The sequence below is a fragment of the Camellia sinensis genome, chromosome 7, assembly GCF_055761805.1.
Source record: "Camellia sinensis isolate YWXY chromosome 7, ASM5576180v1, whole genome shotgun sequence".
NCBI lineage: Eukaryota > Viridiplantae > Streptophyta > Magnoliopsida > Ericales > Theaceae > Camellia > Camellia sinensis.
Window position 1 is genome coordinate 106,725,517 of NC_138967.1, and position 141,876 is coordinate 106,867,392.

General features: G+C 37.5%; 3 protein-coding genes and 1 pseudogene across 3 annotated transcripts; 3 read left to right on the forward strand and 1 right to left on the reverse strand.

Annotated features, from left to right (window-relative positions):
- Positions 1-50,779: 50,779 nt before the first annotated feature.
- On the forward strand, positions 50,780-52,591 carry LOC114298191 (mediator of RNA polymerase II transcription subunit 14 pseudogene; annotated as a pseudogene).
- Positions 52,592-77,395: 24,804 nt separating this feature from the next.
- Positions 77,396-80,453, forward strand: LOC114297817 (Acyl-CoA N-acyltransferases (NAT) superfamily protein). Its single transcript, XM_028242296.2, has 2 exons — positions 77,396-77,780; positions 80,054-80,453. The coding sequence occupies exons 1-2, from the start codon at positions 77,516-77,518 to the stop codon at positions 80,281-80,283; spliced, it is 495 nt and encodes a 164-aa protein (XP_028098097.1). The 5' UTR covers positions 77,396-77,515; the 3' UTR covers positions 80,284-80,453.
- A 9,171-nt stretch (positions 80,454-89,624) lies between these two features.
- On the forward strand, positions 89,625-100,476 carry LOC114297810 (Tetraspanin family protein). Its single transcript, XM_028242289.2, has 6 exons — positions 89,625-90,062; positions 90,883-90,982; positions 93,703-93,783; positions 93,865-93,969; positions 98,296-98,487; positions 100,193-100,476. Exons 1-6 carry the CDS (start codon positions 89,893-89,895, stop codon positions 100,202-100,204), a joined length of 660 nt encoding a protein of 219 aa, XP_028098090.1. The 5' UTR covers positions 89,625-89,892; the 3' UTR covers positions 100,205-100,476.
- Positions 100,477-123,577: 23,101 nt separating this feature from the next.
- On the reverse strand, positions 123,578-124,585 carry LOC114297823 (uncharacterized). The gene has a single exon (XM_028242300.1). It carries the CDS (start codon positions 124,583-124,585, stop codon positions 123,578-123,580), a length of 1,008 nt encoding a protein of 335 aa, XP_028098101.1.
- Positions 124,586-141,876: the final 17,291 nt, after the last annotated feature.

Consider the following 141,876-nt stretch of genomic DNA (forward strand, 5'->3'; position numbering starts at 1 on the left):
TAATTATTCGAATCGTTGATTTTGTTGGATCTTTCGTATATATTACAAGAAAATTTGATCGATCAGATATTCATAACTTATTCAATTTATCACGGTTGTTACCAAAAATTAAATGGTATATTTTTAAAAACACACTTGTTATCTATTTTTTTAATGACAAATGCGATAAATTAAATAAATTATGCTCATCAGAATGACCTTTTTTTCAGATTACAAACGTGAAGAGTTTGATAAAATGAACGATTCAAATCATCAAATGAGACTCGTGATGGGCCCTATGCGCTCAAACAATCTCCCCCGTCTATGATTAAACTGGGGAGAAAGCCAAGTAAAATTGTACAATACCAAAGATATATTTTTATGGATGATGCTACTTAAGCTAAAAAAATTAGACTCACTTTTCAAACTTAATGACGTGACAATCTATTAGAATCTCTCTCTCTCTCATCTTCCCTCTCTCTCTCTCTCACTCTCATGTCTTCTCTAATTATAAACCAATAATCTCATTTATATACTATTGAATCTAGAAAATATAAGTCTAAAAAATGAATTTCTTTATAACTTTCCTATTTTTATTTAAATTATTTACAAAATCGGGAATATTGTTCGTACCACATAAGTTTCCTCCTAGATGTATTTATTTGAGCAGTGGTATAGACTTACAAAATCAACAAAAATAAATAAATAAAGATAAAGAAGAGAAAAAATATAAATAAATTAATATAAAAACAAGAAAAAATAGAAGACTTAGGCCATAAGTCTAATTTTAAAATTTTTAGGGCAGTAGTCTTAAACTCCTTTCTTTTTGGAGCCAAAAGAACAAAATAATTTGAAAGACTTATTCCTACCTATTTGTCAATCTGTTTGCTTAGGTATCGTTTAGTAACACTTACGTTTTCAATTTTCTATTTATATTTACAAAAATTTTAAAAACTCAAATAAAAACTTGTTTAGTAAATTTTTTATTTATAAATCAGTGGTCTCAGTTTATAAATTTGACCAAAAAATGTAAACTCAAAAAATGTGTTTCCATTTTGAGTTTTGAATTTTTTTTTTTTTTACCACCCAACACTAGCAACCACCCGCCACCATTTTCCACCACCACCACCACCCGCCACCCGCCCCCCACCACCACCACCACCTGTCACCACCACTCACCACCCGCTACCACCAGCCACCTGCCACCCACTCGCCACCACCACCCACCCCTCGCCACCACCACCACCACCCACCACCAACCTGTCATCCTCCCGCTACCACCCACCACCCGCCACTACCATCCACCGCCCGCCACCACCACTCACCACCACCAACCACCCGCTACAAACCCGCCACCACCACCCACCACCCATCACCACCACCACCACCCACCACCCATTACTGTTACCCACCCATCCACCACCACCACCACTTGCCACCACCCGCCACCACCTACCATCCGCCACCCACCTACCACCCGCCACCACCACCCATTCGCTACCAACCACCACCCGCAACCGTCACCCACCCACCTACCCACCACCACCACCCGCCACCACCACCCACCCACCATCACCCACCATCCGCCATCCGCCACCGACCTGCCACCACCACCCGCCACCGCCACCGCCACCGCCACCGCCACCACCACCACCACCCACCACCGTCACCCACCCACCTACCACCACTACCCGCCACCACCCACTACCACCCGCCATCCGCCACCCACCTGCCACCACCACCCACCACCCGCCACCGCCACCACCACCACCACCACCCACTCGCTACCACCCGCCACCGTCACCCACCACCACCACCCACCCGCCATCACCCACCACCACGCGCTACCCACCACCCATCGTCACCACTTTCCACCACCGTCTTCAGCAGCCACTTGCCACCACTTGCCATTTCTCACTCTTTTTTATATTTTTAAAATTTTTTAAACATTTTGTCAATTATCAAATGCATTTATATTTTATGTTTTTCTAAAAATAAACAAAAATCAATTTATAAAATTTTTGTAAATATAAATTAAAAACGTAAACGTTACCAAACAAACCCTTATCTATTCAAGTGTTATCTATTTGTCAACTTATCTATTTATTTGTTATCCTCCTATTTGTACGTAAATGACCTGTTTGTCCACATAATCTGCCTATTCATATCACCACCACCACAAGTCACCCCGTTAACTTTCACGCGACTTTTCAGCGACAGCGGTAATTTAGTGGTGATTTAGCAATAGTAAGTTAAAAATAGAAAGAAAAATCGTTCAATATAATAATTTGTTCTTTTTATTAAATAATTTCATTATTCATGTCCTTATCTCCATGAAAGATTAATCATTGGATCTAATGTCATATCTCCCAATAAAATGGATTTATTACCAATAAACCCGAAAAAAATAAGGAAAATTTGGTGAAAATCCCTTCTTTTTTTTGTGTATGACATTAGATTGAAGAATTTTTTTTTTTTATCAATGAAATATTATTTTGAAGGATTTTTTTTTTTCCATTTGTTAACTCACTACCGCCAGATCGCAGCCGGTTAGTCACTAGAAAATTTGTCATTGCTAAAAAAGTCACTAAATGTGGCGAGTGGCGATGGGTGGTGGCGGTGGTGGTGGTGACATAGACACATAAACAAATAGATAGGATAATATAGTATTTCAATTTGTTATTGTCCTTTTTGGCCTCAAGAGAATAGAACTTGAGGTTATTGCATAAAAAATTTTGAAATTAGACTTATGACCTGAATGCCCAAAAAATAATTTGATTCATAAGAGCATCTCCAATCCTCTACCCATTTTTTTCATTTAATTTGATTTCAAATTGACTAAAAAGTTTGATTTGATATGAACTACTCCAATTTTTCCAGCAAATTTTCATCAATTTTTTTTTAAAAAAAATTTCCTCTTATTCCAAAATTTCTTCATCAAATTTGATGAAAAAAAATCTATAATGTTTCATTTTTTAAAATTTTCATCAAATTCAAATTTGACTAAGGATTTGATGAGTTGTCAATTTTGATGATAAAAAAATGACTCTTCCTTAATTTGATAAACATTTGATGAAATGATTGAATATAATTTTTAAGCATTTTTTCATTAAATTTAAATTTGATGAAAGGAATTCAATGTAATTATATCAAAATTGTGGAGCTTACATTTTTTTTTTCAAACTTCAATGGAGATTAGTGTAATTTATCCTATCTAAATTATCTAATTTTACTTCTTCAATACATGTAATACTTATATAATTTTATTAATAAGGCTAAGAAATCAAACTTTAATACCAATTAAAAAACAACAAAATACTTTTTAAAGACATGATAGAAATTTAAGATTTTTCTATAATAAAATCTTAATTAGGTAAGGTCTTTTATTAATTTATAATACTATGGACTTATATTTTATTTTTATAATACTTTTAGGAATTGATTTGTTTGAATTAACTATTTTAAGAACTTTATCGATTCAATTCATAATTTAAAAACTAAGTAGACTTTCAGCAAATTCAATCACAAGTTAAAAACTAAATAGATAATTTGACAATCATTTAGTCGTAAAAAAGAGAAATTAACCCATTAAAAAAAGAAGAAAGCACCAATAAAATCTCATTTTCATATCTTAGTAACCAATAAATCCTCCAAATAATCTAATGAACGCAATAGTCCTATTTATTTGAAAATGACAATACAACCCTATAATTTACACTTGTGGATGCTAATTAATATCCATAAATGACCAAAATCCCCACAATTTAAAATTACACATTTGCCCAAAATTTATTAAGAGGTTTTTGTACTCTTTTTGAAATGTTTGAAAATTTTCACATTTCAAGCCATTCCAAATCAAAACCTCACACTTTCAAATTATACATTTGTCCAAAACTTACTGAGAAATTTTTGTACTTCTTTTGAAATGTTTGAAAAATCTCACATTTCGAGACATTCCAAATCAAAACTCTACAGTTTGAAATTATACATTTGTTCAAAACTTATTAAGGGATTTTTGTACTTCTTTTAAAATGTTTGAAAAATCCCACATTTCAAACAATTCCAAATCAAAACCTTACAATTTGAAATTATACATTTACCCAAAACTTATTGAAATGTTTTGTACTCATTTTGAAATTTTGAAAAATCTCACATTTCAAGTCATTCCAAATCAAAAAGATTCTCATATCAAACTTCACCACAAATTTGAATACCCACACCCCACCCCAAAAAGATTCTCATATGAGAAGATCTCATGCTCAATGAAAATCAATGTGGATTTGTGACACTAGATTCACTCAACTAAATTTCACAAAATAATAGGTTGTGTATCTTAATTTCCCACACACAAGAAGAAAAAAAATAGAAATAAGGGTGTAACCGTAAACTCAATTTTCAAAAATATATTAAATTCACCTTTCCAAATTCAATGGAACTAATTGGTCTATAAGAAAATCTTTGGGACTAAACCGACTCAAGATGAGATTTATAAGTAAATTTTTCTTAAAAAAACTAATAACATTTAACATTTTTTGTAAAAATAACTTTAGTAGCTTGAACCAGAATAAGGATAAAGAAAATTCTTTGCTTCTTCATGCAAAATGTATCAAACACCCCTTGAATTCTCCTCAATTTGAAGAGTTTCTGATTGAACTGTGGAAGCTAAGTATTTGAAGTACATATGCTTTTTCAATTTCCACCCCCACCAAGCCAAAGTATAAGATTCAGTTATGGCTCCTGCTGAAGATTTTAGGGCTTTTGACATGAATCTGTTTTGTGAAGCTTGAAGTGACCATTTCTTTCTGTCTAAGTTTGGTTTTTATTCTATCCAAATTGAAAGAAAGAGCAAGCAGTGAAAGAAAATCCAAGTGAGATTCAAAGCGTGTTCAGATCTTGGATTTGAATAGGAATTTATACGAAGAAATGAAAAAAAAGGATTTGTGAATCTGTACACATACTGCTTGTTTTGAATTCCTTGCTTAGCAAAACTTAGGAAAATTCTGTTATATATACATTAGTTATGATTTTTGTCATTTTTTATTGTGGTCTATTATGGTGTTAGGCATGATTCTTTGTGGTATTGTTTATGGCTTAGTTATGACATATTGTTGTTATTATTTTAGTTATGACTTTTAATTAGGAGCTATTGTGGTTCTAATTTTTGTTATGACTGAAGAGGTTTTCTGTTATCTCTCAAAGGTGTTTGGTTATAATCCAAAGTTATGACATAAAGTGATTTGGTTATGACACTATGTGCTATCAATGACACAAAATGTCATAACTTGCATATGGTACACCTATTTTTTTGAGACAAAGGATTGTTGTTGTGCGACTCAATCGAGGCTTATCCAAACTTATTTTGATAATCTAAATCATTCATATTGTAAGATTCGTTGAGTAAATTATCTGTGGGAAAAAACCAAATTAATTGGATATTTATAGCCCCATAATAAAACTATATTTATTTTTTTTAAAATAAATAGTTACCATAATTTTAATAATTTTTTTAAAAACAATTAACACTCGATCATGTGACTACAAATGTCCGATTAATTTTAATTTTTGCACAAATGATATACTCAATAAACCTTATAATACAAACAGTTTGGATAAACAAAATAGGCTCTGGACAAATTCACATAAGCCCTCATAGCAGTATTGTAGCATTACTCTAAAACTTAATTATCCAAAAAATAAGATTTATGTATTAATCAATTTCAAAATTTAAACACAACCTAAATCAATTAGAGATATTTAAACATCTTGTTAGCCAAAAAATGAAGAAAAAAAAAGTAAGTGATTAATCTTGTGAATTATGAAGACTTCTTCAATAAGATAGCATAAAGGTTGCCTTTGGAAGCACTTGGTTGGTTTGAAAATTGATTATTTTAATGGATTTTTTGACTTTTTATAAACAGGTGTACAAAAAAATAAAAAGAATAATGTGACAATTTATAATGACTTTTTGACTATTTTTCTTCAGTTCCCAAACAAGGAACATCATTTTTCTTCAACATTGTAGAAAACATGAAGCTAGTGTTGCAGTGCATGGTAGAGTAAATAAAACACTTTAGTACTAATAAATTACAAGTTTGCCATACCTATACCACTATATAATGTTAGCATATTTTGTTTATTATATATAGAGGTGGTAAATGGGCCGGTCAAAATGGCTTAAACAGTAAAAATACTCAACACAAACATACATATTTAACAAACGACTTTAAGTATGTTGGGTTGAAGTGAATATGTAACGCCCTGAAAATATTAGCAACATATACTCTTATGAGTTTCAACAGATATACGGAAGCTTGTAGTCTCAATCATTCAATAGCAAGATCACTTCCATAAGTATTACAAAAGGTGTCACATGCATTAATACATTCACTAATGCTAGGATTTGAATCTACAGCATGTGATCCACATATGCAAACAACAGTAGATAAGTATAAGTTCATGCCTTAAAGGTTACACTTTTCCAAAACGATAATTGGTTATAACAAAAATGGGTCAAGCCCAATGCAAAGTGTTACCCAAAAAGCAACCTAAGAGAGAGGTGGATTATGTTTCTACAAATAAAAATAATAATACCCTAATAAAAATTACCAACTAATACAAGAGATATTGATCAAGCAAAATAACAATGCAATAGCTAACACAGAGAAAATATCAAATGATTAACACATGAATATCAAATAGCTATAACAGTGCAAGCACATAACATATTATGTTCTAGATAAATTTAGCAAAGAATTATGGCTAACACAGTGAATAAAAGCGAGTATATCAATTAGCTAGAGCAAAAAGCAAAGAGATCAGGAAAAAGAATGCAAACAAGATTTATAGTGGTTCGGCTATAACCAAGCATACATCCACTCCTTAAGCTTCACTTGAGATTTTCCACTATGCCTCTAGCTTCACAAGGGTGCTAGCAACCTCATGTACAAGGAGCAATCCTCCATAGATTTTCAAGCTTAACATAGGTGCTAGAAACCTCATACAAATGGAACAATCCTCCACAAATTTCCTAGCTTCACAGGGGTGCTACTAACCTCATACACATGGAGCAATCCTCCACAGATTTCTCTAACTTTACAGGCTTGCTAGTGACCTTTTACAAGATTGGAAATGAAATAAGTGTTTTTGCTTTCAAAGAAAGCTACAAAAATATCTCTCACAGATAGGTATACAATGTTGAAGCACAGAAGATACAGTTACTGATTCTGAAGGAGAAAGAAGAACTCAAATGAAGTGATGCTTCAAATACTCAATGTAGAGAGAATATGTGGTTGATGAAAGATGGAAAAATGTTAAGCCCGTTGGTTTGTTGTTGTGTGTCTTTCTCTCTCTGTTTTCTACATATCAGAGCTCTATTATAAACCAGAGCTGAGTGCTCTGTTCAAACTAATAGAGTCCATCTTCTTCTTCTTGTTGAGGAGATAGAATCGTGATGGCTGTAGATGATATAAAATTCACTGTTCAGATATTCCCTAACATCCATGTGTGTTTTGCTCGTTGAATGATGGAGAAATCAATTCTTTTCAGTTCACTGCTCCGTTACTGATATAAGCAGCTTTCACAGTGGGACGTCTGCCCAGATGTCCTCAGTGAAGCTTTGTATCTGTGGGTTGTTTGCCCAGATATCTGCCCAAATATCCCATGAAGTCTCGGTCGTCAAGGTTGTCGTCTACGGTCATCAAGCATACTGCCTGTCCAATGTCTAGAGTGAAGCAAAACTGAACTGGAGCGAAAATTCCTTCACGGGTCGTTCACCCGGATGTCCCTGAGTGTCCTGTAGCTAAAAGAAGAAATTGCTGAAAATTGGCCTGACTGGTCGACCGCTTGGTCGTCTGGCTGATCGACCGCCCCTCAGTGGGCTCAGCCTCCTGGCTTACTGCTCTGTGCTACTGCTTTTTGGGCCTAATTCAGTATCTGTTTAAGCTTCATTTGGTCGTCAAGAACATAGTTAAACACAAAGAGAATCACAGATTATAATGATTAAATCAAACAATAAACCCTAGGCTTATACAAAGAATATTTACAAATATATATATATATAACCATCATGTTTTCTAAACCCATTTTTTTGAAAATTTTGCAGTTTTTGTTTGGTTATTTTGAAAATGGGATAAAGTTTTTAGAATCTTGGTACAACTTTTAGAGCAAAATTTGATAAATTTTTGGAATGTGACAAATTTGACAGTTTTTCAGAATCTTTTTCAGAATGTGACAATTTTTTTTTTTTTAATTGGTCAATGCATCTAGCTCTCTCTCAATTTTTGGAGGGAAATTTGAAATTGCATAGTGCATTTTTTTAAAAACCAAACATATATTCATTTTCAAAACAAAGTTTTCAAATCACTTTTCCAAAAAGTAACTTAAAAAAACGAAACTAAACATAGTGAACAAGCCTTCAGCTCCATAGTCCTCCCAAGCTAACTTCTTGGCAGAGGCATATCATCAATACCTGAAGTTGTTTTCTATATAGGGTGAGCTAATCCCCAGTAGAGATAAATTTAATAAATAGCATGATGCTTAACTAAGTCATATGGTGAATGCCCATGAATGCCATTTACCAAAACCAATGCGCTTTCCCTTTCAATCAATGCAATGCCATGTTATAATTCAATTAACAAACCTTTATTTTGAAAACAGAAAACAGGGCAGTGGATATACACACTAGGAATCTCTTGGAATGTGTCTACCAATAGGCTATACAAGTACTACTAAAGTGATTTTACCGGTACTAACTAGAAGGATCGGCACCTAACTGCACAAGTTTCTAGACTTTCACCAAAGATACACAGGTCAACATAATAATAACTACAACCACACTCCCTAACCAGATTCACTAAGGTATTCACTCATTTTTCTCAATATGATACATTTTTAATGTATAAATATTAAACAAGTGTGCAAATACAATACATGAGTGAATGGTTTCAATTAACCTAATTCCCATGCAATTTTTACAGCAATCAATGTTATCCTCCACCGATAACCAAAATAGATATCTCTATTCAAAAGATAAATTTTAACAGACGGATAAAATTTATAATTTCAATACAAGAGTAACAATACATGTTCAACTCTACTTTCCAACCCAACAGATATTACCAAAATATCATTTCAAAGATCTCAACAACTTTTTCTTTTTCCTTAGTTCAAATCATAAATCACTAAGGATTTTCGAATATCACAAATATTCCTTTCACATTTCATCTTTTAAAAGCAACATCCTCAAATCTCAATACTATAAACAACTATAATATCATTTCAATGAAAACCCCTTTTTTATAACCCAAATCCAAACCCAAATCAAGCCAAATAAAATCCAACTCTCTCAAAATACTACTCTATTCAAAGAGCATATAACAAAGTTAAATACCATGCAATAACATTATAAAAAATCCCTACCTCAAAGTAGAAAGAGAGAGAAAGAACAATCCCAAAAATGACAAAGAAGAAACTTGAACTTTTTCAGATTAAAACGATCACCGTCTCGCGCTCTACCTTTTATCCCAAAGCACCAAGGTCGCAAGATTCAGGGATTTGAGTGTATAGAGAGGTTTATGCAAGAACTATAGAGAGAGAGAAAGAGAGAGAGAGATAGAGAGAGAGAAGAGAAACTGGGTCTATGAGCTATTTAGAGAGAGAGAGAGAGAGAGAGAGAGAGAGAGAGAGAGAAGTTAGAAAAGTGACCAAAAAAAAAATATTTTCCCTCAACTTTATATAGACAGACCACTCGAGTGACCAAAACACCACTCAAGCGTCAGACACAAAACATCGCTCGAGCGATCAAAACTTAGCTCGAGCAAAGAAACCAAACTCCCAAAGGATTAACCTTATAGAACAGACTACTCGAGCGACCAAAACACCACTCAAGCAAAGAATAAAAACTCTAAATATTTCAAGCTACAAATAGACCGCTCAAGTGACCAACATACTGCCCAAGTGAAGAATGACCCCTTTCCAAAAGTTCAAACTACAAACACTGAATCTAAGAGAAACCAAAGACCACTTGAGCAAAGAAAGCGCTTAAGCGAACCCATGAACAAATAGATAAAATTTCTCTAGAACTACTAAGTCCTAACCTATTTCAAACATAGCCAACAATCAAAATTTCAACTCCCAATCAACAGCACAGACTAGAACAGATATAAACAACATTAATCTATACAAAACTCAAAACCATGGAGTATAAATGGGTCGGGTCATAACCCGGGCCATTATAGAATACAAGTTGGATAAATCAACCTGACCAACTGATTTACTTTGTTAAAATCTTTTTCGAATGGCAGTCAAAGTACTGGAGATAGTGGTAGCGGTGGAGTTGTGGAGGAGATAGTGGTGATGGTAGTGTTGGTAGGCTCACACTTCTCTTCAGTTTGAAATTGAACTGGGGCATGCTGTTGGGTCTCTGTGGGCTCACCAAGGAGCCCACATTGATGATCTGAACTGTTCAATGTATAGGGCTTATCGAGTACTTCATATATGCAAAAAATCACGTTAATCGGATATCGATAGACACTTGATCAACTCAAATTTGTGTCAATGGTAAGTATGATTTTCAAAACAAATTGTTGACACTAATGTGATATGATCAAGTGACTATTGATAATCACGTTAATTGGATATCGATAGGCACTTGATCAGCTCAAATTTGTGTCAATGGTAAGTATGATTTTCAAAATAAATTGTTGACACAAATGTAATATGATCAAGTGACTATTGATGTCCGATCAACGGGATTTTTTACAGGAATGAAATAATCAACAAGCTCTAAACATTAAACAGTTTGAATTATCAAGACGGATTCAAAATGGACCAGACTGGAACCAACTAGAGAGAGTCCACATGCAGCTAGAGGTATTCAAATTACCTAGTGCATTGGAAACCCAAACCAAACTGACCTCTTTGGGTTCAAAAAGGGGATGTTGTCTCTTGTTCTTCAAGATCTATATGATTTGTTTTTGTTTTTATGTTTAAGTACTGAAAAATGAAATTAAAAAGCAAAAAAAATAAGAAAATTAAGTCCAAACAAAAAATAATAATGAGAAAAAAATAAAAGAAATTAAGCCTAATAGCAAAATAAAAAAATAAATTAAATTAAAATAAAATAATACCAGCAGAAATTAAACTTAATGGGACGTTGGTGTTGCTGGAATGGTAATGCAAAAAAAAATACCATGAGGGTTTAAAAAAAATCAATGTATGCAAAGTTAATTTTACCTCAAGATGCAGAATCCAAAGTAAAATTACACAGTTGAGAATAGCAAACTGTTAAGGAGAATAAATGTATGAAGGACTTGAGAGCATGCAACTGATATAAATGTTTTCATATTAATGTAGCAATACACATATATCAATTTAACAAAAATTCAAATTTCACAATCATAACAAAACTTTTTAACTAGAAATCGACATTCCAAGCTCGCCACGAATAAAATTAAAGTGATCCTTGCTTAGAGGTTTTGTAAAAATATCCGCCAATTGCTTGTCAGTGTTTACAAATTCAAGTACAATATCCCATTTTTTAACACGATCTCTTAAAAAATGATGTCGAATTTCAATATGTTTTGTTCATGAGTGTTGAACCGTATTTTTACTTAAATTGATGGCACTAGTATTATCACATTTAATAGGGATATGATCATAATGCAAATCAAAGTCCTCCAATTGTTGTTTTATCTAAAGTATTTGGGCACAACAACTTTCGGAAGCTATATGTTCAGCTTCGGCCGTTGATAAAGCAACAGAATTTTGCTTTTTGCTAAACCAAGATACTAATGAGTTACCAAGAAAATAACAAGTGTCATTGGTGCTTTTTCTATAAAGTTTGCATCCGGCAAAGTCGGCATACGAGTAACTAATTAAATCAAATACAATACCTCTAGGATAAAACAGTCCCAAATTTTGAGTGCCAACAAGATATCTAAAAATTCTTTTAACAGCACTAAGATATGATTCCTTAGGATTTGATTGATATCTAGCACACATATAAACACTAAACATAATATCGGGTCTACTTGCGGTTAAATAAAAAAGTGAGCCGATCATACCTCGATATTTTGTTTGATCAATAAACCTACCTTTTTCATCCTTGTCTAGCTTAATGGATGTACTCATAGGAGTTCCAGCTATTTTTGAGTTAAGCATACCAGATTTTTTGAGTAGTTCTTTTGTGTACCTAGCTTGGTTGATAAAAATTCCTTCCTTACATTGTTTGATTTGAAGCCCAAGGAAATAATTTAGCTCCCCCATCATACTCATCTCAAACTCACCTGGCATACACTTAGCATATTCCTTACACAAGGTTTTGTTAGTAGCACCAACTATAATGTCATCCACATATAGTTGCACAATAAGTAAATCATTGTAACAAGCCCGCGGGGGGACCTCGCTACAGCTCGGACTTGACTCTTCGCAGTCACGGTTCTAAGTCTGAACCAAAGAGTCCAAATCCGGCAAATCGTTTTTAGGAAAACTGATTTTTGAAAGAAGTGCCAAACATGGACTGCTTTGCCAGATACAGAGTCGCACCTAAATATTTTATTTTGGGAAATTTAGGAAACCCTGACTCGGTGCCAAAAGGCCACGTGTCCGTCATCACCAAAGTTGCCTCGGCTCGGGAACTTGGGTACGATTGGGGAAGGTCACTTCGTGAGCACCCCCGCTCGCCCGGTCATAGACCGGCCTCTACTAACCATGATATCAATTTTTTGAAAACATTGTGAGTTCTTAATCCGGTTTATTAGCCTAGGTTACTATGTGATGCGCACAGCATGCAAATATAGACCGGGTCGCCCGAATTGGAACAAAACATTTCATGCTTGTTTTTGAAAATGGTTTGCTACCCGCAGGTAGGCTTGAAACATTTGATGATTTACTCCAATTCAGATAACACAGCCTCCACCCACAGGCATTCAGACAGTTAAATCATGTAAGCACATAGCCTCATGGTAAGCATGCTATTCATGGCAACACTCACACGCATGCAAGGATGCTAAAGCATAAAACTTACCGGGTACTCCAAGCCAAAACAAAAACTGTATTAGAAATCATGCATGATCCTAAGTATACAGAAATGCCTAATGCAACACATGCAAAATGCAACTATAGCAGGCTCGGCTATTCTAAGATGGTACATGAAATGCTACAACTACCATGTATTCAATTTGGAATTGAAAGTACGATGCAGTTAGTATGGTGCGCCGAGCCCGGTGCATGCAAAACAGATGAATGATGCAAACATGCTGTCATACCGTATGCTAATTTAAATATGCCCTAATCTAACCATCATAAGCGGATAAATAAAAGAGAGAAAGACGTGGGGTTGGAAGACATACATCACACTCACGCACGCTTATTACAGTTGTGCCCTCGCTCAGAGGGTCCGAATAAATATACAGTCCAAATATCACAGTCCCGAATAAAAGAATATTACAGTCCGAAATATTACGAAGTTCTAATTAATTAACAAATTAACTATGAAAGCAAATAAAACTGGCGTGCAAGCCAAGGACCGCCTTGCTTCTGATGGATGATGCATGTCCAGGTTGTCTTGCGCGGAAATCCACCGGCATGCCCCAATTAGCCTCTGTTTACACCTGTTCTTGAAATGCGTGCCAAGTCCCAAAAGTTGCTGATCCTTCGTTTTGCTGCAACAGAGAGCAGGAAAGGGGCATAGCAATGTATTTGCACAAATATATGCATGTCTCGATCCTCGTGCCACCAATCACGCATACCGAGGCATGATGGCCGAGGAGTCGAAATGCACAACTCAATATAGGATGAATGCACATGAAACTACAGTTAAAACCTAACTCCATCATGGATAATCCGGAGTGTCGGTGACTGGGGAATTGAGACACATTCCGTCACTCGGAGTACGAAATATACCTCGTTTCCCGTGCCCGGACTAACTCCTATTCCGGACACGATGCAATATGCATGATATGCATGAAATGCAACTAAGATGTAATCCTAACATACACAATGTCATGAAAATGAGGTGCCTCGAAATGCGTGCACGCGGGCACGCAAACCGAGGCAATGATATGTGTCTCGAAATACGTGCACGCGGGCACGCAAACTGAGGCGATGATATGCGTCTCGAAATACGTGCACGCGGGCACGCAAACTGAGGCGATGATATGCGCCTCGAAATACGTGCACGCGGGCACGCAAACCGAGGCGATGATATGCACCTCGAAATACGTACACGCGGGCACGCAAACCGAGGCGATGATATGTGTCTCGAAATACGTGCACGCGGACACGCAAACTGAGACAATGATAAAATGCAATGAAATAACATGGAAATGACAATTGGGCTTATACCGACATGAGTGAGCCTCAGCCACACTCACATCGGATGCTGGCGGATAAAAATGGAGTGCCTCGAAATATGTGCACACGGGCACGCAAACCGAGGCAATGATAAAATGCAATGAAATGACATGGAAATGACAATTAGGCTTATACCAACATGAGTGAGCCTCAGCCACACTCACATCGGATGCCGGCGAATAAAAATGGAGTGCCTCGAAATGCGTGCACACGGGCACGCAAACCGAGGCAATGATAAAATGCAATGAAATGACATGGAAATGACAATTGGGCTTATACCAACATGAGTGAGCCTCAGCCACACTCACATCGGATGCCGGCGGATAAAAATGGAGTGCCTCGAAATGCGTGCACACGGGCACGCAAACCGAGGCAATGATAAAATGCAATGAAATGACATGGAATGGATGGCAATCATTCTAACAGAATTTCAGCAACAAAATATGGGGGAAAACAGTCCCGAAATGAAGCGAAATGATACCAAATGCAAGGAATTGTCCCGAAATGCAACATTAGGCATCCGAAATGGCCTATAGCCATGCCAAACATGCACAATATGGACATGCAATGCAAAGACAGAAGCTAGGCAGTCCCGGGAGATGCACTTTCACAGTTATAAACATGGCCAAACAGCAAGCATAGGTAAGGGAAAAATAGCATACAAGAATAGGGGCCAAAAGAGGGGTAATGAAGCAAGTGGTATAAGCTAAACCCAAATTGAAAAATTTCCTTCTACAAAACTGAAGATGGACCAAAAATATGAACATTTACAGTATATGGCAGCCTCAAAATCAGTATACAAATATGCTACAAAAGTGATGCAAAATGAGGCTCAAAAGGTGCTAAAACATGAAGTATACCAAATAATCACCAAACAGAAAAAAAATGTTAATGAAACATGAAGTATAGGCCAAAATAAGGCCACTTTCAGTTCGGACCAAGGTCCAAAAACAGAAGAAAAGAGGGCTACCAATTTATGCAAAAAATGGGGCCAAATAGGGGATATAACTACAAGTGACATATGGAAGCACCAAACAATGTTGAGCCCTTCTCCAATGTTGAAGAGGGGCTCAAAATAAGCCTAATATAAGTTTACAACATGCTCGAAAATAAATTGCTCATGGGTCAAAAATAGCATGCAAAACTATGACATACAAGAGGATCAATGAAGCAAGTGTGTTATGGAGGGCTCAAACAGGGTTGAGCCCTTAATAAAAAGTGAAGATGAGCTCAAAATATGGCCCTTTTCAGTTAGGGCCGGAGCTTGAAACAAAAAGGAAGTGGGGCTTAGAAATAGATCAAGAAAAAGGGTCAAAAGGGTAAAAGTGTTACTTACCCTTGAAGATTCAAACTTTTGCTGCTTCTTGGATGGATTTGCAGCTTCTTTAGCCTTCAAGAATCCTTCCTTGTTGCTGGAAATGAGATGGTGGTGGTAGAGCTTGGTGGTGTAGAAGGAATAATGGTTAGGGACTTAGGGTTTTTTGAAGAATTGAGAAGGAAGAAGATGGAGTTGGCTATGGAAGCTTGAAGGAGAGTTCTTCTAACTCTAACAAAGAAGGCCACCAGCTGGTTATAAGGGTCCAAAAGGGGGTGTAAAGGTGGGGGAAAAGGAGAGTAAAACTCCCCCACAAAATATCCCCCGGACACAGATAATATCTGGGGGATATTGCCCCACAGCTGTAAAGTGCACAGTGCAATGAAGCAGGCCGACTCATTACTTTTGCTGGAGGTGGCCGGCCGGCCACACCCCCTAGCCGGCCGGCTAGGGGTCAAAAGGGTCAATGTGATTTTCTGGCCGGCCAGCTACTGGAGAGGTACCCCTATGTGTGTACAACACAACCATGTGGTTAAAAGTCCAAGAAAGTGGGTCCAAGGGGTTCAACATTAGCCCGGAAGAAGGGGGTCAAAAGGGTCAAGTTGAATTACTGGCCGGCCATGAACTTTTAGGGGCCTCTCAGGTGTGTACATCACAGATATGTGGTTGAAAGTTCAAGAAAAAAGGTCCAAGGGGTTCAACATTAGCCCGGAAGAAAGGGGTCAAAAGGGTCAGGTGACCTTAATGGCCGGCCACCAACTTTTAGGGGCCTCCCAGATGTGTAGATCACAGATATGTGGTTGAAAGTTGGCAACACTAGCTCCAAGGTATTCAACATTAGCCCGGAAGTGCGAAAAACGGGCGCCGGGAGGCTCCGGAGGAGAGATAACTGGCTGTTGCAACAATTGCTGGCCTCCCACCCTTCAGTGACCTTCCTCGTGATAAAACAGAGGTACCTGCCAAAAATGAGCAAAAATCGTTGCAAAACGAATGTTCCGGGGCCAAAACACGCAGTTCGGGGTCCCGAAAATGGGCTGTTAAGCACCGAAAATGGTATTCGACCTCGAAGTGGGTTTCTCAGCCCCCAGTGTCCCTCAAAAGGGAGAAAATAGGAAGTATGCCAAGAATCAGAGCAATAGGAGATGGTTAAGCGGTCCCGAACCGAGGCACACGGCCTGACGGCTCCGAAAACCGGGAACCGGACTCCGAAATGGGCAAAATGGCCTACGGCCACCAAATGTAGCCTACGGACATTGAGAGATGGTTTACGGGACCTCTCCCTCCCCTCAGGAAAAGAAACAGAGAAAACCGAATCTGGTTCGCAAACCGAGACAAGGCACAGAAAAGGGTTCGGAAGTCCGGAGGTAGGGCTCACGGCCGCGGCTCTGAAACTTCTGAATGAGCACATTATGCAACATCACCGAGCGCTCCATCGGTGACGTCTGAGTCTTAAGGTCGGTCAAAAATGGGGTGTCTACAGTTGCCCCTCTTTGACAGAACTCGGAAGTCACAAGTGACGGGAGTGAATGTCAAAGCCCAGAGACGACCCATTTTTGACAAGGCCGAAGACTTAGACAAACATACAAGATAGACAAAGATGTGCCCGTAGGCATGCCCGCAGGCAGGGGGCAAAATGCAAATGATATGCAAGAAGCCGAAGGTAACCCAATGATCATGCAAATGCAGCAAGCTGTAATGAAGCAAGTATCCGCAAATAGATGCAACAGTTTTAAGCAAGAATGCAAAGCAACAACTACATTTCATGCAGTTAAGAATGCGGAGGATTATTCAATCCCTGCCACGTCTCACACGGAGAAGATACGATACCTGCGCGATTCGTCTGGTCGCACCAGCCTCAATTGAACCGTACATACAATATCGTGCCTGCAAAAGAGAGAAATTGCAACAAGCACAATATGCTAACAACATGTATTCAATGTGATTTCGAAAGTTCGACACACGCAGTGCCGGTGAGTGAATGCATCGCAATGCAAAAGTGGAACATGCGTGACAACGCATACTCAAACACAGAGGTACACAAATATCAAGAAATGTACATGACAATGTGAGTATGCTCATGAGAATGCAAGACAATGTGCACGATAGTACAAAACGAGCATGAATCAGGGTGTTCATTTGTCATGAAACAACGAGTACGGAAACGCGTGTTTCGGCGAAGGTAACTCAATCGCGACCTCCGATCTGCTTCTTTGAAAGGTTACGACTCATTCAAGAGGGATACACTTTGATTTTGATGAGTGATGATGAGCCACATGTCAAAACTTGAAACCGAAGTCCCGACGGAGCAATTTCGCGACCGGAAGTGTACTTTTCTTGAACTTTTTCAGGTCCCGGGAACTCCGATCTTCCTCAAAATTTGCAGAGAGCTAGGTGAGCATGTGGGGAGCATGGCCGGCCGTTTATCTTCCCAAGGGGGGGTGGCCAACCGGTTTCCATTAAAGCTAATGGCTGGCCGGCCATTTCTGCAAAAGCAGATGGCTGGCTAGCTAGAAAAAGGGGCCGGCCGGCCATGGCCTTTTTCCGGGGGCATTTTGGTCTTTTTCCCTCCTTTTTGATGCTCTTGCAATCCAAGGCCTTGAGGCCTATAAAAGGCAGCCGAGCCCCTTCATTTTCTTGCCTCTTTCAACACTTTCCTCTCCAGATCTGAGTTTCACGCGCGTTTTCCAACGCCCCGCGCAAATTGTTTTCGCAAAAACACTCAGTTTTAAGCACTTTGGAGCGATTAAATTCCGGCTTCGGAGCTTCTTTTTGCATTTTCACCACTTGAGGTAAGTTTATCTTAATATTTGGAAGATTTTCTCGGGAGTTGACTTTTGTTGACTTTCTCCAATTTTTGCTCATTTTGCTCATTTTTGCTCCCCTTTTGCAGATTCTTGAAAATGGCGGGCAATTCTCCCCACGGTGGAGGTTTTCCAGGTGCCGGAGATGATTTCGATCCCATGACTCTACCTCCGAGGACCCGACCTTTCATTCCCGGGAGGTACCGTCCGGCAGCACACGTCCTCCCTCGTGCCGTCTTCCGTCATTTTACCAGTTTTGACGAGAGAGCACCCGTGGATCTGCTTCTCAGAGAGCCGGAGCAGCATCTCTCTCACGAGGCCCGAGAGGTATTTACCTCATCTTCTGCATTTTACATTTCGCACCCTTGCCATGCTCGAACATGCAGTTTAGCTTATGACATAGTACTTTGCTCACATCTTGAACATGAAACTTCAACATTCGAATTTCTGAACACTCGGCTTATTAATTAATTGCGAACGCACAGCCCACATTAGGACACACGGCTCAAACACTGATTTGTCGAGCACACAGCCCGAATTCGAAAGTGAACACACAGCCCACACTTTAAATTTTCTGAACACGCAGCCCAGATTTAGATAGTGAACACGCAGCCCACAATAGTTGAAATTTGAACACGCAGCCCAAACTTTAAATTTTCTGAACACGCAGCCCAGGTAGATAGTGAACACGCAGCCCACAATAGTTGAAATTTGAACACGCAGCCCAAATTTCAAATTTTCTGAACACGCAGCCCAGGTAGATAGTGAACACGCAGCCCACAATTTAACTGAAAGTTGAACACGCAGCCCAAATTTCAAATTTTCTGAACACGCAGCCCAGGTAGATAGTGAACACGCAGCCCACAATTTAACTGAAAGTTGAACACGCAGCCCAAATTTCAAATTTTCTGAACACGCAGCCCAGGTAGATAGTGAACACGCAGCCCACAATTTTAACTGAAAGTTGAACACGCAGCCCAAATTTCAAATTTTCTGAACACGCAGCCCAGGTAGATAGTGAACACGCAGCCCACAATTTTAACTGAAAGTTGAACACGCAGCCCAAATTTCAAATTTTCTGAACACGCAGCCCAGGTAGATAGTGAACACGCAGCCCACAATTTTAACTGAAAGTTGAACACGCAGCCCAAATTTCAAATTTTCTAAACACGCAGCCCAGGTAGATAGTGAACACGCAGCCCACAATTTAACTGAAAGTTGAACACGCAGCCCAAATTTCAAATTTTCTGAACACGCAGCCCAGGTAGATAGTGAACACGCAGCCCACAATTTTAACTGAAAGTTGAACACGCAGCCCAAATTTCAAATTTTCTGAACACGCAGCCCAGGTAGATAGTGAACACACAGCCCACAATTTAACTGAAAGTTGAACACGCAGCCCAAATTTCAAATTTTCTGAACACGCAGCCCAGGTAGATAGAATTTGCATGTAGCTTATTTTACTTCATCGGTATACAGCCCACTTCATCTCATTGGCACACAGCCCATTTCATCTCATTGGCACACAGCCCATTTCATCTCATTGGCACACAGCCCATTTCATCTCATTGGCACACAGCCCATTTCATCTCATTGGCACGCAGCCCATTTCATCTCATTGGCACACAGCCCATTTCATCTCATTGGCACACAGCCCATTTCATCTCATTGGCACACAGCCCATTTCATCTCATTGGCACACAGCCCATTTATTTCATTATTGACACATGTATTTATTCTGAATGCAGGCTTGCTCCCGTAGTGTGCGGGGGTATGGCTCTACCATGGCGCGGGATTGGTATGCCGAGCTCCCGGAGGGCGTCAGAGACTTGGTAGACTTGGCAGCATTTGGACCCTTCTGCGTCGGGTTGTCACGTTGTCCTGCCAGGAGGACACTGATGGCGGCCTTGGTAGAGAGATGGTGGGACACCACCAACTCTTTTCATTTCTCTGCTACCGGGGATATGACTATGACCCCTTTTGACTTTGCTGTATTGACCGGCTTAGACGTCGGAGGTTGGCCCATCCCTTACGACGAGGACATGGGCGAGTGGGAGGCCGCCTGGATGTATCTGTTGGGGGCTCACCCGCCTGTTGATAGGACTTCTGGGAGAGTCCGATACACTTGGTTCTCGTCCCATTTCCTGCGGGCGGAGATGGTGCCTGAGAGTCCCGAGGAGACGGAGCAGTATGCCCGTGGTTTCCTGATGTTCCTCTTCGGGACTACCCTGTTCGCCGACAGAGAGAACACCGTTGGGCTATACTTGCTGAGCGCTCTAGTCGACCTATCACAGGTCCATAGATATGATTGGGGTGGCGCCGGCCTGGCTACCCTTTATTTTTATATGAGCGCGACCTCCCGCGGGCGGGGCGATTTGCTTGGCGGCTACTGGAGAGCTTGGGAGGTACTTTCTGTCCCCTTGATTTACATTTCTGCTCTTCATTACTTGTACATTGCACACACAGCGCACTTTTACAGTCTGTATTTTGCTCTCAGCATTTCGTACTTACATTCTGCACTGCTTTTCTCAGCTATGGGCCTATGTATACTTCCCATCATTAGCGCCAGAGCTGGAGGTGGTAGGGATTCCCGTGACCCCATATTCATTGATATTCGAGGGCCCGCACCGGCCGAGACCTCGAGAGACCCTCCTTCGCCTGCGACAGTACTTCGACACTGTGCGACACTCAGAAGTACTCCAGAACTTTCAGTTCTTTTCAATTTCATGTTTGATTTGCTCTGTACATTCTCGATTTCTGATTGGTTTATGCATTCATCATCCGCAGATCACATGGCAGCCCTGGGTGTCCCTGGGTGATGATCTCCGACTTCAGTACACCGGAGCGTCGGGCATCTCCCAATATAGGGTCCTGCTCGAAGGGCCGGTTGGCAGGGCCTGGTTCCTGGGGGAGCGCTTTCTGCGCCAGGTATGGGGGTATCTTTCTCAGGATGTTCCCGCAGTACCTCCAGCTAGTATGCGGACCGCTGACAGGCTCTCTTACTCGGAGGTAGTCGGCGCCATGCTGGGCAGTGATGCTTTGCTATATATTGAGGAGGGGGACTACGCCACCTACCGTCACATATATTTGATGCCTCCATTGACGGAAGCTCGTATCCCGATGATGAGACCTGCCGGTATGTCATCCTCGGACCAGGCTCGGGCTCGAGCTACAGACGTCCCTTCTTCCAGCAGGGCTGGCACATCTAGAGGTGGGAGTAGACCGGTTCCTCCGACTCCGTCGATTCATCCTCATCTGGGATGGCCAGATATGCCGATTGAGTTGATGGCGTGGCAGTATGGAGCTAGCTCTCCGACCCTGATTCCACTAGAGCCTCCGATGCCCAGTGATCGATACGCCATTGATCCGGACTCACCGCCGGTATGCTCCACTTTTTCATTCATCATTCAGATGTTTAGACACTCTTTTGTTCACTAACGATTATGAGCTCATTTTTGCAGCCATCGCGAGGGTACATAGAGGAGGTGGTTGGGCTGGTGGCCACACTCGAAGGCATGGTCCTGCGTAGGGAGGCACAGTTGTCCGTCGCGGGCATCCAGGTACTTTTCAGTTTTCTGGCATTTATCATACTTCTGATGACATGCTGATTTCTATTGCATCGATAGACTACTTGTGTAGAGCACATCTGCCACACACCCCACTTATACACTGTATTTACATGCACCCACTTCATGTAGCTTTTGCTTGTATCTGCATCTGATGTACATATTTGGACTGATGTACTTGAATTGAACTCTTTGTTTTCAGATGCCTTCATGGTCCGGTCAGCCGCAGGCCAGGCCACCTGGGCCTCATTGGGGAGCTGGGCCATCTGAGCCTTTTCAGGGGGCGGGGTCATCTCGGCCTTCCCGAGGAGCCGGGCCATCTAGGCCTTTTCGAGGAGCTCGAGGAGGGCCTGTCCGCAGACGCAGGGCTCACGTTGTGGAGGTGGAGCCTGATGAGGAGGAGGAGGAGGCTACCGATCGTCAGTTCGAGACGTCTGCCGGGGAGGAGGAGGAGGAGGCTGAGGGGGATCCTGAGGATGACAGCTCTGACTCAGATGGTGGTGTGGAGATTATCCCGCAAAAGAGGATGAGGCGTGCTTCTCGTTCCCGCTCCCGAAGACTTTGATGCTGCTATTTCCTGCTTTATTTTTCTTTTGCTAGTAGTTTGTAGCACTTTGCACATTGTTAGGTAGTTTTATTTTTTTGTAAAACTTGTACCTTTGTTTGTTGTAAAGCATGATGAAATGAAATAGCTTTTGAAAAGGTGTTTGTATTTTAGCATCGTATCGCATCATTATTTTGCACAAAAAAAATGAAATCGAGTGGTAATGCGCATTGTGTAATCACCAAGTCAGGTAGTGAACCGACGCAACAAACTAAGCAACTCAACTTACTAAGATATAACAGGACCTTAGAAAGTTTACAACTCGATAAGCAAAATGCAACAACACAAATAAACAAGACTTTAACAAAAATTGCTTAAACAGAGAGCAATGACTCAAAAACACAAAACACGTCCGCTCGACGAACAACTCGATAAGCAAAATGCAACAACTCGATAAACAAAACTCAACAACAACAAAGCGTACTTCTGACGATCTGGGCATCGGAACGCATCCGAAACGGAGGGAGATGAAGGCCTTTGACTTTCCCGTTGCATGGAAATACTTGGAATTCTCCCTCGAAGAGTAAAACAGGGCCAAGGAGATACACTGCAGCATTGCCAGCCATCCCTGGGAGCTGGCCGGCCATTTTTGGTGGAGAGAGACAGCTGGCCGGCCATTTCTGAAAAAGTAAATGGCTGGCCAGCCAGAAAAAGTAGCTGGCCGGCCATTCAGTCCTGCAGCCACCAGATTTTTGACACGTGTCCCCGTGAATAGTGTTTTTCCTTCTATAAAAGCCTCAACTTCGGGAACATTCATTTCACCTTAGTTTTAGACAAAGATGGAGGCGTTTCTTGCGGAAAATGTCACATCTTGGATCTCTTCTCTAGATGGCTCGGAAAAGCTGAATTTCTGGGGTTTCGGCTTGAATGCACTATTCACGCTGAGCCGTACTCCGCTACATCTCCCTTTTCTCCATGCCGCGGCAAGGTTCTGGAATCCAGTGACGCATGTTTTTAGCTTTGGCGGCCAAGAGATGTGCCCCACTTTCGAAGATTTTCAGGTTTTGATGGAGTCTGAATGCTCTGAAGTGATCTTGCCCCAGCTCCGTTTTGGCCATGCTCAGGCTTTAGGGCGGATGTGTGGGCTTACGGCGCATGACGCTCGATCTCTAATTTGTAGTGGGGAATTGGACATCCTCGGCTTGATCCATCGTTTTTCCGACGCCGGTGACCGCAGCAACCATTATTGGCAGGGTTTTCGGCAACATGCCCTCTGCTTATGTTTGTTGTCTCACTTTCTGCTTTCCTCGGGCTTCGGCGGGGCTAGCATCCGCCTGATTGAAGTTGCCCAAGGTTTGAGAGAAGGAAAGAGCTGTATTGCCATGACCTTGGCCGAGACGTTGATGGGTTTAGATTCTGTCTATCGCCGGGAGGCGACTAGGTTTGCTGGGAGTCCACTGCTACTGCAGGTAATGTTTCCCACCCGTCTTCACATATATATTTGCTCACATCACTCGACCCTCAGGCTCGATTTTTCTCTCAAAACCCTTGTCTTACTTTTCTCTCATCATACATCTCTCTATTCTTTATTCTCTCATTTTCCATCCCTCCCCTAGGTATGGTTAATGGATAAGTTGCAGGTTGTGGGCTCTTGCCCGGCCTATTCAGCTCGAGGCTACTTCTTTCGGCAGCGCCTAGTCAATGCTCTCGACGAAAGGTGGTGGTTTGATTGGATGTGCAATTTGTCCGCAGACGGCATTGCTTGGCGTTGTCCTTGGCTCAACCTCCCGGCGATGAGCTATAGTATGTCCCGGCTGACAGGGATTCAATTGGTTGGTCTAACCCACTGCGTATTCTATTTTCCGTTCCGGTTCTTGCGTCAGTTTGGTCATGATCAGACCTGTCCACCGGAGGGGATTGAGTATCCAGCCGCTTTCCCGGTCCGGGGTGCACAACTTGCCCGATATGCCACGGCATGGAGGACTAGAGAGCTCCTGGCCCCCGCTCCAACTTTCAGTTGCACTTTATCTGATGAGTGCTTGGATTGGCTTAATGAGGAGGCACAGGTTGGGCCTAGCTTGGCTTCAGATGCTTCGTCCAGCTCTGGGAGGGGACGCAGAGATACTTGATTCAACTATGCCCCAAATTTATTGCTTATTTAGCATTTTCAAGTTTTCTTTATGAATGTACTAAAAAAGCAACCTCGATTGTAATGCAAGAGTAGGAGATCTCTATTTTGAAATCAATGAAATTGAAAGTTATGGTACTGAAAATTTTCCACTTTTGGTCCAAAAATGGTCTTAGTCGTAAAAAGATTAATTTGAACAAAGTCAACTTTTATTAAAACTTTTCAAAACTATTTTCGATGTGGATCAAAATTGGACACGCCGAAAATCTGTCACTGAGGTGCACAACCCCAGATCCCCGCAACTGGAAAGTTGCCCCTAGTCTGAAGAACAATGCGGCACTCCACAGCAACGGAAAGTTGCCCCTAGTCTGAGTAACTTTGCACCGTTGCGGCAACGGAAAGTTGCCCCTAGTTTGAACAGCACTGTACCGGAGATCACGATAAACGCTGATGGATAAGGATGACTGAGATGATCAAAATGGACAGAGTTGATCGGGGAAAAGTTTATGGCTGAACTTCAAGGTGAAGCTGCCTACGTATCCCAAAGATGGGAATCAAGCCTTACGTAGTTCAGGCTAAGGTTCACTCGAGTATTTTCACTCTCCTTTTGCGCTCTAACTTTTGCCAAGGCCGCCCTTTGCGGGTTTTCAACCTTGCGAGCTCAGTTTTTATATTTTCTAATTTTTTGTGCTCTGAATTTTGCCTAGGTCGCCCTTTCGGGTTTTCGGCCTAGCGAGCCTCTCAAGGATAGTATTTCTTCAACTTGTCCATATTGATCGGTTGTGAGAACTCCAAGCCATCTAGATCCATCAGAACCACAGCCCCACCTGACCAAATAGCTTTGATGATATAAGGACCAGTCCAATTGGGTTTGAACTTGCCCCTTGGGTCGTGGATGGGAGCTCGGTTATCTTTGAGCACCAAATCTCCTTCTTTCAGATTCCTGGACTTAACTTTCTTGTTGAAAGCCCGGGCGATTCTGCGTTGATAGCCTTGAATGTGGTACAGTGCTTTCAGTCTTCTTTCATCAAAGAGCATGAGTTCTTCGAATCTGCTTTGCTGCCAATCTGCTTCGGCTATTTGGCATTCAGCCAATACTCGTAACGACGGAACCTCAATCTCAATGGGTAGAACAGCCTCCATTCCATAGACCAATGAATATGGAGTTGCTCCAGTGGAAGTTCTGATTGAGGTCCTGTAGCCCCACAGAGCAAATGGCAGCTTGTCTGGCCAATCCCGATAGGTTCCCACCATCTTCTGTAGTATATGCTTGATATTCTTGTTGGCGGCCTCAACCGCTCCGTTGGTCTGCGGCCTGTATGTAGATGACTTATGGAAAGCCACATTGTATTTCTCCAACTAGTCTATTACTTCTTTCTTGAAGTGGGAACCATTATCTGAAATTATCTCGTTTGGCACCCCGTAGCGACAGATGATGTTGTTCCTGATGAATTTTGCGACATGCGACGCCTTCAACACCGCGTATGATTGGGCCTCGACCCACTTTGTAAAATAATCTATCGCTACTAGGATAAACTCATGCCCGTTTGACCCCTTCGGGGTAACAGCTCCGATCACATCAATTCCCCAGACTGAAAAAGGCCATGGCGAAGTCATGTTATACAGTTTTGACGGCGGGATGTTCATGCGGTTTTCATGAATTTGACACTTGTGGCATCGCCGAACAAAGTTAATACAATCCTCCTCCATGGTTGACCAGTAGTAGCCCTGTCTGAGGATCTTTCTGGCCAGCATTACTCCATTCATGTGTGCACCGCACTCTCCCCCATGGATGGCTTCCATCAGGCGTCTTGACTCTTCAGCTTTTACACAGAGCTTATGCATTCCCAGATGACCCCTTTTGTACAAATTTCCCCCGCAGATAACGAACTGAGCAGCCATTCTTCTGACAGCCCTCTTATCTTTGGCATTTGCCCCTAGTGGATATGTCTCCTTTTCCAAGAAGTTCCAGATGTCGTAATACCAGGGGTTGCCGTCTTAAACCTCATCTATGGCGGAAATTGACTCGTACGCCGGCACGAACTTCTGATCAATAATGACTGGACGCATCCGGACTCCGGACGGGATGTCTATCATAGAAGATAGAGTTGCTAGTGAATCTGCAAACCTGTTGTTCTCTCTTACGAGGTGGGTGAAATTTAGCTTCTCAAACCGAGGAATTAGCAGATCCAAGGTTTGGTGGTAGATTATCATCCTTTCCTCTTTGACTTTCCAATCTCCTTTCGCTTGAGACACAACAAGGTTCGAGTCCCCAATGACGTCCAACCGTCTTGCCCCTAATTCCAGGGCTGCTTCCAAGCCAGCAATACATGCCTCATACTCTGCTTCATTGTTGGAAACTTTGAACCGGAGCTTGAATGCTAAAGGGATACGGGAATCATCAGGCGCTATCAGCAACACCCCTATCCCATACCCGTACTGGTTTGACGCTCCATCAAAGTACATCGTCCAGGTTTCATCTTCGACGTGCAGAATGGCTTCATCTGGGAATAGATACTCAACCGCTTCATCCCCCTCAACCGGGTGGTCGGCAAGGAACTCCGCTACCGCTCTGCCTTTTACTGACTTGCGCGTTACATACTTCAAATCAAATTCGGAGAGCAACAGCAGCCATCGAGCCAGCCTACCCGTAAGTGCTGGTTTCTCGAAAAGATATTTGATGGGATCCAAACGCGAAACCAACATTACAGAGTGGGCTAACAGGTAGTGCCGCAGCTTCCTGGTTGCCCATACCAAGGCCAAACAAGCCTTCTCCAGCGGTGTATAGCGGGTCTCGTAATCCAGCATCTTTTTGCTCAGATAGTATATGGCCCTTTCCACTTTGTCTTCTGACTCCTGCGCGAGCATTCAGCCCATGGTGGTCTCAGTTACCGAAAGGTACAGTATCAACGGTCTCCCCGGCTCTGGCGGTGACAACACGGGTGGGTTCTGTAGGTACTCTTTGATCTGCTCAAAAGCTGCTTGACATCGGCCGTCCCACTGGAATTTCTTTCCTTTCTTCAGGAGACCAAAAAGTGGTTCACAAGTCAAGGTTAATTTAGAAATAAACCGTCTTATGAATTGCACTTTACCCAGAAAGCCTCGCACCTCCTTTTCAGTCCTTGGTGGTGGCATTTCTAAGATGGCCTTGATTTTGGAAGGGTCGACCTCGATGCCCCTTTGTGTGATCAGAAACCCTAGCATCTTCCCTGCTGTAACACCAAACGTGCATTTCTGGGGATTCAGTCGCAGCCGAAACTCTTTGATCCGTTGAAAGAATTTTTGTAAGGCGGTGTAGTGGCCTTCTCTATCTTTGGACTTGACAATCATGTCGTCCACGTACACCTCGACCTCCTTATGGATCATATCATGCAATATCGTAGTTACTGCCCGTTGATACGTAGCTCCAGCATTTTTCAACCCGAATGGCATCACTCTGTAACAATATGTACCCCACGGGGTAGTGAACGCAGTCTTCTCCCGGTCTTCGGGTGCCATTACTATCTGATTATAGCCTGAGAAACCATCCATAAATGAAAGCAAGGCGTGTCCTGCCGTGAAATCCACCAATTCGTCAATGTGTGGCAAGGAAAGTCGTCCTTCGGACTGGCCCTGTTCAAATCTCTGAAGTCTACACAGACCCAAATTCTGCCATCCTTCTTTGGCACCGGAACTATGTTGGCCAACCAAGTTGGATATTCAGATACCAGCAGGAACCCTGCGTCAATTTGCTTGGTGACCTCTTCCTTAATTTTGAGGGCCCAGTCCGGGCGAATCCTTCTGAGTTTCTGTTTGACAGGGCGGGCCTCTGGATCAAGAGGGATCCGGTGCTGTACAATCTCAGGATCGATTCCAGGCATGTCTTCATAGGACCACGCGAAAACATCTTTGAAATCTTTTAATAAAGCGACTAAGCGCTCGCGCTCCTCTGAAGACAACGTGGACCCGATCTGGACCAGCCGCGGGTCCTTCTCAGTACCAACATTCACAGTAGTGATTTCATCCATTAAAGGTTTAACAAATCTTTCCTGCTCTTGATCAATTAATCGTTGCAAAACTGGGGGAATTTCTTCCTCGCTATTTTCATCAAAATTTTGAAAATCCTGATTTAAGCAATAAATCAAAGGCATAGAAAAATACTCGGAAACCACATCCACATCATTCTCATTAAATACTTCCAAGCCGTCAGATTCCTCTGTTACAACAGACTCAAAAGAAAATGAAAAAGACGACCTAGACAGGACTGTGGTATCCGGGTTATCACCCCCAGGAATACCGGACTCAGACTCAGTCGAGCTGGAATCTGATTCTGACGCACAAGATTCGGTGGAATCAGATTCCGGCTCACTACCTGACCCGGAACTGCTAGATAAAAAGCCTTCTTCATACTGCCAGATGAGAGAAGGTGCGATAGATGCATCCAAGATCGGCGCTGGAAAGCCCGCAGCTATTTCATCTCCAATCACAGAAACCGAAGAGTTATCCCCCAAGCACTCTTGGCCGATCGGAGGATCTGATAGTAGACTCGCCAGTGCTACCCCCATTTCAAGCTCTGTGCTCTCAGGATTCACTGCTTCACACTGCTCAGCCTCAGTTGGTGGGTCTGTCTGCGCTTCGGCAACGTCATCCCCAGATAATTGTATGTCGAAGAAGATTTCAAAACCAGGCACGCGCTCCCCCTTCGCGTTTAGCCATGGCTCCGGGAAGCCGCAGAATGGAAAATCTTCCCCCTCCCGGACGAAACGTCCGTTTAGGGTACCCCAGATGGGCCTGTGCATTAAATCAAATGGCTTCCCGGCCTTCTTTGCCCTGGCCCTTCCGGCCATTTCTTTTCCTTTCCTCACCCAATCCTCCTTGGTGGGCAGATAACCCAGTCCAAAGGCGTGGGGGTTGTGTGGCACTTCGGCCAATACTGAGACGCCCTTCCGGCCGCTTCTCCCTAATCCCATCCCGGGGATATGTTTTAGCTTGTTCATGAGGTATATAGATTGAGCACTAACATACATGCCCTCATTCACAGCCATGACATTTTGCACCACTTGAGCCTCGGCTAAAGTGAACCCCGACAAAAACACATCCTCCGTGCCGTGCTCAATCTCCAAGACAGGTGTAGACACTTCCGGCGGCGGATGGATTGATGAATTCCCGAAAACTATCGCTACCCCTTTCCCGTGGGGCTATTTTAGCATCTGATGTAGAGTGGAAGAGACTGCTTTGACCTGGTGCAACCACGGTCGCCCCAAAAGTAAGTTAAAGGTTGCGGGAACGTCCAAGATATGAAATTCGACACTGTGTTGTCCTGGACCAACCTTGGTTTGAATTTTAACAGTCCCCATCACTTCTCTGCTGGTATTGTCATATGCTCTGATTACTTGGGTGGTTGGGACGAAGTCTGCGGGTTTTAACCCGATTGCATATGCCGTTCTGGTCGGGCAGACATTAATCGCAGACCCGGTATCAACAAGTACCACCGGTATCCACTTATCTCTACATTCCACAGAGATATAGAGAGGTTTGTTATGACCTGTGCCCTCAGGTGGTAGCTCCTTGTCCGAAAAGGTTAATGCCGGGGAACCTCCTCCCGGAAAAACCAGCCCAACCAGCTGTTCAGGCGTGGTGTCTATGGAGAGTTTGGACTTGTCCATAGCAGATAGGACAGCTTCTCTGTGCACTCGTGATGCCATTAGCAGTCCCCAGATGGAGATGTCTGCTTGTATCTTCTTTAATTGTTTCAGCACAGCTTCATCTTCAATCTGCTTCTCCTTCTGTTTCTCCGCCTCTCTATCCTTCCCGGATGCCTCGGGTTGGTCCAGGTGTGGGGGCTTGAAGTACCGCCCACTTCTTGTCATATGGTCAACCTCATCGAGGTACCAAGTATCATCCGGCTGGTTATTCCCCCAGTCTTCATCGGTGTGGGCAAGACACAAATCGTCATCTTCCCACCACATTCCGCTGGCAGCCAACAGACATCTGTCTGGCTCCAGTCCGCTCGCACTCTCAGTGCTCTCTGTCCATATGCTCGCAGCATTGTTTGTCTTTGTGCACACGGCACTTACAGTCCCCTCAGGGCCCTTTGCCTTTCTGGCTCTCTCAGTAGCCTCAAATTTTTCTTGTTCCAACTGCGTCAGTACAGTTGTTTGCTCAACAGTTCCCATATCCATAATGCCCATGTCCCGAGCGGAATTCTCAACACCGGCGCTCTCCGGCGATACAACTTGATTTTCGGCCGTTCCGGCCACAACTGATATTTCTGCCCCTGCCGGGCTCTGTTCTGATTGGGTTTCCCCCACTGCATCTGGTTGATCTTCGAGCCATCCCGTGGCCTCCTCTGATTCCTCATAATCATACCAATTAATCGACGCATCCCCCAGTTCCTGGTCCTCGAGAAATTGCAAGTTAGCAAAGTCCTCCTCTACGGCTGTCAGCTCATCTGCCCATAGCCCAGATCCATCCCTCCGGATCATGCATAGTTCTCCTGTCTCTGGCAATTCTACACTTAGCCCAATTCGGCTCGTTGATAGGATGTACTTGCTTGGATCATAGGCTCCCCCAGCAAAATTCTGCCCAGTCTCAGATTCAACAGACTCAGTCTCTCCCAAAATCTGCTCTGCCCTGTCTTCGACGGTCACCACCACCGGTTCTGGTTGGGTTTCGGAGATGTCCACCATGCACAAGAGGTCAGTGCAATCAGGGAGGAGCACCTCCGGCTTGGGTAAGTGGGTGGGCGTAATATAGATGCTAGGATCGTAAGATACGACCCCAGTCTGGATGAAATTAATTCTGTTGGGAGGGGGAGGCTGGTTATGTGGTGGGAGAGGGTTGGTTGTGACATTGGGTTTATCAGGAGGCGCGATCACCTGTTTGTCAATAAGATCTTGGATCTCATGACGCAATCTGTAACAACGGTCGGTGTCATGACCGTGTTGTTGGTGATATACGCAGTACTTTGACGGGTCGTATGAGGGGGGGAGTGGATTCGGTAATGGCTTTGGCTCCAGGGGTTTTAAATGATTTTTTCTGATCAATATTCCCAGAACCTTGGTCAGTGGCATATATAGTGGGGTAAAGGTTCTTTGGCCTCGTGGTTGGAATCGGTTGTTTTGTGTATTGCTTCCGGACGCGCCGGAGAATGGTGTGGCAGTCATGGGCCTTGGAGGGGGAGGGGGAGTGATGGTGACCATACTAACTTCCGAGGCTCTCGTATTTGCAGCGGCGCTCGGGCCTGCATTGTTATTGCGATTGAAGGTCCTCCTCGGTTGTTCTCTGTCCTGGTCAAACAGACCTTGTTTCATTGCATCTTCGATTTGCACCCCCATATCATGTAAATCTGCGAAAGTAGGGAAGGGGACTACAATCATTCTCTGCATTAACTTCGGGTGGAGATTGCGCACAATCATCCGAATTTGATCTTTGTCAGTAGGCCTTAAAGTCATCGTTGACGCCTTTGCCCTCCATCGGATCACAAAGTCCGAGAAAGATTCCTTGGGCTCTTGCCTCGTCGTTTCAAGATCACGGGTTGTGATCTCGATCTGAGTGTTGTATGAATATTACGTGACAAAGGCTTCAGCCATCTCATCCCAATTCTTCTTCACTTCATCTGGTAATCTTGCGTATCAATGGGAGGCCACACCCGACAGGGTTCGGCCGAATAGTGAGAGCTTCTGTGGTCGCGTAAGGCCCATTGGCCGCAAGACATCCGCAAACAGTCGGATATGGACCATGGGGTCGCCGGTCCCGTCAAAACGGTCGATTTGTGGCATTTTGAATCTATCGGGGAGCGTTACGGCCTCCTCGGTATATCCATCTCCGATATCCGGCATAGCCTTGGCCCCTTGGGATTTTTTGAAGAGCTTCTCCAGTTTGCTCAATTTCAGAGCCGTATGATCAACCTCGACCTCAGATGGAGAGTCCGGGTGATTGGGTGTATGGACCTTGGACAGTTGTGGTGGAAGTGGGGGCGGAGTTGGCCCCGTTGGAAGACTCGTGTCCTCTTGTAAATTTTGGACAGTCGGTACAGTATTCTGGGTGTTCGGAGGAACGTCCTGAATAGCAGGAGCCTTCTCAGGTAATGGGGCCCCCGCCGGAGGGGGGATTTGTTGTGAAGCAGATGCTGTATTCTGCTGTTGCAACCTGGTGATTAGTTCAGCCTGTTGGGCCATGACTGCGGCCTGCTGTTTGGAGAATTCCGCTTGGCGGGCGGCATCGTCATGCATTTGCTTCATACTCTCCTACATCTGGCGCATTAAGGCCTCTATCCCTGATGTATTCTGTTGCTCCATTCGACTAACTGGTATGTCTACTCTTATAGCACTAATCAGGACTTCACCTCTGTTGTCCTCTGACGGGGTAACCCACTGCCCTGACAACCTCTGTTCTGACACACTGCGCCTTTTCGGCTTCCTTCTGGTAACAGGGGGTAGAGAATAGAACACTGGCTGTCCGTCGATTAGATCCTCAGATCGATGGAGTCGACGACCTCGTGTCCAATGTGCTTGGGGAATGCCTGCTGGGTCGGAAGCAATCGTGCTAAAACTGACCTAGCAAAAGATAAATAAAGCGAAAAGGAAATAAATAAACAGATAAACGGACAGCATAACAGCTTAAAATAAAATGCAAGACACACAGTCGGGCATAATCAACACACAGTCAATAAGCTGAAATACACACTGTCCTCAAACACTGATTATCATCCCTGTATCACTGTTCCCTAAAACAGAATCTGATATCCGCAGATAACTAATCCTCAAATACTGGCTGATGCCCGCAGGCTTGATACCCATAATACCAAACTGATGCCCGCAGGCCTGATGTCGATAATACTGAACTGATGCCCGCAGGCCTGATACTGTCAATACTGAACCGTAGCCCGCAGGCTTGATACTCAAACTCATATACTGATCTGATGCCCGCAGGCCTGATACTGACAATTCTGAACTGATGCCCGCAGGCTTGGTGCCCAAACTCATATACTGATACATGCATTCCTGTAGAGACGCACTCTAAAGCACATAACAGATAAGTGAGAGCCAAAACACCCCTATGTTGGGGTAGGGTTTCCCTGTCCTATTGTGTCAGGAGCTAGGGTTTCACTACGCACGCAGCGGTTTCAAACAACCTATAAACGGGTAAGCAACCTGTCCTAGTTTGGAATGGTCACTATGGATCCGAATATGCACTAGGTCGAATGGTCAAAGAGGGTGCCCCGGTAAAACCGGGGTTTGTGCTCCCATACTGGCAGAGCCCATAACCGGTCAGCCTTATGGTCATGCCTTGACAAGACAAGCCTCCGGCAAACCGTTCAGGAATAGCAGATGGCAAACACGGTGTCCTAGGCGCACCAATGCAAATGCAATGCAAAGAATCACACAAGTGTAGTCAAAAACAGATATCATGAGTTCGAGTCAAGCTCTCTAAATCCCCAGCAGAGTCGCCAGAAACTGTAACAAGCCCGCGGGGGGACCTCGCTACAGCTCGGACTCGACTCTTCGCAGTCACGGTTCTAAGTCTGAACCAAAGAGTCCAAATCCGGCAAATCGTTTTTAGGAAAACTGATTTTTGAAAGAAGTGCCAAACATGGACTGCTTTGCCAGATACAGAGTCGCCACCTAAATATTTTATTTTGGGAAATTTAGGAAACCCTGACTCGGTGCCAAAAGGCCACGTGTCCGTCATCACCAAAGTTGCCTCGGCTCGGGAACTTGGGTACGATTGGGGAAGGTCACTTCGTGAGCACCCCCGCTCGCCCGGTCATAGACCGGCCTCTACTAACCATGATATCAATTTTTTGAAAACATTGTGAGTTCTTAATCTGGTTTATTAGCCTAGGTTACTATGTGATGCGCACAGCATGCAAATATAGACCGGGTCGCCCGAATTGGAACAAAACATTTCATGCTTGTTTTTGAAAATGGTTTGCTACCCGCAGGTAGGCTTGAAACATTTGATGATTTACTCCAATTCAGATAACACAGCCTCCACCCACAGGCATTCAGACAGTTAAATCATGTAAGCACATAGCCTCATGGTAAGCATGCTATTCATGGCAACACTCACACGCATGCAAGGATGCTAAAGCATAAAACTTACCGGGTACTCCAAGCCAAAACAAAAACTGTATTAGAAATCATGCATGATCCTAAGTATACAGAAATGCCTAATGCAACACATGCAAAATGCAACTATAGCAGGCTCGGCTATTCTAAGATGGTATATGAAATGCTACAACTACCATGTATTCAATTTGGAATTGAAAGTACGATGCAGTTAGTATGGTGCGCCGAGCCCGGTGCATGCAAAACAGATGAATGATGCAAACATGCTGTCATACCGTATGCTAATTTAAATATGCCCTAATCTAACCATCATAAGCGGATAAATAAAAGGGAGAAAGACGTGGGGTTGGAAGACATACATCACACTCACGCACGCTTATTACAGTTGTGCCTTCGCTCGGAGGGTCCGAATAAATATACAGTCCAAATATCACAGTCCCGAATAAAAGAATATTACAGTCCGAAATATTACGAAGTTCTAATTAATTAACAAATTAACTATGAAAGCAAATAAAACTGGCGTGCAAGCCAAGGACCGCCTTGCTTCTGATGGATGATGCATGTCCAGGTTGTCTTGCGCGGAAATCCACCGGCATGCCCCAATTAGCCTCTGTTTACACCTGTTCTTGAAATGCGTGCCAAGTCCCAAAAGTTGCTGATCCTTCGTTTTGCTGCAACAGAGAGCAGGAAAGGGGCATAGCAATGTATTTGCACAAATATATACATGTCTCGATCCTCGTGCCACCAATCACGCATACCGAGGCATGATGGCCGAGGAGTCGAAATGCACAACTCAATATAGGATGAATGCACATGAAACTACAGTTAAAACCTAACTCCATCATGGATAATCCGGAGTGTCGGTGACTGGCGAATTGAGACACATTCCGTCACTCGGAGTATGAAATATACCTCGTTTCCCGTGCCCGGACTAACTCCTATTCCGGACACGATGCAATATGCATGATATGCATGAAATGCAACTAAGATGTAATCCTAACATACACAATGTCATGAAAATGAGGTGCCTCGAAATGCGTGCACGCGGGCACGCAAACCGAGGCAATGATATGTGTCTCAAAATACGTGCACGCGGGCACGCAAACCGAGGCGATGATATGCGTCTCGAAATACGTACACGCGGGCACGCAAAGTGAGGCGATGATATGCGTCTCGAAATATGTGCACGCGGGCACGTAAACCGAGGCGATGATATGCGTCTCGAAATACGTACACGCGGGCACGCAAACCGAGGCGATGATATGTGTCTCGAAATACGTGCACGCGGGCACGCAAATCGAGACAATGATAAAATGCAATGAAATAACATGGAAATGACAATTGGGCTTATACCGACATGAGTGAGCCTCAGCCACACTCACATCGGATGCCGGCGGATAAAAATGGAGTGCCTCGAAATGCGTGCACACGGGCACGCAAACCGAGGCAATGATAAAATGCAATGAAATGACATGGAAATGACAATTGGGCTTATACCAACATGAGTGAGCCTCAGCCACACTCACATCGGATGCCGGCGGATAAAAATGGAGTGCCTCGAAATGCGTGCACACGGGCACGCAAACCGAGGCAATGATAAAATGCAATGAAATGACATGGAATGGATGGCAATCATTCTAACAGAATTTCAGCAACAAAATATGGGGGAAAACAGTCCCGAAATGAAGCGAAATGATACCAAATGCAAGGAATTGTCCCGAAATGCAACATTAGGCATCCGAAATGGCCTATAGCCATGCCAAACATGCACAATATGGACATGCAATGCAAAGACAGAAGCTAGGCAGTCCCGAGAGATGCACTTTCACAGTTATAAACATGGCCAAACAGCAAGCATAGGTAAGGGAAAAATAGCATACAAGAATAGGGGCCAAAAGAGGGGTAATGAAGCAAGTGGTATAAGCTAAACCCAAAATGAAAAATTTCCTTCTACAACACTGAAGATGGACCAAAAATATGAACATTTACAGTATATGGCAGCCTCAAAATCAGTATACAAATATGCTAAAAAAGTGATGCAAAATGAGGCTCAAAAGGTGCTAAAACATGAAGTATACCAAATAATCACCAAAAAGAAAAAAAATGTTAATGAAACATGAAGTATAGGCCAAAATAAGGCCACTTTCAGTTCGGACCAAGGTCCAAAAACAGAAGAAAAGAGGGCTACCAATTTATGCAAAAAATGGGGCCAAATAGGGGATATAACTACAAGTGACATATGGAAGCACCAAACAATGTTGAGCCCTTCTCCAATGTTGAAGAGGGGCTCAAAATAAGCCTAATATAAGTTTACAACATGCTCGAAAATAAATTTCTCATGGGTCAAAAATAGCATGCAAAACTATGACATACAAGAGGATCAATGAAGCAAGTGTGTTATGGAGGGCTCAAACAGGGTTGAGCCCTTAATAAAAAGTGAAGATGAACTCAAAATATGGCCCTTTTCAGTTAGGGCCGGAGCTTGAAACAAAAAGGAAGTGGGGCTTAGAAATAGATCAAGAAAAAGGGTCAAAAGGGTAAAAGTGTTACTTACCCTTGAAGATTCAAACTTTTGTTGCTTCTTGGATGGATTTGCAGCTTCTTTAGCCTTCAAGAATCCTTCCTTGTTGCTGGAAATGAGATGGTGGTGGTAGAGCTTGGTGGTGTAGAAGGAATAATGGTTAGAGACTTAGGGTTTTTTGAAGAATTGAGAAGGAAGAAGATGGAGTTGGCTATGGAAGCTTGAAGGAGAGTTCTTCTAACTCTAACAAAGAAGGCCACCAGCTGGTTATAAGGGTCCAAAAGGGGGTGTAAAGGTGGGGGAAAAGGAGAGTAAAACTCCCCCACAAAATATCCCCCGGACACAGATAATATCTGGGGGATATTGCCCCACAGCTGTAAAGTGCACAGTGCAAGGAAGCAGGCCGACTCATTACTTTTGCTGGAGGTGGCCGGCCGGCCGGCTAGGGGTCAAAAGGGTCAATGTGATTTTCTGGCCGGCCAGCTACTAGAGAGGTACCCCTATGTGTGTACAACACAACCATGTGGTTAAAAGTCCAAGAAAGTGGGTCCAAGGGGTTCAACATTAGCCCGGAAGAAGGGGGTCAAAAGGGTCAAGTTGAATTACTGGCCGGCCATGAACTTTTAGGGGCCTCTCAGGTGTGTACATCACAGATATGTGGTTGAAAGTTCAAGAAAAAAGGTCCAAGGGGTTCAACATTAGCCCAGAAGAAAAGAGTCAAAAGGGTCAGGTGACCTTAATGGCCGGCCACCAACTTTTAGGGGCCTCCCAGATGTGTAGATCACAGATATGTGGTTGAAAGTTGGCAACACTAGCTCCAAGGTATTCAACATTAGCCCGGAAGTGCGAAAAACGGGCGCCGGGAGGCTCCGGAGGAGAGATAACTGGCTGTTGCAACAATTGCTGGCCTCTCACCCTTCAGTGACCTTCCTCGTGATAAAACAGAGGTACCTGCCAAAAATGAGCAAAAACCGTTGCAAAACGAATGTTTCGGGGCCAAAACACGCAGTTCGGGGTCCCGAAAATGGGCTGTTAAGCACCGAAAATGGTATTCGACCTCGAAGTGGGTTTCTCAGCCCCCAGTGTCCCTCAAAAGGGAGAAAATAGGAAGTATGCCAAGAATCAGAGCAATAGGAGATGGTTAAGCGGTCCCGAACCGAGGCACACGGCCTGACGGCTCCGAAAACCGGGAACCGGACTCCGAAATGGGCAAAATGGCCTACGGCCACCAAATGTAGCCTACGGACATTGAGAGATGGTCTACGGGACCTCTCCCTCCCCTCAGGAAAAGAAACAGAGAAAACCGAATCTGGTTCGCAAACCGAGACAAGGCACAGAAAAGGGTTCGGAAGTCCGGAGGTAGGGCTCACGGCCGCGGCTCTGAAACTTCTGAATGAGCACATTATGCAACATCACCGAGCGCTCTATCGGTGACGTCTGAGTCTTAAGGTCGGTCAAAAATGGGGTGTCTACAATCATCATTTTTAGTTTTAACAAAAAGTGTTGTGTCAATCGTTCCTCTAAAAAATTTATTTTCAATAAAAAATTCACTCAGTCGTTCATACCATGCACGAGGTGCTTATTTCAAACCATATAAAGCTTTTGATAGTTTAAAAACATGATTTGGAAAAACATGATTTTCAAAACCTGGGGGTTGTTTAACATAAACTTCCTCATTTATAAAACCATTTAGAAAGACACTTTTTATGTCACGCCCCACTTTTTATTACTCGAAGTCATTACCAAATTCATTAACTTAATTCAATTTCAAGGATAACATGCGGAAATAAACTCATACATTCAATCTGTAGAAGTGATTAACATTACTCTCATTCGTATGCAACGTAAATATTACATGAACATACTTAATAAATTGCCCTTGGGCTTACATCATTTAAGGTACAAGAAGAAGGGTGTAACCCTTTTACAACAATGGCATTCTGCCCACATAAGAGAGGCCCCGTGGCCAACAAATCAGAAGACCCAATTCTTGCAGCACATTCTGCTCAACACCTGAAAAAGATTCAACAACGTGGGATGAACATATAGTCCAGTAGGGATCTCAACATGGCCCTCAACAATAACAACATACAGATAGCTATGATCATGAACACTCATTCTCATACTAGAATAGTAATGTGACAGTTTATACAAAATATATATGTATGAACTTTTCTCGAAAACAACCGTTTCATTCAACGCTACAAGTGGTTTGTCTTTTCCTTTTTCCTTTCATTACCCCTCATTCCCAATCTTTCATAACATTAACAAATACTTAGGAAGTAATCTCACTAAGCCCGATACTCTCTTCTATTTCCTATACATACTCAGATGTACCTTTTTAAACATGTTTATATTTAAAACATTCGTTCTCCTCCACACTTTTCAAAAGACAAAAAAGACATTTTGGTTCGTTTCCATTACTATCATAACTATACATGCATATCTTTGTAAAAATATAAATTTACAACCCACCAACATGTATACAATTTTCCAATGGAGTAACTCGGTCCTCCGAACTGTAACCAATCAAATCCATGATATTTTCAATTACAACGAAACAACAACAATCCCACTTTGCTCTACTAGCTATGTGCGTAGTAAGCCAACAATGCACTCCACTCAACAACATTAACAACAAGCCAGTTTACCAGGCGCTAGCTAGAAGGCTATGGTGCCTCCGATTATTAGCGCAGTCAGTTCTCCAGGCGCTAGCTGGAAGGTAACGGTACCTTTGATTCTAAGCGCGGGGTATAACACCAACAATCACAGCACATCAAGGCATAACCAACATGTATAATGCATATACATAAACTATCAAGATACCAGCAATGTGTTAAAGCATATGAACACATGACTATCTCCTTCCGAGCAAATATACATATATATAATGTATCTAGCACTTCATCACATACGGTGTTCAATTAATCAATGGGATAATGCATACACGACAATTCAACACAACCACGTCATCCTCCACCGATGACCAAGGACAAAACCTCTAGATGCAAATATTTAGTACATCTATTAAAGACTCAATTACTATGAAACCACAAACCCGACAACAACATTAACATGGCAGTTCAAGATACAATTCCACACATGTGTGTGTTCAACACTCATGAAACAACAATCCAATTTTCATACGTATTTCAAAATACTTTTCCCATTTCACAAAACAAGTTCCACTTCCCCTTTTTGTTTTAACAAAACCAACTCCGTCTCTTTTGTTGTCACAAAACCAAATCCATCCCTTTTGTTTTACAAAAACCAATTTCTACCAACAAGAAAGCCATAACTCACATTAGTCCACTACATTCATTTCAAACCCATTCCAAAGCCAAAGTTAACCCCTTAGGCATTAACACCTTCACCCAACTCACATCAACAATAGAGATTTACAATATAGGTTCACTATTCTCCATTTTAATTTATCAATCAAATATGATTTAGGCCTTTTTCTTCCATCAACTACAACATGCTAATTTACACTCCAATTAGCCCAAAATAACCATCAATGACAACATAACCATTTTCCAACACCCAACCCTATGTTCCTTTTCATGATTTCAAACAAATCCAACATGGATATGATTTTTATGCAATACAAAATTACCACATGTCTATCTATAGACGAAGTATTGAAAAAGAACAAGGAGAATCCCTACCTCAAATGGAGAACTCAAATAGAGAAGATGACCCGAAATCAAAGTGCTCCAAATCCCAAATTTCTTGTATCACAACGAAGCCCTCGACGATCAACACACTTCTTACAAAGGCCCAAGGTGAGGAAAACACTCTAGATAGATCAATCCTAAGAGAGAAGTTAGGTTTTAGAGTGAGGTGCTCTCCAATGGAGGTTTCGAAAAAGTATGAGAGAGAAAGGAAATCAAAAAGTGATCAAAAAGTGATTTCACGGACTGATACAGAAATAGGTCCGCTCGAGCGTACAACACCCCGCTCGAGCGTCAGACACAGGTTCACGCTCGAGCGTCCAAAGATCCGCTCGAGCGCCGGATGCACTCTTCCAGAATTTTCTGCAGACGTCCAAAATGCTGAGAGAAGGAATTTCACGCTCGAGCGTCCAAACCGCCGCTCGAGCGGAGAGACCAAAGCCTGGGCAAAATTTCTAAGCTTTAAAACACAACCAACTTATTCCCAACTTGCCCAACACAACCCAAAACTCTAACACAAGGAGTAAGGGATAGAAATGAGGATAAGACAACAATGAATCTACGGAACCGAGTCCGGATTACAGTTAAACGGCAACAGGGAATACCGGGATCGCTATATTTTACGTCCATTTGATAAAGTTTGAAATCTCTAAAACATGCAAATGCAAGTAACATGCGAATGGCTTCTAATCTAGCAACCGGAGCAAAGGTTTCACCGAAATCAATACCTATACCTTCTTCTTGATTGTATCCTTGTGCAACAAGTCTATTCTTGTTTCTGATAATTGTATCGGATTCATCAAGCTTGTTTCGAAAGATCCATTTGGTACCGATAATGGTATAATCTTTAGGTTTTGGCACAAGTTTCCACACTTTGTTTCTCTTAAATTCGTTAAGCTCTTCATGCATAGCTATCATCTAATATTCATCGAATTCGGCTTCTTGAAAGTTTTTAGGCTCAATTTGTGAGAGAAAAGTCAAGTTACTACAGATGTTTCTAAGTGAAGAACGAGTTTCAATACCTTTTGTAAGATCACCTAGGATTAAATCCTTAGGGTAATTATGAAAAAACTTCTATTCTCTTGGCAAATCATCATTGTTTCCTTCTTCTTCTTGAGGTGGGAGAATAGGTTGTTCAATCTCTTTGATCAACTTACATGGTTAGTTCTCTTCTTTGTAGATACTTGAATCTTCCACATTTGGTTCCAAATCTATATTATCACTAACAATTTGCTTTTGAGCAGAGATGTTAGTTTCATCAAATGTCACATGTATAGATTCTTCCACAACAAGAGTTCTTTTATTAAAAACACGATAAGCTTTGCTAGTTAGGGAATAGCTAAGAAAAATTGTTTCATCAGATTTTGAATCAAATTTACCTAAGTTATCCTTATCATTATTATGCACAAAATATTTACAACCAAAAACATGCAAGTGACTAATGTTAGGCTTTCTATCATGCCAAAGTTCATAAGAAGTCTTTTTGAGAATAGATCTAATCAATGCACGATTTAAAATATAGCATGCGGTGTGAACAGCTTCGGCTCAAAAATATTTAGGAAGATTATTTTCGCCAAACATTATTCTACTCATCTCTTCTAAAGTTCTATTCTTCCTTTCTACTACACCAATTTGTTGAGGGGTTCTAGGTGCTGAAAAATTATGTCCAATACCACGCTCATCACAAAACAATTCAAATTTCTCATTTTCAAGTTCTCTACCATGGTCGATTTGAATATTAGTAATAAGAAAGCCTTTTTCAATTTGAATTTTACGACAGAGTTTTGTGAAGAAAGAAAAGGTTTCATCTGTGTATGCTAAAAACATAACCCATGTAAATTTTGAATAATCATCAACAATAACAAGACAATAATGTTTACCACCTAGACTAGATGTCCTTGAGGGACCAAATAAATCCATATGCAGTAGTTGTAAAGGTCTAGTTGTGGAAATGTGAGATTTTGATTTAAACGATGTTTTAGTTTGTTTTCCTTGTTGACAAACACTACAAAGATGATCTTTTTCAAATTTAATTTTTGGAAGTCCAATGACCAAATCCTTTCTCAAAAGTTTAGCAATTAAATCCATATGAGCATGACTAAGTCTTTTATGCCATAACCAACTATTTTCATTATTAACATATAGACATTTAACATCACTAGCATAGAGATCATTGAGATGAAAAACATAAACATTATCATGACGATTACCAACGAATAAAGCTTTATGATCATTTGTGCTTTCAATTGTGCAATGTGATTTATCAAAAATAACTCGATTACCTTTATCACATAATTGACTAATACTAAGTAGATTATGCTTAAGTCCATCAACAAGTAAAACATTTTCAATAGAAAGGTTAGGAGAAATAACGATGCTACCAATACCGATGATTTTTCCTTTCTTGTTGTCTCCAAAAGTAACAAAGCCTCCATCTTTGGATGACAGTGTAGTAAAGAAGGATTTATCTCCGATCAGGTATCTGGAACATCCACTATCAAGGTACCATTTCCCTTCTTTAGCTTTGGACTTAAAGCAAACCTACAAGATAACAATCAAGTGTTGGTTTTTGGTACCATAGTTTCTTGGGTCCTTCTTGGTTAGTTTTGTTAGATCCATTAACAATTCAAATCTTTTTAATTCTCATGTTTATATTAATTTTGAATGGAAAAGAAGATATATAATGGCATTTCTTTCTATAATAATAACAAGTAATATGAGAGTGAGTCATGAGAGGTGCCTTTTTAAAAATTGAATTGAGATTCTTTTATTTTTTAAATGCCCGCTTTATCGAAAACACATATTTGATTTCCAAGAAGCATGTTAAGGTTATTTCTACCTTTTTACAAAATTTTCAAGTATTTTTGTTAAATCATCAATATTGTTTTTTAAAGTAATTTTCTCATTAAAGATAGTATCAAAATCATTTTTCAAAACAATTTTTTCTTTCTTTAATTCTTCTACATTAATAGATAAAGATGCAGCAGATTTCTTCAACACATTATTTTTTGCACAAACTTTTCTAAATTCATCTTGTAGTTCATAGAATGCACTTTCAAGTTTTTCATAAAGAGTAGTTACCTCATCTTGAGTAGAGTTTTTATCTTCAAGAGCCATGAGACATAAGTTGGCTACTTCATTTTCAATTTCATTACTTGAGCTTTCATCTTCACTTTCTCCCCAAGCTGCTACCATGGCCTTTTTGTTTCTTTTATAATCTTTTCCATGATTCTTCAATTTTGGACAATCCATCTTCATATGTCCATGATTTTTGCGCTCATAGCTAATAATAGGCTCTTTTTTGTTATCTTTGTTGTACTCTTTCTTGAAAGGTCTTCTTCCTCCATAATTGTTTTTCTTGAAGTGCTTTTTGAGATTTCTACTAAACATGGCATAGCTTTCATCCTCACTGGAGTTTTTATGTTCTTCTTCATTTGATGAGGCTTTGAATGCAATTCCACTTTTCTTTTTGTTTTCAACATCCCCATGTCCTTTCATGGTGATCTCATGAGTCATAAAGGAACCCATAAGCTCATCTAATCCAAGTGTAAAGAGATTTTTGGCTTCTATAATGGCCGTGACCTTTGCTTCCCAATTTTTTGGTAAACACCTAAGAATTTTTCTCACCAACTCACTGTTAGTATAAGTTTTGCCAAGAAATTTCAAAGAGTTTACAATTTTAGTAAATCTAGTAAACATACTTGAAATAGATTCATCAGAGTTCATTTTAAACAATTCATAACTATGAACAAGCATATTAATACGAGATTTCTTCACTTGGTTTGTACTTTCATATGTTACCTCAAGTTTGTCCCAAATTTCTTTTGCCGAACCACAACTTGAAATTCTATTATACTCCTTAGAGTCTAATCCACAAACAAGAGTGAGTTTGGCTTTTGTATTGGCTTGCAATAATTTATGATCACTCTCATCACATTCATCTTCAATTTTAGGTACACTAATATTGTCTACTAATTTCGTAGGAATTTTTGGGCCTTTGGTGACAATAATCCACATGGCATAATCAATGGCTTGTAGGTATAGGGTCATCTTATCCTTCCAATGACTATAGTTGTTTCCGTCAAACAATTGTGACCTATTTGTGGCTTGTCCTTCAGTCAAAATAGAATTAGGTTTTTACAAATAAAAATAATAATACCCTAATAAAAATTATGACTAGCACAATAGATAAATATAGTTAATGAAATAAAAATAATTAAAACAAGTGTTCTAACAACTATGTCAGTTAATGATTTTAGCACAGTGAAAATGTGAAATATAGCTGTAGCAATTTAAATAAAATAAAGAGATAAGGGAGAGAGAGACAAACAAATTTATAGTGGTTCGGCTTCAACTCGGCCTACGTCCACTCCTCAAGGTTCACTTGAGATTTTCCACTATACTCTAACGTCACAGGGTGCTAGCAATCTTTTCACAGATGGAACAATCCTCCATAGATTTTACACAGACTTTCTAAGTCAAGAATACTGAGTGTACTACACTCTTACAAGGTTGAAAAGAAGGTGTTTTTGCTTTCACAGAAAGCTACAAGAATTATCTCTCAAAGATAGATATAAAAATGAAACTCTAATTTTTCTGTAAACTTTACACAGGAAAGATGGACTTAAAGCTATACGTCTCAGTGTATAATTTCTAAAAGAGGATGTACACAAAAATTGAAGAACACTTCTCAGAGAATTTTTCAGAGAATAGATGTGAGTGATTATAGATCAAAGAATATTTTCTGATTTTTTTTTTTGTTTACATGTTTACATTAGAGGCTTTGGTATATATAATGAAACTTATAGTCGTTTATAGCCGTTGTATTCATTTGAATTTATAGCCGTTTATAGCCGTTGTACTCTATCATTACTAATTTGAATATCTTCCACTTGAACCTTTTGGCCTGCTGCTGTGCTGGGCTGTTTGAACTCCTGATTTAATTAAATATTAAATGCATTCTAACAACATTTAGGATAAAGGTTTAGGTGAGAAATAATGGGACAAAATAAATTTTGATTCTATTTTTCTCTTTCAAATAAATTAAAACATAATTAAATAAATCATCAAAATAAATTGTGATTCTATTTTTCCCTTCCAAATAAATTAAAATATAATTAAATAAATCATCAAAATAAATGTTGATTCTATTTTTCTCTTTCAAATAAATCATCAGAATAAATTGTGATTCTATTTTTCTCATCCAAATAAATTAAAACATAATTAAATAAATCATCAAAATAAATAAGTCTAACATGTTGGTTTGAGCCTTTGTGAGTTAAGGGGTTGTCCCCTCATTTTGGCTCTTTGGGCTGTTAAGCTTTTTGGGCTATCTTTCATCACCTTTAAATCAAACTTTTTGGGCCTTCTTACCACTAATTTTCAGAGGTTCTTAGAGGCTAAAAATGTTTTTTTGAGGCCCAAAAAATAGAGGGGTTGGCCACCACTCTCCATGCTTGTTTACTAGTTTAAAAGCTCCATGTTTTAGCTTATTGTCATAGCTTCTTTTAACATGTTTTCAAACTGATTTTGGGCTATCAAAACTCTGTGTTTTTTGGCTGAAGCTTAGGTCCTAAGGCCATTAAAGGTTGAGGGGTTGATAGCCCTTCTTTGTACCTTATTTTGGAGGCCTTTGCCCTCGTGTTTCCCACCCTTGCATCATCTTTTTCAGAGCTCTTAACCACTAAAAATCAGAGTTATTTCAGCGAAAAAAACCTTATTTTGAAGTCCAAAATTAGAAGGGGTAGCCTCTCCTCCTTGTGCCTTATTTGCGAGCCTGGATAGCTTAACATATGAGCATATTTTTCTAGCATTTTTTTACCTCAATCTCAGCATATTTTTGCCACTGTTTTGACTGGTTTTAGCTCTGTTTTGAGCTGGTTTGGTCCTTTGAGACTTGTATTGTGTGGTTATAGTGCAATCGGCTTCACTAGTTTGGTGTTTTAGGCCTTCAAACATCATTTCCTTGAGTTGATTGCATGTTTTAGTATTATTTTGCATGTAATTTCAGCACATATAATATTTGCAACCTCCCTCATTTCTTCACTTTTTCATTTTCTTTGAGGGTTGTTTAGCTTTAGGGTTGTGTTTAAGCTCGAGATCGAGGTTCGTGCTTAATGGTTTTAATCCTCTTTTTAGGGTTTCTACTAACCAATGGCATGACCTCTCTCTTGCCTTAAGTCATTCCTTGGTTGACACCTCTTCCATTAGAGCACACTCACTTTTGGACTAATCAATTAAAGAATTAATTGGTAATCTAAAATGTGTAAACAAAATGAACAAAGTAAAAGAGGCAAGATAAGCATCTGTTATGTTGCATTGCATGTGTTCGAATCGGACGTTAATTTGAACATGAGAAAAATGGGACGTTTCATATTCAAAGTGATAAATGTGTCACTTTTCTTGGTCACCATCACCCTTGATCATGCATGATAGGGTCGTGCTTTTGTCAAGTCTTGTTTTGCATTCATTAACTTGTGCAAGCTTGGCTCCTTAGCCATCATGCATTGAAAATGCTTGGTTGATGGTTTGAGGGCCGAGAATTACACTCATTTGAACTTGTGTAATGATAAAAAGGGTAACAATGCACATAAACCTTGAAAATACATTGCTTTGCCTCTGTTTTCTCTCTGTTGCAGCAAAAAAAGAAAGCCCGGGGAAGGGGTGGCCGACCGGCTAGTTTTAGTGGCCGACGGCCACTTGTAGTAGCCGACAGCCACTTTTTGTAGTCGACCGGCCACCAGTGAATTTTTGCACAAATGTGCTCCTGAGGTGGAGTAGAGGCATTCAGGGAGTTGGTACAATTTTCAGTGATCAAACGGGTGCAAACAGAGGCATTCGATGGCAAGGCAATGGCATTTTCGGGTGGATCAACCGAGCATGCATGCATCCCTCGCCCTCGAGGCCATTTAGTTGCTTTTGTTAACTTAGAATAAGTTAGCTATTTTATTCACTACAACAAAAGTAATCTATGGTGACGAAAAGTAGTGAAGAAAATAAATTTTCTCACTAAATAAGAACAATTCGTGACGAATTATAAAATTTTGTCACATATAATAAAAAAATAAAAATAATAGGTGATGAAATTTATTTTTGTCAATAAATACTTCTTTTTAGGTGAGGAAAAATTAAGTTTCGTCATCGAAGGTTTTTCCGCTAAATTTTTTTTGGTGGCGCCAAAATTCTGAGACTTTTGGTGAGAAAAAAATTTGTCACTAATTGTAAAATTATTACTGAGGAATATATTTTCGTCACCAATAATTTTACCTTTTTTCTTTTTTTTGAAAAACTTGATTTTAAATATTTTAAGATTATTTGGTGTGAAATATATTTTCGTTATTAATAATTTTTAATATTTTGAGACCTTTTAGTGAGGAAATTATTTTGTCACTAATTTTAAAGGGAAAATTTTGACAAATTGGGTGGTAATGAAAAAAAATAGACTACTAATTTTTTCCTCTCTTTTGTTTTTTTTAATCAATTTTCCTCTCATATCTCTCTCTCACTGCAACAAATTGCAAATTTAGTGACTAAAAAATTTCATAAAACACATAAATTTATTTTTTGGTAGGAATACTTTCATATTACTGCCCAATTTATGAATTATAATTTATTTTATTTTTTTTTCATATTTTTTTGCTATATTTACATACACCCAAAATTGAAGCACCAAAAAAAATTCTGATTTGGCACCTAAATTAGTCCCAAAAAACTTTTCAACTCCTTGATTAGAACATTGTGCCCTAATCCATCTACAGTTCTTTCACAAAGCTGTAACAGAGAACCACTGTGAGGACGGTTCATCCACCACCCACCATGAGGACGGTTCATCCCTCACACCGTGAGTTCATCCTGTATCGACATTAAGCTACAGCACCACTGTGAGTTCCAGGTCAGTTAGTTGTCTCTGTTTCTCTTTTTCTACCCCTCTCTCTATCTCTTCAGGTCCCTAGGTTTCTCATTCTCTACCCTCACTCTGTCTTCGGACTTGTTTGCATGAATGGAATTCATTGTTAAGATGAGATTAAAGTCATTTCATTCATTACTTCTGACATCTCCAAAACTTCTCTACTTTAAAGGGTTCCATGAACAACTTGAATGATTTTAATTTGGGGAAAAAATATAGAAAATAGAATGATTAACATGTTATGTATTCTGATTATGATATTCATATTCTACCCAATATAATCATTGAAGTGAATGAATTGTTGGTGATTCTACACACAGTAAAGTCTCATGCTTCTGATCATGCTTCTGATCATGCTTCTGATTATGGGTCTGCTCGGTGTTTGATAAAATGCCATAATGGCTAGTTTTTTCTTTATTGTTTTGTTTTTTTTGTTTTTGTTTTGTTTTTTTTTTAAAGGAGCAACAGGATTGGATAATTATAAAATCTTATTCATCTTTCATTCCCTCCAATCACAAAGTTATTGTAATAACAATGATGTCCTTGTTTTGCATTTCGCATCCTTGGTTCTTGTAATGAATGATAAATGATAATGATGTCCCTGCTAGAGATGGTCTAAATTCATGCCAGAATTGCTAATTTGCTAAGTAATAGAAATTCGCTTTCTTTTGTTAGATGTCCTGTTCCACATTTTTCATGCCAGAATTGCTAATTTGCTAAGTCCTGTTCCACATTTTTCATGCCAGAATTGCTAATTTGCTAAGTCCTGTTTCACATTTTTCATGCCAGAATTGCTAATTTGCTAAGTCCTGTTCCACATTTTTCAAAGTAGAAGTATTTTTTTTATTATTTATAAAAAAATCTAAATCAGATGTAAGTCATTTACTTCTCACTTTGCACCCTTGACAATACATGTTTTATTCCCAATTCATTTCAGCAGCCAGAACTTTATGAATTTGATCACATCCATTTTGATTCAAGTATTGGAAGTCCAGTTGCAATATTGTATGGTGCTCTTGGGACAGATTGCTTTAGAGAATTTCAAGTCGCATTGGTGGCAACAGCCAAAGAGGTCTACTACCTGATGCTAAGCTATATTATTTTTACTTGTTACTACATTTTTCTATGTACCTACTGGTGAGCTATTCTATATGGTTGTGCTACTACTGGTGCATCATCAGTAAATATAGATTTTTCCATAGAGTAAACATTTGTCAAAATAGATTAGCATCAGGCTTCTTTAGTGATTGATTCCCACTTATCACATAATTGCGTTGTTTTTTTTCCCACATGCATCCTGGTTATCAAAAACTCATTGGATACTCCAACACACAAGTCCATGTCTCAGACAGAGTGGTAGAGTCTTTCTAGGATAGACTAGAGTGCTGTAGTAGAGCATAATTGCAAAGTAGACAATAGTGCAAAACATCTTTTAAGATGGCTTCTTCAAGTTGATCTCTTATTGTAGTAGCAGACAACTTGAAGACCAAATGGGGGGCGTTTGTAAGAGAAAGTTTTGTTAAGCTACTATTTTGGTGAATAAAATTCAGATTTGCAGTGCCTAGATAAGCCTCTTTGTTACTGATTTTATTATCTATTTTTGGGTGGAAATTGATTGCATGAAGTTGAATATTTGTGTAGAAATAGTCAGATTTACATGTGTTATGTTTGTGCCTTGTTATACCCTGTTTGTGGCTTTTTTTCTTTTTTTTTTTTGTATTATTAACTAAATTTTTTGTTCATTTTTGACTTTCTATTCTTTTTTGCCCTCGTGTCACCTGTGTAAAAAATGTTGACATTGATCAGATTCAGATGATTGAAGATGTACTTAATTTGAGCCTTCTTGACTATGGAAAACTACTTTAACTTTCACCCAATGCTGTGGGTGCTAATCAAACATCTGAACATGGTCTTCTCTCTGAGCTCAACGTCGATGGTTCTATGCTTAGTTCTGGAAATCTGCTATCAAGTTTCTCTTCTATTGTTGATGAAGTGTTTGAGCTTGAGAGAGGGTCATCTGCACCTTCTTTCTCTAGTCAGAGTCACTCTTCATCATTTAATGCATCTGCTGTAGCGCATTGTGGCTTTGTTCTAATGAATTTTCAGAGTATGAAAGTTAGAACCTCCTTACCTAAGCGGGAGGGAGGAACACAAATAGCACAGATCAATAATGCTCATAAAGTTTCTGGTAGATCTCCCCATTATAATAGTGGCTCTATTTATTCAACAAGCAATTTGAAAGGCATCATGCAGTCTAGCTCTGTAAGTTCACCACCTTCTGGCTTAGAAAGGAGCACAACTTTGAAAAACTGTTTGCTTCAAAATCTAACTAGGATTTGGCTTCTTTTATATCTCCACATTCTGCTGATTCTTGTGCCACAATGAATTTGTCTTCCCCACCAAGACTGACTAGCCCCCGAGTTTCTGCACCAATTGTAAAACCTAACAGGCCTAGAACCTCAGCAATTGGATCTTTTAAAGTTTCTGGATCTAGCCCTTAGGCTACAACTATCATATGTAAGTTACTTTGATTTTATCTGTATTAGCTGCGACTTATAAATTTCCATTAAATAGTATTTTTGTAGTTAATTGTATTTGTGATAAATGTGTTCCTTTCAGCCGAAGCACCAGATTTTGCTGTTGGTCCTAGCTCAAAGCTTCATGCTGTTACTAGACATGATAGAAGATCAAGAAAGTGTACAATTTCAAATATGTTGAATTTGATTCCATCACTTCAATGTTTAGAGCTCCAGTCAGGATTTAGTAAGAGAAAAAAAATCATGGATTCAGGATTCAGTCGTCAGATTTCACCACAGGCACTCATTTCATTGAAGATGATTGGCAAAACTGAAGGTTATAGTTATGCAAGTCTATTTGCTGAAGCAAATAAAGGAAATGCACCCTCTAGCATATATGTTTCAGCTCTTCTTCATGTGGTCAGGCATTGCTCACTTTGTATCAAGCATGCTCGACTCTCTAGCCAGATGGATGCACTTGACATTTCATATGTTGAAGAAGTGGGTCTAAGAAATGCATCCTCAAATTTATGGTTCCGATTCCCATTTGCGAAAGGCAATACATGGCAACACATATGCCTGCGACTTGGTCGACCTGGACGCATGTATTGAGATGTCAAAATAAATGACCAGCACTTCAGGGACTTGTGGGAACTTTAGAATGGAAGCAATAGTACTCCATAGGGTTCTGGTGTTCGTATTGCCAATACGTCTGATGTAGATTCTCATATCTGTTATGACCCAGTAGGTGTTGTTTTGAGTTATCATTCTGTGGAGGCAGATAGCATCAAGAAGTTAGTGGCAGATATCCAAAGGCTCTCCAATGCTAGAATGTTTGCACTTGGAATGCGAAAACTGCTTGGAGTAAGACCAGATGAGAAACTAGAAAAAGACAGTGCAAACTCCAATAGTAAAGCAGCAGTTGGAGCCAAAAGTGCTCTCGAGGCATTTGACAACTTTTCAGAATAGATGAGGAGGGCTTTTCGCATTGAGGCAGTTGGTCTCATGAGTTTGTAGTTTAGTTTTGGTTGGGGGTACTTGTTTGCTTTGTTGTCGAGTGGGAGTCTGGTAAAGAGGGATGCACGATACATGTTTCTCCCGACCAGCTTTGGCCTCATACCAAGGTTAGTTTTTTGTTTGTTTTTGACTTTCTGTTCTGTTTTTCCTCCCTAAATAATGGAAATCAACCTACTTCAATTATTTTCCTTTTTTGTTTTTGAAATGTTACAGAGGTATTATTGTATATATACACTACAAAGTTGTTATAAGGTAGTGTTAAACTTGTAATATTCTTCACAGTAGCCACATGTTAGCTACAGGTTAAGACAATTGCAGTCAGAGTCAGTGAGGAAACTACTTATGGCCTAAGGTCTCCAAAATTCATCCAATAACCCTCTATTATGGAGTATTTCTATAATGTATATGACATGGTCCCTAAATTTTTCCAAAATTCTTTTGGTTTTCCTATATTTCAGTAGTATTTGTACAGTGTATATGGGATGACTATTCACATATTAATATTATATAATAGCATCAGTGTGTACTTTGGCACCAAATATATATATATATATATAATATGTAAAAGCATTTTTTTTTCAAATATAAAAATCATTGAGGTATTTTTTTTTTTTTCATTCATAGAGGTATTTCTTTTTAAATAAAGTAGCTACTGTGAAAATAATATAACAAAAATGAGGATCAAGGTAAGTTGTAGTTTCCTAATCAATTAGCTAAGCTACCTAAGCAATGCAGCTCTCCTCCAAGGAGCCTACTTCTTTACCTCTCCATTTCCCAAATGACCCTTTGGATGTTGTCATTTGTGGCAGATGATACTCCAATGGGTGTGAATGATCTGAACATCACTTTGGATAAAGTTATGCCAATGAACCTTATGTAGTAATGCCATTTTATTCAGATATTCTTATCCATTTGGGTTCACCAAGTAAGTTCAAACCAAATCTAACCGGCCTTATCAGATTGTTTTTGGGTAGCTTTTGCCACTATATAAGATCAATTATCACAGTTTCATGTGGTTACCACCCAATTTTGGGTAGCTTTTGTCAATTTTGAATTTGCTGAGTGATGCAGAGTGCATAAAACTGTTATGACCCTACCGCTATTATATATTTTTCAAAAAAATTCGTAAGTTTGCAAGCTTTGAAGAAGGGATTTCCTTTTAAGATGGATTTATTTTTCTGCAGGTTGTTGAGTTTGCCCTGGCTTTGCAGAAAGCTGGGTGCTTTTTAGTTGTTCTGAAATGTGTGCTTGCACCTGTTGCTGCTGCTGCTGCAACATCTGCTCTTCGAATCCCTACAATTGGTATTAGGACAGGGTCTTTCTGTGTTGGCCAAGTTAATTGATTCTTTAGCTCTGTCTACTACTCCTAATAATGAATTAGACTTGACTGGCTTGTGTTGTGCATAATCTTTTTGCTTTCATTTGTACATATAATTAGCTATCTGATCTTGTAATTTGCTTTTCAAGTACTAAAGTGGGCATTTTAGCGATATCATGTGTTCATATATTGAGTTTACTCATGTAATGAACTTTGAATTTGTTTTTCCTTTTAATTTGCTTTTCATATAACGGAGTTTGTGTGCATGTCGTGAAAGAGTTTTTACGACATGCATTGCAAGCCGTAAAAATTCAATTTTGTTGTAGTGAGAACTTGCTCCGAAGAATGTGGAATACAAGGCTATGGATGACAGTGCAATAAAAAAAGGTTAGCATGCTTAACTCATGCTATTTTGCTAAGTTAATTGACTGACTTTGAAAGCTATGCAAAGTTTCATTCTCTTCTGGTTATGAAACTCCATAGATGGTGTCATTGAAACCTGTCTTCCACTTCATTTATAGAAATATGAATTGTACTCTAAGCTGAAATTATGCACTATACCTCGTAGTTTTTATTAATCAGTTCTATGACACTGAATTATGGATAGTATGCGTATTCCAAAAAGTTATCCTAATATCCTATTGTTGTTTCTCTGATAACGTGTTTCTTTTGCTTTTTCTCTTTAAAATGATCTGTGCTAGTCAACTCTTCTTCTGATGCCTTTCCAACAAAGTTATGCGTTTCTAAATTGTGATATTTTACTTCAGAATGTGTGAATTTGATTTGTTATTTGTTAACTTATCTATATTGTCCTTATCTTATTCCTATAGGTACAATGCTTCAGTTCTTTGATTTGAGTTAGGAATAGATTCTTAAACAATATGATGTTGGAGATGCAGGTGTAACTCTTGAAGATCCTCACACTAAAGATCTCAGCCAAGAAGTTAAGGGCTTCATATTCTCTGGAATTCTGGTTCGTTTATGAAAGTCATATTTGCCTCAATTGCAATTCCATTTCAAAATACTTTTGGTCACTTCTATAGCTGCATTAATTGTTTATCTTTCTCTCTATACATGATCTAGATATATTTAGTAGATGTTGAATATTTACCGGAGACCATTATAATCTTTTATTTTCTGGATGGAGAATCTTTTTTGGCTGAAAACTCAAGTTTGAAAAATGTTTTCAAGCAATCATGAGTGGACTTTTCTTCATTTTGTAACAGTCTATCACATATAGGAAAATAAAGTTCTGCTTGGCTACTAACTATAAGCAATTGGACTATTAACACTTTTTGACAAATACTTTATTGATTACTATTATTATTTTTATTGTTATATTTAGTAAGACGAGAAAATTGATTATCACTAATTCATAGGATATAGTTACAGCATGGAAGTGAACTTTTTTCAATAAACCTTAAATGTTGTACGTATCATTTTCTGATTTTCAATGAATCACAAATCTGAAACTGAAAATAGAAGTAATATAATTAGCTACGGAGAATGATTAGAAAATATGAACAATAATATGTGACACAAGTTTTTTTGGTGACATTTAAAATCTGCCAGCATTTTATGACTGCCTTTACTTGAGTCTTGAAAATTCCTTCTTAGAACCTTGATTGTACTAGCAACATTATTTTTTTGGGTATTTTTGCTAGGTAGTGTTGGAGTTGCTCTAAGTTAGTAATATGATTAATAGGAGCTTGCCATGTACAAAGGAACTTCTGGTTGTCAAGCTAGACTCATTGTGTACACAATTTGTATTGACATGGATAGAGTGGTCTATACAGTGTAACTGATAATATGTTAATGTTTTTCTTGTTAATTTTCTTTGCAGATTGGTTTTTGATGACGTTTGGAAGCATACTTGCAAATCAAGATCAAGTGTTGAATTTATTTATTTATTATTTATTTATTTATGGAATTGATACTTAGTTGTAGTTGCAAATCAAGATTGAGTGTTGATTTTTTTTTTGTGGACTTCACGTTAGTTCATTTTGGGATTTGCTTTGATGGTTTTTTTGTTATACTTAATGGATTATTATTAAAGTTGTTTGATGGATATATTTTGATTTATAATATAAATTGTTTAGTGAATTTTTTTGTGGAGTGGTGTATAATAGTTAGTGGAATTCTTAATACATTTAAAAGGATATTGGGATATAAGCAGGGATATTTGTAAAATAATAATTTAAATTGAAATATAAAACATGGAACAAATTTAGTGACGAATTTGTTTCGTCATTTGTACTTGTTATTATGACAAAGTGATTATTCGTCGCTAATAAATATTTTTTATGACAAAATTTATTACAGATTATATATGAAAGTTTTCATTGATTTTGTTGTTTGGTGACTAAAAATTTCATCACGTATATAAATATTTGCCACGAAATATATTTCGTCACCCATTTGACTTTTGGAGACGAAAAATTTGATCAATTTTACATCTTATTGTGACGAAATTATTTTCTCATCAATGATTAACATGTGTGACGAATTTATTTGTCAACTAAAATTATAAATATAGTATTGAATAACTATTTGGTGACGAAAATGAGAATTTTTGGTGACAAAATGTTGTTTTATTGGTGACAAAAAAATTCGTCACTAAAGAAATTTCATTGGTGACGAAATTAGTTTTCGTCACGGTGGTTTTTAGTGACAAACATTCAATGACGAAACTAGTGAGGAAAATATTTCATCACAAATATCTATAGTGACGAAATTAGCTCTTTGGAGACAAAAAAAATTCGTCATTCAAGACCCAACTTGTTGTAGTGATTCATACAAGTGTTATAATTACTTAGCTTAATTCGTTTTGTAATATTTTAGCTAGCTTAGAATAGTTAGTTAATTTACTTCAATTATTGTATTAGTTAACTAGAATAGTTAAGTAGTTTTCGGTTTGTAATTAGTTAGCTTAATTAGCGTAACTAGCTAGTTAGCTTAATCATTCGGACCCTCCTTCGTGAGGACATAATGTTGTAATAAGTGTGTGTGCGTGCGTGTGTGCATGTCTTCCAACCCCAAGTCTTTCTCTCTTTTATTTAACTGCTTTTGATGATTAGATTAGGGACAGTTTCAATTAGCATACCTTATGCTTGCATGTTTGCATCATTCATTTGTCTTGCATGCACCGAGGCTCGACGCATCATTCAAACTGTATTGTCATTTCAATACTTATTTGAACACGTGTTTCAGAGCATGTTATCAAATTGAATCAAATCATGTGCCATATTAGTAGCCGAGCCTATTAATTGCATATTGCATGTGTTGCATTAGGCATTTTAACATAGTTAGGATCATGCATCTTTCTAACTAGTTTTTGTTTTGGCTTGGAGTACTCGGTGAGTTTTATGCTTTAGCATGCTTGCATTAGTACGATTGCCATGTTGCCAGATAGCATGCCTGCCATAAGGCTATTTGCTTAGATGATTAACTACATGAATGCCTGTGGATGAAGGCTTTATTATTTGAATTGAAACAATTCAACGAATGTATGTTTAAGCCCACTTTGCGAAGTGGCAAATCAGGTTTTAAGCCCATCTTATTTGGTGGAAAATCCGCGTTTTAGCCCACTTGAGGTTGGCAAATTCAAACTAATTTCGAAAACAAACATGAGTTAAAATGTTCCAATTCTTGCGATTTTAGTCTATACTTGTATGCGTGTGCATCACGTAGTAAAAGTTAGCTAATAACCGGAATAAGAGCACATAATGTTTATAAAAGAACATATCATGATTAGTAGAGGCCGATCCTTTGATCAGGCGAGCAGGGGTGCTCATTTCAGGACCTTTCCCTCTCGTACCCAAGTTCCCGAGCCGAGGCAACTTTGGTGATGACGGACACGTGGCTTCCTAAATTTCCCCAAAATAAAATATTTAGGTGGCAACTTTATAATCTGGCAAAGCAGTCCGGTTTTGGCATTATTTGATTCAAAATCGATTTTCCAAAATGATTTGCCGGATTGGACTCTTTGGTGTTTATCAATTTCACATTACACTTTGTGAGATTAGATTCAGAACCGTGACAGGAGTCCGAACTGTAGGACCAATTTGAGCTCTCCGAAAGGAGGGGCGCGAAAAAGTCGAGTCCACAGTTTCTGGCGACTCTGTTGGAGATTTAGAGAACTTGACTCGAACTTATGATATGTTATTTTATCTATACTCATGTGTTTCTTTGCATTTGCATTTGCATTTGCATTGGTGCGCCTAAGTCATAGTGTTTTCCATCTGCTATTCCTGAGCGGTTTGCCGGAGGCTTGCTTGGAAAACCTCGCCATAAGGCTAACCGGTTGCGGGCTCTGCCACGATAGGAACACAACCCTTGAATCTGGACTACTGCTGTACCGTTTGATCCTCCTTTCACTTCTCGATGTTAGGTGTCAGAGGTATGTTAGGTAGTCTTGCTAAGGTACCCTTTTTGACCAATCAGCCTAGTTGCATATCGGAAGCCATAGAGACTGTTCCAAACTAGGACAGGTTGCTCACCCGAATGCAGGAATTATTTGAAACTGCTTGCTTTGCGTAGTGAAACCCTAGCTCCTAACGAAACTAGGACAGGGTAACCCTACCCCATCATAGGGGTGTTTTGGCTCTCTTTAACTGGTTTATGCTTTACAGTGAAACTGTACAGGGATGTGCATATCACTAGACCAGAATTCAGTAAAGAGTACAGTCATTCAGCTGTGATCATATCCGTTCCAGTGAAATTCAGCTGTGATCATATCCGTTCTAGTGAAATTGGGCTGAGATACTGTCTGATTTCTCTTTTGCAAGGTAGTCCTGGAACCATAGCTTCAGAAGGCTCCAATATCCCCTAAGTACTCTGGACTTGTATCGATAGACTTTGTCAGGTCGGAATTTGTTCAGAAGCAACTTGTGTTTACCACACCCCCACCGGTTACAAGACGAAGGAGGTTCATGTAGAATTTACCAGTACAGTTTCTACAACAGTCACACCTCAGTTCACTCGGGTCTAGTCTGGTTTGGGAATAGTTATCTGCATTCAGCTCAACACAACATCAATCACCCATTCCCATGGCTCAGTATCCCCCAGCCAGTGTGAAAGAACAGATACAGCACTTACAACAAACAATCGAGGCAATGTCGCAAGACGCATTCTGTCAGGCTGAAGTCATGGCTCGTCAGACCGAAGTGATAACCCGGCTACAACAACAACAGCCATAGCCAGCCGTGGCTTCCACATCATATACACGTCTCACGGGTAACCTAACACCTAGAGCCACTACCCATACTGCTAATGTCCAAGAGACTCAGGGCAATCCGGCAGAGCCAATCCCAGCACAGGCCTCTAAAGCTCCTGTTTATCAAGCACAAGCTCCATTTGAATTTGAGGTTGACCCAACTGCACTTAAGGTTAATAAACTGGAGAAGTTATTCAAACGAGCACAATGAGTGAAATCCATCCCGGATTTAGAAGACGGGTATACTGAATTCGCAGTTACCTTACCAAAGCGGTTTAAAATACTGCATATTGACCGCTTCGACGGCTCTGGAGACCTAATGGTGCACCTTCGCCTATTTTCTGATATCCTGAGGCCAATGGGTTTGACCCCAGCCCAGAAGTTGTCACTATTCGGCCGAACCATGTCTAGGATAGCCGTAATCTGGTATGCTAAATTAGAGGACTCTGTGAAACAAAACTGGGAAGCGATTGCTGAGGCCTTCATTGCTCAATACTCCTACAACACACAGATCGAGGTCATAACTCGTGATCATGAAGCCACCCGCCAAGAGCTAAAGGAGGGTTTCTCAGAGTTCATGACGAGATAGAGAGCGAAGGCCTCGATGATGACTATAAGGCCTTCCAATAAAGATCAGATCAGGATGATTGTTCGGAATCTGAACGGCAAGTTGCTGCAGAAGATGATTGTTCTACCTTTGTTTACCTTTCTAGAGTTTCATGAAACGGGAGTTCAAATCAAGGATGCCATCAGACAAGGGATCTTTGTGGAAGATAATGAGCCTTTGAATAAGAATGTTGTTCGTAGTTCCAATGCTACTACTGATGGTAGCACAGCTGCAAAATGCTTAGAAGTAAACACTATCACCACTCCCCTCAATGGCCAAAAACCAACCACTTCGACTCGGCCCCAAGCCCGAAATTTTTATCCTCTTTACATGAGTCTCTCTCAAGCTTTGAAAATGTTGCGAGAAGAAGGGTACCTAGAGCTTCTAGAACCTCAACCCCTTCCAAATCCTCTTCCACCAAGATATGACCCAGCTAAATACTGTACCTATCATCAACAGCATGGTCATGATACGAACCGCTGCATCCACCTCTGTCATAAGATTCAAGATCTGATTGACGAAGATATCATAGCTCCACCAAAAGGACCTCAGGCTAACACTAACCTATTACCTCAACACCTCAATCTAATCCATACACTCTCATCCACCTACAACCCCAGCATATACATCACCCCAGCCCATTTACCCAAGCCTGAGGCGTTCATTCTAAAAAGCACGGATTTGTGCATGATGGATGCACTTGAACCCCAATCATCTCAAACCTATGAACCCACTACTTCTGAGCTGATGAGCATGATTGGAGATTTGTAGAGAACTGTGGCAGATTTAGCTTTTGGGGTTTTGGCTCCATCATCGACCACATCACATGCTAGAAACTTCACGCCAAAAGGCTCCTCAATCTTGGGACGGGCTACATTTGAAGAAGGCCAATCCTTTAGCAAAATGGAGGCAAGTGATAAGAACAAGGTAGGGGCAGGCATTGGGCCCTATGAACATCTTTAGTGGGCTGTTGAGGCTTTGAAAGTCGAAGGACTTAACAAACAGTAGGTGCTTGTAGTTGTTACAAAGACTGTGGGTGACACTTTTACCACTCAAGTTGGGGGCAGTTTGAATCAAAGGGCAAGCCGGGAAAAGGGATGTCGTACCAGAAACATTCATTTCAGCTCCAATCCTACACTTGGAAGAGATCATCAAACCCAGTCAGCACCTACCAACCTCTTTGCCGGTACATCCAACATAACTCCACAAACCTCGAAGCACCAACCCCGAGGCCAGAGGGTCTTCGCCCCGCTTTACATGACCTTGTCCAAAGCTTTCCAAATCCTTATAGGACAAGGCCATCTCAAACCCTTTGAGCCTCGGCCTCTCCCGGATCCCCTTCCAGCTAAGCATGATTCTGTCAAGTATTGTGCTTTCCATCAACAAACCGGTCATGACACTGACAGTTGCTTTCGTCTTCACCATGAAATACAAGATCTGATTGGTAAAGAGGTCATCATCGCACCAGGTCCTGCAAAGTCTATCGGTACTGGATCGATGAACTTGGGAGATAATATGATTATGTGATCGGGGGATGAACCACCTGCTAATGGCGCACATTTTTACTCCAGATATGGCGGATGGCACGCACTGTTTTGAGCAATTTGCGAATGCTGTTTATTTTACTTTCTGACTTGGGTATTGAGTCGGTTCTGTTGTGTTATATTGAGTCTGTCTTATTGTATCGAGCCAGTCCTGTTGTGTCGGAGTTGGGTGATTTCGAGGGTGTTACCTCGAACATCACTATCTTGTTTTGTGTTCATTTTTTTACACTCTTTCTTTTGCGTTTGTTTCTACCATTGAGTTAGTTGAGCCAAAAGATCTAAATGAAACGGTAGTGCCTTTCACCTACTTTTCTATGCCTTGAAATCACTGCATTGACCTAGGTTTTTCAAAACTTTTCGAACACTGTGATGAAAACAAAGAGGAAGGAATTCCTCGGGATTTGCAAAAATTTGATCAACTAAGAGAAAAAGAGGCACGCTAAGCCCTTAATGAATGAGATCATATTTGTTAATGTGAGTACTGGGAAGGATCCTGGCTTGATCCAGATTGGTTCTACATTGTCTTCAGAGGAGCTTAAGTGACTAGTCGCTTTCTTAAAAGATTTCAAAAAATATTTTGCGTGGTCTTGCGAAGACATGTATGGAATCGCTCTCGAGATCGTGCAGCATAGGATCGCTCTCAGCCTGAAGACTCAACCCCTTTTGCTTTCAAACCTTGAACTTTGATTTAGAGTATTCAAACGATCAATCACAACATAAGGCTTGTATGGCTAGATTGGAAGTAACCCTTGAACTAAGGGCAAGAAGGTCAGATCAAGAAGGTCAGATGTCATCAAAGGAAGCTTGCAAAGCTAGATCAGAAACAGCCCTTGAACTAGGGGCAAAAATGTCAGATGTGCTCAAACATTCAAAAGATGGGTCATTCCGCAAACCAATGATGATAGGCAAGAAAGCCAAATTCCAGCAACTGAAAGAAGAAAATTTTTGCTGAAGGACAATCGAGTTCCTATCCACAACACTAAGGGCAAATTCAGACCTGATTGGATGGGCTCCTACATCATCAACAAACAGCAGCCATTCTCCTGGATTCAGATGGCTTAAAGATCCTATGGCCAATCAACATGGACAAAGTTAAACTTTTTTTATCCTTGAGAGGCGCGCTGAACCGAAAACCCGGAAGGGCGACCCAGGCAAAAGTTGGAGCAAAAAGAAAAAGAAAAAGAAAAGAACAAAAATGAAAAAAAAAAAAAGAAGAAAAAAATAATGAAATGAAAAGAAAAATAGCTCGCAAGGTTGAAAACCCAGCAAGGGCGGCCTTGGCAGAAGTTAGAGCACAAAAGGAGAGTGTCAACACCCGAGTGAACCTCACCCGGAACTACGTACGGCCTAATTCCCATCTTTGGGATACATAGGCAACTTCATCCTGAAGTCCGGCCCCAACCATTTTCAACCTGCTGGTCTCGTTCATGTTGATTGGTTTATCCTTATTCAACCCGGCTATCTTATCCATGTGCAAATTGGCTCGTCTTCATGCTCATCTTTGTTCAAAATCGGACTGTCCTATTCCATTACAAGATTCAACTGCAAGACATTTCAAGTTCAGATCTGAGGTTGTGCATCTCAAGAAATTCTATGTTGGTCGACCAGTGGCCATTTGCAAAAATAGTTTTTGAGGATTTTTAATGAGGTTGACTAATTCTCTCAAAAATTATTCTATTTTTCCAAAACTAAACCATTTCTTGGACCCAAAAAAGGAAAAATTTCAGTGCTCATGGCTTGACTTGCATAATTTCAAATCAGAAAATCGAACAAACATGCTAATCTAACTCTCGTGTTGGTCAAAATTTGTTTTAGTAGAAATCCAAAAAATAAAAAATGGTCAAAATGATGAACTAGGGGCACAGTTGAGTTAGGTTTTGTCTGTTTTCCATTATCAATGTATTCGCCAGAGGTATCAAAAGGCCAAAAGCTCTCTCATCCTCCAAGCAATGAGGTATCAAGCCAAGTGCGAAACACGAACTAGAAATGGAGCTGGATATTCGATTTCCTTATCCGGATGATTAAGCTCAAATTGGCATCTTACTCGGAATGGGAACGTAGAAAACGCAATATGTGAGACCAATCAATTGTATGCCTGGCCGGTGGAACATATTATAATTCATCTCGGTCAAGCAGCTAAGCGAAGGGCATCGTCAACCGATGTCAGTTGCAGATCTGCTGCGCATCCAGTCCCATCACAACCCCTCTGTGGGAAAGCTCACTAGTTGTGAGCCAAAGAAGGAGCATCTAGTAGAATGCTAGGGGCAAGAGTCCACAACTTCCTGTTTATCCATCAACCACCAAGGGGAGGGAAAAAAAAAGAGAGATTAAATAATAAAGAGATATGCATTGAGATAAAAAATAAGAAAAGAGCTTTTAAGAGAAAAAGAGATTGAGTGCCAGAGTGATGTGAGAATCACAAATAAGAAATGGTGGGAAACAATACATGGAGAAAATGGCTCCTTGTGAACTGAGAGGCCTCTCGCCATTGGAATACATTCGAGTGTTGTGTTTGTTGTTTTTGTTTGTCTCGATTCTTGTTCTGAGTCGTTTCGAGTGTCAATAGCTATGTTTAGGTTGTTTTACCTTTGTTTTCCTTTGTTGAGTCGTTTTGACTGTGGTCGGTCGTTCGTAGGCTCAATACCTGGTCAAGAACTATTTCTCAATTTTAATTTCAAAATATAAATCGTTTTGTACTCAGAGTGCTGTGCCGTTCTCCACATATGTGCAAAGTAGGATTTGTTCTTTCATAAAACTGCAGGGTTCAACCCAGGTCATGTGAGAACAATAGAACAAGGACCTATCTAAAGCTACATGGGTTCCAGATTGCAAAGCAAAAGAAAAAAGGGAAAATGTGGGGCATCTGAGTTTGTTTCAACTTCATAAAGTTCCGAGATTGCATTCCGTATGTACCTCTTTAGGCCTTGTCAATGCTCCGAAGTATGAGTGTACCTTTACATCAAGCTCAAGCTCAAACTCAAGCTTGCTTCAAGCCAGAATGGCGATCAGAAGTGCTCTCCCTAAGTACCATTCCCTGCCAGAGACATCTTGGCTATGTTTGCAATGAGTTCCTAGGAGGCCAACTGCGACGGTGGAAACTAGAGTTTGAATGGCGATGCCTAGAACACAAAGGTTTGGAATTTCTGAGACTAAAGTCTGGTTTGAATACCTAGGGATGTATCTCCGGCTTGAAATCTGTATGGCAGCCCCATAGATTGAGATAGCATATGTGCGCCTCAATTCTGGATACTGAACCAACTTAGTCTGTCACCTCATTGGAGAATAGGGAAAGTTGTGAATATGATTAGGAAGAAAAGCAGCATCTCTGGCTTCTACATGCAGATGTCGTTCCTTGTCAGCATTTGAGGGCCTTTGAATTGTGAGTTGAAGGTAAGAGTTTGAAGAACACAAAAGGGGAGATCCCTGTCAGAGTAGAGCGGTTCATTGCCACTCACCCCATGAGGTGCTTTTTTTAAAAGTGCCGCTTTGTTTGTTTATTACATTCCCTAAGCATCATGCACTACATTGCTTGTAACAGGTATCATATTATCACACTTATTGCATTTGTTTGCATCTAGTGTTATCTTGTATCATTTATCCTTTCACGCTGTGCACCGTTTAGGATCGTTGTCCCCCGGGGTTATCTCAGGATGTGTGGAACGCGCTCCTGATTGGTTTTCTTTGGACCTCTTCTCAGGATTTCAGCATGGTTAGAGTGTCCATTTCCTCACACAATTTCAGCGTGTTTGGAATTTATCTCAGGATGCGTGGAATGCGCTCCTGATTGGTTTTCTTTGGACCTCTTTTCACGATTTCGGTGTGGTTAGAGTGTTCCTTTCCTCACACGATTTCAGTGTGTTTGGAATTTATCTTAGGTTGCGTGGAACGCGCCCCTGAATGGTTGTTTTCGGAACTCTTCTCATGATTTCAGCGTGTTTGGAATTTATCTCAGGTTGCGTGGAACGCGCCCCTGAGTAGTTGTTTTCAAAACTCTTCTCACGATTTCAGCGTGGTTAGAGTGCTCCTTTCCTCACACAATTTCAGCGTGTTTGGAATTTATCTCAGGTTGCATGGAACGCGCCCCTGAGTGGTTGTTTTCGGACCTTTTCTCACGATTTCCGCATGGTTAAAGTGTTCCTTTCCTCACACGATTTCAGCGTGTTTGGGATTTGTTCTTCCTCCTCTTACGATTCCAGCGTGGTTGGAGTATGTCACCCTTTTGCATCTACTACACTATCTGTTACGTCCATTACATCATACCATTTTATCGTCTGCATCCTTTCTTTGTTAAGCTTAGTTGGGCATGTGCTCATACATTTCCTTCGTTGAAGCATGGTTCTGTGATAATGTGTACACGCCTATTCCATGAAGAGAATTATGGTTTGAGGGTTTCGGCACCTTTTCTGTGTTAGACGTGGTCTAGTTTGTGTCCATGCCTTGGTAAGACGTGGTTCGGCATACGCCTTATTCACTACATCCATTGGATCCATGGCATCGTATTTTGTTTTGTTACATTCAGCATTTAGGATCACGATCTTTCCTCAGCAGATCACTCCTCACTTATATCATCCCTCCCAATTACTTGTATTCTTTCTGTGAAACACATAGTTCTGCATGTGCACACGCCTATCCCACTAAGAGAATTGTGGTTTGAGGGTTCCGGTACCTTTTCTATGTTAAACGTAGTTTGATTTTGCATCTCCAACCCTTTATGATATTTGTGTGATTTTGCACTGTTTGTGGTTTGATTATTTCATTGTATTGTATATCATTCGCACTGTTTTGTTGCATTATGTATCATTTTGCATCCTGCCTCTGAACTACACTGGTTTGATTCCTTGCAAAGGGATACGTAGGCAGCCTGCGGGCGCAACCATTCTTTGTTTGTTTGGTTGTTTGTCTGAGTCTATGGCCTTGTCAAAAATGGGTCGTCTCTAGACTTTGACATTCACCCCCGCCATTTCATGACTTCCGAGTTCTGTCAAAGAGGGGCAACTGTAGACACCCCATTTTTGACCGAAATCAAGACTTAGACGTCATTGTTTGTGCACTCGATGATTGTGCTTGTTTGTGCTTGTTTGAGCGCCTGAAGTTCTCGGCGGAACGCCTTGTCCTTGAGCCTCTAAAACCTTTTTGTTTTGTGCTTGTTTTTGGGCCAAACCTTGTTGACTCTTTCCTGGAAGGGGGAGGGACCTTGTCGGCCACTTTTTGTTTCTGTCGACCAGTTGAAGTGGCCGGTTGGCTACCTAAAGTGGCCGACGGCCATTTGTTCCCTTTTTCAGATATTTGTTTGCTAGTTGTGCCAGCTGTTGTTCACTGAAAGCCATATCCATACATGTGTATAGAGGGATGAATACAAGCCTTTAGCTTGATTTTCTATATATAGGGGGGTCTTTCTCCCATTTGGGGAGGTTAGGAAATTTTGGGAGCCTCTCTCTCTAGATTTCTCTCTCTCTCTTGCCCTTTTGTGCATACAAGTAGAGATACACTTCTCCTTTGCCTAGACATCCCAGATCAAAGTTGCTTATCTTTGGGCTGAGATTCTAGGAGGCCCTCTTTCAGCTCTAGAAGGTGATTTTAGCTTGAATTTGGCTTGACTTGTTGCCTAAGTTGTGTCTTCCCTTCAAGAGGTTCAAGAGGTAGAAACTTCTCCTTGCTAGCTTAATTTCCATACTTGTTTTGCCATCTTTTGACACTGTTTTTTAGCTGGTTTTCAACTACAAAAATCTATATTTTTCAGTCCTAAAAGTGTTGGGGTCGTCCCCCCTTTTGGCTCTTTGGCTTGTTAAGCTTTTTGGGCTATCTTTCATCACCTTTAAATCAAACTTTTTGGGCCTTTTTACCACTGATTTTTAGAGGTTCTCAGAGGCTAAAAATATTGTTTTGAGGCCTCAAAAATAGAGGGGTTGGCCACCTCTCTTCATATTTGTTTACTAGTTCAAAAGCTCCATGTTTTAGCTTATTGTCTTAGCTTCTTTTACCATGTTTTCAAACTGATTTTAGGCTATAAAAACTCTGTGTTTTTGGGATGAAGCTTGGGTCCTAAGGCCATTAAAGGTTGAGGGGTTGATAGCCCTTCTTTGTACCTTGTTTTGGAGGCCATTGCCCTCGTGTTTCCCACTCTTGCATCATCTTTTTCAGAGCTCTTAACCACTGAAAATCAGAGTTATTTCAGTACAAAAACCTTCTTTTGAAGTCCAAAATTGAAGGGGGTAGCCTCCCCTCCTTATGTCTTGTTTGCGAGCCTAGATAGCTTAACATGTGAGCATGTTTTTTTAGCATTTTGTACCTTAATCTCAGCATATTTTTGCCACTATTTTGACTGGTTTCAGCTTTGTTTTGAGCTGGTTTGGTCCTTTGAGGCTTGTATTGTGTGGTTATAGTGCAAAGAGCTTCACTAGTTTGGTGTTTTAGGCCTTCAAACATCATTTTCTTGAGTTGATTGCATGTTTTAGTATTATTTTGCATGTAATTTCAGCACATATAATATCCGCAACCTCCCTCATTTCTTTACTTTTTCATTTGCTTTGAGAGTTGTTTAGCCTTAGGGTTGTGTTTAAGCTCAAGATCGAGGTTCGTGCTTAATGGTTTTAATCCTCTTTTGAGGATTTCTACTAACCAACAGCATGACCTCTCTCTTGTCTTAAATCATCTCTTGGTTGACACCTCTTCCATTAGAGGACACTCACTTTTGGACTAATCAATTAAAGAATTAATTGGTAATCTAAAATGTGTAAACAAAATGAACAAAGTAAAAGAGGCGAGATAAGCATCTGTTATGTTGCATTGCATGTGTTCGGATCGGACATTAATTCGAACACGAGAAAAATGGGACGTTTCATACTCAAAGTGATGAAACGTGTCACTTTTCTTGGTCACCATCACCCTTGATCATGCATGATAGCATCGTGCTTTTGTCAAGTCTTGTTTTGCATTCATTAACTTGTGCAAGCTTGGCTCCTTAGCCATCATGCATTGAAAATGCTTGGTTGATGGTTTGAGGGTCGAGAATTACACTCCTTTGAACTTGTGTAATGATAAGAAGGGTAACAATGCACACAAACCTTGAAAATACATTGTTTTGCCTCTGTTTGCTCTCTGTTGCAGCAAAAAAAGGAAGCCCGGGGAAGGGGTGGCCGACGGGCACTTGGAGTGACCGACCGGCCAGTTGTAGTAGCCGACAGCCACTTTTTGTAGTCGACCAGTCACCAGTGAATTTTTGCACAAATGTGCTCCTGAGGTGGAGTAGAGGCATTCTGGGAGTCGGTACAATTTTCAGTGATCAAACGGGTGCAAACAGAGGCATCCGATGGCAAGGCAATGGCATTTTCGGGTGGATCAACCGAGCATGCATGCATCCCTCGCCCTCGAGGCCATTTAGTCGCTTTTGTTAACTTAGAATAAGTTAGCTATTTCATTCATACAAGTGCGGTAATTACTTAGCTTAATTCATTTTGTAATATTTTAGCTAGCTTAGAATAGTTAGTTAATTTACTTCAATTATTGTATTAGTTAACTAGAATAGTTAATTAGTTTTCAGTTTGTAATTAGTTAGCTTAATTAGCGTAGCTAGCTAGTTAGCTTAATCATTCGGACCCTCCTTCGTGAGGACATAATGTTGTAATAAGTGTGTGTGCGTGCGTATGTGCATGTCTTCCAACCCCACGTTTTTCTCTCTTTTATTTAACTGCTTTTGATAGTTAGATTAGGGACAGTTTCAATTAGCATACCTTATGCTTGCATGTTTGCATCATTCATTTGTCTTGCATGCACCGAGGCTCGGCGCAACATTCAAACTGTATTGTCATTTCAATACTTATTTGAACACGTGTTTCAGAGCATGTTATCAAATTGAATCAAATCATGTGCCATATTAATAGCCGAGCCTATTAATTGCATATTGCATGTGTTGCATTAGGCATCTTAACATAGTTAGGATCATGCATCTTTCTAACTAGTTTTTGTTTTGGCTTGGAGTACTCGGTGAGTTTTATGCTTTAGCATGCTTGCATGAGTACGATTGCCATGTTGCCAGATAGCATGCATGCCATAAGGCTATTTGCTTAGATGATTAACTACATGAATGCCTGTGGATGAAGGCTTTATTATTTGAATTGAAACAATTCAACGAATGTATGTTTAAGCCCACTTTGCGAAGTGGCAAATCATGTTTTAAGTCCAACTTGTTTGGTGAAAAATTCGCGTTTTAGCCCACTTGAGGGTTGCAAATTCAAACCATTTTCAAAAATAAACATGAGTTGAAATGTTCCAATTCTTGCGATTTTAGTCTATACTTATATGTTTGTGCATCACGTAGTAAAAGTTAGCTAATAACCGGAATAAGAACACATAATGTTTATAAAAGAACATATCATGATTAGTAGAGGCCGATCCTTTGATCGGGCGAGCGGGGTACTCATTTCAGGACTTTCCCCTCTCATACCCAAGTTCCCGAGCCGAGACAACTTTGGTGATGACGGACACGTGGCCTTTGGCACGAGTCAGGATTTCCTAAATTTTTCCAAAATAAAATATTTAGGTGGTGACTCTGTAATCTAGCAAAGCAGTCCGGTTTTGGCATTATTTGATTTAAAATCGATTTTCCAAAATGATTTGCCGGATTGGACTCTTTGGTGTTTATCAGTTTCACAATGCACTTTGTGAGATTAGATTCAAAACCGTGACAGGAGTCCGAACTGTAGGACCAATTTGAGCTCTCTGAAAGGAGGGGTGCGAAAAAGTCGAGCTACAGCGGTCCCAAAGTGCAGCATAGAAGATGCGTCACAGGCATACAACATTGAGGATGTGTCATAGGCATCAGGGTAGACCAACACGGAGAAGGAACAGAAGCAGCCAATGGTCAGGTTTGGCTCATTTTCTCCAATGCCAATCAACATGGTCTATGTGCTACCACAGGAGTTTCAAGCCTAAAAATGAGGAACTGAAGTAGGGTCATCGAATTCAACAAATCTATAATGAATTCGCTCCCTTGTCTAAGGTTGGGTTGGTTTTGGCCAGGCATTCTAACTAATAGTTTTGGTAGAAGATGAGGCAACCTCATCCCACGCTGAGATCTTTGGAACAGATGAAGAGCCTTTGAGATCCATTTGAGCACGTTTTTGTTCTAAAGGTGCATATTTTACAAAACCCTCCATAACTTGTATAAATGGAGAAGGGTAAATATGGCTAATAAATACATGAGAGTTCTTTCGAGGTTGGCCAACATTGTCCAAAACCTCTTTGTATGCTTGATCAATGAAAGAAAAGGTTTGATTGGCCATCAAGGATGTGTCAGTCCCTTCGTTTCCACATGTAGTAGAAGTAAGCTTCAAGCATAAAAGGAAGTTCAATGTTTTAAACATTGCTTGAAGACGGTTATACTTCCAGAACAATTAATTACCATGCACGTCCTAGAATGTGGGCAATAGTGCATCGATTCACTAATATTACCAAGTATTGGTTATATTAGTGTGGAGAGTAATGTTGGCCACATATTTTGTATCAGCCAATCATAACCTGACATGTGGTCCATTAGGGATAACTTGTGGAATTAGTAAAGGTCTCTCGTCCTCAGAGGACATGTAGCAAATTATATCAATGGCAATGGGTCTGCGAAGTACTGGAGCAATCAAAAGGAGCAAGGAGACATGGTTAAATACTTCTTAAAGATTTAAATTCAAATTCAAGAGGGAAGCCCAACTGCAAGAAATGGCTTAGTGGAGGCAAAGTGCTTGGAGTCATGTCCCATTATTATGGAGGTCACTTTGACAATTATCAGCCACTTCGACGGTTACTACCAAGGCCTATAAATAGAGAGGAAAGTTGATAATGAAGGCACAAGAACCAGATCTAGAAACCAGTTTATTTATTTTGCATTTTTCTTTCCAGTTCTTTACTTTCCTGCACTGCATTTCAAATTCCTAGGAGTAGTTTTAAGTTAGTCTATTGCCGTAACCCCCTTAGAAGCTGTAAAAGTGCAAAGGTACAATTGTAAACTCTTATTTACTTAATGAAATTTGATTTCTAATATTGTTTCTCCCTCTTTCTTTTACTTTTGTGATTAGTCTTCTGAATTTTCTCCTAAAACAAGCCATCAGTAAAAATCTTCTTCATTGAGGTTAAAAAGAATTTTGAAACAATTGTCTGATTAATTAGTTGGCATTTAGTATCTTTGTAAAGACTTATTGATCGTTACTCGCACGATCTAATTACGTTTTTAACCTTCAAAAGTCAAAAAAACCAACATAACTATATCACAAGATTTTGATTTCTAAAAAGAATCATAATTATACTAATTTAAAATATATATATATATATATATATATTCATCTTTGCCAAGCAGTTATTTTAAGGATTGAAAGTGTAAAAAATCAACGATAAAACTGTTGAAAACTTGACATCCATTCTCTCTACTCCTACCATCATCTCTCATAGCAATTTTAATCATATCTTACTATAATATAAGAGGGAGTAGCCATGGCATGGCTCTGTTTTTTCCCTTCCCTTTTGTGCCCTTGTCTTCTGTCTTGTATTTTTGCCATTTTGTCTTTTGTCTTTTGTCTTTTTTTTTTTTTTTTTTTGCTTGTACAATTTCATAATTTTTATATTTTGTTTATAATTTTTGTCTCTTTTGATAACACTTATAAATAAATCATTTTTAAAAATTCACTAATTGTGTTTGATTCAATTTTAGATTATAATTTATTGCAATTTTTGAACTAATTTGAAAAATTATAAAAATGAGAAATATTTTTAAGTTATAAAATATAACCTTCTTTTAAAAAAAAAATAATAATAAATAAATAAAAAGTTATACCAAACAAATATACAACTTATTTCAATTCTTTTAAAGTAACAATTTAAAACGTTATAATCATAATAACTCAATTACAGGTGATACTAAATTGAATGATCTATCAATACTTTATTCAGAATAAATATGAGTAGGGAGCCATTAAATCACTAAAACTGTGACACATGAAATGATAATAAAGTATTGTACATAAATTTATCATATTAACATTTATTGTTATTCAGTGATGACAAATAATATCCAAATATTGTTTTTAAGCTGCTTTTACAAATAATTTTAGTAAAGTTTTAAAAAATTTTACTTTTTATGATAAGATTATTATCGCTAGAAAAAAACATTGTATTTGACAAATCATAATTTCGTTTTCTTTTTCTTTTTTTGGTAAAGTTTAAGTGAGTGTTGGATAGGACAATACCAAATGTTGCTTTAGTAAATAATAATTTTAGGAGAGTGTTTAGAGATTAAAAATATTAAATATTGTTACTTAGACAGTCACCTAAAAAAAGTGTGTTTGTAGAGTAGTTTTTTAGATAAAAAGTACGAAAACTTGTTTGGTTTGTCTTTTTTTAGAAATGGTTTTAGAAAATTATTTTGGGGAGAGAGTTTTAAAAAAAGTAATTGATTTGATGTGTAAGAGACAGAGAATGATTTTGGAAAGTAGGTAGCCAAATAAAATTTTGAGATTTTTTTTGAAAAAATTTGTTTGTTTTGATTACTCTTGAAAATTTGTTTGTTTCTGAAAAACAATTCAAATTATTTTCCTTTTTCATCCAATTAATAGTAAAAAATAATTAAATATTTTTATTGTATCCTAATCAAACATAATGCAATAATCTCCGATTCTTATTTAAGAGTAATCATATACAAATAGAATTGGAAAAATTACCCCCCTTCCCCCCCCCAAAAAAAAAGAAAAAGAAAAAGAAAAAGAAAAAGAAAACCTATAGTTTGAACCCTATAACAAAATAAACTTTGAATTTTTATTTTTGTCAATTTAAATTCTAAAATTTTGATTTGCTTTCAATTTAAACCATTTGCCTATTTTTTTAAAGTAAAATAAATATAAAAAAAAATAGTCATTAAATTCAATGAAAAATATCTAAAATATAATTTTCGTTGAATTTAATACCTAAAATACATTTTTTTTCATTTATTTTACTTAATAAAAATAGGTAAAAGGTTTATATTGAAAACAAATCAAAAGTTTAGAGTTCAAATTGATAAAAGTAAAATTTTAGAGTTTATTTTGTTACATGGTTCAAACCCTGAGTTTTTTTTTTTTTTTTTGTAATTTTTCCAATAGAATTTTATAAAAATTTATATATAAAATAATATAACTTCTTTTGGTTACTTCATTTCAATTAAAATACAATCTATCATTGTCTTCATAATTTCAAAAATGCCATTGACACTTCATTATAAATATTTTTTTTCCTGTATTAATTTTTTGTTCTTAAACAATTTTTCTTTTATATAATTTTTTTAAAATAATATTGAGTAATGTTTGGTTTATTGGAATAAAACTGAAATGTAATATAATAATTATTAGGGAAAATTATTAATAAAAAAAATCCAAGAGTTTGAAACCCTATAATAAAATAATCTTTAGATTTTAATTTTCTCAATTTAAACCTTAATCTTTTTATTTATTTTTAATCTAAACCATCAATCTATTTTTATCATGTACAATTGACGAAAATAATAGTATTTTAATCATTAAACTTAATAAAAATAGTATTTTAGATGATTTTTTATGCACCTACATTGAGTTTAATGATTAAAATATTATTTGTTTCTATCTATTTTACTTAACAAAAATAGACAAATAGTTTATACTAAAAACATATAAAAATAAAGTTTAAATTGATAAAATAAGAAGTTCATAATTTATATTTTATAAAACAATGTTATCTATTTTGTAATAAATTAAATATTATTTTTAATAAAACTAAAAGTATTATAGTTGTGAAAATTAAATTTACTATAAAAAATTATTATATTTATAAAATATAAATTTATTATAATAGTGTCTCGTGCCACGGGCATCTTTTCTATTATGTATATAAATTTTGTTACTTATACATTTTGCATACATATTAAGAAACTTCAAAGGTGTAAAACATGTGTAACAAATGGGAGATGACTTCTCTTCGGTTTACATAGTAGATTAGAGAATATTGTTGGGTTTGTGAGATTCATTATGGATCTCGTTTCGATGATTTAAATTATTTAATATGTAAAGCTTGTTAAATATTTTATATCTATAAAAAATTATATTAATCAAATATCGGCAACTCTTTGATCGTAATACATTTTTATTAACAATTTATTTTTAAAATTATATTTACTATTAACAAAAATGTGTTCCGATTAAGGGGTTATCGATATTCGATTAATGTGATATTTTGTAGATATAAAATACTCAACAAATTATATACATTAAACAATTCAGATTATAGAAACAAAATTCGTAATAAATCCCACAAACCCAAGAGTATGTTCAATAGTGGATTGAGGAGAAGCCTTCCCGATAAATAATGTATAATCTGTCTAGTGTAAGGCCCTATATAATAATAATAATTCATAACATGCAAAGCCTTGGGTTCGTGTTCACCCTTTTGTGTCTTGTAATTTTATTATTAAAATAGATTTAATTTGACATCTTTAAAAAAAGTTAAAAAAATTATTATTCTATTTAAGTCATATTATCTTATTTTAATCACATTACTTCTCTATTATATCATTTCAAACTCAACTCATATTTTATAAAAAGTCAAAAAATACACTTATTTAGATCATCCAAAACCACAATTATATAATTCACATTTATAATTTATTTTTTATAATTTTGTTTTTTAGAACTTTTTTTCAACTTGCACACATTACAATTAGGCCAAGTTTGGGAAGACTAAATAAGTGTACTTTTTGTCTTTTTGAACTAAAAAATTGAGGTTGAAAATATGGATGTTTGGGTTAACTTTTTGACTTTTTATTGAAAATGTGTAATAAAAAATTGTAAAAATTGATTTGTAGAGAAAAATTTGAATTGGGAGTTGTGCAGCCGTAATTGTTGACTTTTGGTGAATAGTGTTAACTTTTTAACTTTTTGAGTAACTTTTTGACTTTTTGACTTTTTTAGAAGTACCCAAATAGTTGCAAGTATAAATATACATATGGACATTTCCAATCCTTAACCCAAACTCATATTAAATTTTAATTTGAATAAAAATCACCCAAAACTTTTTTTGTTTTTTTGTTTTTGATCGGCAAAATAAAAAAACTCCATTGATATAAAGCGCAGTACAAAGTACAAAATAAATTACATCAATAAAAAAAGGCAAGTATAAAAACATTACAATGAGCTAAATCACCCCAACTATGTTGACACCAAAAAGTTCATCCTATCATTTGCTAACACCCCAGAATTCATGAGCAACCAACCAAAGAAACAAAATAAATAAATAAATAAAACAACCACCAACTACCACCTACAACCAACTAGAAAATCCTCACTTAATTGATGTGAGCAGGGGCGGAGGGAAGGAATGACGAGGGGGTCACGTGTCCCTCCCTCAATTTTGAGAATTTTTTTTTTTTGTGTGTGTATGTGTCTTGTTGTCATATATAAAATGTATATTTTTTTTCTTCTTAATATGTTTTTTTGTTAAGGATTTATTGTATTGTTCACAACAAGTAGTTATTTGATACTATGAGAACACTATCTGGTATTATTTATGTAATAGTTTAAACCAATAGTATAGCGAAAAATCTTATAGATTAGATATAATGAACTCATTATTTTCAAGCAATTGATAGACTGCTTAGTGTGATTTGTGATTTCTCATGCTTTGAGCATCATATAGGCAATGTTATATGGTATTCTAAGACTGTTTAATAATTTTCATTCGAAACATATCATTTATAAGCAATGTTATATCTTTAATATTTTTCTATCAAATAAAAATTAAATAAATTTTATAATAATTTGTGCTATAAATGATGTGTTTTTATTTTTTAAAGTTAAGAATTTTGATCCATAATTTTGTGTTAGAATTACAAACTTACATCACCATCCTGCACCGAGCTATTCTACACTATTATAAAATTTTAATTTGTTCCTATTAATAATGAATATGTAATTTTTTATGCTTAAATTTAATTCATAAAATTATTATTATCGTAATATTTATCATGATTTTTTTAAATAAAAAATTATAATTAATAGTATCCCTCTAACTCAATTTTCTGGCTCCGTCACTGGATGGGAGCAACCATTCCACATTCATAATCAGCAAATCAACAACGCCTCAGTCCAAATCATCAATGCACATCAATTCAATTCAGATACCAGAATCAGATTCATCACCCAAAACACTGTCAAATTCTTAACTCTAACTTGTATTTAAATCGAATTTTACGTATTTCTTCACTTAGAGTAAGAATTCTTAACTAACTTATATTTAAATCGAATTTTACTTATTTCTTCACTAGAGTAAGAGACTTTTTTTTGTTGGGTAAATTATAAAAACATTATTTAAATTTTGTTTAAAATACAGGTTGTTTAATGTAATTTAAAAAATTATAAATATTTCTTATTTAAAAAATTTATTTAACAGAATTAACTAAAAAAATAACATTTATAACTATTCTTCTACACAATAATAAAATTATCTAAATTATTAATTGAAATAAATTTATGACATCATTAAAAATTATTAATTGACTTGATAATTTATTAATAAAATAGACTATTTGTTATGAATTAAAAATTTCAAGAAATGGAATGTAATTAATAATTCTTATTTTAAACAAATTAATGCATTTGTAATTTATTTATTTATTATTATACTAAAATTTTTAGGGGTGAGCATTGTCCGGATTGGACCGGATTGGGATAAAACCAGGACCAATCCGTTATCTACGGTTCCTAAAAAATTGAAACCAATCCAATCCGTTTAAATCATGGAACCAATCCGAACCAATCCATTTAAATACGGATTGGATCGGTTTAGGACCACGGATTCACATAATTAAATAACGAAAATATATTTACAACACTTTAATTTTATAAAAATATAAACATAGCGCTATATTAGTTCCACAATTGCAACATATTTTTCTATAATAGCGATATACTGTTCTAAAATTTAAACAACCATAAGAAAATTGGTTTCACTATAAGTATTTAAACCATTACAAATTAAAACTAAAAACCAACAAACAAGAGTAATAAAAGAAGATATTATACGATTTTAGGTTTGAGTTTAGATTTTATATAGAATTAAGAGAAGATACTATGGGGGAAGGATGTATAATAAAAATATAGACTATTTGTATACGGTTCGGATCGGTTCCAATCCGGAACCGTGGGGTTCAATCCGGAACCAATCCGTAGACTACGGATTTTTAATTCCTCAATCCGGAACCGAACCGCGGATTCAAAAAACCAATCCAAACCTATCGGATTGGACTGAACTGGATCGGATTATGGATTTCACGGATCACTTACTCAGCCCTAAAAATTTTTAAGGGCAGTTTGGGGGTGATGTAACAATTTCTAAATTCACAATTGTACCAACCAATCACCCAATTTTTACTTAAAAATTTGAGTTGGGCCCTTGAAATAGTCCTACATCAAACTTGAGCCATGAATGAAATGAAGCAAATGGCGAACTGGGTGATAGTGGAGCTACAGAGAAAATCCCCAAACTGGACCAAAGTAGTCGAAGACATAGTGAGGATAGAGAAAAAGATCTTCCCAAAGCACGAATCACTTGCTCGATCCTTCGATGAAGAACTGAAGAAAAGGAACAGTGGATTGCTTTACTCGGAGATCGACGGTGGTGATGTTGCTGGCTATGTCATGTATTCTTCTCCATCTTCACTCTCTGCTTCCATTGCAAAACTCGCAGGTTCAGACCCCCTAAACCCCCTTTTTTCTTCTTCTTTGCTTCATAGCCTTTCTTGTCTATTTGCTTTTATTGACTTTGAAAATGGAGAAACAGGGTTTGTTGGTAGTTCAGGCAATTTCAAAGAACTTAGTTACATAATTTTTCTTATGAACAATCCACTTTAATTTTTTTTTTTTAAATCAATTGGGACAAAATTATATCAGCCTAGTGATTCAGAAATCGGAATTAGGGTTATAAACAATGCACCTTTAATGTTTTTTTTTTTTTTTAATCAATTGGGACACAATTATGGGCCTAGTGATTTGGAAATCGGAATTAGGGTTATAAACAATGCACCTTTACGCTGTGTTTATGTTTAGTTGGGGATTTAGGAAGGGAAATGGGAAGGGAACGGAAATCGGAACTTGAGAAAGTGTGTAAAATTAGGTGAAATATAAGTATATTTTATTCATATTTTACTTACATTTTTTTCTTTTCGTTTTCCAAATCACTTCCCAAATCTCTCACTAAACACAGCGTTAATACTTTTCTTTTAATCAATTGGGACAAAATTATCAGCCTAGTGATTCAGAAATCGGAATTAGGGTTATATGTAAAAAGGTGAGAGACAACCCTAAATAACGATTTCAGATTCTAATGAGAACCCTACTATAACTCACACTTGTTTTGTCTCTCACGAGTAAGGTTTTTGTACGTGGGCAGAAAAAAACACTCGATTTTCCTTCCAAACTAGAGTTTAGGGGTCCAGGTGGCAAGTGACAGTGAGGGTCAAATTGATGTCAATTTGAATAGTTCAAGTGTAAGATTTGCATAACTAAAATAATAGGATTATTAGAGTCTAATTGATTCTTGAGGGATAACTTAGAGGGTAAAATGAAATTTTCACTAATTAAAAGGGAAAAAGTAAGGATCACTTAAATATTGTGTTTTCTCTCCTTCATGTTTGGTTAAGTAAGAGAGAATATTAGGGCAAGAGATATTGATTTTTTTCTTTTCTTTTCTTCAAATCATCCAATTCAAACAAACTGTAAATGGTTGATCTTGTCCATATTTGCCTAGTATTCTACAAATTCAAGAATATTTGTATGCAAATTGCAGTTTTGAATCACCTATAGCTTCTACTGGAATGATAGAAATAGTGGGGAAAATCTAAGACAAGCCAATTAATGAAAATTGCAAATCTCATTTAAACCACAGTGTTCCTTTGTTGGATACTTGTGTTAATTTCTACTAGTGATAAGATTGATGCTTATGTTATGTGAACCAAAGTTATTAATTCCGTACCGGACAAAGTTTCGTTTTTTCAATTAGTACAGTACCTACTGGTACCAGTATGTTTCCGGGTACCGTTTCAGATTTATTGCAAAAATATTATGTATGTATGAAAAAAATTGTTTATTAGTAAATAATGGCCTATTTTGAGAAGATGGTTATAATCAGTTTTTAGTGAAAAACTGCTTATAAACAGTTTTTTTGTAAGAGAGGAAGTGGATTATAACCCACTTCCCAAAATAGGCCAATATAAGCATATAATATATTTAAGCCTATAATTTAACCATCCAAAGTTATATTTTTTATTTTCTTAGGGCAACAACGTAGATCATATAATACATATATATATATATATAATAGAAATTCAAAAATTCACTTTTGCTTGCATACCGTTCAATTTTGCCAGAATTACATTTTCCGGTCGGTATTGACCAGTATTTATGAAATTGGCTGGTACTTATCGAGAAGTTAACCGGAACGGTATTGGTCTATTTGTATTCCGTTTTCTCTCTGGTATGGTATTGACAACTATGATGTGAACTGATCTTGATATTTCATAACCTTTCCCTTCCCTTTCTTTTCTCTCCACAAATCCAAGAACCAAACACGACATTAGTACCTCTCTTTTTCCCATTTAGTTTCTCTACATTATCTCTTTCATTTCCTAGTAATGGGGTAACGGCTAAGCTTGGTGCAGTGGTAAATGCTTTGCCTGCCACAATGCTAGAAGGTTCTATTTGTAACTTGTCCACCCCTCCAAGGGCTGTGAGTTTGAGAGAAAGGTAAGAATGGACTTTTAATTCCAAATAATGGTGTACTCCTGGAAAACAAGTTTAAAAAAGGTAGCACAAATGTGGTATTTGATTTATTTCAATGAATAGAAAGACTGATTTCATCAAATGCTTATTTGTTGAAAATGTCTTAAATGTGAATTTTTCTCTTGTTGAACAAATTTGACTTTTATAGCCTTTGTTCTTTTTGTTGATGGGAAACAAAATTAGTGAAGGAGAAATGTAGGGGTCAAGGCCATGGAGAGGCACTACTGAAAGCAGCGATTCAGAAATGCAGAACTAGGAGTGTCCACCGCATATCACTTCATGTTGATCCCTCAAGAGCTCCAGCCATGACTCTCTACAAGAAACTTGGTTTTCGAGTTGATAATTTGATAGAAGGTTACTATTCTCCAGATCGAAATGCTTATAGAATGTACTTGGATTTTGATGGTAATTAGAAGAATGGCGCTTGAAACATAAATGCAAATGTTTACAAAAATGTGCCTAGCATTTTGTATCTGAAAGAAGTCTGAAAAGAAGCATTTGATCTGTAAAATCATAGATTATTGTGTCGTTCATACCATTTATAGTATCATTTAGTCAATAAATTGATTGCTTTGAAAAGTAACCTTCATTCTTTGCATTTTCTGATTTTCACAAATATATATCTTGTCAATGGATTACATGAAATTTGCACGCATCTTGTTGTCTGGATACTTTAAACATTTGATCGCAAAATAGAAATATGCACTCATTGAGACTTAACTATGAAACAATTATAAAAGAATAACATTTGTTCTCAAGGACCTTATACCTTCTGATCCGATTACATGCAAATCCGAATCTGATCGTCTAAATCCAATTATAAGCCATCCAAATCTGAATCCGAATTATATGGATATCCGATCTGTAAAACCGATCTGATCCAATCCCCCTTTTTTTTTTGGGCTGTGCAAGAAGATTTCTTGGACAAGTAGGAAGGAAGAAGGTAATTCATTCCCATCCATCTTTGTTTGTTATGTTTCTTTTATCTCATCTCGCTTTGGAAAATCAACAAACACATTGAAGACTATCATTGTAGTCTACAATTCCTGCATTTCGCAGCCTATGATTTGCAGTTGCTGTTGCTTCCTTTTTTCTGTATATTGCTGCGGTAATATATGTGTGTGTGTGATTGATTGTTAAGATTTGCTTTGATTTGATTCTATATATTGTGGTATATATATATATATATCTGTGTGTGATTAATTGTCAAGGTTTGGTTTGATTTGATTTGATTTGATGAGATGAGATGAGATCTGTGTAGTAGTGTAAGGTTTGAATATGAATTTGTGATGATGGTATGGCAGGTGTGAGGTGAGAAAGAGAATGTAGATGAGAGAGATGAGTTTCGACATTTAGCAACATACTGTTCTAGTTTGCATACAAAGTCGGATTCGGATAATAATCTGATCGGATTTATCCGGGTCCGGCAGGCCTGCTTCTTATGTGCATGTGCGGAAGAGCCTGAAATCATCAAAAATTTACTGTCGCAATGTGCATGTATTCATCCAATGTGGCTCTTTGATGGTTTCTCTGATCTTATGAATCATTTTCACATCCATTCTGTCTATGAAATGGACAGTGGAATTGTTAGAATTTATGAAGCACGGTACTTAAAAAATGGTGTTGTATGAGTATTGGGTACTTATCAGGTACGGGTACGCATATCTGTACAGCGGTACGTATACCGGGTAGGCCGAATACACGCCGGGTACGGCAAATACATTTGGGTACGTCGTGGGTACGGCATGGGTACAGTATTGGTACGGTGAGGTATTTTTTTTATTTATTGTTTTTTTTAGCTGTTAGAATTTATTGTAACCTTATTATTATTCTTTCAATTTTAAAAATATGAAGTAATTTATTTCCAACACTCTTTACCCATGAGTCATGATTTTGCTCTCTTTTGCATCCTGTTTTAGACAATCAAAAAAGAAAAAGAAACAATTATATAACTTTTTTAGACAAACTGTTCTCTTTTTAGTTTTGATATTGAAACTTTGATTTGTATGTTGGATGTTTAGCTATAAATTTTAAAAAATAATAATAAATAAAGAAATAAATTGACGTATTCTAGTCGTACTCGTGTCCAACTTTTTAAAGAATTTTCCGTATCGACATACTTCGTACCCATATCCGTACTTGCACCATTGCTTCATATGTTAGAATCTATGCATTCATCAATGGCAGCTTTGGAGGCATCATGATTGATCTGTTGGGTTTGTTTGTCAGTAAGGCTCCAAATGGAGCTTGCTTTAATCCTCTCCCAGTTTTGTCCAACTTTTTTTTTTTTCTTTTTTTTTTTGAGAGTTGAGAAGGCTGTTCATGAGTTTAATTCTCGCTCAAGGCTCTCTCACCGTTGACAGAATCAGAGAATAGGTTAGCCTGTGATGGAGAGTTCAAGGCTCACATGGAAGGGTGTCATAATTGATTTCTTTATGTTCTTCTGATCTTGCTCTCCCGTGGGTGATTGCTTGAATAATTGAGGACGCCGTAATCTGGAACAGATCTCTGCAGCTTTTTGAGACAGGAATCTGGAAACATATGATCCCTATTGACTAGAAGTGCATTGGAACAGAGAATCTCTTTCTGTTTTGTAGCCTGCAGGACCTTACTTTGAATCTCAACATCTGCTGATTTGCATAATGGAATTCAAAGTGACAGTGAGGAGATGTGAGGTTGTAATTGGAGTTACCAAATTTCTTGGCCGTGAAATTTGTCTCTCTCTCCTTATCTCCTTTCGCCTATTTGCCATTCCAGATTGCTGTCTGAAGAAGAAAATTGTATGGGTAACAAAAGTAGTAAGATTGGCAGCAAAGCTACTGGCAAATATGACACCCACCCATCCATTAAATAATAGATTGTATGGTTTGACATATAATTTTTATTGGATGCTATCAGTACATTAGATATTGTAAAAAAGGTGCTTGAAACCAAGAAAACATTTCCATTGATAGTATGAAAATGCAATAATATGCCAACTTGGGGCAGGGCACAAATTGACCAGTAAAATCTGCTGACATCTCTTACTAAGGCTTTGTTTGGGTACAAATTTTTTTAGTGAGTTTTTAATTTTTTGGCTAAGATATAAGATGAAAAAATTTAATATATTTGGGGATGATTTTTTAGTTTTTACGAAAAGATATATTAAAAGTAGAGTGAATGGAAAAGAATTTTTGACTTTTTAGTATTTATTAATTTTTTTATTTTTTTAATAACTTTCTGAATTTTAGATTATTTTTTGATATTGCCAAATGAGGCCTAAAATTGGGTTAAAAGCTTGACATGCTATGGATATGGATAAGGAGCACTTAAATTTTTATTATTGTTTTCATCAATTTTTTAAATACAATTCTTTGAAAGCAAAATTGGGAGAAATGATGTTAGTTATAAGAATGAAAAAATGATATTATCTTTTTTATATTAAAATATATATTTTATTTTGTTTATCATTGTATATTTGTGTCATTATATTAGTTTTGTAATAATTCTACACATACTAACAATTTTATTAAAAATATAAGAGGCCAAATGTGATCGGTTGTCGAAAAAATTTCTCCGTTTGGTTTCAGTTTTCAGAATTCACGTTTTAGAAAATTTTACTTTTTCATTTTTCGTATTTTTTTGTTTTCACTAAATTTTTTTAATTTTTAGGCACACCTAACATAAATACACTTAAAAAGTATAATATTTATGAAAAAAAAACTTTAAAAAATTTACTAATGCCAAAAATATCAACAACAAAAAAAAAAGTGCATTTTTCGTATTTTTTTGTATTTATTAATTTTAAAATATTTTTTCACAAATATTTTACTATTTAGATACATCTAAAAGTAAGGTGCATCTAAAAAAGTAAAAAAATTATTTAAAATTTTTAAAATATTCACTAAAAATAAAAAAACACGAAAAGTAAAAAAAACTCAATTTCTAGAAAACTGAAATCAAATACACTGATAATGACATTTAAACATCTAAAAATATTTGTTGTTAGTAAGATTTTAAATAGATGTAGCATTGCTCTTAGTTTTAATCCTTTTAACTGTGAGAACCCGATAAATAAAATAAATCATTAAATAATAATAATTTTACGAATATCAAATAATATACTTGTGAATCTTAATGTGCAAATTAAATATTATTGAACGATCTTTTAATTAATTTTAAACCTAAAATAAATTTATGGTAAAAGCTTTTAATTTAAAGGCAAGATTTATTATTAAAAAATGGGGAGGACAAATTAGTAAGCATATTTTAATCTAATAATAGTTATATTTTATTTAAATTAATGGAGAGAGAAAATAAAATAAAATTAGAGTGCCTCTATTTACACACCATATTTGGTCTCAAGGTACACTACTACTTAGTTCACACTTTTAATAATTTTTAAAAACATAATTTTTCTCAACACAAACCACAACGTTCCATTTTCGCCCTTAGTCCCACATCACTTAGTACACACCTCAAATTCACACAAAAAAAAAAAACAAAAACAAAAACAAAAACAAAAAAAACAAACTTAACTGTTAGACACCACCGGCAGTAGTAGCCATCACCGGCAACCATCATCAACGCCAACCATGGCCACCGCCGTCAACCCTTCCTTCCGTCTTCGCAGCTGTCCTTGCCCACTTCCCAGTCTTGTAAGTGGCCTCCATTTCTAGAGACCCACCACCTCGCAGATTGTCGCCACCGTCTTCAACATCTCCCTCCTCCCTCACGTTTTTTGCTACCTCCTTCTCAGCCCCGTCGCCTCCTCCTCTTGTAGATCACCTTCACCGCTATCAACCTCTTTTCTCACTTGCGCTCTGCCGTTGTCCCCTTCCTAGCCTAGTCACGCCTCTCTTTCGTCACCAACCCCGCAACCCACCACCTTGCAGATCACGAGAATACAGATCGCGAGAGAGAGAGATAGATCACCGGTGAGGGTTTGTGGTGATGGGGATTCGCCGGAGCTGAAGAGAGGTGACGAGGCAGTAATGGTGAAATGGCGGCAGTTGCAACAATGGTGGCTAAGGTTAGGATTTGGATGTTGTGTATTCAACTAAGGTATGCGCTGATATTCTTTTGTGGTCATTTTGGTCATTTTAGGTAAGGTCATTATTGTAATAAAAAATAACCAATTAATGGTGTGCCTTGAGACAAAATGTGGTGTGTAAACAGAGGCACCCATAAAATAAGGATAATTATTTAGAGTCTTCTATGTTATGTATAACAAAGAAAAGAGAAAAAAAAAAAGCACCCTAGCTCTTCTAACAATTTCACTAGCAAGAGTAGCCATGAGAAAGAGAAAAGAAACAAAAGGGTGCAACTAAGGAAGGATTGGGGTGTGTTGTGCTGTGTGTGATCATCAAATGATAGCCCTCCTGGGTTTTCTTCTCTTATTTCTTCTTTCTTTATCTTTATTCTATTATTATTTAATTCATTGATGGAGAGATTGTAGGTATATGTATTTTGTATATATATATATATATATATAATGTTAAGAAATCTAAGGAGATAAATTGTGTGTAAAGACTGGTGTAATTCTTATTCTAAAAATTCTTCACAGAATCACAAACCTTAAAAATCAAGAAATCATATCAAATGGATGAATTTTGAACTGAAATTTATGCAATAGCTTAATTAAATATTGAATCCTATATTAGAATTTTCTCATAATTTTTGGGAGTCAAAATCTATATAAACTGGTGCATTCAAATCCGTCCAGAAAACTAGTGTAAAATAGTAACTTCAAAAGTGTCGTTCTCTTTGGGTATAAATTTAAAAATTATCAAATCAGCGTCATTAGAACCGGTTACGAGTCTGGTTTCTTAAATTTTGTCCTTGCATTGATTGGTCATGTATACTAAGAGAACCATGAATTTCTTTGAAGTGTTGCAGAAAACAACCTGTTTTGATATAATTAATTGTGAATACTTATTTTGATAAGCAAATCAGTTTGAAACTTAGGATATATTAGTTGATATCTGGAGGGTTTTGGAATTTTTCTAACAGTGTGGAGTGAGTTTTTAATTTTCAAATTTAGCGAATGGATTGGGAAAACTTGTTTAAAATTCTATTTTACTTTGAAGTTACTTTTAATTAAGTTTCGATCGGAACCCATGTCTTGGATTACATTATTCCGTTTCAGGTGACTAGTTGCATGCTACATATTCTTTTTATAAATGTTCCCCACCCTAAACTTTTGAAAAATTAAATTGTTATTTCAGGACAAAACTATTTTGATAAATTATTATATTATCAATGGAATTAAATTATTTCTGAAATATAAGTAAACTTGGCATACAGTAAACTGTTTGAAATATTCTCATGTTTATAATGGTAAATTACCACATTTTGCGAAACTGAATAGTATTGATGATTGAGACCATTTGTAAATAAAAGTCCATAGAATTTATTCCACTGTGTGTGGTGACTATGGCCACTAGGGAATAGATTCAGGTTGGGCTGTGATGACTCTAAGGCTCAACGATTGTAAGGAAAAGATCTAGGCTAGGCTAGGTGACTTTCAATTAGATCGTCTCAATGAAAAGGCCCAGGTCGCCACTTCAAGGATGACTCCTGGTTCGATGTTTGATCCTACGAGCTTATTGCCTTAAGAACTCTGCAGTGTGTTACTAATTATTCTTGGTATCCAGAAAATTATTGATGATCATATTGTAATCTGTTTTAAGTGGAGAATGTCATTTGTTATATTTTTGAAAGACGTGGGTATTTTAACTGTTGAACTGTGGAACTTTCGTTTTGAAACAGATTGTATTTATCAAAACTGTATCTATCCATGCTTCTACTCACCGAGCTATCAGCTGATTTAATTATTTATCATTTCCAAGTGATAGAAGGACTTAGAGTGTACTCATGGCATAGCAGAGACTTAATTACATAGACCTCTAGAACATTCATATATATATTTTTATGTTTATTTTTCAGAATGGTATATCAAGTTTGTGCATATATATATATATATTGAGCTTCATTTAGGATTATTCTATTATATGGGTAGTTTATATCCCGTTGATTTGGATGGTATTGATTAATGTTGATTTTGCCGTTTATACTTATGACTTGTAACTGGATTAAGTTTTGATTTATTTATTTCTAGACTATCGTTAAGTTTATTCTTTGTGATATTGGGTTCGTGTTTAGACTTGCGTGTACCATGAGCTAAGTTTCTGTGAGCCACGGTGGGTCACGCTTGGATCTGGGGTGGACATTAACCTTACTAAAAGAGAGATTGGTGTAATTATACCAAAATTGCGATTTAAGTGTGGAATTGTGAGTTGAGTTTTGAAAAGAGAAAATTTGTTTGGTTATGAGTTTTGAATTTTTTTTTGAATTTTGAAAAGAGTTTTGAGTTTTGAAAAGAGTTTTGAGTTATATTTTGAAATTTTTCTGATTTATTTTTTTAAAATATTAAAAAATGTTTAAGAAAATTTTATTTATTTATTTTAAATATATAATTTTTTTTAAAATTTTTTAAATATTTTATTTTATTTTGTAAATATTCTAATTTTTTAAATTTTAATATTTTAAACTCAAAACATAACTCCACACTCAAATCATAACCAAACACATAATTCAAAACTCAATTTAAAAACTACTTTTAAAATTCATAACCAAACACATAACTCGAAATTTCATACTACTTTCAAAACTCCATACTCAAATCGTAACCTAACACATAACTCAAAACTCAATTCAAAAATAATTTTCAAAACTCATAACTAAACACATAACTCGAAATCCCATATTACTTTCAAAATTTCGCACTCTAATTGTAACTAAACACATAACTTAAAAAAAAAAATTTATTTAAAGATATATTTACAAAATAAAATAAAATACTTAAAATAAAAACTATTTATTTAAAATAATAAAATAAATTTTTTTAAATTTTTTAATATTTAAAATATTTAAAAAAAATACAGCACATAAATATATGAAATATAGTGTACATTAAAATAAATAAATAAATATTTAAAATATAAAATATTTACCCTAAAAAAATGAAATTAAGAATTTTTTTAAATATTTTAAAAAAATAAATCCAAAAAATTTCAAAATACGACTTAAAATTCAAAATACAATTCAAAACTCTTTTTAAAACTCATAACTAAACAAATTTTCTTTTTTCAAAACTCAACTCATAACTCATAGATACCGTTTGGGAAGGTGGGTTGGAGGCTTTTTTGGCTATTTTAGCCACAAAAAACAAAATAGGCTATTTTAGCCATAACAAACAAAACATCACATCCAACCCATAATCATTACATTCTTCTCTCACAAAAAAACTTAAAAAAGCCAAAAAGCCAAAAAGCCCTTCCCAAACCAAGCTTTTAAGCCCAGGCTAAAATAGCCAAAAAAGCCAAAAAGCCAAAAAGCCAACCCACTTCCCAAACGGAGGATAATCAAATCACGACTCCACACTCAAATCACATTCCAAAAATTATTTTAAAAAATAAAATAAAAGAATATTTTTTTTTGAATTTTTTTAATAGAGTTTTGAAAAAAATTTGGTTTGAAATAATTTTGAATTGAGTTTTGAGTTGTGTGTTTGGTTATGAGTTTTGAAAATAATTTTTGAATTGAGTTTTGAGTTGTGTATTTGGTTATGAGTTTTGAAAATAATTTTGAAATTTTTTGATTGGATTTATAATTTGAAAAGAGAACGAAACACGGTCCTTATTTATTTATTTATTTTTTACTAAAAGCAAAAATCACATGATTGTCACTTTGCTTGTTTTTGGTTTTCCAAAAATACTTTTTAGAAAATTATACTTTATTGTTTTTTGTGTTTTTTTTTATATTATTTTTACTGAATTCTTTAAATATTTTAAGATTTTTTTTAAATTTTTAGACACACCTAACATAAATACACGTAAAAGGTATAATTTTTATGAAAAAATCTTTTAAAAATTCACTAAATACCAAAAATATAAAAAAATATGAGAATTCAGTATATTTTTTTTTTGTTTTTTTATGTATTTATTATTTTTTTAAAATATTTTTTTTCACAATTTTTTTACTTTTTAGATACATCTAAGTATGATGCATCTAAAAAAGTAAAAAAATGCTTAAATTTTAAAAATATTCACTAAAAACAAAAAAATATGAAAAATAAAAAATTCAATTTTCAAAAAATTTAATCCAAAAAATTCAAACTGAACACACGGGTTAGTGTTTTTTTATTTTTGTTCTTAGTAAACTTTAAAAAAAAAATTTCACAAACTTTTATAATATACTTAAAAAGTAAAATATTTGTGATAATTTTTTTTTTGTTCTAATTAAATTTTTAAATTTTTTTTTTTCACAAATATTTTAATTTTTATGCAAAAAGTAAAAGATGAATCAAAACATGAAAAATAAAATTTACTAAAAGCAAAAAATACAAAATAAGAAAAAATTAAAAAATATTTTTTTATTTGGGCTGGAATGGGGTTAAATGTTACAAAAATGTTAGAGACGGACTCATATGGAAATTAGATTTATGTGAAATATTTGATAAATTTTTTGAAAATTCTAACATTTAAGGAGGTAAAATAATCATAGTACATGGGTTTTGTTATAATTTACCCTACAGTAAGGGTTGTTTGGGACGACCTAAATAAGTGTATTTTTTATGTTTTTATGAAAAGATGTTCAGAAAAATAAAAAGATAATGTGATGAAAAAAAGATAAAAAAATAAGAAAATAAATTATTTTTGAGTTATCAAACTTGGCCTAATAATTATGTATCCTTCTAATAAAAGTATAAATTAATTATTAGAAGCTGTACTGAAAATATGCATTTAGCAAAATTAGTAAAAAAAAAAAAAAGTGAAAAAATAGAGGAAGAAAAGTCGTGTGGGCAAATCAACCAATCGAAGGTTCGGGAAGAACGGTATATGACAGCTGCAGACGGAGAATCATTTCCTCGTTGGACTCTCTTGCGTGCAATCGTATCCAGCCATAACTCTGTCATATAGGGTTAGGGTTTTTCAATTCGTCTGTAATTTAGCCAATCAATCGGGCATTCGAGGTCGGCAATGGGAAGAATGGCGAGAAGCTGCGTACAATCGATGCTGAAGCTGGTGAATTCGTTGATTGGTCTGGTTGGGATTGCGATGATACTCTACGGTTTGTGGATGATTAGGGATTGGCATAGGCATACTCATGATGGTCCTTCTCCTTTCGGTTCCAATACTCCAGCTCCATGGTATTCATTCATTCATTCATTCATTCTCTCTCTCTCTCTCTCTCTAAATTGTTTGTAGGTTTCTTTTTATTTTTGACAAGGGTGGGGCATTCTTCTAACTTTTTTTTGAAAAAAAAAAAAAACAGAAATTGTTAATTGCTTTTCCTTGCAACTTTTTTCATTTTTACTTTTCTCATCATTTATTTTTATATGTTTGGTTGTTGAGAAATGGGATGAAAACATAAGAAGATGTAATTTTGAATTCTACAAAAAATTGGCTTTCTTCTACTGGATGTACCCATGAATTAAAGTGGTCCCATTCACTTTTTTACCTGACTTATTAATGTAAAATTCATGTGAAAACAGTGGCAACCATCAAAAAAATAATTTTAAGATTGATTAGATTTTTTTTTTATAGGTAAAATTAGAAATCATCATCTACAATAAGTATGGTAAGTTATCTTTATTGGTTTATATTGCTGAAAAATAATTTTTGGAAGTTTAGTGCCTCCTGCATTGTGCCTTCATTATGAATTCAGCATTTATGCGAATCAGTGGGTTGCACAAGGGATGCTGATATCGCTATGGTTGCTTATATTAGTGTTACACCATTTGAGTTTCAAGCTTCTGGGTTGGGATAATTTTTAACACAATACATTTTGTAAATGAAACTGTATCTTAGGCCTGAGAATTTTCTTCTTATGGTTATTTGATAAGAAAAAGAAGAACAAAAAAAATAAATAAATATTTTGCGCTTTAAATGTTTAGTTTGTGTAAATTACTTTTTAATTGAACAATTATCTTTAAGCTATTTTTAAATGAAAAATCCCTTGAAATGCAGGTTCATGTACACTTTTCTTTCCCTTGGGGTCACTTTGTGTGTGATTACATGCTCAGGTCATATTGCTGCAGAGACTGTTAATGGTTGCTGCCTTTACTGTGTATCCTTTTAGTGAATTTGTTTCATTGATTCCTTCTTTGCTTTTTGTTATCAAGTGTTACTTCCATGGCTTTGGGAGTACAATATGAAGTATTGTTCCCTCTTAAATTTATGGAATGCTGATAAATGGTCATCTTATTGGCTATCCTTTGCTCTTTGGTTGAGTTTACGAGTTTTTGTGAGAAACTTTACAATTTAGAGCTGAAATTGCTGTTTATGCTAGGTAGTGCAATTGAGATATTATCTGATGTATCAAGACCATTACTGTCTATTTACCAGGCTGTCATTGCTACCTTGTAGCCAGTTAACACCTTGAGACAGCTAGACTATTACTTAGCAGTTGACATCAAACTTTGTATTGTTGAATGCTCTAGCATGAAAGTTTGGCATATGGATGGTTCTTCATTAATGATGGGGGTTTGTTTGATTGGGGTGGCTAGTTTTGGGTTGGTTTCATTCCGGTTGCCATTGACGGCTATGGAGGTTGTTTCATCTTAGGGTATGGAGACTCTGGGTGGATACAACTGTGACCCACTTTTAGTATCCTCCACTTACCTTGCTTTTACATGTGATGGGGAAAAAACAGGAAGGGAACAAAAGAAATTAGCCAGGAGAGTGAGAGATGGAGTATTGGTGTTGCACAGTGAGTGAGAGGAAGAAGATGAAGGGGGAAAAGAGGGTTCCATTTTCCAAAATACCTCATCATGTGCAGATCACGTGTGTGATTTTCTGTAAAAAATTTAGTGGCCATTATCAATTGGACTAATGTGACACAATGTACAAAATTGAAGGGTAAAATTATTGTAATTAAAACAATAAGGACTAAAGTGACACAGAGTAAACTACATGGACTATTGTTGTAATTTGCCATTTAAAATAAAAAAGTTTTGTTGGTGGTGGTACTGCTTAAACAGGTTATTGCATCCTAATAGAGTTTGGAATCCAATGGTTTTGGTCTTCTCAAATTCTTTAGAACTTTCGTAGCACTCTATCTGTTCTCTTTGAATTGTTTGTTGGATATTCAAGTTATCATCTCTACTTATGTAAATTTCTTTGGTTTTAACAAGTGGATGGTGGTGCTCTTTTTAACTCTTTCTGAAATGATAGCTTTGTGGAACTGTATAAAATGATGAATAAGTGGAAATATACTCTCTTCTAAGATCTGGTGCATCATTGTTGTAACTTAGAAGTTAGAACTGTCTTGCTGCTTTTGGTGTCAATTTATCACTAATTAGTTCAGCTGCCAGAATCCTTGTACATGCCTATAGAAGATTTACATCCCATCTCTGTTATCTGCTTTCATTAAACTTGAATGTTTTCAAGTTCATTTCAGCGCTTATATATATATATATATATTATTTATCGCATCATTTTCTTATAATTTTATTAATAGCGGGTTTTTTCTTTCATTTCAATGTATTGGATCTGTTAAGTTGTTAACTATAACGAAGTATTTTTCCTCTTTTTTTCTTCCTTTATTTATTATTATTATTATTATTATTTTGATTAATTTCCCATACTATCTTTGAAACTTTGAAAATTACTTTCATTTAGAAAAAGCAAGAATACGAAAATTCTGCTCATGTATGCCATATAAATTGATTTAATATTTTATACTCTTTTTTTTTTTTAATATTGTTTACAAATATCAGTTGATACGTATTTATTTTATTACTTTTCTTATAATGTTTAATTGTGTTATTTTACATATGGATTCCTTCTCATATTTTGTCTTCACCCTTGTGATGCATTCTCGATCTATCTTATGTGATTGAATGTTGAAAGTTTATGCTTTATTAGAACTGGTCCAATTATATTTATTGATCTCAAAATACTGCCTTTTGGTATGGCGTTGAATTGTGACAATTTTGCTTTCAGATGAATAGTAAAATCAAGTCATGCATATCAGTCGTTTCTTTTTACCTAATACTGCATTTTTCTGTTTCCTTGTTTCTGAAAAGTGGGATTTTTATTGTAAGAATTTCAGTTTCAACTTAACAAAGCCTCATTTTTGTAATTTGTTTGTGGTAAGGAGAAGCATTATGAAGCCCGGTAGCTGGGCATCATATTGTTATTATTTTGTGCTTATCTTTGTAAATTTCAAAGAAGCGTATGTGTAGGCTTCAGATTTTGTTAAGTGAGGAAACTCCTTATGTGATCTTGCTTCCAAAAACATTAAATAGATTTGCTTCTATGCTTCAGTTAATTCTTGGTCCGAGAACAACATCTATCAAGTAAGTTAGTGCATAAGTTCAAGGAAGTTAGTGCATAATGCTGTTTTATTTTAATTTTAAATATGGTGCTTAAATGGTGTCAGCCTGTAAAAATTAATGTTATGATTCAATATTTGAAATATGGCCCGCACCTCAATTACTTTAAAATTGTCCTATCAAAATTTTTGTTATCATTTTCATGTCATTTCAGAATATTATCTTTTATACCCCCCTTATTAGGTGGAATCATACCTCTGGCCGTGCCAGAATACTAAAATGAAAATGGATCTCATCATCTCTTTGGGGGGGGGGGGGGGGGGGGGGGGGGATTCTGATTGAAAATTGGTTTCCACTGTCTATTATAATGTATTGTGTCTAATTTTTATATAATAAAACTATAAAAATAAGTTTCCCATGTGAAATATTCTAATTTTGATGTTTGGTTCTGTGGAGCATTGCCATATGAAGTAGGCATTATGACTCCATTGTTGACCTTGATGGGTTTTAGTATATGGCATTTGTCTTCTTGCTGCTTGTGCTGGAAGCTGCAGTGACTGGTGATGTATTTTTGAACCACAACTGGGAGGAGGTATGTTGTAATTTAAAGTCTTCATTCTTGTGCATGTTAACAATTATTTGTGGTTATCATTTTTTTTCCCTTCAACATCAGGACTTCCCGGTGGATCCAACTGGGAACTTTAATGAGTTCAAACATTTCGTCAGAAAGAACTTTGAGATGTGCAAATGGATCGGCTTGTCGGTTGTGTGTGTACAGGTCTCTCTCTCTCTCTCTCCATTGAGTGTGCATGCACACCCACATAATGCAAAGCATGGCTGTCAAAATCCCGATCTATATTTTACGTTCGTACTATTTTACAATGCATTTGGGCAAACTCAATCTATATCATGTAGAAAATCCTTGGATGTGGGTTCTGATCATGAAGGATGGATCTTGTTGGATTGTGGAATCATATATTTGGAGCTTTATTCTATCTGATTGGATTTATAAATCTTGCTTTGTTTTGTAAATTGTATGTGTTGGATTTGTTGTTATTTTGATGTTTGTGGCTTAAATATTCATTTTACACTACATCCAAACTGAATAAAAACAAGCCATATTGAATTGGATAGGCTAAGTAAAAGAAATTAAGTAAATAGACATTCAAATATTGTTGTAATTTGACTAAAGGAATATTAATTAGTGAAATTCAAGCATCTTTGTTCTCTCCTCTAGCCTACTCCACTCTTCAAAGCGCTGGATTTCAAAACTGTTCTTCTCCATTTATCTTTCTTTCTTTATTTTTATTTTCTAGTGAACTGCAAAGCTTTTACTACTAACCTTTCTGTCTATAATGCTTATACTTACATGGTTCATTGTATTTTTCATACATTTTTATTTATATTTTTAAAATTTAGGCTAATTTTCCAACAATTATTGAGAAATGTTTATTCATAAATTATGCTTTTTCCTTTTTTGATAAGATCTTATGATTCTCAATCCAATCCTATGATATGATCTTGCTACCCCTTCCAATATTCTAACTTGTGATTCAAATAATAACAATCTTCACGCAGAGAGCTTTTGACTTATTTAGAGAGGGATTCAAGATTTAGGTTCAGTTATCTAGTTAGATGCTATTAAAGTATTTCACAGCACTCGACAAATTGCTGAAAGAAAATTAAATACGCTGACACCTTTTAAAGGTTTAAGTCATTTTGTTTTGGTTGACATTAGAGTCAATTTGTAGGTTTATCACAGTGGGCTTCTCTTTTCTTTACTTTTTCTGGCAAGTATTTTATTACCTGAAAAATAGAATAATACAATGAAGCTCAATACACACCCCATGGGGTAACATGTCTATCTAAAGAGGGATGAACAAGAAAGAGAGCCTAGCCTAAAAAGATAATCTCTCACAGCCTGAAGGCAAGTCGACAGAGTGGGCTTCTCTGTCCTTGCAATTCTTTTCTTTTTCATAGCTTTTTTATTTTATTTTATTTTATTTAATTTATTTATTTATTTTTATTTTTTATAGCGAACTTAAATTTCCTGTTAAATAATACTGTATTATTGATTGTTATTGATGTGTTACAAGATTGTTCCTTATATAGATGTAGGTGTAGTGGATGGTGGTAGTGGTGTAGTGGGTTAGGTTTAGTGGAGTCGGTGAGGTGGTAGTGGTGTAGTGGGTTAGGTTTAGTGGAGTAGGTGAGGTGGTAGGTGATGTAGAATTCTAACAGCCCCCCGCAAACTCAAGGAGGATAGAAACTAGCCAACTTGAGTTTGAAGAGAGGAACAAAACAAGAAAATACATAAAAATAAAAGAGGATAGGTGACACTGTATGGAGGATAGAAACTAACCAACTTGAGTTTGGAGGATAGAAACTAACCAACTTGAGTTTGAAGAGAGGAACAAAACAAGAAAATACATAAAAATAAAAGAGGATAGGTGACACTGTATGGTCGTGTCAGACCATTGGTGAAGACACTGGATGGTGGTGTCATAACGTTGTAGAGGACACTGTATGGGGGTGTCATAACGTTGTAGAGGACACTGTATGGTGGTGTCATAACGGTGTAGAGGACACTGGATGGCGGTGTCAGACCGATGTAGAAGACAGTTTATGGGGTCATGTCGGACCGTTGTAGCAGACAATGTTCTGACAGTTGTTGTGACAGTTTACAGAGTCTTGCTGGACTCTTGTAGAAACTAACCGGAATCAATGTCGGGACAGTTTACAGAGTCTTGTCGGACCCTTGTAGAAACTAACCGAAATCTATGTCGGGACAGTTTACAGAGTCTTGTCGGACCCTTGTAAAAGTGGCACCCTCAAAAGGTGTGCCCAATTTTGTCAAAAGGCGTGCCATCAAAAGGCGTGCCCAATTCATCAAAAGGTGTGCCGGACATGATGGCGAGGCACGTGGGCGCCTTGGCTTGCGTGCCCGTTTGTTGGCTGGTGGTAAGAGGCGCGCGATGCGCGTGGCTGCCTCGGCTATAAGACAGAGGCTGAGGCTGAGGTAAAAAACCTGCAAGAGATATTCTGAGAGAGATTTCTGAGAGAGATTCTGTAACACTCTGTTTTCTGAGAGAGAGTTCTGAGAGAGATACTGTGTAACACTCTGGTGCCTAGAAAATGGCTTCATCGTCTTCCCGCGGGCTGCTCACCCTCTTTCCCGACCTCAACGAGTCAACGAGAGAGAGAACTGGTGCGGTGGCACTGGAAACTCAACCAAGCGCCCCGGAGTTTGCTCCGTTGAACTTTCCGATGCGGTCGGTGGAGCAAAGAATGGCAGTGCAGTCAGATGTGGAGGCCAATCAGTATACTTTGAAGGCTTGTGTGGAAAGCATGACGGCGGTCACAAACTTGTCGAACCGGCTGCAGAGTAGGACAAATGAGGTGCAGCAATTAAACTCCCAGCTGGCTCTGCTCCAACGCATGTATAAGGATGCGCGAGCAGAGATAAGCGTGCTAAGGGCAGAAAACAAGGAGCTGAAGCGGAAGGCCACCGTGATGTTCCGATTTGGAGGTCCGCCATATGCAGCAGTGGAGGAGCAGGGAGTAGTGATCGTGCCCAGTGGAGTGGGAAACACGGAGGCAGCACCGTTAAGGACCGCCCAGGACGGAGGCAAGAAGAAGAGACCTGCAGCAGAGTAGAGAAGAAAAAAATCCCACTGTAGGTGTGGGTGTGTTGTGGTGGTTTGTTTGTTTGTTGGTTTTTTTTTTTTTTTTTTTTTTTTTTTTTTTTTTTTAAATTGTGATCGGGGTTGATCCCTGACATGAATAAAATGAGTTTGGTGGGCAGTTCTGCTTCTTCTGCTTCTTTTTTTTTTTTTTTTTTTTGAGTACGAAAAATGAAATAAAATAAAGAAAAGGAAAGTGGGGTGTGTGGAAAATGTGATGATGGTGTTGTGTGGAGGCATATACTTGCTGTAGTTGAAAAACAAAAGGTAGGGGACGCCAATATTAAAATAAAAAGAAAGGATGTGGGTGCTTATGTATGCATGTGCTGTGGGCATGGTGGAGCAGTGTGCAGATCAGAGTGGGTAGGTTTTATTTTATGGTATGGTATTTTATATATATATATATATTATTTTATTTTATTTATTTATTTATTTATTTATTTATTTATTTATTTATTTTTTGTGTCAAAGCTGCCGAGAGAGAGAGAGAGAGAGAGTACACCAACCAAGGCTCAATACTCTTATACTGAGGATAAAAAAAAAAGCCTCATATGTATCCTTGAGTTCGAAGGAGAGTGGAACCAAAGTCTGGTCGATGAATCAGGACCGCATGAGCAGAGCGTGATTAACAGCTCCTGTTGGTTCGTCTCGGACGTTGCAGAGCAGTAGAGGATCGTGCTCTGCTTGTGTCGACTGGCAGGGATGGTCGTGCGGTGGTCTCGGTCCAGGTCAACGGTGGGGCAGATGGTGGTGGTGGTGCGCCGCTGCCACGGCGCCATGGTGGCGAGGCCCGAGCGAGCCGCCAAGGATGCTCCGAACGGGGAGGAGAAAGTAGAACTCCGTGTCGCCGATCTGAAGAAGGTCTTGGGAGTCGAGCTTGACGGGAGGTGGAGTACGCCTTCGACGAAGCAACCGTTCTTGCCGAGGACTGCGAGGGCGAAGCGGCGGCGCTGGAAGTCGTAGAAGATGCGGGCGTGGTGGAGATGATGGATTGGTTGCTGCGAAGAAGATGAGTCGCAGATCTATTGAAATCCTCAGGAGCCGAATCAAAAAAGGGAAGAAGAGTTTCTGGTATGTGTTGAAAAACTCCAGCAGGCAGCGAAGGCAAGGTTGCCGGCCGGCTGCCTGCCGGAAAGAAATGAGTATAGGCCTAAATCTTATAGCTCTGATACCATGTTAAATAATACTGTATTATTGATTGTTATTGATGTGTTACAAGATTGTTCCTTATATAGATGTAGGTGTAGTGGATGGTGGTAGTGGTGTAGTGGGTTAGGTTTAGTGGAGTAGGTGAGGTGGTAGTGGTGTAGTGGGTTAGGTTTAGTGGAGTAGGTGAGGTGGTAGGTGATGTAGAATTCTAACATTTCCTTCCACTTCTCAGTGGTCTCATTTGGTTTAATGTCCATGCTGTTCACTTGCAGGGACTGTGTATGTTACTTGCTATGATTCTGAAAGCTTTGGGGCCACATCCTGAAAGATGCTATGATAGTGATGATGATTATACTCCAGACAGGGTTCCACTCTTGAAGAATTATGTTCAGCCGCATTATGTTGTTGGTGACCCTATCTACAGATCCAAGAATGATTCTTGGAATGTGCGGATTAATGATAAGGTAAAGGTGTAGGTAATTAAATTTGACAGTTGATGCCATTTATATGAATCCTTTATTGTTCTTGTTTTTTAAGTTTTAGTCTGTCTTGCCAATATTTTGCTAAATCATTACGATCATATATTATTTTCATAATTCTGACCTTCATTTTTATTCATCTCCTAGCTTCTTCAACTTGTATTGTGCTGTTTTATTTATTTATTTGTTCTGAGCTTATTGTTCTCTTGCACATATGACTCCACCATTTCAGCTGGTTTCCTTCCAAGGACTGTTTCTTTTTTTTTGATAAATCTTCCAAGGACTGTTTCTACTTTCAACTTTTCTCAATGCATCCATTTCAACTCTGTATAACATACTCACCTTTTCTTCTTTGTTAAAATCATGATTGTTTATGATTTGATTCAACCAAAATGATTCGATTCATGCTGTTAAATCTTAAATTCAATGAATCGTATGCTTCAATTGCGATTCATTGTGATTCAGTTCTATTTGCATAATGCATAAAACAACATTGTTTCGCAAAAATTTTAAGAGAGAGAGAGAGAGAGAGAGAGAGAGAGAGAGAGAGAGAGAGAGAGAGAGAGAGAGAGACCAATTAATTATATTGATATACGTGATTGTATAGATATACAATTTAGTTATATTGACATTTATTTCATTTTAAACATTATGTGTGTTTTTGGGTGTATAGATATATAAAATTATATATTATGCTAAATAAAATGAATCTTATGAGTCACGATTCGATACAATTCATGATTTGACAACAATTTTTAAAATTTTAATTCTAGGATGTGCTTTGTTTATGGACTAGTTTCTTGACTTTCCATCTTTTAGTACAAACATAAATCCTTAATGGTAACTTCAATTTTGATTTAATTGTTTGCACTGATTATAAATTACTTGAAGCATTTTTACCATTCCTGGTCTCTTTCTTTATTGGTTTCCTTTTCCTAACTCCCAGTTTTAATGATGAGTAAAGTAAGACAGTTAAACAAATCCGCTAGGATTCTCTCTTACTATGTAACCTTTTTGCCATTCCTCATTCATTCTCCTACTTCCATCTGATTTGATCAGTCCTGAATTTTGAAATTTTTTTCTGTTTTGCTGCATCTTGCTGTCGTGGTATATGATTGTAAGCTATGTTAGTCAGCATATTAAGATCTGCAGATGTAAAGGGCATTCATTTTGTTTTGTCCTATATGTGGATGACTCATTTTGACAGTGTGCCAGAATACTAGTTGGAAATATGACGAATTCTTGGATAATTGGAAAATATAGATAAAATGTCAACAAGGTTGATGGGAAGATTGAGAAAAAAATTCCCTTATCCAAAACTAAATAGAAGGTAGTGCCTAGTGACACAAGTGGTGTTATTAAAGCCATGTTATCAAACTTCAGCTCTTAGTAGATGTCATGAATTTCCATCCATAAGGACATAATCAACCATCCAATGAATTTATGAATTCAATGTTGAACTTTTGAATGCAACTCTATCTTGATAAGAAAATCAGTTTATCTTTCGCGCTAGTTTTGTTGCTTTTGTCACTTAATCTCTTGCCAAATTGCATCTTTACCTTCTCCCGAGGTTTAAAAAGAATGCTTTGCTATGCCTCTTTTGGTAGGTGCTACTGCTGGACCCTTTAAATTGATGATTTATTTTCTTGTTTATTCTCTGTTTTTTATTTTTGTTTTTTGATTTTTCCAGATAAACAAGTGAAGAGGATTTGGATCAGGTAGAGCCTTCATATGCATGATAAGAAAGAAGCACAGCAAGGTTGTTAAATGTCTTATTGGAGCCTAAACTACCCTACAAGGTTAAAAATGAAAAATAAAAATAAAAATGACAGGCTTATATAGCAGGTGGTATAACTTAATTGACAGGTGCATATAACTGTAGAATTCTCTATCTACTATACTGGAATATCATGATGTAAATAGCGAATTTGCAACTACCTTTTGTTTGTGCATATACAACTGCAGAATTCTCTACCTTTTACCTGCGCTTAACTGTTACTTGTAGTTCCCATAGCTTTGATGTTAGCTTCCATGTCTTAATTTGCTTCATGTGGCTTTGCTTAAAGTATATCCGAGAAAAGCATTTGTTAAGAAAAGTGAAATACCTGGAGCAACATTGTAACTCATAAGATGTACTCACCCAAGCCCACCCCGGTCTGGCCCTGTCATGGAGTGTATGAAGTGTGACCTGATTTTGTTTGATATCCTTTCGCCATGATCAGTACCCTAGTTTACACTACCACCTTGACCCTTGCTTTTTAGTAGACTGAATTATATTGATACAGACTTGAATCACATCCATTAGTTTTTTATTTTTTGAGAATCAACAAGCATAGGTTATATAATAAGAGATTTTACAGACATGGCCAAAACATGGATAACTGATCGTTCTACCGTATAAATTGCCAAAATAGTAAAAAAATTATCACTAGATAGGATATGGAGAGGATGCATTCCAGTCAGACACTTGAGGGTGTTGACCAGGACTTGGCAGTCTGAAGATAGTGCGGCAAGGAATGTTGTGCATCTTAGCCCAATATATAGCATCCAAACAAGCCTTCGCTTTGGTACTGAAAGCAGAGTGTAGATGAAGACGTGGTTTTTTGATAAATCTTTTGCTGCATAACATTATAACAAATCCATGCAATACCAGCGTCATTGGTGGGCATTGTCCAAACCTAAAAAGGATGATCATTAACAAAGTTATTTGCAAGTATTAAGGCCAAGTTTGGCATGAGACAAAAAAGACAAAAAGTCAAAAAGTCACTATCCTATTTAAGTCACATCATCTTATTTAAGTCACATCACCTCTCTAACACATCACTTCAAACCCAACCCAAACACAACCCATATTTCATAAAAAGTCAAAAAGTGCACTTATTTAGTCTTCCCAAACTAGGCCTAAGTGTTAGTATCATAGTTTTCGGGAACTGCATAAGAGCCTTTGATAGATTCAAACCCGAAAGAGGCATTGTATGAGCCTGAGAACTTTTCATGACACTAAGGCCTCGTTTGGGTACCATTCCTTTTAGTAAAAAAGTCAAAAAGTTACTAAGGCTTCGTTTGGGAACAAGTTAATTTAGTAACTTTTTGGCTAATTGGCTAAAAAGGTAGGTAAAAAAAATTTGTATGTTTGGAATGACTTTTTGACTAATTACAAAAAACTGTGCAAAAAGTAGAGAGAAGCCGTAATTGTTGATTTTTTGGTATGACTAATTGGTTAATTGGCTAATTTAGTAACTTTTTGGCTAATTGGCTAAAAAGGTAGCATCCCAAACGAGGCCTAAGTTAGTTAAAAGTCAACAACTCATACCAAAAAGTCAAAGATTCTCTTTTCTCTCTATTTTTTGTACATTTTTTCGTAAAAAGTTAAAAAGTCATCCCAAACATATTAGTTTTTTTAGCTCATATTTTAATTAAATAGTCAAAAAGTTACTTAAATTAGCTGTTCCCAAATGAGGCCTAATATACATGTCATTATGAGCCTGAAAACTTTTCATAGCACTAATATACATGTCATGCGCTAACTGGACTGCATGGGGGATGGGCATTTCAGTCTTACCAAACACTTTACTATTTCTCTATCTCCAGATGGACCAGAGTATAGAAATTGATTGGATAACCGGCTGCTCGCTAACCCTATGAAACCAATTTTGGAACCAAAGATGGAAAGGCACAGGAATTCCATGAGAAATTCAGGCCTAGGGGTGAGGCCCTCTATGTGCTGGGAGAAAGGACATTCACAGAAAAGATTTTCCAAGGTTTTTTTCCCTAGAAAAGCATCCAGGACAATTAACATTCAGTGTGACCCCTCGTTGTCTCAAGTTCCACTTAACAGGTAGGATATTGTGATGGCTTTTCCAGATGAAAGTAGCCCACTTCGGTGGAATTTTCTACTTCCAAGGCCACACAGACTGATTCTTAAGCCTTTGTCTATCGGGCGAATCTCTTATTTGTAACGCCTTTACATATCCAAATTTGCCTAAATATTCACCAGATTTTGATTCTCCCCAAACAAGTCTATCCTAGATCCCAGAACGAGGAACATGAATACTTTGAATGAGAGGTGAACATTTCTGGAGGAAGAACAAACGTATAGCAAAGCTGACCTCCAACAATGGTTTTCCATGTCAATGAAGTGGGAAAGAGTTAAAGAAGAGAAATAGTGAGACAGTTCCTTACCCCTCAAAGGATTGGACATCTGGGTATCCACTGATCCTCCAAATGATTAATCATTTTCCCATCTCCAATCACCCATCTAATACCATTGCAAATCAGATCCTTGCCTGATAAAGACTTCTCCATCCCTATGAGGCATAGCACACCCTTTTAACATCAAGCATGGATTGAGAATGACAATATTTCCCCAAATTTTTAAAATATCCAACAGAAAAAAAAAAAAAAAATATTATGTGTATATTCAATATTATGTGTCTTATAATACAATGAAGAGGTCTATATATACTCAAGGTAAGAGTGGGCAATAAGAAAGTTATGGAAATATCTTAATATAATAAAATTTAATTACAACATCTAATATATATAGTGAATATAATATATATATATACCATATTCAGTAACAGTTTCCTTCAAAAGTGGTTGCGAAGAGACTAACTAGAGTCTTGAAAGAGAAACTAGAGAAAATAAAATAAAAATAATAATGTTGGAAGATAATTTATGGTCATGTCGGACCATTAGAGGAGTAGTCGGGGTTAACGCTGTAAAACAATTTATGGTTGTGTCGGACCGTTGTAAGAACATGGTCGAAACAAACAAAGCTAATGCCAGGAGACAGTTTATGGTCGTGTCGGACCATTGTAGAAAAAGAATGGGTGTTGAATCAGCAAACATAGTACACACGTAACTTATAACGTGGTGTTGGACGGTGATGGCAATAGATGAAAGAGTGCGCCAAGGAGCGGCTTAGAAGGGAACCATGTGTGTCTTGAAAAGTGGTTGCGAAGAGACTAACAGTTTCCTTCAAAAGTGGTTGCGAAGAGACTAACTAGAGTCTTGAAAGAGAAACTAGAGAAAATAAAATAAAAATAATAATGTTGGAAGATAATTTATGGTCATGTCGGACCATTAGAGGAGTAGTCGGGGTTAATGCTGTAAAACAATTTATGGTTGTGTCGGACCGTTGTAAGAACATGGTCGAAACAAACAAAGCTAATGCCAGAAGACAGTTTATGGTCGTGTCGGACCATTGTAGAAAAAGAATGGGTGTTGAATCAGCAAACATAGTACACACGTAACTTATAACGTGGTGTTGGACGGTGATGGCAATAGATGAAAGAGTGCGCCAAGGAGCGGCTTAGAAGGGAACCATGTGTGTCAGGGAGTGGCTTGGAAAGGAACCATGTGCACTAAGAGGTGGCTTGGAAAGGAACAAAATGCACCAAGGGGGCAACTGAGGGAGCAGCTTAAGGAGTGCGGCAGAAGTGGCTTAGGGAGTGAACAAAGGGGAAACTTAGGTGGTGCACCAAGGGGGGGTGGCTTAGGAAAAAGGGTGACTTAGGTGGTGTGCTAAAGGGCGACTTAGGTGGTTTGCATGGTGTATAACCATGCTCACCATAATATAGGTATAATATCCTCCTTCAAACTTAATAGGTTTGAAGATAAAAACTTATTTGAGGTTAAAGCAGAGGAAAAACTGAGTGGAGCGGAATGGAGAGACCATGTTTACAAAAAGATATTGTATAAAGAAATTTTTAGTTTAATGAAGAGTGAAGAACCTTTTTTTTATTTTATTTTTTTAGAGGAAAAAAAAAAGGGTAAAACCACATAGGTGTAAAAAATAATGGTGGAACAAACAGATTGTTTTGTTTGAATAGAAAAATAGTGTAGACCAAAGAGAGAATTTTGGATGGGTTTGATTAAAAAATTGTGAAGGATGATGGGTTCGATTAAATAATTGCGGAGCTTATGGGTTTGTGGGCAACGGTGAAAGACGGCGATGATGACCGGAGCTATAGCTATAGCACGACGGTGATGAAAAGGTTTGATGTGTTTGATAAAAGGATGGGTTTATAGGCAGCGGAGCTGACGGAGATACTAGAGTTGAGAGATGCAGCGGAGTGAAGGCGATGATGCTGAAGAAGGTTTGGCGACTATGGTGAGACAGCAAATAGGATTGAGGTTCGACGAGCGGCTAAGGTAAGGGTGCCGCCTGCTAGTAAGGCGGAAAACACCAAGAGCTTAATTTATAACTCTGATACCATGTTATAATATCTAAGAGAAAATAAATATTATATTACGTGTACATTTAAAATCTGCTTGAAACATTCCAAGTCCTGAACCTCCCAGACTTTTTGGGGGACACACCTTGTGCCATCTGCGCCAACAGAGACTCCTATCTTTATCCGAATACCACAGAAAACTTCAAATAATCATATAGTAACATTTTTCAAACAATATTTCAAGATTCAAAAAAAAGGAAAAATGTAGATCGGAATGGCTTGAAGAAAATATTTGATTAAGACACATCTAATCGCAAAGTTGAGAATTAGATATTTCCATCCAGGGGGTATATTTTTAATCTGATTCGGCAAAAACCCAAAAATATCCAATTTTTTCTGACACGAGAAATCCATCATTACACCCAGATAAATTCTACCAAAAGGTAAAATACTACCCAGCATCATTCTATCAGCCAAAGAAAAATTAGGATTCAAAATTTTTTCACGTAAATTGATTTTAAGCCTTGTTAACGCACAAAAAGCATTGAGAAGCCACTGAAGGCACTAAGCTTCTGCTGGGATGAATTGCATAAAGAGAAAGACATCATCCACAAATAAAATATGGGAGATGAGAGATAAGAGGCGAGCGACGGCTAATTGCAATCCCACGACAAATGCCTATAGGCTAATTGTTATCGCTTATATATTCATTGTTTATGAACAACTTCATGAGTGTGTACCTTCAAAAACTATTCAGCTACCTATAGCTTTATAAGTAATGATATGTATATATGTGAATATGTGTGGCAGTAATAAATTTAGTGTCATATTACTCTATCTTGGTTCTTGAACATGATGATATAATTTGTATGATTTTGGATGCTAGGCTTACTAATTATCTGCGATATCTTGGGGAAATTCTATAATACACATTGAAAAAGGTGTGTACCATATGTTTTAATTATGACATTTGTGATCTTTGGTTATAACCATTGTAGTGTTGGTTATAGCTTATTGTGACGTTGTTTATGATTTAATTATAACCTATTGTGATTGTTATTTTGGTTATGACCAAAGAGGCCTTTAGTTTTTTTTTATTAGCAAAAAGAAACTTTATTGATTAATATATTTAGTACAAAGAGAACAAAGCTACACCATCAATAAAGAGAGGTGGAGTGTCAAAAAAGCATCATACAAGGTTGGCACCGATAAGCAAGCACAATCAACTGTTAGAACCACACCAACAGTTGGTGAGAAACCAACTCAGAAGCAAGGAACAAGAAAACAAACCAAAAGTCCAAAGCAAAGGGAGAAACCAAGGAAAACCAAGCTAAGAGCAACAACACTCCCAGACAGCGAATTCCCATACAACACCTCTCTTCAAGAAAGTAGAGTCCATAAGAGCTCAACCTCAACTTACTTCCTCTGCAAACAGAACATCAAGTTGTCAACAACTTCACAAGATCTAATCTGATCCAAGTTGTAAATGAGATCACGAATAGAGTAAGGTTGCTCTTTAGATGATGATTTTACACACAAGTCAACTCTCAATTTTATCAAATCACATAGCTCCACCTAATCTGGTTGATACCTATTAAAGACAATCATTTTTGTGTTTCCATGTTGACCGAAGAACAACAAAAGGAATGACTCTCCAGATCAATCTTTCCAGCTTTTTGACTCTTCAACCAACCCACCATTGAAGTAACCCCTCTACCATTTGTGGTAATACCCACTGAATTCTCCATCATTTTACCATATGTGACCAAACTTTCCGAATTCAAAGACAAAAAAGGAGAACATGATTAAGTGACTCCTCATCTCTGCAGAAAACACAAGAAGAGCACGCACTACCACTGCTAATACCAATTCTTTTATGAAGGACAACAGTTTTAATCTTTTTCTATTCTAACCACCCAAAGAATTGAGCTTTGCGAGGAGAAACATTATGCCACAACAGACTTAAAGAGGAAAGAACAGGGCCCATACTAGATTCACACCACAAATAGAGTGAAGTAACAGTAAACTCACTTGAGGGACATGCAGTCCACACAGCACGAGCATCACCATGATCAGACAAGGGGCAAGCAACCCTTAGCAAAGACAACAAATTCCTAACCTCCTTTTCCTCCCAAACAAACAAAGCTCCTCTAAAGTTCAACTTCCATGACTCTAATGTATCTCTGTTGACCCAAAACAGTCTCGAGACTCCATTCTTATTAGTAGAAAGGGAAGACAGTCTGTAGAAAACTCGTTCAGACAAACATCACCAAGTCAATGACCCATCTAGAAGGGAGTTAATCTTCCATTACCCACCTTAATGCAAAAATCAGATTGAAAGAAAGAGAGAAAATGTAGCCTGGATGAGGCAACAAACATAATGCCCTTCCAGATCAGAGAAAACCTGCTACTCTTCCCAGAAAAGGGAAACCAGCTCCTCTCCAAAGCATTATATTTACCACAAATCGGATTTTTCGATGGAGAATTGTCTTTGACCCCAAACCTCCACTACCATTTTACAGGCAGGCACTCATTCATTGTTCTCACTCTTCTAATACCCAGATCTCCTTGAATTTTACTTTTGGTGACCGCCTCCCATTTGACCATATGAACTTTCTTCCTTAACTATGATCCACACCATAGGAAAGCTGCTTGTATCTTTTCAATAGCTTTTGGCATCACTTCTGGTAGTTTAAACAAAGACATGAAATGCACGGGCAAAGAGGACATCACATCTTTTATCAAGGTCAATCTCCATGCGAATGACAGAAATCTCCTTCTCCAAGAGGCCAATTTTGACTTGAATTTCTCAATCACTAGCTTCCGTGTCTTCTTTCTATTTGCATTTACACCCAGCTGTAGTCCCAAGTATTTCAGTAGTAGTTTCTAACTAAGACAATTCAACTTAACAACAAAGTCAGAAGCCAAAAATACCCACCCCACCCCACACACCACACTTTTATGGTAATTAATTCTTAGTCTTAATAGAATCTTAAAACAGCGGATAATTTGTTTCATGCATAACACTTCCAATCAGCCTCACAAAACAGAATAGTATCATCCGTGAATTGTAAAGGAGGGATAACCAGATTGTTTGAACTAGGGTGTAAATTTGGTCCACCGGCTAGTGGCCCACCTGAAGCCCACTCGCGGCCAGGTGCGGTTTGGCTAGGCCCAAGCCTGAGCCCAGCCTAAGACCTTGGGGTTGGGCTGTATGTTTTGAGGCCTCGCCTAGCCCGTTAGGCCCAAATTTTTTTCCCCTTGCTATTCGACCTGGTCCAACCTAATTCCCAATAGTGAAATCTCCCCCTGTGCAACCGTCATTTTTTTGAAAATTAATAAACAATGGTCGTTGACCATTGCTAACAGCAACAATTTTTTTAAAATTTATTTATAATTTGACCCCTTCCCCCAACTCTATTTTTATTTTTATTTATTTATTTATTATTATTATTTTTAAAGAAATAGGAAACTGCATATATATATATATATATATGAACATAAAGAGTGCATAGATAACAAAATTAGCATCCTCTCCCAGAGGCTGCTTTTGCTGCTTTGTGCGTATCCTGCACTACTAGTCTAGACACTTACGTTAAGCAAACATGATCAAAAGATTTACACATTAGTTTAATATCTTGCAAAATGTTCCTAATATTCCATTCAACTTTATGATCGTCATTAAGTTGGATGATCAATCCTTCGCAGTCAGTAAGAATGGTGATGGACTTAATGTTGCTCTGTAGACACCATCTCATTGCTTCCAAGCACACCTGTGCTTCTGCCACTGCTGTTGAATGTGCCAAAAACAATAGCTTCTTCTGAATTATCTAGTTACCTTTTTGAATCAACTCCAACCCAGGTAGCACCCGCTGTACATGAGTCCTTGTACCATGCTCTGTCAATTAGAATTCTGTCAATACACATATCTGGGCACCAAAACAAATTGTTAGCAACAATAAAATTATTCAAAGGGCAATCATTGTCCAATTTCCGATTGTCAGCGCATTTAGTTTGGTGTGACCCCAAACTGAAATTAAGGCATGTCCAATCCAAGTTTTGCATGAGACATAAAATCTTGACAGGATCCTCTATGACATTATCATAAACCGCCTTGTTCCGGTGTAACCAAATTCCCCAAAGCAATTTAATTGAATCCAAAATAGCTTCTTCATTAGGTGCCCTTCTCAACCAGTTCATTAACCACTCACCAACTGATAATCCCTCGCCTACATCAAAATCAAATACCAATTGCGATCCTTGCCAAATATGTTTAGAAAAAGGGCATTTAAAACAGAGGTTATCTAAAGTTTCCTCAACAACACCACATCGTGGACACACGGCCTGGATGTTACTCCCTCTACTGAGCAAAACAATTCGAACTGGCAAAATTCGATGAAATAGATTCCACAGAAATAATGCCTACTTGGGGGGAATTTGCAATTTCCACAGCTTCTTTCAATGCCAATTTTCATCATGACCTTGCTGCCTAACCAGACCTTGTTCAATTCCTAAAGCAAGAAAGTATCCAGATTTTATCGTGTATTGCCCATTTTTGTTTGCATACCAAATAGCTTGATCAAGAATATCTTCTCTAGGAATGTAAATATGCAAGATATGTATAGCCATTTCTGGTGGGAATAGAGATTTGACTAGAGGGTCCCTTCATTCCTTAGTTTCTTGATTGATCAGATGTACTACCTAAAACGCAGAAAACGCCCTTCCCATTCTTCGTCCAACAAGCATATTGTTCATTGTAGGCATCCATTTATCTTCAAAGGGATCAATATGTTTCCTATTTTCTACCTCCAAAATAGGCCTTTCCTAATCAAATCCCTTCTGCAAAAATACTTCTTCATTGCCAAGAGCACCCACTCAATGGAGTAACATCTAAAAACTCTCACTTTAGAATATTTTGCTAATAACACTTGACTAATGAGGAGATTAGGATTGTTAAAAATACGCCAAGCCACCTTAGCTAGCAGTGCTTGATTGAGTTTCCCCGGATCCTGAAATCCCAGTCCCCCCATAGTCTTTGGTAGGCATAAGCTAGCCCAATTTTTCCAATACGCCCCTTACCCTCATCATTTTTTCACAAAAACCGAGTAACTACACTTCGGATTTGTTGAACAAAATAATGCGGGGCACGAAAAACAGATAGCAAATATATAGGAATGGGTAGCAGTGAATGTTTGGCTAAAATGCATCTACCCACAATAAAAAGTAGACTCCTCCTCCATGCTTGTAACTTAACCTTAAATCTATCCAAGATTGATTGAAACACTTCCCCCTTTTTGTAAACAAAATTAAGAGAAGCCTCCAAATACACACCCGGTTTCTCCACCACCTTAATGCCTAAACAATTCTGCAAAAATTCCTTGTCTGTGGTAAGACATATTTGGACTCACAAACAAATTAGATTTTTGGAATTAATTCTTAAGCCCAACTGATGACAAAAAGCATCCAAAAACCACTTCAAGCACTATATGTCCTCAAACTGAAAAGGCATAAATACCACACAATCATCTGCAAAATGTAGGTGGGAAACCAAAGGGCCCGAATGACTAACGGAAATACCCTTACACATCCCTTGGGAAGCCATCGAGTCAAAACCCAATGATAGAGCCTGAACTATGATTAGAAAAAGACACGGTGATAATGGGTCACCTTGTCTTAATCCACATCTTGGTTGAACCCAATCTGTCCTTTGGGAATTTATTAAGATAGAAAATCAGACTGTAGATATGCACTAGAAAATCGAATGTAACCATCGATGGCTAAATCCTATGATTTCCAAGATATGCAACAGAAAGTCCCAATTGACACGGTCATAGACTTTACTCATGTCTAATTTTAATGCCAGATAGAATTTCTTACCCCCTTTTCTTTTCCAAATAAACTCCAATAATTCATGGGCAATGAGAATATTATCCGAGATGAGTCTACCCGAAACAAAGGCATTTTGGGATAGGTCAATCAAATCTAGAAGAACCATCCTAATTCTATGCGCTAAGACTTTGGAAATAACTTTATAAACAACGTTGCACAAACTTATTGGCCGATAATCATTAACTGTTTGAGGTGCTTTAGTTTTGGGTATTTGGGCTATGTAGGATTGATTAACTTCCTTAAGCATTTGCCTTGTATTAAGGAAGGACAACACACTCAAAGTCACCAAAGCACCTACAATATCCCAATGTTTACGATAAAATGCGGTAATCATTCCATCAGGTCCTGGTACTTTTAAGCCTCCTATTGCAAAAATTGCATCTCTTATTTCAATTTCCATAAAAGGACTATCCAACTTAGTGCGTTGATCATCAATAATTTTACAAGATATAGCAGATAAGAGCTGGAAATTTGAAGGATATACATTGCTATTTAAATCACCTACCTCCAAAGGTTTGAAAATTTTGTGAAAATGGTTCAAAAAAGCATGTTGAATTTCTAGTTGATCCGCTATGGTTGTTCCATCCTTCCGTCGTAAATTTCCAATTCATTGCCTACTCACTTTGATTGTGGCCGCTGCCACATGGAAAAATCTGGTATTGCGATCTCCAAGCTTCATCCATGTTTGCTTTGCCCTCTGTGCCCAATACAATTCTTATGTTTCTAGCAAACCATCCAACCTACTTCTCAACTCTTGATCTGCAGTAACCTGACTTCCAAAAATTTCTTCACGTTAGATATCCATCAATTGGCATTGGATGCTATCAATCTGTGACTCCAAACTCCAGGCCAATTATTCCAATTCCTGAGATGCCGGATCATCAGCTTTTGATGTTGCATTAATTTATAAGCCCTCGACCCTGTTATAGGTAGTGCCCATATTTCTTCACAATTTTTGTAGTAGCATCTTCCAGCAACCAAGTTGCCTCAAATTTGGTACCCTATTGTCACCGCCTTTTAATAGTATCAAGAAGAATAGGTCCATGATCTGATCTTTGGATTGGTAAGGAAATTAGAGAGGTTTTTCGAAAAGGAAAATGTCTCGTAGCTCAAATTTTGTGGCTCAAAAGTGGCTCAAATGGCCAAAACGACATCGTTTTGGGCATTTTTATGTTGTTCTGTACTCAAAACGACGTCGTTTTGGTTATTTGAGCCACTTTTGAGCCACAAAATTTGAGTTACATAGCATTGTCGTTTCGAAAATGACCAATCCAATCCACCGTCGCCATAGCTCTATCCAACCTTTCATAACCGACTCCATTCCCCGCTTTGTTATTTGTCCATGTAAAGTGAGCTCCCGAAAAAAGCTCTATCTTTCATGTGGATGTAGAACCTGATTAAAATCCCCCATCATTACCACCGACAGCCTCCAATTGTTCAAAAATTGAGCCACAACTTCCCACGTCGTCCTACGATACACCACCTAAGGATGTCCATAAAATAGTAATAGAACCCATTCTTTCCCTCATCCTGAGTAATCTCCAAACCTACAAATCGTTCACATCTGGATAACACCTTTATCTCCCTTGTATCATCCCATGCTGCCTAAAGACCTCTACTCTGACCGTTACTGTCCACACTATCCTGAACTTAAAGCCTATAGTCAAACCCAACCATTTTAACTTTTCAAACTGCATTCAGGCCATGTGTCCACGATGTGGATAACACCTTTGATTCCCCTCAGTAGCTTTCCTCAAAGATCCTGTTTCCGAATCAAAGCAGTGTTTCTTCTGTGGGTGTTCCTCGTTCCCCATTATGAACTGAATTGCGTGACTCTTTCCGAATCAAAGCAGTCTTTCCATTGGGCCCTAGTTGGCAAGTTGGTTCTATCCCTAGATTCGTGAAGAATGATAGGCCCATTAGACCGGCCTAAGCTTAGATCAATATCTACTACATTAAGGCCCAATCCTACTTCCTGGCTTGGCCCATTTCCACTCTCCTCCACAAACCAGATTTTGATTATTGGTCCATTCCACTTTTCCTTCAATTTCCCTTTCGTTGATTACATCTCTTATCCAGAGGTCTAAATTAAAAACCATCAGATTGATTCATATCTCTTGAAGTCAGCCAACTACCAGCCTCTATACCAAATCCCTGAAGCATTGAAAATGAAACCACTTCTGCCACCAGGTGTCTGCCTATTCCGAGCAAGGATCCTCTAGAGTGATTTTTTTCTAAAGTTTCCTAGAGTGCAACATTGTGTGGTTGAGATTTACTGGCAAGTCACATCAATTTTTCTGATGTGACTTGCCAGTAAATCTCAATCACACAATATAGCACTCTAGGAAACTTTAGGGAAATTTCACTCTAGAGGATCCTTGGTGGCCTATTCCACCATTACCATTTCTTCATTATCGGACCAGATTGGTTGATCTAGTTACCTTAAAACTTGATTCATCAAACTATTATCTGGCACATCCCTCGGCTCGCGTGTAACATCCAATTCCGCTGGTGATGCCGTCCGCACCACTAATCCGGTCGGCACTGAATTTCCTACATTGTCTTGCTCTTGGACAGCCACATGATTCAACCCAACGTCCTAATTCCTCTCCCATGCCGCGACAGAATCACCCATATTGACCCAATGCTCTTGGATTGGTATTCCTAACAAAATCCTCCATTGCTTGTCCTTCAAGTGAAACATTCATATGCCCTTGATATGGTATCGCTACAGCGCCAACCATTGAAGAATTTTGCCTTTCAAAACAGTGTGCAAAAGCATGCATATTTGCCATGTACATTGGTCGGTTCTCTTGTGTGAGAAGACCAGAATTGAGTCGTGCACGAACCTCCTCAAGTTGATCATCAATCTCCTCCCGCGCTACTTCTTCTGGCACATCGCACTGATTATAAGTATGACCAATTTTCCCACAGCTACGGCAAATCTTAAATATTCGCTCATACCGACACTCAATCCAACCATCTTCTCCATCTTGACATTGAAGAAAGAACCTGCTAATTAGAGTTTTATCCGTCGGAATCCATAATGTGATTCTTAAAAGATGAAGATTTCGAGGTGACCCTGTGTCATAATTCACATGAATCACCTCACCAATTCCCTTCCAAGCTGAAAACCCATTTCGATCGTGAAACATTCCAATGGAAGGCCATGTAGACGTACCCATACAACAAATCTTGCTATCTTGAGTCGATCAAGGACTAGGGACGGTCTCCAATAATCGACAATAAAAAGTGCACCAGCTACTGCATAAGGCCCTTGAGATGCCACCCGACGCATGTCTTCTTCACTAACAAACCTAAAAATATTATAGTTGTCGTTCCTTCCAACCACCTCAACACCCCCAGAAACTTGCCAATGTTCATTTATAAAATGTTGTAGTAGGTAAGAAACGAACCACCGACGATCAAGAAGAAAGCCTACCAAACATCGTTGCAAATTATGATTGCCCACATTCCAGACAGAGGTCGACAACACCATTCGAATTCCCCTACGTTGTTGGATCCACCGCTGACGATTTAGAAACCTCAGATGAGGCAAACCGCACCTTTCCTCCGAATATTCACTTCCAATATCCATATCACTACTATCCGTCTGACCTCCTTCCCTTGTATAGCCATACATCACTGTAGATAACTGCAAAAGGTAAGAAAATGACCCCTAGTTGACTAAAAAAGAACAACCACACACCCTACAATGGGGTCAAACACTTTTACTTTATGCAACAAAAACTACCCTGGTGTATCACCAACTTAGTGTGTAGTTCAGAAATCTAGAAGATGACCACTACAGTAATACAAAGCACTAGAATCTTGCCCTGCGCATCCACTTCTACCCCCAAAACTCAATAACCCCATTCTCAAAGCAAGACCACAACACTAATCTGAAGTAAAAGTGTGGTATAAGCTCTCAAAGAGACACCCGCTCTTCTCTAAAACCACAAGTTTTAGAGAGAGAAAAAAACTAGTGATGGAAGACTTCTCGCCTCTTTATTAATATGGATAGATGTATGGTTATTCCCCTAACTCCTATGAATACCACCCTCCGATTTTATTTCTCACAATCACAAATAAATCTCTCTCCAACTTTCCTTCTCTCTCAATTCTCAACTCTCTCAATTAATTTTCAAGTCTTATTTCTAAGTGACAATTGTAACTGTACAAAAAGTAATTTTTATCAAAAAAACTAATTTTTGTATTATATTCACCAGTTAGTACCATTAACTGTTTCAATAAATATTTATTAGTTACTCATTTTTATTACATTAATTGTTTGTTAATATATATTACTTCTTGTTATTCATATTTATTATTTACTCTTTATCTAATTAATTGTTAGTTAATATATATTATTTTACTTAAATTAATATGGATCCTAATTTTCCTAATATTTATATTGATATTGATGAATATACACAACATGAATCTGTTGATTCCCCTTCTACTGTACCTAATATCTATATTCTAACAATAGAAGAGTATCTGTAAATAATTTTGATGGTACAACTATATTTAAAGCACAATGTAAATATTGTGCAAATTTACTTAGTATTGCATCTGCGAGGATACTGGTCATTTAAAAGAGTATGCTCAAAGACATTTACAAAGTCAACAACTTGGTATTAGAACTCAAATGCGATTAGGGAGTTCACCAACTGATAATTTACAAACATTTATACGTGCACAAGATTTTGTAGTTAATTATATTATTAAAAAAAAACAACATTTTCTCCTAGTGAATGTTATGATTTTTTAAAAATGATTCATGGAGGTTTTGCACCTCAATATTAAGGTTTTTCAAGAAATACTACTATAAATAGGATTTTAAGAAAATTGAGGATATTAAAACTGAATTATTTAACATTTTTAAAGATTTGAATGGAAGAGATTGTTTAACATATGATCTGTGGTCAAATAGTTGTTTTGAATATCAATGCATTATCGCACATTATATTAATAATGATTGAAAATTAAATAAAAGAATCATTTCATTTAGTTTAGTCGAATTTCCATACAATGATCATTCACTTGGGGGGTATAAATAAGGAATGTATTATATGAGTGAGTTTTGCAAAATAAAATATTTACTATTAGTTTAGACAATGTATTATATTATAATCAGATTGTAGTGCATTTTTTTTTTTTTTTTTGATCGGCAAAAGAGAAATATTATTGATGGAAAAAAAATAACAAGATGATCCTTACATCAGTAAAGAAGAGGGTGCAAAAAGCATCACAGTGAAACGTTTAGATCCCAACTAGGTTGGCACCACAACGCACACCAAATCATCTGCTAGCACGCACTCAAGGCTCCAAGTTGGTGAGAAACCAACAAACAGAGCGGAAAAAAACAACAAAACACTCCACAAACAAATTACTTGTAGTGCATTTGAAATCAAGTTTACAATTACTTGTTGATAGTGATTTATTTCATGTTCGTTATTGTGTTCATATTTTAAACTTGATTGTTAAAAAAACTATGTATGTATAGTACTAGTAATAAAATATGCGGTTCTTACTATTATTTTTTTTCTTAATCAAATTTCAGAATACAAAAAAATTTGTCAACAAAAAGGTATGCAATTTAAAAAATTAATTTTAGATATAGACAGTATGTAGAATCCAACGTATAATATACCAAAGAGAACTTGAAAACAAAGAAAAGTAATAGATTTATTTTTTTTGCAACAACAATAATATGAGGAGTACTGACTCTCACAGAAAATAATTGGCGTCACGTAAACTTATATAAAGATTTTTTAAAAGTTTTTCGTACTACAACAAAATTATTTTCTTATATATATGTACCTATTTTACCATTTGTTTTATATATGTTAGCAGAAATAATGAAAGTTTTCACAAAATATAGGTTAATATTATATCACCATTATTTTTTTTTTAAGCAGCCAAGAAGAGGAAATTTATTAATGTAGAAAAAACAGAGAACGTAAACAAAAACAGAAGAGAGACAAAGAGCACAGTTGGTAAGGCACCAACGTAGAAGGAAGCCAAAAGCAGATAACACCCCTAACACATTACAAACCAACCCATAACAGATGCAACCAGGCTTGCACAGCAGGCCATAGCAGACTCCACAACAGCAGCAGCAAACACCAGCACTGATCAAGATCAACCAACAGCAGCAGGAGGACATAGCAGACTCCACATTACAAACCAACCCATTATACTGATCAAGATCAAACACCAGAAAATCACCACCAGCACTCCAACACAGATCCAGAACAGTGATAGCAGGCAGAAAGCAGCCCCCTCAGCCCATAAAAGACCCCAGCTGCAATAAAACCAACAAGCCCAGAGAACCAAACAACTAGCCAGAAAAAGGGATGGGAACATTACAAACTCCTCCCATTGATGCAGCATCTCACTTGCCTAAGATTCACTAGAAAATCCTGCACTGAGAAGTGGTGCTTAGGGAACCTTGGTCTCAGCCATAGAGCAATTCTCACCTTAATCACTTCACACAACTCCTCCAAGTTTGGAGCAGATGCATTAAACACTATATCATTTCTTTGCTGCCAGAGAGACCAAAGCACAACCAAAGGCACTCCTCTCCAAAGTTGCCTTTCTTGACTCCTAATACATTGTCCTTCCCACCATAGTAAAACTCCATCAACTGAATGAGGGAGTGCCCCCACAACATCCCACCACAACAGCATTGCAGACCACACCTTCCAAGCAAAAGGGCAGGAGATCAACACATGATTCACAGTTTCGAAATCACCAGTGCAGAAAACACACAGTGCTGAAGCAGAACTGTTAAGAGCACCAATTCTTCGTAGGTAATCTGTAGTCTTAACTCTATTTCGCCAAGCTAACCAGGTAAAAAATTAAACTTTTGGTGGCAAATAGGGAATCCACACTAATTCAGTAGACCTTAACACAGGGCCTGCTGTAGACACCCCATTTTTGACCGTCCTCGGGACTTGGTTGTGCTTGCAGGTACACCTAACAACTAGTTCGACTGCTTGCCGAGTACTCGACTGTCACGGCGGAACATCACCGGTTCGAGCTTCTCGGACCCTGTATCCTTTCTGCCCTTTTTTTGGACCTTGACTAGGTCCTGTCAGAATGGACCTTTTGGTGCACTGCCGGCTATGTCTTGGTTCTTGCCGGCCATTGGTGATGCCCTGCCGGCCATCAGTGAGCCACTACCGGCCATTGATGATGGCCGGCACCCTCTCTGTCTCAGCTGGTTTTCCTTCAGATCTTTTGAGCCAGCTGGCTTTTTGTTTGCTCCCCTCCATATACGTGTATGGAGGGTTGAAGCCCTTGTAAAGCTTCTTGAAGAAGCTTTGGCTTTGCATTCCTCTATATAAGCAAGAGGGCTCCCTCTTTGCTAGAGGTTCTGAGTTTTGGAGAGCAAAAATTCCCTTTCTATATTGCTTGAGTTTTGTGCTTTGGAGATTGGATTTCCTTGCACTTTTACACTACAACACCTAGATATACATCACTACCATTGAACCAAGCTTCTTGGGAGGTATTCTTGAGGTCTGAAAGCAAGCTTAGACCCCCTGAAATTGCTGGTTTCGAAGAGGGTCTTCAAGGGTAAGCATTTCCCCCATTTTTGCATTTTCTTGCACCTTGCTTTAGCCCTCTTTGCATATTGATTTAGGCTTTGCTTATAACTGGAAAAAGTCTTATTTTTAAGTGCTTTTTAAGTTTGGTTAAGGTCACTTTGCTGTTTGCGGTATGTAGCCCCCTTGTATGCTTTGTTTGGCTTTGTTTTAAGCCATATCTTGAGGCCTTCGAGCTAGCCTTGGTTTGGCCTTCCTACCACTGAAATCCAGTGGGATTTTGGTGGTAGAGGTGTGGTTTTGAGGTCCCAAATCAGAGGGGGTAGTCCCCTCTCTTTGTGTTCCTCTTTACTTGCATTTTTGGCCTTCCAAAGGACCATTCCTCCATGCATCTTTGAGGCTTGGTTCAGGCCTATTTTTGTGACTTTTAAGACCTGCCTTGGCCCTGTCCATGGCTGGTTTGGTCATATTTTGCATGCATATAGTATGTATAGTGTTACTCCATCCATAGCTCATCAAAGTAGCATGTGTGCTTAGCTTTTGTTGAGTCCATTTCAGTCCATTTTTGGTGATGTTTTACCATACCATAAACCTGTTTTGGGTTGGTTTTGTCACTCCATGCATGCATAATACACTTGTAGTGTAATTTTGCTCCCTAGCCATAGCTTGTTTCATGTTTTAGCCTATCTTCCTAACATGTGCTAGCTTAACTTTGGCCTGCAATAGTCCGTATTTTGCTGTGGTTAAGCTCTGTTTTGAGGTGTTAAGGTAGCCTGTGCATTACTTTGCATGGTTGTGGTTTAAATGCTTAGAATGGCCTAAAGGAGAGCATGCTTTTTTAGTTTGTTTTAACTATTTTCCAGCATGTTTTAGGCCCTAAATTAACATGCAGAAACTCTGTTTTGGGCTGGATAAAACTCTCAAGCATTGCATTACATAGTTGTAGTTCATGTGCTTCAAGAGTCCATTGTTTGGGCATATCATTTAAGCTTGTTTTGGTGTATGATCATGGCATTTTCAGCATCAATATGGCATGTAGGGTGACTGTTTTGAGGTGTTTGAGACTTGCAAGCATTGTATCATATAGCTCTAGTTTTTGTGCATCATTGGCCTCTTGCATGAATATGCTTAATCAGCTTGTTTTGGCCTTGCTTCCTTGCACTTTGGCCACTGTTTTGGGATGGGCTGAGGTCTGCCCCTTTATGGTTTAAGCCCACCAATGCATGTTTGACATGTTGCATTACATTGGTCGCATGCTTGCATCATATCACGTTCGCACGTCATTTAGTTATTTGCATTGTGTATCCTTGTTGCATACTTAGTGTGTTTGCGTTACATTAGCTTAGTTTGCACACTCGCATGCTTAGTTGCATAGCATTTGGCATGCCTTGCATATTTGAGCCTCATATTGCATATTTGAGCTACATAAAGCATACATGCATTGCATTGTTCAGATTAAGTGTTAATCCGAGCACGGAAAACGAGGGACGTTTCATACTCCGAGTGATGGAATGTGTCTCAATTCTCGGTCGCCGAAACTCTTGATGATTCATGATAGAGTTCTAGGTTTTACTTGCTTTATTTGTGCATTCATTTTCATATTGATTTGCACAAGTTGGATCTTTGGCCATCATGCATCGGGATGCGTGATTGATGGTCGTGGATCCGACTAGGCCTCTCCCTTGATGTTTTGAGGTGATTTGGAGTGCCATGGTGCGTACATGTCCTTGGGAAACCCTCCATTTTCTCTATTTTGTGCTTCGTTGCAGTTTGGTGTCACAGCACACCAGTGGATGGCAGCCTGCCACTGATGGCCGGCAGTGTGCCACCCTTGGCTGGCAATGGACCACCTTTGGCCGGCAGTGATCTTTCCATGGCCGGCAGGCCACTAGTGACTTCCCCTGCAGTGTTTTGGTAAGGTCCAGCAACAAGCACTGGAAGACACCTTGCAAACAGAGCCTCTAAAAAGCAATCGGAAGGCGTTTCGAGGCGAAGAACCGAAGCAATGCATGCCTCCCTTCTTCAAACAGAGCTGGAATAGCACCGTTTACTGCTTTCCCTACCTGCTTGTTGTCATTCATTAATTAGTTAATTGATTTGTTAATTAATTAAGTTGTGTAATAATTAGTTGTAGCTAGTTATTCAATTTGGTTCTGTAATAATTAAGTAGCTTGTTAGCTAGTTAATTAGGTGGCTTGTATTATTTATTCGGTCCCTCCGAGTGAGGGCAAATTCGTAATAAGTGTGGGTGTGTGTGTGCATGTCTTCCAACCCCATTTCTTTCTCCCTTTTATTTAACCGCTTATAATGATTAGATTTAGGGCATATTTCAATTGGCATACCTTATGCTTGCATGTTTGCATCATTCATCTGTATTGCATGCACCGAGCTCGGTGCATCATACTAACTGCATAGTATTTCAAATCTAACTTGAATACGTGTTATCTGTTGCATTTCACATGTCATCCATAGATTAGCCGAGCCTATTCTAGTTGCATTTTGCCTGCGATGCATTAGCCATTCTAACATGGACTTGGATCATGCATGATTGCTAACGAGTTCTCTGTTTTGGCACGGAGTACGATGTAAGTATTTATGCTTTAACATCTCACATGAGTGTGATTATTAAACATGACAGCATGCTTACCATGTGGCTACATGCTTATGTGATAAACTACCTGAATGCCTGTGGGTGAAGGTTGGATTACTTGAATTTGGATAATTCATTGAAATCCGCATTTTAGCCTACTTGTGAGTAGCACCATCAAACCATTTTCAAATAAACAAACATGAGATGTTTTGTTCCAATTCAGGCGATCCGGTCTATATTTGTATGCTGTGCGCATCACATAGTAAATCTAGGCTAATAACCGGAATAAGAACGCATAATGTTTTCAAAACTAGATATCATGGTTAGTAGAGGCCGATCTTTGATCGGGCGAGCGGGGGTGCTCATGAAGTGACCTTCCCCAATCGTACCCAAGTTCTCGAGCCGAGGCAACTTTGGTGATGATGGACACGTGGCCTTAGGCAACGAGTCAGGATTTCCTAAATTTTCCTCAAAATAAAATATTTAGGTGGCGACTCTGTATCTGGCAAAGCAGTCCATGTTTGGCACTTCTTTAAAAAAAAATCTGTTTTCAAAAACGATTTGCCGGATTTGGACTCTTTGACGATTCATCGGTCTTGCATTGTACTCTGCGAGATTAGATACAAGACCGTGACTTTGAGTCCTGAACTGTAGTGAGCCTCAAATGAACAAAACGGAATTTCCCTCCCGGGACGTTCGGGGACGTCTACACCTGCTGCAGCCAGCAAACCTGTATAAGCAGAGCAGACAGAGAATACCCCAGATGATGTTGCATTCCACACTGGACAATCTGATTGATCTAGAACAGGACAAGGTGCTGCAGCTAGGAAGATTCTGAGTCTGGAAACCTCACTAGCCTTCCACTCATACAATCTCCTTCTGAACTGACACACCCAATTTCCTTCAGCAACCTTTTGGTCATGCATTGATCTAAAAGACTCTTCTTTATTCACCACCAATCCATACAGACCCGGAAAATCCTCTCTAAGACCTTTCCTATTCCACCATTTATCCACCCAGAATCTAACATTATTCCCATCCCCAATCTTAAGCTGAAAGTTATTCATGTAGTACTCGAAGAGGGTGTTGCTAAACTCTACAATGGTAACTATACCTCTTCAAACACTAGACATTCTACAGGTGGTAGAAGTGGGAGGGATCCAATCCCTGAAATCCACCTTATACTTACTGTAGAAAACTCTCCTCCACAAGGCTTCCTTTTCAAACCCAAATCTCCACCACCATTTTATTAGTAAACAAGAATTTACCACCCTCACTCTTCTCAGCCCCAAACCCCCTTGCTCCAAGCTTTTAGTCAGCTCCTCCCATTTGACCATATGCACCTTCCTTCTAACTTCTGTTCCTCCCCAGAGAAAAGAGGCTTGCAATCTCTCCAAAATTCTAGCTATTCCATCCGGCATTTTGAACAAGGACAAATAATACACGGGCAAAGATGCAAGAGCAGATTTAATGAGAGTAAGTCTACCCGCATGAGATAGAGTTTTCCTTTTCCAACTAGCTGACCTGCTTCTCACTTTCTCCACCACAGGTTTCCAAGTTGCTTTACACTTGGGGTTTGCCCCTAAGGGCAGCCCTAAATACTGGACATGCAACTTCTTGGTCTTACAATTTAAAATGTCAGCAAATTTGCCCAACAGCCCATCATCAACCCCCACTCCACAAACCTGACTTTTATGGAAATTAATTCTCAGCCCAGACATAACCTCAAAGCTCCTTAATATCCTCTTAAGGTTACCAACCTCCTCCTCTTCAGCTTCACACAGCAATAAGGAATCATCAGCAAATTGCAAATGAGACAACACCACATCCCTAGCCCCAACTTTTACCCCTTTAATAATACCCAACTGGAGAGCCCTATTTAATAGCACATTCAAGCCCTCAGCCACCAAGTTAAACAAGAGAGGGGACAAAGGATCTCCTTGTCTAAGAACCCTCTGCGGACAAAACTCATTAGTAGGAGAACCATTAACCATGATAGATACACGAGCTGAGGACACACACTCTATAATCCATTCTGACCATCTTACACCAAATCCAAAGTTCAGAAGCATTAAGTGCAAAAAACCCCAATTAACTGAGTCATATGCCTTTTCAAAGTCAAGCTTAATTAACACACCCTTTTTTTTAGACTTCTTCCAACCATCCACCACTTCATTAGCAATAAGAACACCATCAATGATATTTCTTCCCCCGATAAAAGCTGATTGGGTTTCACTAATAACACTAGGAAGCACAACTTTTAGCCTTGAAGACAAAACCTTGGCTAGAATTTTATACACTGACCCAACCAAGCTAATGGGCTTATAATCAGATAATCCCACAGGGTTCTCCTTTTTTGGGACCAAGGTGATAAAAGAGTTATTCAATCCCTTCACCAATCTACCATTCCTATGGAACTCCTTTATAAAATTAATCACATCCCCTTTCATAACCTTCCAGAATTTTTGAAAACAAAGCATATTGAAGCCATCAGGCTCAGGAGCCTTATTACCATCACAATTCTTCACAGCTACCTTAATCTCTTCCTCTAAAAACTCTGCTTCAAGCATTTCCACCTGAGGACTGCTATGGACTGATTTGAAACAGCCACCCAACTTAGGCCTAACCACCCACTCCTCTGAAAAATGTTTCCTAAAGTGCTCAAATACTTCACTCCTCACAGTATAAGGATCCTCTACCACTGAATCCCCTACTTTAATAGATGCTAACACATTTTTACTTTGCCGGCTCCTGGCTATCACATGGAAGAATCTGGTATTCCTATCCCCCTTCAATGACCAACTCAACCTAGAGCTTTGTAAACACATCCATTCAACCATCCTACTCAACCTCCAGACCTCCTCTCAAAGAACCCTTCTTCTGCTTATCTCAGCTTGATTGAGGTCCCTGGTTTCAGCTTGAAGATGAAGATTGTTCTCCTCCTCCTCTGCAGCTTTCAATTTAAATGACACATTACCATACACCTCCTTATTCCATATTCTAAGGTTCTGCTTCAATGCTTTCAGTTTTTTGAGTAAAATATACCCAGCCCAACCATGAACCACAGTCTCCTTCCAAGATTTATCTACAAGAGGAGCACAAGAAGGGTGCAAACACCATGCATTTACAAACCTAAATGGCTTGGGACCCCAGTCCCTATCATCCTCCATCACTAACAGAGGGCAATGATCAGAGATGAGCCTAGGCAGGCCCCACAATTTAAGCTTGAACACCTCCAACCAATTTGGATCCACCAAAACCGTGTCAATTCTACTCCATCTCTCCCCAACTGCTGAGTTACACCAGGTGAACTTTTTACCCAATAAAGGTAAGTCATTCACCTCACATTTTTCAATAAATTCATTCAAGTCTGACATCCCCCTATCCCTCCTACTGCAGCCTTTCCTTTCACTCATAAATCTGATCTGGTTAAAGTCCCCACATACACACCAAGGTTTTGGAAATTCATTCTTTAACTTAGACAGACTCTCCCAAAATTTCCTCCTTGCACCCACTTCATTAGGAGCATACAAATTAACAATTACACAATCAAAGGAATTAAACAGCACACCAGAAAGTAGAATAAATCTCCTACTGCTACAACAATCTACTAACCGGAAAACCAGAGGATCCCAAATACACAGAAGCCCACCAGCATAACCTTCTGCACCCACGGCCATAAATTCCATTGAGTCCCTTCCCCAAATTGCTCTGACTTCTTGATCTATGATATCTGCCTTCTTGGTTTCTTGAAGCAAAACAATATCTATATTTCTCTCCTTAAACAACTTCCTAATCTTACCTTTCTTCACCCTCCTACCAACACTTGAATTCCATACTAAAATCTTCATCAAGAAACAAACAACACACATTTTAACTCCTTATGGTTGCATTCTATGTAGCTGGCCCATTCACACCTCCAATTCGTCCCTTATCTTTCCTCTCAAGCTCCATAATTTGATTCATAACTTCAGTTTCTTTCCCATTATACTGCAGACCCAACAGAGCCCCCATCAGTACTGTTGCTTGAGCCTCAATAAGGATCCTTCTACTTGCAGCACTCCTATTGTCAATGGAGGCTGAAAATGCAGCTTCCACCACAGAGCCCCTAGAAGCAGACTGCTTTGATACTTGCTTGCTGGATGAGGCTCCCTTAGAGCCATACATACTTAGAAGGTCAACAAAGCCTTTTTTCTGTGATTGTAACTTACTTTTCCCTTTTCAGGTCCTATTAATATTACCTATCCCTTTACGGTTCAGCAGGGCTGATGCGCCCACGTCAGTTGGCCCACTCAATATGATTGGCAACCCCCCCAACCCATTAGACCCCATATTGCAACCCAACACCGCTTCCAAGTTCAGCCCAGACTTGAGCCGGCTAGACTCACTTAAGCTCCTCATAAACCCAGGCGTACACACCTGATCACAATACTGCTGACTTTTATCCACAGAGCTGACATTTTTCCTTTCTTGGCATGCTTCTGCCTCAGAATCCTTCGCCAAAGCTCCTTCTGACTCTGCAACAGCCGACCCACTTATCCCATCCACCTCTTTGTCTACTGCTAAGCTGTTCATTCACCCAGATTTGCTGTAAGAAGCCCCCGATTTTCCTTTTCTTTTCCAAAATCTACCTTGAGGACCTTTGTTAGCCATCACCGAAACAGGGACAACAAGTTGGGCCACTTCTCTTTCGTTTTCACTACTGCTAATCTCATCAACAGAATCATCCACTACCAAGACCGGGCTGCCATTGACAGAATGGGCTACCTTTCCACCTTTAGGTAGCCCACCCACCTCATGGTTTAAATTATTAAGGCCCAAGTTCAGGCCAGCTAAACTTAGAGTAGCCTCACTCAATCTACTCATACAACCAGATGAGAAGACTTGCCCATCATTACATACATCAGCTGGTTTTGAGGCATTAAATGTATTGCTACCTGCCACCATTTCTTTGCATGCTTGAACCTCGAGCTCCTTGCCTATTATGCTACAAGACTCAGCCACTACCGTAACACTCTTCCATTTTTCCCCTATTATACTTCTATCCCCACGTGTCAACAATCGTCTGGACTCATTTTTGAATTGCTCAGAACCCTGAGCTGACCCATCTTCTCTGTGTTGAGTTGACTCATCTCTGAAGGACTGTAGAGGCTTACCAACTCTGTTAGAGCCATGATCCTCATCTTCCTCCTCTGGACTGTGTTCGTTCAACTTATCTAAATGATTCAAGCAACTGCAGCACTGATTTACTGTACTTGTTTGAAGTACCTAAACTTCCAAGACTCTCACTGGATGAGAGGAGGACTTAGTCACCAAGTTAATAACAGTGTTAATAGGGTCCATGCACTTGGTAAGAATCCTAATCTTAGCATAGTCGAAAGACTGAGGCATGCATTCAGCACCATCAACAACTTCTCCCCATATACTACCAATCTTACAAAGATTGGTCCTATTCCATAACTATAATGGAAGGCCATAGCAAGTAATCCATACAAGTCACTCATGCGCTAGAGCAAGCTCTAGCCTCCATTGGATGATGTCATCACACCACTCATCAATAACTTCTTTGATGGACTTCATCTTTGTTGCCATTTCCTCTTTGGACTTAAAAGATAACACCACATCACGGCCGCCACCGTTTCTGGCTTTAAACCCATCTATTCCTCTAGCATGAAGCTCGAACTTCAGACTAATGTTAACATAACTGACTTTTAGCCGGACTAAAACACTGTCGTTTAGCCACCCATTACCATACTCCTCGGCCTTAACTGAGATGGAATCTCGGTCTTGCACCTTGATACCTCTTAACACATCAGCAAAGGTTTTGTTGTTAGTGAAATGATAAGGGCCTCTCCGAACTTCCTCTCTGGGCTGTAGTTGCTGTGGTTCTGGAGCATAGTGCTTCCGCTGTTCTCTGCTTCATTCAAATGCTGCAAGTTTCACGAATAACTTTTTATCATCCACCCATAACCCATCCGTCTTTTGCACAGCAACATTTGCAGCTACTTCACAGCTATATCTTACGAAACCAAATCTAGTATTTGTGTTCCTTCGACGCTTTTGCGGAATGAAGATATCTGTTACAACTTCAAACTTCCCGAACAGGTTAAACAAGCCTTTGGTATTCATAGAGTTGGGTAGATTATCCACAAACACCGTGAAAACTACTTCTCTGCCCACTGTTTTCCTGGCTTCTTGATTCCCTCTATGCTTCACCACCGAAATCCATCCTCTACGTTCACCTTGCTTCATGTTTTAATATATATGCAATGAAAGAAAATTTTGATAAATATTTTGATTCATTGTCTCATTTTTTAGGTTTAGCCATCGTAGTTGATTATAGGTGTAAAGACACCAATTTACAAGAATTTTTATAACTTATTTTCGTTGATGAAGAACAATTTGTCGTTATTATGCAAAAAAAAAAAAAAAAAAAAAATTATTTGAAAAATATAGGGAAGGTGTACCTATAAATAGACCTACACACTACACCAACCTTATCTCGAGGTGGAAGATTAAGTGTTTTTTCAGTAATAAAAACTAGAAGAATATCTCAAAATAGAAGCGTAAGTAATTCTGAATTGTTATATGGATAACCCACCTGTGGATGATGACGATGATATTTTGGATTGGTGGAAACAAGGAAACTATGTGGCTTGTGCTTTTGTAAATGGCCCGTAATATACTAATTGTTCATATTCTATAGTGGCTTCTGAAACAGCTTTTAGGGCAAATGGACGGGTGTTGAGCGATTACCGTAGCAGACTTTCACCCCAAATGGTTGAGACACTTATGATATCGAGAGATCATGTGCATACGCTTACAAGAAGAGAACATTGTAGTGAAAATGAGAGAATTCAAGGTGATTTGGATGACATATCATTGGGCACTGCGAGTGAATTGTCTAGCTCCTCTGATGATTGATTAACAATTTATTTTTACTATTTAATTTCATAATGTTTTTATTAGATTATTGAGGTAGATTATAATACAAAAAAATTATTCATTAAGTGTTATCTATTTAATTTAATTCTTGCAATATTTCATTTCATAACTAAAGAGGTCATACATAACCAAATACCACCACATGAAACATAACAAAGCATCTCATTAATCTTAACTAAAATATTATAGTATAATTTTTCTTTCGTTTTTTTTATCCCCCATAAATAATCTCTCTCTCTCTCTCTATATATATATAATATTTATCAATATTTTTTGCAAAAAAAAAAACGGCTCGCAAGCTCACCTCGCAGCCCTATTTTGAGTGGGCTTGGGCGTGGGCCTAATTTTTTACACGTGGGTCGACTTGGCATGCTTGAATTTTGACAGAAGCCCGCACAACCCGACAGTGGGCCGGCCCAAGCCCAGGCCTGGGTGGGCCGAGCCCAGCCAGGCTTGGCCAAATTTACATCTTTGGTTTGAACCCACTGCTTGTAACACCCTGGAAGAACATTTCCCAACCCTGTCCACTAGGCATTACTATCGTACAACTCATACAAATAATAGGAGAATAATAATAAGAAGATAATATTCATTATGTTTCTATCCCTTTGAACTATTCTTCAACATTTACAGTATTGTTCCATTACATTCCAAATAAAACAAAACAGTTCAAAAGGCGAGAAACGCCTACAACAATTAAAATCCCAACTGAACTCCTTATAAATTTACATCTTCAAAATATACCAACATATAATTACAACCCTTGCAAAACAAGTTCAACCAAAATATGACAAAACAAGCCATCAAACTCCCAAAAAGGTTTTTCTTCTTATCAAAACGATCACTTGGTGAGCACTTCATCTTAACTTCCTGAAAATTGTTAGCTTTGGGGTGAGCATAAGCTCAGTAGGTGATGACTTTAACAAATTATATAGCCAATTGAAAGACTTATGATCATGCAATGCAACAATTGAAATTATAGAAATGTAGGTGGGTACAAATGTTTAGGTATGTAGGAGAAAGATGCGATGCATGAACTTTGTTCCATCCTTCTACATTCATTTTGGGCGGTAAACAAACTATGACATCCCAAGTAAGAGCCGAAAATCAAAACATATACATATAATTATAGTTTTGTATATTGAAAATAATCCCACATTTGCCAGCTCTAAAAACGGTGATGGGCACCCAAAAACATTTTCCTTACCACATTTGTCAGCTCCATAAACGGTGCAGATGTGGACATCCAAAACCATGTTTTTCCACATTTACCAGCTCCAAAAACAGCGGGCTCGTAGACACCCAAAAACACTTTTCTACATTCGTCCGACGATATGTGCAAATAGGACAATTAGGCACCTTGACTCTCTACGCGGGTACCAATTACAATACACAACTCAACTCAACCCGACTCTCTACTTGAACTTAGACTGTTTTCCCCCTTATAACCTTTTAACCTTCATTTCATTACGATGTCAAGAGAGCATGAAAAATGCACATGATGCATGAATTTAGAAAACCTTCGATTTTCCCTAAAACAATTCCGAAGCATAACCGTTCAACATTTCCCACATCAATTATGAAAAATACCTCATAAGCAATTCTCATGATCATCAAGAGTTATATAGGGAAAAAGCTTCAAATCTTGCATTCCACCCTTAAAGTTAAGTAAATACATTCAATTTCATATTTTTGAAACCAATTGAGCAAAACCCTTCTTTCTTGAATGAGTCTCAAAATTAGGGTTATGGAAAAATTTGGCGTTTCTCTCTAAAATATGAATTGGAAATGAACCCTCATCATCACTTACAATAATCTTCAATAATAGCATAATTTCATCCATAACCATAGAGTATTACTAACAACACAATCCATACATATACATATATATATACATATACAACATGAATAGCTAATGAAATTACCACATAAGTAGCTCAAATTGAAGATATAGCAAGTTAAAGACACCCCTATCTCAAATATGGAAGCTAGGGTTGTGAACTACACTTGAAACTTCGATGATCCAACGAAATAATTGGTAGAAGTGTTGATCTAGACTTCCTTTCAACTTTTCTTGGATGATTTTGAGGGAATATTGGGTTGAAGATAGAGAAATCTAGGGTTTGTGGGTTAGGATTTTCAAAAAAATAGAGTTAGAGAGAAGAGAGTGTGAAAAATGGAAAGAAAATGAGTGAAGATCGACTTTTAAAATCTACTGTCCCAACTAACCGCTCGAGTGAACAGCCCAAATTCTGAAAGATCACTCGAGCAACACTTCCCATGCTTGAGAGAAAAATGATATGTCCCAGAAGTCTTGCAGAGTTATAGTGAAAATATTAAGGGCAAACATTCTACGCTCGAGTGACAACTTCTTTGCTTCAGAGATCCGCCTGCAGAGCTGTCAATAACTAAGAGCTGAAGATCTACGCTCGAGCGACAAAAGAGATGCTTGAGCGGTCCAGAAAACCAAGGTGTCACACTGCTGCACCTCTAATCTTGAGCTCATTTCCTTTGTCCTAACTAAGAGGATATTCAAACCCTTTGTTACCATGTTAAACAAAAACGTTGACAATGGATCACTTGCTTAAGACTTCTTTGAGGGCAAACCTCAGATGTAGGCGAACCATTGACCAATATTGAGATTCTCTAGTTATTGTGGTATCGGTTATGATGCAATGAAGACTTATTGTGGTTGTGATTTTAGTTATGACCAAAGAAGCTTTTGGTTATACGTCAAAGGTGTTTGGTTATGATCCATTGATTTATGATAGAAAGTGATTTGGTTATAACACTTTATGGTATCAACATCACAATATGTCTTAACTTGCATATGATACACCATTTTTAAAGGGTGTGTATTGTAACATTATTCGATCTCCAAATCAAATAATATTCACAAGCTATAGATTTCACTATGAGATCTACACCGTATTGTTGGCATAAATCCTTATGTACTATGTGAAGCACGTAACAAGTTTACCAAATATATTATCAAATCATATAAGGAACATATAAGTTGAAAACAACATAAATTGTTTGGATAAAACCAAATCAAACCATATACAGAGAACCATAAATACATATAGATAGATTGTATAAATCTGGAATTGATAACAATCTGATCGAGACTTGTGTTGGACACAATTTTCTTAAAAATAAATTCGTCCATCATTGCGGTGCTCACGAGTTTTTTTTATCAAACATTCATCTCCCACGAAACAACGATTGAACCTTACAGAAGCAGCACTATAATCTACAAGTCTAGCTAACCTTTCTATGCAGAACTCTCTTTTTCAAAAAAAGGACAAAGTGCCAAAATTTCAAGATGAACTTGATGCCAAATGAATGCAATGGGGCCTGCTTTATGTAGGTGAATTGATGTCTCTTCGAATAGTCATAGTGACTTTTCGATAAAGAGACACAACTCTTCCATTGAATAGGTGCAATAGAATAAACATGACTGTTCTCATAAACGGGTTCAAATTTTGGATTGAATCCGGTTCAATTTTGACCCAAATAAATCACGAATTTATTTAAATAAAATTAATTTTAATTTAAATAAATTTTGTCTTAAAAACCATACTCAAACGGTGCATTTTGGAGTCAGTTTCTCATTCACCTATTAATGGGTTTAGAAACCATTTTCCCAACACTTATTACTATCATGTCACCTATTGTTTTATTTATTTCTACAAATATAGAAGTGTTGTTTAGTTATTCAGGATTGGCTTGACAAAAACCTTTGGTATGGACCTAAGGTATAAATTTTTGTGACATTTGTTATACATTTTTGTAGTAAATATTAAGTATGTTTCTGATAAATTTATGATAATTTGTAATTCAGAAATAAAATTATGCATTTTTGTGGTAATATTACTTATTTTTGTGGTAATATTACACATTTTATAGTTAAAATATGTTTGGATAAAAATATATGTAACGACTAGATTTTAGTAATTGATTACATACTCTATTATACCGAATATCACTTTATTCTTTGATCTTGTAATTCCTTCAGTCAATCTCTTAGACTTTGAGTTAAGTTGCAACCAAGTCTCATAATAGTGTTTTGAAAATTGACGAAGGGACTATATTGGAAAAACAAAAGCAAGATTTTAGTAAAAGTAGAGTGATGCTAAAGACTAAAATGGAGAGACTAAAGTGATATTTTAGTAAATTTGTTGTGTTACTAAGTGTTAGAAAAATGGTTTTTGAACATGGTTTTTGGCCATCTTTGGACCAAGATTAAAGTGTGATTCAAACACTGTAGATGCCGTGCCTTTTTAGGTATTAGGAGTGTTTCCACCCATTGTACAAAACTCTAAATCCCACATCGAAAAGAGTCGCTACTTAATTTTTATGAGAAACTAAAAAATCTTTTGACTTTGAAAACATAATATAGGCACTAATCCGTCACAACAAAACATTTTGGTTCGGGAACTTAAGTACATGAGAGAAAGGTTATTGTGTGAGCATCCCTCTCACCCAATCAAGTGATTGACCTCTACTAATCTTCTATTTTATGAGATTATATGATTAATTAATTTCACAAAGTCAATTCTTTAACCCTAAAACCTTTACTAACCTAATCAATTAGATGGTTGAATAAACAAATATCATTCAAGTTGGATTAATGAATACAACTACATCAAGCCAATTGTTTTCTGTAAAACAATGATTTTTCTTATATAAAAGATGGCTTTTACTATCATATGATTATGAACATAACCTAACTCCAGCAATATCATGAAAAGCATTCAAAGCAGCCAATTGATCAACCAAAACACATAAACTTGAATTATTGAAAAACAATGCATACATGCTATGAAGGAAAGATGACTTACTCGGATTCCACCGCAACATCATGATAATAACAATGCATCAATATAAACATGAACCTAAACATGTTACTAATGCACACAATATGATCATATAACCTGGTTAGGTGACTAACATGATGAATATGCAACAAACTAACATCTAAACTAATATGCATGAAAAAGACGAGAGAAGTTGCTTGAATGCTTCCCTCAAGCTTTAGGTATGGACTGATCAACCTTCTTCAACTCAAAATCTACTTTATATTGCTAATTAGCTTGCTGTATTAAGGTTAGATTTTTAGATTTGAAAGCTAGGGTTTGAATATTCAGTTTTCTAGTTCAACTCAACAACTCAATTCAACTTTAACTCTTGGGATCATCAAAATGAGAGGCAATGGGGTGTATTTATAAGCATGGGGTGACTTGGGGGCTAAGAAAGGTCACCCTAAAGCTTATCCATCGCTAACTCATAGTGCTTTCCACCTAAATTGCAACACAGTCCTGAATGAAACAATATTCTGGGTAGGTCGCCCGTATGTGGGAGTGCACTAGGAATGTGCGGCCGCACAATAAGCACATGTGCAGTTGTACATTCTTGATAGCCTTTCGTATTTCAGGCAAATCTCTCTCATTTAACATCAGATTGAGGTGAATCAAGTGGCGTTGGAAAGATAACTGAAAGGGCTATAAGTTTGTGTGAAATATAAAATTTTCAATTCCAAATTTTACTAGGTGAAAATAGGCCCTCAAGACGAACTGAAAAACGGTAATTTTGGCAAAAAATAGTTTTTGGCACAAAAATCGCAATACAACAGCTCCAACAACTTCAAGCATCTCAAAAATCAAAATTATGATACCTTTAATCATCGAGAAGTATTTCAAACTCCTAAGTCTTAATGGTCGGTTCAAAATTCAAATGGGGTATCTACACACACCGATTAAAAGAAGTTCTAATGGTGATGTGCTCACCTCCATGTGTATGTTAATTACATGCATTAATATGTTCGAAACCATTAAAGATGGGAAATTGAATCTCAAAGTCATCTCTTGAAATTGGTTGAAGAATGGTGACAAATGTGTTAAACCCATTTGTACCATATTGGAATCCATCTTTTGTTTGCTAAGTGTGGTATATATATCCCACTCTTGCACCAAGGTTTAGGCCATAAGGGACTTGCGAGTTTTGTGAAGGTGGAGAGATATAAACTAAGTCAATTGGACCCAAAAATCTCACGTGCATACTGTCGCCCTACCTTGAACCAGGCTGGGCTCCAGCATAGGCACAAGTTGGGATTGAGGTCAACAAGAACCTATTTCTCTTCGAAGAAAATTTATTTGAATATTAATTTTATTTTTATTTAAATAAATTAATTTTCCAACAATCAGATTCATTACCATTGGAATGGAATAGATTCAAGTCAGTTCGGTAGCATCTATTTAGCACTAAACCACAGCATCCATTTGGGACTAAATCAGTGTCCAGAACAGACACCAGAATGCCCATGAATACAGTCTGATTCTGCATTTCACTTCATTCATTTTTCACACAAGTAGTCTTTTTTTTTTTTTTTTTTTTTGAGAGAGAGAGAGAGAGAGAGAGAGAGAGAGAGAGAGAGAGTGTGTGTGTGTGTGTGTGTGTTCAACCGTAGTTGTGTTCGTGTAGGGGTACTATATGAAGTGCTATTACCATACGCGATTGATTGTTTCATCTTGGGAGGCAAACGTCCATCACTCTAAGCACCATAGGAAAGATGAACAGTTGTCTCAAGGAAAATATGCCAGGCACAAGTATGTTTTTCCTTGTTTTGTTTGTGGGTTTTTTTTCCAGAATACAACATTTTGCTTGTAAGACTAAGGCCAAGTTTGGGAAGACTAAATAAGTGCACTTTTTGTCTTTTTAGACTAAAAAGTTGAGGTTGAAAATATGAATGTTTGGGTTAACTTTTTGACTTTTTATGGAAAAATGTGTAATAAAAAATTGTAAAAATTAGTTTGTAGAAGAAAATTAGAATTGAGAATTGTGCAGCCGTAATTGTTGACTTTGGTGAATAGTAATGACTTTTTAACTTTTTGAGTAACTTTTTGGCTTTTTGACTTTTTTTAAACTACCCAAACTTGGCCTAAATATATTCTCTATATTTAATTATTGTATCAAAACAGGTTTCTGTTTTCAGAGTTTTTGTAATTCTGTTAAATTAAATTCTAGTTTTAGGCTCCGTTTGGCAAGAGCTAAATGGGGCTTTTTTGGCTATTTTAGCCACAAAAGACAAAATAAGCTATTTTAGTTACAAAAAACAAAATATTACATCCAACCTATAATCATTACATTCTTCTCTTAAAAAAAAGCCAAAAAGTCAAAAAGCCCTTCTTAAACCAAACTTTTTAGCCCAGGCTAAAATAGTTAAAAAAGCCAAAAAGCCAACCCACTTCCCAAACGGAGGCTTAGTATACTGATTTCCAACACTAAGCGTAATATAATATCACATGGCTATTCTCTGTTTGAAACAACATTTTAAAAATTGATTCAGTTGTAACTTGACTCAAAATTAGAAATTAAGTGGAAAAATTAAAAAGTCAAAGAGAAAATAAGATTAGATATAAAATGCAATCGTACAAAGTAAAATTTATCCTATTTTTAATATTAAAAAAATAAGGATAAATTACAAACACACTCCTTGAGGTTTGTTTAAAATAGTAGGGGTGAGCATGATCTGAATTGGTTCAGTTTGGGATAAAATCATGACTAATCCATTTTCTATGACTCATAAAAATTAGAACCAAACCAATCTATATCATAGAACCAATCCAAACTAAACAATTTAAACACAGTTCAGTTGGATATGGAATCACGGTTTCACATAATTTATTGACAAAAAAAAAAATCATATAATATTTTCATTTCAACATCAATCTACCTACGATTTTTTGAAACATAAAAATGCATATAGTTCTACTATTAATTTAAACAAACATAACATATAAAAGGGTAGGATTGTATGCATCAAGGTGTATCGTATGTATATAGTTTAAGTATGTATGAGGTTTAAATTACATATAGTTCGGATCAGTTCTAATCCAATACCGTGAATTCCAATCCAAAATCGATCTATGGAGAACAGATTCCCAATATTCCAATCCATAATCGAACCACGAATTCAAAATACCAGTCCAAACCTATCAAATTAGACTGGACCGATTTGGATTGCGGATTTTTCAAATTCCTTGCTCAACCCTATAAAATACAATGCCCCTGTTGTAACGCCCTCAAAATAGACTCATTATATATTTGTCACTGACATGCAATATTTAAAGTAAACCATTCATTATCTCATTCATCAGAGTATTTCTAAATAAAAGCATTACATGTAATATCAAATTAAATGCCCTACGGGCTTACATCTTTCCAAGCCAACACTTGGACACAAAAAATATGAGTTCTAACTCAAATACAAGTAAAGCCCTAGGGTTGAATGTTTACATGTACTATCAAATCAAAACAACTAACTGAAGATAGTCTTCAAAATCCAAAAGTCAAATCCTTCCAAGCTAAGTCCTTGGAGGTAACTTATCACCTGAACCTGAAAATGATGTTCCCATAAATGGTGAGCCACAGCCCAGTAGAAAAATACTAAACCAAATATAAGCATTGAATAAAGCTATAGCATTCAATAGATGGTTAACCAAGATAATCAATTGTATCATTATACAGTCTCATGACACTAATGTCTAAGACACATTTCACTTTCCATTATTATCAACATGGCTCAGAACCTGGCCAAACTTACAACAGTGAACTATATATCATATTCTCATTACTTTCAATATCAACAAAACAAATGAGACTCAGGCTCATATCAAAACACTTCATACTTCCCGTTTGATACACATTGTAGTGCTGTATCAATAACATGTAAAACACTTCAATATAATAAGCACACATAATAGTGATGCTAATGGAGTCCATCCCCTATCTCCTCCCAAACAAAAATCCGGTTTAGAGGTCCATCCCCTATCTTCCCCTAAACTGTGGAGTACATCCCCTATCTCCTCCCAAACAATATGCATATGCAATGCTCAATCAATACATGTAATTTCTGTATTAATTCAATAGTCTAAATTTATGACTTAAACAAATTGATTAGTTTCAATTTTCCCTAATCCACATGCAATGTCTACAACAAACACGACTATCCTCCACCGATAGCCCAAAACAGTTATTTCTAGACTGAAAATAAATATATCAACAATTCAATAGGCGAGTGATTTTAATTATCCAACTACACCATTTAATCAATGAATTCCTCAATTTCATGCATTTAACCTATTTCCCCAATTTCCTTAAATTAATTATACAAATTAATTTATTAATACAACTAGGGTTTTTCCCAAAATTACCAAAGTACTCCCAACATATCAAAATACCAAAACTTAGAACAAAACTTATAGGATGGAGTAGGAAATCCCTACCTCGAAGAAAATAACCCGAATGGAGAAGACGAAGATGAAAACCTAAATTCCAAAGTGCTCCAAACCACCAAACGTTCAGATTAAATGGAAGCCCTTGACTCACTCTATCTTTTTAATAAAGGACTAAGGTTAGATACTCACCCTAGGTAGATCAATTCTTAGAGAGAAGACAGGTTTAGAGAGAGAGAAAGAGAGAGAGACTCTCAAGGGGCGGTTTTTAAAAGTTAAGAAAGAAAAGTAGGTCAAAAAGTGATCCAAAAAGTGAAATCACGGACTGATGTAGTCGACTCCCCGCTCGAGCGTCCAAACTCCCGCTCGAGCGTCGAATACGCACTCCCAGTACTTTTGCAGAACCAGGTCCCCGCTCGAGCGTCCAACTCCACGCTCGAGCGGCACTCACACATTTCCGCTCGAGCGTCCAATCCCACGCTTGAGTGTCCAACACTGCACAGGAAATACTGGATGGGTGATAATCCCGCTCGAGCACCAAAACCCCCGCTCGAGCGGACAAGCAACAAAAGAATCCCCGCTCGAGCGTCAAACTCCCGCTCGAGCGGACAGGTCAAAATCTGGGCAACTAGTTTTGGCATCTAAACTCAACCAACTTGTAACAGACCCGCCCAACACATCCTATAACTCAAATACAAAGAGATTAAAGGACGACAACAACCAATATATACTGACAGGATCCATGGAACCTAAGTCCGGATACAATAATTTAAAGGAAAAAGACCGGGGTCGCTATACTTGTAGTTTTGAAAATTACGCCATGCTCTTTAAATTTTTAATTTCATAACAAATGATCATTTTATTAATAAATCATCAAATTAATTAATAATTTTTAGTGATGTTAGAAATTTGTTTCAATTAATAATTTAGATAATTTTATCATTATATTGGAGAGTAGTTAGGAATTTCATTTTTTCAGTTAGTTTTGTTAAATAAATTTTTTTAATAAGGGTGCATATGTAATTTTTTAAACTATAAAAAACAATTCGTATTTTAAATAAATTTTAAAAGATGTATTTATAATTTAACTAAAAAATAAATTAAATTACTCAAACTAAGCGCAGACTTTTTATGCCAGCAGTACAATGCAAAATCATTGACTTTAACACATGATTAAAATCAACATATAAATTTTAAAATTGTTGACTTTCATATATTGTTGAAAACCACAATATAAATTTGAAAAAAAATTGTAGATTTAGGTAAGGAAGGAGTAAGGACACAACTGCACAGCTAACTATGAATATAGAAAGAAAGAAGAAAATGTATTAGATCGAGGATGATGATTAAACTAATTTTTGCAATGTACAAATACAATAGTGAGTTTATATTTTATTAAAGTCACTTGTAGAAATAAAATTACAAAGTGTGGAAAAATTCATTCTGCATCAGAGATGTAATTCTGTATTAGGTGTATATTTATTTAGAGGAAGGCAAGAGACTCTTAGAAGATAACTTTTAAATTATTTTTAATGACGTGATTGATTTTTAAAACTAATCAATAATTAATTTGAAGTAATTCACGTCATTATGAGTGTGAAAGAATTTTATGGACATTTGATATTGGTGATACTATGAGTAAAATAATTTAATACAAAATAAGTTTTTAATTGATTACTTTTGCAATTATTATTTTATTGCACGAATGATTTAATATCTATATAAGAGAGAAAAATCCTAATAATCCTAATCTTTCAAAATTTTAAATATAGGGGTTGTTTAGGATACACTATTTTAGCATGCCTTTTTATTTTATTTGGATCACATTACCTCTTGATAATGTTATACATCTTTTCGTAAAAAGTTAAAAAAATATACTTATTTAGATCATTCCAAATAATCTTATAATGTTACAATTGTGATTACATTAATTTGTTTTACCAATTATATTAGTTTGATAAAATAATCTAATTAAATATTTCAATGTAAAAATAAAAATACAGAATTAAAATTTTAATTATTTTTCAAACTTTAACCGCTTATATAGATCAAACAGCTTAATTGAATAAATACTTAAATTTTAGTACATACCTAACAACCTTTTAAATTAAAAAATTCAGCATTCAATTTTTCATATTTAATTTTTAGTTTTATCAAATAGCACCTTAGTCTCAAGCTTTTTCCATTTATATATTAATTCTTCTATGTGCATCCAATCATATAATTTGACACAACCCTCTTACATGAGTTGGGACATACAAATTAGTAAAAGAGTTGTGTCTAATTTTATGATCAAATTCTATGCATTTATAAGAATTTTTATTTAGGGGACTTACGTGTAGGTCCAAATAAGTGAACTTATTGTCTAATAGGTCTTATGGTAATTAATGGTATTTTTCATCAAAAAACTATTAAAAAGCGTCACTAATTGTTAATTTTCAATGATAGTTTGAAAATTTTGTTACAAAAAATATCATTAATTATAAGTTTTAGCAATAGTTTAAAAAAAATCGTCAGAAAAAACATTCTTAATTTTTAATTTTTAGCGACAGTTTGAAAATTTTATCACAAAAAAAGGTCAATAATTGTAAGTTTTAATGACAATTATAAAAATCATAACAAAAAAAGATACAAATTGTTAATTTTTAGTGACATATGCACAAAATCGTCACAAAACATTATTTTTATGGACGATTTTACTATAACTTATTTTCAATAAGATTTGATGGGAATTAAATCTAACTAGTATCTATTGATAATTTATTTATTTATTTTCCATGTATTGTCCCAAAAGTCCATGTCCCTTAGGAAAATAAAAGCCTAATAAGCAAAGAAATATGTTTTTTTTTTTTTTTTTTTTTTTAATTTTATGTCACCAGAGTGTATGGAATTTTGTCCGAAATAATTTTTTTAAGTATATGTAGCGTCTGATTTCACATATATCACAAAATTATCAAGTCAAAATTTTGAAAATTTTCAGAAACTATTTTTAAACAGATTTGTAAAATATTTAGGCTCTGTAATTTCTCATTTGGAGTCATATGAGGTCTTTTTTAAGCACTTGTATATGACATTTTAAAATTAACAATTTATTGATAAATGTCATCATTAAAACCCAGATTTCACATCCTTATGTTTTATAGAACTTATTTAGAAGTCAATGATAAATCATACCAAAAGCGGGTGAGGTAGTGTCAAACGAAGGTAAGGTGGCATGTCCTATTAAAAAAGGGATGCAGTACAGCTAAGACGAGAATATGCAATTGGAGGGTAAGGGGGAGAGAGAGGATCCCAAAGGTCTATCTGTGTTAGTTGGGGAGTCTAATAGCTTTATGGATAGTTTATTAATTGATTAATTAATTCAAGACCTAGTTAATTATCACTCTCTTAACTATGAAAATGGTATAGATATTTTTTTTTAAGAGATAGTCTAAAGGGTTGAAATGAAATTGATATATTTTAAAGTTGAGGAGGTCAAAATACAAGAGCTTATAAATTAAGGGACATAGCGATATTCATTAATAGGTAAGAGAGTTTTGGTGTAATTAACCATTTATTTTAATAAACCCTTGAGTAATGTTAGAAACCCTAAAAATTATATCAAAGTTTCTATCAAATATTTCATATGGGTGTGGGACCCACATAATGTGAGTCCATGTGGGTCACACACCCATGTGAGACATTTGATAGAACTTTTGGTAAAATTTTTGGAACCTCTAGCATTTTTGTAAACCCTTTAATTGGATTTATTAGTTACTGTGGGTGGAAGATTAAATGATATACAAACAAAAATTCATATAAATTTTTATATAAAATGATGTGACTTAGTAAGAACTTTTCATTTTAATTTAAAAATATTTATGATGACTTATATTTAAAAAAATGACACTATCATATGATTATTGTGATATTTTTTATTTTGGGGGAATTACGTCATAGTGAGACAGAGAAAAAATATATACAAATTAATAGGGATGGGTTTCATAGTGTTTGAGTTGCACCCAACCACAGATGTTTTGGCAATGTTTTTCCTTGGCCAATGACATGTAATTACCCCTTTTATTTTTATATAAATTTTATAACAAATAAACTCTTCCAAGGAAGAATTAGATGTAAAGAAGAAAATGCAAAGAAATGACGGTAACATTAAAAGTATGGGCCAAGAATTTAGTGAGCAACGTAATGGCCATGTAGTACTTGAAATCAGCAGAATATTAAAACTACGCTCCTTTGTTTTGCTTGCATACGTTTTTGTGCCAGAGAAAATCACTTGGTTCACATGCTCATTTCTTTGATTACAAAATGAGTTTGCATGCTGACTTAACAATTTTCTACTATATCAATATCATGCTTACAAATTAGTTCATATTTAACAATGTCATTTATTTTTCTAATATTTAAATGATCGAAGCGAGCATGCCATAAAGATAAAGAATCAAGCAAATAAGCAAAACTGTGAATATTGTTAATATTGAGAGTTAGTGTTAAAGTAGGGTTATTTTTTATCTGTTTTGTTTATATATATATATATATTTATTTTATTATTATTACACAACATAAAGCTAAAGCTAAAAGCATTGCCAAACATTCAAATTTGCATGTCTCAAATTTATTTGAAAACTTAAGTGACAATTACAATGTCTCAAAAAATAAAACTCAACCAGATGTTCCCAATATATTATTTATTATATTCTTCTCTTTTACAAATTTTCTCATTTTTTTTTCCACTTTGAAAATAAAAAATTTACTCCATTTAATGGCCATCACATTGAATAATTAAATAAGTGGTAAATTACACCCATCATCTCTAAGTTTAGAAAACTACAATAAGCCTCACTAATTTGACATGATTATATTGACATCTATTTTAGTCAAACTAAAGCAATCCAAACTAATGTTGATGGTTTGTAGACATGATGATACATGCAACTAATGAATTACATATGAAAGGACACTAAGTGTTATGAGAATTAATGCATTAC

Coding starts and splice junctions, on each gene's coding strand:
- LOC114297817 (XM_028242296.2), top strand. CDS start 77,516: ATGAATGAAATGAAGCAAATGGCGAACTGGGTGATAGTGGAGCTACAG. Junction 77,781..80,053: donor TTCCATTGCAAAACTCGCAG/GTTCAGACCCCC, acceptor AAACAAAATTAG/TGAAGGAGAAATGTAGGGGT.
- LOC114297810 (XM_028242289.2), top strand. CDS start 89,893: ATGGGAAGAATGGCGAGAAGCTGCGTACAATCGATGCTGAAGCTGGTG. Junction 90,063..90,882: donor TCCAATACTCCAGCTCCATG/GTATTCATTCAT, acceptor CTTGAAATGCAG/GTTCATGTACACTTTTCTTT. Junction 93,784..93,864: donor TGAACCACAACTGGGAGGAG/GTATGTTGTAAT, acceptor CTTCAACATCAG/GACTTCCCGGTGGATCCAAC.
- LOC114297823 (XM_028242300.1), bottom strand. CDS start 124,585: ATGTGTGTTGTTTGTTTCTTGATGAAGATTTTAGTATGGAATTCAAGT.